At 41.5% G+C, this 124186-nt stretch overlaps 3 protein-coding genes across 6 annotated transcripts; 1 reads left to right on the top strand and 2 right to left on the bottom strand.

Annotated features, from left to right (window-relative positions):
* Window positions 1-3445: 3445 nt before the first annotated feature.
* On the top strand, window positions 3446-106212 carry tbc1d16 (TBC1 domain family, member 16). Of its 4 annotated transcripts, none has more exons than XM_080447337.1 (14): window positions 3446-3650; window positions 22311-22541; window positions 30981-31143; window positions 35514-35661; window positions 36572-36774; window positions 54797-54994; window positions 69833-69980; window positions 72051-72215; window positions 75353-75501; window positions 86496-86630; window positions 93312-93498; window positions 94483-94662; window positions 102029-102175; window positions 105888-106212. In XM_080447337.1, the coding sequence occupies exons 2-14, from the start codon at window positions 22352-22354 to the stop codon at window positions 106191-106193; spliced, it is 2319 nt and encodes a 772-aa protein (XP_080303463.1). In that variant the 5' UTR covers window positions 3446-3650; window positions 22311-22351; the 3' UTR covers window positions 106194-106212. The 4 variants fall into 4 exon arrangements, with proteins under 4 accessions (XP_080303463.1, XP_080303462.1, XP_080303460.1 ...); XM_080447336.1 differs by having other exon boundaries at window positions 36566-36774; XM_080447334.1 differs by having other exon boundaries at window positions 36560-36774.
* Window positions 56119-59000, bottom strand: LOC308098578 (E3 ubiquitin-protein ligase RNF216-like; the record flags this gene model as incomplete). Its single annotated transcript, XM_080446988.1, has 3 exons — window positions 56119-57701; window positions 58495-58648; window positions 58992-59000. 3 exons carry the CDS (start codon window positions 58998-59000, stop codon window positions 56119-56121), a joined length of 1746 nt encoding a protein of 581 aa, XP_080303114.1.
* Window positions 60477-68232, bottom strand: LOC308098577 (E3 ubiquitin-protein ligase RNF216-like; the record flags this gene model as incomplete). The annotated part of the gene is made up of 3 exons (XM_080446987.1): window positions 60477-61911; window positions 66669-67685; window positions 68228-68232. 3 exons carry the CDS (start codon window positions 68230-68232, stop codon window positions 60477-60479), a joined length of 2457 nt encoding a protein of 818 aa, XP_080303113.1.
* Window positions 106213-124186: the final 17974 nt, after the last annotated feature.

Genomic DNA, 124186 nt, shown 5'->3' with positions numbered 1-124186 from the left:
TGTTAAAAGTGTTCATAGTGTTAAAGGATTAGTATTGTTAGAAGTGTTTAAAGTGTCCTTGCGGAGTGCCCCAAGGGAGTATTTTGTCCACTCTTCTTGATTTATGTCAATGATATGAAATCAGTCTGTAACTGTGATCTTTTCTTTTTTGCCGATGATGCAGCTCTTCTGGTCTCACATCAGGACAAAAACAAAATGGAAAAATCTCTTAGTCAGGAGCTTACTAAGATCAGCTCATGGCTGATTGACAACAGGTTGTCCCTACTATGGGGAGAGATTTGTCTACAAATTATTTGTGAATCCAATACCAAGATGCACAAATATTCCTTGATTTACAAATGTGTTTCCATGATTTACAAATGTATTTGCAATCTACAAACACCTTGGTAAAACCGATGGTGGTGGGGGACTGTGAAATCACAGCTAGGAGGAGGTGACCTACTTATGCATATTAGATGAGGCTATCTGTAGAAAGTATGGCTAAAAAAAGTTATCTCTAAGGTCAACCAGAGAGTCAGATTCCTTGGGAGAATGTCCACGTTTCTGAACAGAAATGCGTTGGGAGATTTTGTCAGGAGCTCTGGTTCAAAGCCATTTTGCCTACGCCTGTTCTTCTTGGTACCCCAGCACCCCCAAGATTTAAAAAAACTAGACTCCAGACCGACCCAGAACAAATAAGTTAGATTAATACTCACTCAAGCTTGATCCCAGCACAGTTTTGCAGCCTGAAATGGCTCAGAGTAGATGAGAGTGTGACCCAAATCAAGATGTGCATGCTGGTGCATAGGATTTTGAATAATGAAGCGCTGAAGTACCTCAGTAATTATGTTACAAAAGTCCGTAATGTTCACGACCACGCTACAAGGGGAGATCCACTGACATGTCCTGTCAGATTTAAAAGAAACATCGGACAATGTGCATTCAAGCACATGGCAACTGTAGCATTGAATGGGTTACCTACAGACCGTAAAAGAATCCCTGGCTAATAAGCATTGTATGCCTTAATACATTATAATTGCCCTCTGTAACAAAAATGTAAAATTAAAAACACCTTAAATATTATTTTTATTTTAGAAATAGTTCATCTTTTACTCACCCGTCGCAAGTTGATGATGTCATTTGTCCATGTGTGGTCCAGCCCTATGGAACGCATGTGCTAATACAAAACAACTCAACGCTTCCTATAAGGTTAATATGAGCATCAAAACAACATTATAGGTTTTTATTAGCACATGCATTCCATAGTCCATAGGGCTGTAAAATATGAACTATTTCTAAAATAAATTGAATATTCAAGGTGTTTTTAAATCGTTAGAATTTAATAGAAGGTAATTATAATGTATTAAAGCATATAAGGCTTGTTAGTCAGGGATCCTTTTTAAGAGTGTGTTTATTAAAGGATCCCCATTAGACACATGAATGACGAGCCTCTAGTCTTCCTGGGGTCCTGAACAAAGCATACATAATACATGCAGACGTACAACAAAAGAATACAATACAGTAACCGTTCCTATGTTTCTTTTAAATCTTCCCTAATATGGTTAAGGCGGAGCAGAGTCTGGGTCCAGACTTGGTCTAAATGTATTGAAATGTGTGGTGTCTTTGTCAAGCCTGGTGTCTCATGTATAGTTGTACAGTTTTTAGGTATTTGTATCGTTTTGTACTGTCTATTGGTGCTTGGACTGACATGCACATGGTCAAGGACACTTTTTGCACCATTTGGTGCGTGGACCTAAGTGCAAATACACACATACAGTAGTACACACATCAGTGTTGATTTTGTCAACTAAAACTTTGACGAAAAATGTTGGTCGACTACCTTTTTTCACTAACTAAAAATAAATAAAAACTAAGCTATGATGACTGAAACTATGACTAAATATATTTCAAATATTGTTCAATGCCCAAAAAAGCTATTAAATCGTTAATCGCAATTATTTGTGTGACAATTAATCGTCAACCTAAATATTGTAATCGTGACATCCTTACACACAAACCACATTGTATATTATGCAGGCCTATTGCAAAGGTTCACCTTTTTGAATGAATGAAGACAGTATTTGATTATATAATATTTCATATTCTTCACTTTTCATCACCTCTCTTGTGTGTTTCATAAAATGTGATTTAGAACTGTGTATGGATATAATACTGTATTATGATAGGCTTAAGGCACAAACTTGTTTCCAGAAAATGTATAGGCATACTACTAAACACCAAAAAAACAACAAAAAACAGATGAAAAGAATCACAACATTGGAAATAAGTGTTTCATTGTGTGTGTGTGTGTGTGTGTGTGTGTATCCTGGGTTTAAGTTATATTGTTTTATATTGTGTACCAAAATCAAATCCAGTGACATTTTTCATTTATTGATTTATTTTATTGATTTGCACAACAGTAATGATATACATACTGTATGTATACTTGGCTACTTCTTGCCTCGGAAAGACGGCAGAATAATATTGTTGTGCCGGTGAGGTAAGAAACCCTAAAGGAGGGCTTACAAGGGAACCTCACCGTTTACATTACATACAATTAGAATGTATTAGTATCTAGCTGATCATCATCTAGTTGTGTGATGTTTACAAAATCAATATTACTAAATATTAAATCAATACTACCACCACTAATGCCGTTCACAGTTAAAGGTAGGGTAAGTGATATTTTTTGGTATTTTGTTTTGTTTTGGATAAAAAGGTTAAAGTACTATATTCTGACGGTAATCATTGCTACAGAGCGTTTGTTTGGTCACAGGTGTCTCTCCAGCTCTTTAGTAAACAGAATATAGTACATTTTCAGGTAGGTGACACATTTTAAGCCAATCAGAAGCATTGCATTTTCTGTTTAATAAAGAGCTGGAGAGACATGGGAGACTCCTTTTGCTGAACAAACACTCTAAAGCAATGAGTACTATCAGAATATCAGAGCTATTTAACACTTATTTTAACCAAAGTAAATCACTTACCCTACCTTTAACAGTTACTCCATCACTGGTCCTGATGATGATGATGATGATGATGATGATGATGACGCGCCTCCTACGCAATGGCTCGAGCCAACAGCATTGAAGCTCTCCCCACAGTAACCTCTAAAACGTCACGCCGTAGATGAAAAAAGGTCAACTTTCTGCCTCCCTGTTATCGGAGGATATCTGCAGCTCGGCAAGGCTAAAGTGCTAAAAAAAATAATCATTTTTACATTTTACCTGCATGTTTTTTTTTGGGGGGGAAGAACACCGCTGAATATCTCCTGGTGTTTAAATACAAACAGGTTTATTTTATGAATTATAAAAATAACAAAATTGCGTGATGTTGTTCTTTCCCCGGAAGGGAACAGGGATAGGATACTCATTCTGATAGTGGGCTGGCTCTCCTCTCCTCCCCGAGGTGTCACTGTCGGACTAGCAGCAGCAGTCTGGCATACAGATACAAACATTAACAGGGCTACAGTCAGTGCTGCTCCTCGGGCTTTAGCGGATTAAAAGACAAGATATACCCTAAAAAAAAGAAAAAGACCCATACATACACATTAAGCCATCCTGGTGTATATGCTGCACGCTGACAAGGCTTCCCTTCGGAATACAATGGAGTGTAAGCGGGATGGGCTCCAGCAGTAGACCTCTCCTCCTCCTCCTCCGACGGGACTGAAGGTGAGACAGAGATAAAAGCCACCATGCGTAATTTAGACGTCTAGTCCTCGTCTGCTCCGTCGCAAGACACGGCTATCCCCGAGCCAAAGAACCAGAGCTTCAAGCTCGCGTTTAGCGAGCTTGAAGCTCTGGTTCTTTGGCTCGGGAATAGGCGTTTGTTTGTTTGTGTGTTTGTGTGTTTGTTTGTTTGTTTGTTTGCACCTCTCAGCCCTGCCTCTTGTCTTTAATACCATGCAATGAACTGGCTACTATGTAGTTCTGAAACATCAAACATGACTGTCCACATACTGGCTACTATGTAGCTGAGCTCTGAGTCCAGACTCAGCGCTACATAGTAGCCAGTTCTGGACCAGAGGCTGCATGGATACTATGCACTGTAGCTGTTTGTTTGCAGCCTGCTGCCTCAGCCTGCCCTGGTTCTTATGTCTTCCACATGCAACCAACTGGTTACTATCTGCAGTCATTCATTCATTCATTCATTCATTCATTCATTCATTCGTTACATTGTCGCTGCACGCAAACCCAACGTGCCTTCGTTTGAGGACGTTATTATGTAGCGACTATTCTTTGAATACAAATGGCAGTTTTCTTTTGACAATTCTATGCAGGCATTTACAAACAAACTTTATACTGTAAGTTTCCTTCCTTTTTGGGATGTGAACACGTACTGTACGGGTTAGGGGTAAAGGCATATATAGCCTTGGACCTTAAAGGTCCTTGCACACTGGTGCGTCTTTTCGTTGCGTTTTTTTTACAACAATGAAAAAATTTGAAAAAACAATGAAAAAAAATAAAACGCAACGAAAAGACGCACCAGTGTGCAAGGACCTTAAGACTATCATAGCTCCATAAAGAACCTCTCACTCCGCTATACAGCTCCGAGATGAGGTTCTATGTCGTTACCTTCCAGAATCGGGTGAACGTCCGCCAAGGCTCCGCTGTTTACCCTTTTGTATACGTCGTATCCCAAAACTAATGGTAGATTCCAAGCCGCACGGATGTTTAAAGTTTGGTTCGGCGCATAAAATTTTAGGAACGGAGCGAAACTACACGTTTAAATCGCTTATTTAGTCAGCCTGTGGCCATGTTTCCCATTGTAGCCAAACCGGGAGCAGTACTGGCAGCGGACGTAGGGGGGTTTTCCGGGTTGAATGGGAAACATGGCCACAGGCTGACTAAATAAGCGATTTAAACGGGTAGTTTCGCTCCGTTCCTAAAATGTTATGCGCCGAACCAAACTTTAAACATCCGTGCGGCTTGGAATCTACCATTAGTTTTGGGATACAACATATACAAAAGGGTAAACAGCGGAGCCTTGGCGGACGTTCACCCGATTCTGGAAGGTAACGACATAGAACCTCATCTCGGAGCTGTATAGCGGAGTGAGAGGTTCTTTATGGAGCTAAGACTATCATAGATGTATTTTATTATCGATTTTGACATTTGCATATCTATGATATGGAAGCTAAAGTCAGACTCGATAAAACAGGCTACATCTATGATAGTCTTGGTCCAAGGCTAGGTAAGGCAGGGACAGACAGACAGGGTAGGGTAGTAGGGGGGAAATGCAGCCTTGGGCCAGCTAGTTTGAAATATTTATATGTTCAAGATGGTAGGTATATAGTAGCCTACTGTTGTTGTAGGCTGCTGAAATAAAACCCCTCTGCCTGATGCAGTAGAAAGATAGCAGCTAGCTCTGGTCCATAGCGTTAAGGCAGGGGTCTTCACTCTTCAACGTTTTTCAGGCCAAGGACCCCCTAGCTGAGAGAGAGAGATGAAGCAGGGACCCCCTCTATATTGTATACAATTGTGTTTCAGATTAAACTTTTTTGTTTTACTTGGTCTTCTGCTCTTTTCCCCCTCTACACCTGTACCTCTTTGCCAAAAATAGCAGATCTACAAGCTCACAACGTGCGAGGTGTTGTTGTAGCTTGTCGATCTGCTATTTTTGTCTAAAGTTCTCCTCAGAAAAGGGATGCTAGGGTTCAAGTGGTTAATGTAAAAATAAATATCATATCACACAAAGATTTGGCGGACCCCCTGTATAGTAGCTCTGAGGACCCCCTAGGGGTCCCGGACCCCCTGTTGAAGATCCCTGCGGCAAGGAGGAGCTATGGACCACCAGAGCTAGATAGCAGCCAGGTAGACTGCCCTGCCTGCCTGTGTGTAAATAGTGCTGTGGTGGTAAGTCCCACGCCTCTCCTTTCGACCCCTGGCTGTTGCATTCATCCAGAGATCCCCTGGATTGATGATACATACATACACAAAACAGTGGGCGGCAGTGGCTCAGGGGTAGAGTGGCCAGGTAGAGTGAACTGGAAACCGCAAGGTTCCCAGTTTGATCCCAGGCTGGGGGGCTCCCCCAGAGTTCGTGTCGAAGTGTCCTTGAGCAAGACGCTGAACCCCTAATTGCTCCCGATGAGCAGGCTGGTGCCTTGCATGGTTTCCTCCGCCATCGGTGTATGAATGTGTGTGTGAATGGGTGAATATAATGCACAATCTATGTAAAGCGCTTTGGATAAAAGCGCTATATGAATGCACCATTTTACACATACATACATACATACTGTAGCTGGAGGAAGCCCTGTCCTCCTGGCAACGCCTCTTCAAGATAAGCATAAGATACAATACAATGTTATTACTGTACTAGCTAGTACAGTCGGTGCCCTTCAAAACAAACAAGCCAAAGTGCAGTAACTACATTTTCGGAGGCATTCACTTCATGTTCATTTGTCTCAAAGGTCAAATCAGTCTTCATGATTTTTGGGGTATAAACAGTTACCTCATGATCAGATACAATTAGTCCAATATCTTTGATATACTGATAAGTTAGTTAACCCATTTGGCTGGCCAGTTGAAACACTTTAAAACCTTTTTCTAATCAGTTTGATTCATTGACCTTATTAACAGTTTGCTAAAAGTACAGAGGTACTACAGTTTTACAATAATGTTAAAAGGATAACATGAAAAAGCCCTGAGGGCTTGTTTCCATTGTGGTCCTTTATTCAATTCATCAAGACAAGAAAATATACATACAATAAATCATCAATACTAGGGGCTGTAAAAGTATATTTACAGAAAAACAGTGGGCGCACTGGGCGGTAATTTCTTTTGTCAAGCTAGAAGACTTGTCCAGGTCCAGTTACAAATTACAGACAGGTGTTCTTTTATGGCGGTTTTGAAGGAGGGTGGGGAGGCTCACTTTTTGATAGCTGGTGGTAGGGCAAAGGGCATTCTTTTCGTAGTTAGTAGGGTTCTCAAAAAGCTTTTCATGTTAAGGACCCCCAAATTAATATCTATTTGACCTCCAGACCACCAGGAGTACCAGGGACCCCCATAAGAGAATACTCTTCATTGTAAACAAACATGTCGGAACCCGTAAATCTTTTTACAATAACCTCCTTTTTCAGAAAGGAACCATTGAGGGTTAAAAAGGGTCTTAATGCTATTTTTTATTTATTTTTATTATTAATATTATATATATTTATTTTTATTGGCAAAACACACACTTGGACCCGGAAGTTGTTCTGACGGGGTGCATACTAATTCTGTTGTTAAGCCGTGACGGCTTAACAACAGAATTCTTCAAGACTTTTCAAAACAATAAAAAAAAAATACAGCCAAAGAACTATATGGTTAAAGTGATTAAACTGTTCCTCATTTTGCTGGTGACCCTCTGGAACCACCCTCAAGGACCCCCTGGGGGGGTTCCCGAACTCCGCTTTGAGAACCACTGAGAGCGAGCACACCACGCTGCCTTGCACACAGCTCACTGGAGTCACGGGTTGCTTCAATTCAATGCAGTTGAATGGGTTATTATTATATTGTCATTTTCTATGCAGCACAAAGGTTACCAGCTGGCTCAGGGGAGAGGACGGAGTACAGCAACTTGCAACGTGTGCCTGGTTTACAAGAAGATACTCAAAGGACCAGTGTCCATCTAGCTAGAAGGTCCTGGGTTTTATTCCCGCTGGGCACGCTGTGGGCGCTGTGGGCGTGTTCTCTGCTCCGCGTCATCAGTGCCCATACCCTAGGTGGGGTCAGCGAAAGGGTGGAGTTTGCATGTTCTCCCTGTGTCCCCTAGGGTAGGTACCCTCACTAAAAAACATGCAATAATCCTGGTCTCTATACTGCCTCCCCCTGGTCAGCCGGGGCGCCTGATGGAGGGGAAAGGAACTGGTCGGAATAACGTGTTCCTTCCACACGCTACGTCCTACCGGGGGAAACTCACCCCTGTCAGGTGATAAGAAGCGGCTTGCTAGCTCCTCATGCATTGAAGTAGGCATGAGCTCAGTTCTGGGTTCTCCCTAGGCTGGCAGAGGGAGGGTAGCGCCCAGGATTACATAGGCAATTGGCACTGGGTGAAAAAAAATATGGGTTACAACTTACAAAATCGTGGGATAAACATTTTAGAAGAAAAAAGTGTGACTCCCATCCAGTGCAGGAATTTCAGGGAGGCCATGAAGGCCATGGCCGTCGTTGCCCCACAGTTTGGCCTTCTGCCCTTCAAAAAAATTATCTGCTCTGAGTCCACAGTGGCCTTGATGCCACATCCACACTGCCCCCAGCTGATTTAACAGTTTTTTCCTCCGTCTCTTTCCTGTAGTCTACACAGACATCAACCGTTCAGGACATGAACCGTTTGTGGTCAGAGAAGGACATAATATGCAACCAGCTATCAAAAATGTGGAATGCCCTACCAAAAGGAGTAAAGGAGTGTAAAACCCTACTCACTTTCAAAACTGCCCTAAAGATACACCTTCAGGAGGCTGCAATTCGAAAATGGCCCCTGTCTAAGTCTTAACCTACCCCTCCCTACCCCCCCCCCCCCTCTTTCATTTTCCTCTTTTGTATATATATATATATTTTTTTTTTTTCTCTCGTCATACCAGTAACCTGAAAGCTGATTGTATGACATTCTGTATAGTAGTGTGTATATCTGCCTGCCTCTTATATTTCATCATGATTTGTGTGCATGGGGTCCTCATCTTAAACAAGCGTAATGCTTAATGAGGGTTTCCAGTTTAGTAGACCTTGTATTGTGAATTTGTACTTCCATGTACTGTTATGTACTGTCATGTACTATTCTCATGTCTTTCTAAATAAACTACATCAATCAACTGAACTAGGCCCTTGCAAGAGCGTAGACTGCCATCAACGATGACCAAAAATAGTTGCATCAAGGTCCTCTGCCAGGTGCAAAGACAACTCCGACAGTCTATGTGTGACTTCTTAGACACAGAGTACGTGACAAACGGAACATAAACTCATATGCACAAATCACACATACACTGTTTGGGCCAACAGTTACAGGACATAAGGACATCAGACAGAGTACAGAATTACAGTTAAATCCATTTCACTGTCAAGATTCTGAATTCTTAACTCCTCCTCAGTTCTCATCCCCATCTTCAAACCAGTCCACTAGTAACTCTGAGTATGAACTTCTGAACTACTTTTCAGGGTTTTTTTATTTACATTTTTTATTTATTTCACTCATAGTTATACTTCATATTTAATACGAATTCTTTCTTAACCCTTAAATTAAATGTATTATTTCTTAATACCAGTGTTTTATTTGATGACTGTATATTACAAGTATACTGTGTATATACTTGATGAAATATTCTATATTCTTGATGAATTGAATACATAGGACCACAATGTAAACAAGCCCTCGGGGGCATTTTGTGTTTTTAGCATTATTGTATAGCTGTACCTCTGTACTTTTTTTTTCTCGCGCCGCGTTTTGAGCTTGTGGATCTGCAACCTTTGCCATTTTTTTTATTTGAATCCTGAAAAGTAAGAGTTTTGGACACATGAGGTTTCCACCCGACAGAGACAAGATAATAAGTTGGATAATAAGTCCACAACAGACTCGTGTTTCAGACCCCCCCCCCCCTCCCCTCCTCCCCACCGGGCACTGTAGCGTGTACTCTCCACCCGGATGAACAGGCCAGTTCATTATTGTCCCGTCTATTCAGATGTCATCGTGACAACTGAATTAGTGTTAGTGTTAGTGTTAGTGTTGTTGCCAAGTCTGCCTATTATAAGCGACTGTGTGGCTTGTTTTTCTATAAATTCGCTATAGGTAGTAGTTGTGGGTTGCATTGTGTTGGGTATGTTTCTGGTGTTTTTTTAACCTATAAACATCAGCTTTTTGAAAATAGCCGATCTACAAGGTCAAAACCCCTCGCATCACGACACATTGTAGCTTGTAGATCTGCTTTTTTCAAAGAATCTTCAATTCCTTTTTTAATCTTGCGCGTGTGTGTGTGTGTGTGTGTGTGTGTGTGTGTGTGTGTGTGTGTGTGGGGGGGGGGGGGGGGTCACTGGCACAACATATTTTCAGATGGGGGGGATCTGTGACCAACATGAAAACATTTGAGAACCAGTGACTGCGCTAAAATTAGACCATACAGTTTGACTGACCTGCCCTAGTCGCCGCTTATTTTGGGCTTGTTGTCATAGACCTGGCTGCTTGTTTCTCTCGCAAAATCATGGCAACACCGGTGACATTATCTGAGGTGAAGCTCTCTGACTCTCTCCCCAGACACTGAAACACTATTTTTTTTTTTACACTGTTGGGTGAAGTCCTTGTTTGACGGGTTTCCATATTGGAAAGAAATTGGGCCTCTTCCTTACTTCCTTCACAGGTGTTACCAATCATACTAATGAAGGCTCTGTTCCATTTAGTGTAGCATGGTGGTTCTCAAAGTTCTTATTTTCAAGGACCTCCATAACTCTTGAGAGTGCACAAATGGACATTTGGTTCCATTTGTACACTCTCAGAGTTACACACCCGTAAAGGGGCCATTTGGAACCCCCTCAAGGAACCATGAGGGTTCCCTGGACCACACTTTGAGACCCACTGGTGTATAGCGAGAGTGTGGTGACGCCAACATGCACGATAGCAGCACCCTGACTTAGTGCAGCACAATTAATCGAAAAAAGATCGTGATCTCGATTCAGACACCTATGCAATCTCGATTTTAAATTATGACGATTTTCTTTTCAATAAAAAAGAAAAAAAGAAAAAAAGGGTTTTTTTTTTTTTTTTTTTTTTTTGCTTAAAGGACAACTTTGGTTTTTCACAACCAAGGTTTATATTTTAGCTTGTAATTAAAGTAAATAAAAGATGAGTGTAATTTTTTTTCCATTTACTGCTTTCTATAGTTTTTGCAATTTTCGGGATATTTTTTACAGTGGGCGGGGGCATTCTGTCCGGTGGCTAAATATGTATTTTTTTACACTATAACTCAACGTTTTCTTTATTATTAATTACAGTACCTCTTCTAGCCCCCAATAACTCACATCTGGCCATCAAAGACCACAGGACCTTTTTTATTGTGTAAAATACATATTTAGCCACCGGACAGAATGCCCCGCCCACTGTAAAAAATATCGCGAAAATTGCTAAAATTATAGAAAGCAGTAAATTAAAAAAAAACAACACTCATCTTTTATTTACTTTAATTACAAGCTAAAATATAAACCTTGGTTGTGAAAAACCAAAGTTGTCCTTTAATATTTTTATATTTACAAGAGAATTGTGTGAGAATCGTGTGAGAATCGTGTGAGAATCGTGATCTCAATTCTTATGGAGGAAAATCGTGATTCACATTTGAGCAAGAATCGTGCAGCACTACCCTGACTCTTGTTTGACCTGAATGGAACGGAGCCTTCATTAGCATCATTGGTGTAACAACGCATGGATTGGAGCCTATTATGATAAAAGCCCTGATGTGTGAAGTAACCGATCAGCCACCAGCAGGACTGGCTTTGTGTCTGTGTGACTCGGTGTCCGAGTCATCTGAGACTATACAGCAGCGTTGCCGGGCCGGGGTCACAGAGTGTGAAGAAACGCCACACACACACACACACACACACACACACACCGAGGTGTTGACAAGATCAGACATAGCAAGAGGGCGAGGGGAAGACGACAGCGCAGAGAGCATGTGGTTCTCAAACTTTTTTTTTTCCCCGGCTCAGGTCACCCACTGTAAATAACTCTTTTTTTTTTTCATCCATAGCTCCCCCCTGAATTACATTGTAAGTAACTAAGTATATTTACTCAAGTACTGTACTTAAGTACAAATTGTACTTTACTTGAGTATTTCCAATTTCCAATACTTTTACTTCTACATCTCAGACAGAGGCAAATATTGTACTTTTACTCCACTACAAGTATTTGAAAACTTTAGTTACTAGTTACTTTTCTTGATTTTGATTATTATTACAAAACATATGAACCACTTCAGCCCTATATACATTTCGGCCATTTGAAAATAGCCGATCTACAAGCTCACAATGCGTCGCAACGCGACGCATTGTGAGCTTGTTGATCTGCTATTTTCAAACGATTTTTATACATTTGAAAACTGGGTAATGGGACATTCTGCACAATGAGTACTTTTACTTTTGGTACTTTAAGTACATTTTGATGCCAATACTTTTGTACTTTTACTCAAGTACATTTTGAATTCCGGACTTTTACTTGTAACTACTTTTACTTATACTGTACTTACGTAATTTTTTTTTAGCACTTTTCCCACCACTGTTACTTTCTGTAGAGAACACTGTAGTGTTATTGGGAACGCAGCGGAAGGAGGCGCCTCCGCGCAAGTGGAGCTTACTATGAAACCGTGCTCGGCTTGTGTGTGTGTCTGTCTGTGTGTCTGTGTGTCTGTGTGTCTGTGTGCACTGCCTATGTGCAGCTGTGTGCAGCCAAGTAAATGTCCCAATATAGACGTACCATACATCAAATGAAAGGTCTTTGCAAACTGAACACACCTGTCAAGGTTGCGTTTAACCCCGCCCCTTCCCCCGGAAGCCACGCCCCGGAGAAGGCTCCTAAAAACTCCCCATTGAAACCCCATGTTAAATGAAAAGTGCCCGAATCGCTCCGAAACTTTTTCTACCCCCCCTAAGTCGGGGTCTACGAACAAATACTTCGGCCTCGGATTTTGGCTCCGCCCCCCGGAAGTGGGTGAAACAGGCACTTCAAACACTTTGTTGAATTGTTCAAAAACATTAAAAGTTTTTTTTGGGTGAATTTTTGTTTTTCTAAGATGCTCCTTTTAACGCAGAATTTATTGGTATTAAAAAAAAGCTGCGTTCGCTTCCCGCGTTCGCGCGTCTTACTTGTGAGAGAGGAGCCCCTCGGCCATAGCAGCCTGAATGCAGAGAGAGAGAGAGAGAGTGTGCCATCATCTCACTGACCCTCATGGCCCTGTAATCACATGCAGGGAGTCTGCAGACCAAAATAACCACCAGGGCTCACAGTGAGAGAACATTGCAGGGGAACAACATTATTATTGCTGTTATCAGACTGCTGAACCAGCTGTTAACCCATTAAGACCGGGAACGCATCTGTGTGCCATTTTTTTATAGATTTCTTTGGCTAGCACTACGAGCTTGTATAGATCTGCAATTTTTGTGCAAATCTTAGAATATATATATTTTTCAAAGCAAAACATTTTTAACTCAAATCTTTGCTCCGGGGGATTCTACAAATGTCTTCTAAATCCTAAACAGTTAAACAAAAAAATACAAAAAAATATGTTGCTATATATATATATCAGTGGTTCTCAAACATTTTCCATGTCAAGGACCCCCGAAAGGATATGTATTTGTCCGCAAAGCCCCCCCCCCCCCCCATCTCAAAATATTTTGTTTCAGGGACCCCCTGAAGCAATTTGAGATTGAGATTTGAGTTAAAAATGTATATATGTAAATATTCAAAGATTTGCACAAAGTTTAACGATTCTTCAAAAATGGCCGATCTAAAATCTCGAAAATGTGTGCACAAATTTCAATATACATAATTTTTTTAAAGGGAAAATCTTTGCTTCATAGGGGTCCCTGGAACAAAATATTTTGAGATGGGGCTCGGCGGCCAAATACATATCATTTTGGGGGTCCTTGACATGAAAAAGTTTGAGATCCACTGATATAGAAACATATGTTTTTTCGGATTCACGATTTTTCTAAAAATAGCAGGTCTACAAGCTTGTAGATCTGCTATCTATTTTTTTTAATGGCCAAAGAAATCTAAAAATGGTTCTGATTCTTTCCCCCGGTCTAAATGGGTTAAAGCCTGTTCAGAAGAAACCAAACTTCATCATTGTGAACGCTACGGCCAGGTGGCCTTTTTTGTGTATTTTTATGTGCTGATCAGTGGTGGAAAAAGTACTCAAATGTTTTACTCAAGTAAAAGTATCAATACTGCAATGTGGAAGTACTCCGTTACATGTGAAAGTCCGGAATTCAAAATTTACTTGAGTAAAAGTACAAAAGTATTGGTGTCAAAATGTACTTAAAGTACCAAAAGTAAAAGTACTAAAAATGTTTGAAAATAGCAGATCTACAAGCTCTCAACGCATCGCGATGTGACGCGTTGTGAGCTTGTAGATCGGCTATTTTCAAATAACCTAGGTATAAAATAGGGCTAAAGTGGTTAATGTATGTTTTATAACGTAATAATTTATATCTGCAGAGTAACTAGTAACTAAAGTTGTCAAATAATTGTAGTGGAGTAAAAGTACAATATTTGCTTCTGAGATGTAGTGGAGTAGAAGTAAAAGTATAGACAATTGGAAATACTCCAGTAAAGTAAAAGTACCTCAACATTTTACTTAAGTAAGGTAAATGTACTTAGTTACTTTACACCACTGGTGCTGATGATGATGACGACTGTGAAAGTGTTGCTATGACTCTGGGAACCTGTGTGTCTGAAGAGTCCAGCGCATGCAGGCCGACTGCTGTGCACAGTTGGCAGAACTGAGAAATGCTTTATTATTTGCCCGTATGTAGGACGTACTACAGGTCAGGAATAGATTCTGGTTACATAGAAGTACACTATACACACAGCAGTGTTGATTTCGTCGACTAAAACTATGACGAAAAATGTTGGTCGACCACCTTTATTCACTGATGAAAACTAAATAAAAACTAAGACTAAATATAAAGACAATTTCATCAACAAATAGAAACTAGACTAAAATGTTAGTGAGGGATCTAGTGGAGAAGAGATCCAGTAGAACTCATTTTATGTTTGGTTGCGCTCGGGTGTTGCGCTCTGAAAATAGCCGATCTACAAGCTCACAACGCGTCGCAGCGCGACGCGTTGTGAGCTTGTAGATCGGCTATTTTCAGCATGCAACCAAGTGTAAAATCAGCCATTATATACGACGCCATCAAGGCACCGCCAACATACATTTTAACCGACTAAATCAACTGTAGATTTAGTCGACTATAATCTTATGATATTTAGTCGACTAAAACTAGACTAAAACTAAAACATTTCAGATGACTAAAATATGACTAAAACTAAATGGAATTTTATTCTAAAGACTATGACTATCACACGGGTCTCGAGCTAAAAAGTGTGGGGAACCACTGACTGATCTATTCAATATCTTTCATTGACAGTAAGTTAAGGTTCTTCAAGGTTCAAGGTACTTTATTGGGACTATTTTTCTGTTGGGCTTCCTTCAGACAATGTAATATCTGAATATGGTCAGTGTAAAGTCAAGTTTCAAGAAGATCAAGCCTAATTTATACTTTGTTGTGCAGCTGTGTCACTGGCCACAAATAACAGATTTTCAACCAGAGCACACCTTGCAGCAAAGAGTACCTTAGCCTTTAATCGCACATTGTTTCAAGCATGCAAATATCCCCCGTCTCTGTTAACAGTTAGTCGTGGTACAGGCCTGACCTGACATACAGGTGGCTTACTATACTGCCTAAATCTCAACAGTATTCTGAAAAACGTATGTTTCTATATCAGTGGTGCTCAATATTTTTCATGTCAAGGACCCCCAAAATTATATGTATTTGGCCGCGGACCCCCATCAAAATATTTTGTTCCTGGGACCCCCAGAAGCAAAGATTTGAGTTAAAAATGTTCGCTTTAAAAAAATATATATTTCAAAGATTTGCACACATTTTCACGATTTTTCAAAAATAGCAGATCTACAAGCTCATAGCGCGGCACTCGGTTAGTAATAAAAAGCTAAATCTAAAAAGTAAGTAGTAACTAAAGTTTTCAAATAATTGTAGTGGAGTAAAACTACTATTTTCCTCAGATGTAGTGATTGCAAAATTCAATTTGTTTTTTTTTTAAAGACGAGCTTCAATTCTGTTTACTGGTAACAGTATCGCTACCACAACATTAGATATATACTGTTAACATGTATATTAACTCTCTCAGTGCCAGACCCCGAGTTATCCCGAGTTTTAAAGTGTATCATTATCTGAAGATTTGCAGCTCCATCCACTCTTTGTTTAACCTATAACTGAAAAAGGCTGTATCTCGCTTCCTAAGCACTTTTTTTTTACTTTGAAAAAAAAAGAAAGAAAAAAGTTGGCATGGTTCGCAATAAAACATTTTTTTCATTGGCACTGAGAGAGTTAAAAGGACCATTCTGGTGTTATCGCATGTTCAGCCCATGAAGGCAATTTTGCATACAGTACCGCTCTGAATGAATGGAAACCAAATGCCTCGGAGGAATGGCACGACAACTGGAAATTGTCAGCAGCATAATGAAAGTAATGACTTGACACTTGACAGTGAGCTAAACATTGACAAAACATTAGTCTTTTTAGTATACAGTACAGTCATGGACCAAATATTACCTAAAACACTACTATCTAGTTAAAGGGATATTTCACTTTCAAAACAAATTTGGGTCATTTTATCGTCTACTCAGGCTTTTGGGAGCACACCGGGCAGTTGCTCGATTCAGTATTTAGATATTTGATATTCATTTTATCAGACACGCCCCCTTCCTATACAAACCCATTGTAACTTCAAACTCCATTTTAACCATGTTAGATTCATCAGAAACTCCCGCCCTTGGTTCTGGTGACTGATATTTATTTTTTATGTATTTTTTTGGAAAATGAAAAAAACTTAAATACAATAAAGAAATAAAATAAAATAAATGAAAAGGGTAATCGAAAAAAACACGGCCCTCTCACGTATTAGGAAGGCAGAATGAGTCACCAGAACCAAGTGAATGGGTGTTTTTGATGAATTTATCATGTTAAAAATAGAGTTTGAAGTTATAATGAAATTCAGGATTCCAATTCCAAAATAGCAAAAAAAAATGTAGATCGGCTATTTCTTTTGCTACTTTTGTGTGACAGAATGGCGAAAAAAGTTAAAATACGGAGAGACTGTATATGCAACGTGGCCCTCTGGAGTGAGTGTGGAAATATAGTGGCCCTCTCCATCATCAAAGTTGCATCACCCCTGTTCTACTGCATGCATGATATGACCATGAAGGATGATGATGATGATGATGATGATGATGATGATAAGTGTCTGGGCTCATGCCTGGATTCCATGGTAGTTAGACTTCCTGTCTGGGGGCCTGGCATTCAGGAAGTGGCGCTCTGGTTTAATCAGGCGGTAGGTAAACATGTCCTCTGTGGAGCATTCCACAGAGGAGGTTGTTCCAGGGCAAGAATTTCATGGCCGCAAGGATTAAATGACTAAAACATCATAGCGTTATCATGATGTTAATTTTATGATTGTTTAGGAATCAACACTTACATTTCAGGTGACTAAAAATATGACTAAAACTAAACTGAATTTTATTCGAAAGACTATGACTAAAACTAAAACTAAATTTGCTGTCAAAATCAGCAATGCTGTACAGGCAGAGACAGTGGACAAAAGCAATGTTTGCAACTTTTAGACCAACTCCAAACAAGGTGACAAGCAGTGGTGGAAAGTAACTAAGTACATTTACTCAAGTACTGTACTTAAGTACAATTTTGAGGTATTTTTACTTTACTGGAGTATTTCCAATTTTCAGTACTTTTACTTCTACTCCACTACATCTCAGAGGCAAATATTGTACTTTTACTCCACTACAATTATTTGAAAACTTTAGTTACTAGTTACTTTGCAGATATAAATGATTACATTATAAAACATACATTAACCACTTCAGCCCTATTTTATACATAGGCTATTTGAAAATAGCCGATCTACAAGCTCACAACGCGTCGCATCGCGACGCGTTGTGAGCTTGTAGATCTGCTATTTTCAAATATTTAGTACTTTTACTTTTGATACTTTAAGTACATTTTGATGCCGATACTTTTGTACTTTTACTCAAGTAAATTTTGAATTCTGGACTTTTACTTGTAACAGAGTATTTTAATATTGCAGTATTGGTACTTTTACTTAAGTAAAGAATTTGATTACTTTTTCCACCACTGCCCAAGTGGAACCCTGAACCCCAGGGTTTGAAACCCTACTGGTCCACAAAAGTGTGTGTGTGTGTGTGCGCGTGTTGCTTTAATCCGTGTCAGTCCAGTTTGGCTGTGTTGTGAATTTAGTCGACCAACCATGTGGTCCTAAGAGGTCTGTTGGGTCTTACTCTTGAGCTAAAAAGTTTGGAAATCACTGTTCTAAATGACAAAGTAGCAGTTTTGTACTGTAGAGATGTGATGTCACCGAGCAATTGTACCTGTCATAATAATTATCCCCTTGCAAAGAAAAAGTGTATAATTCCTGTTTAAATACCATATCTCAACTAACCGTAAGTTGGGGCTTACTATTAGGTTAGCCTTAGAACCTGAATATCCAGACGTGAAGGGAGAGCGACGTCGTAATCAGTGTTGCCATGTCTGCTCATTACAAGCGACTTTGGGCTTGTTTTTCTGTAAAGTCTCTTGTAAATATTGGTTAGTTGCGGGTTGTGTTTTTTTGGGGCTTGTTTCTAAAGTGTAGTTGCTTATTTGGGCTGGCTTCCTAATGTTGTTTTTTGCATGTCAAGGTTCACCCCCCCAGATTAATATGTATTTGTCCACGGAACCCCCTCTGAAAATACTTTGTGCCAGGGACCCTGTGTTGTTTATTGTTTTTAAATATTCAAAATGCACTTTATATATACTTTTTTTTCTCAATATGTTTTTTGAAAATAGCAGATCCACAAGCTTGTAGATGCGCAAGCTTGTAGATCTGCTATTTTAAAATAGCCTTGTCGCTTCTTTTGGGCTTATTTTCTTAGACATGGCCGCTTGTTTCTCTTGCAAAAATCTGGCAACACTGGTCCTAATAATGCCTTTCTGTTTGTCTTCCTGCATTGGCGACACAGCACACACGTTTCTTTTCCCTCCTTTCATTTGTTGTGTGTGTGTGTGTGTGTGTGTGTGTGTGTGTGTGTGTGTGTGTGTGTGTGTGCGTGTCTGACTGTGACATGTTCAGTTATGTTGTTGCCGTTTGATGACATCTGTTGACTCGCTGGAAGCTTCACACATGCAGGTGCAGGGAGTGTGTTTGCACAGGGCTGTGTGTGTGTGTGTGTGTGTGTGTGTGTGTGTGTGTGTGTGTGTGTGTGTGTGTGTGTGTGTGTGTGTGTGTGTGTGTGTGTGTGTGTGTGTGTGTGTGTGTGTGTGTGTGTGTGTGTGTGTGTGTGTGTGTGTGTGTGTGTGTGTGTGTGTGTGTGTGTGTGTGTGTGTGTGTGTGTGTGTGTGTGTGTGTGTGTGTGTGTGTGAGTGAGAGAGAGCGAGATAGAGAGAGTGCATGTTTGCATAAGGCGGGACACACATTTACCTACACAGTGCTACTGCTACCGGTCAGGATAGGTACAGTAACTGTGTGTGTGTGTGCGCACGTGTGTGTGTGTGTGTGTGTTAATCCATTAAGACCGGGAATGCATCTGTGTCATTATAAGATTTCTTTGAGCTATTCAAAAATAGCAGATCTACAAGCTCATGCCACACTATGAGCTTGTAGATCTGCTATTTTTGGAAGAATCTTGACATTTCCTTTCAAATCTTTGAATATATAATTTTTAAAGTAGTATTTGCAACTCAAATCTTTGCTTCTGGGGGGTCCCTGGAACAAAACGTTTTGAAATGGGGGTCCGGGGCCAAATGCATATCCAAAAAATGTTTTCTAAATCCTAACAGTATGTTGCTATATCTCCAACTTTTCCAAGTCAAGGACCCCCACAATTATATGTATTTGGCCGCGGACCCCCATCTCAAAGTATGTTGTTCCAGGGACCCCCCAGAAGCAAAGATCGGAGTTAAAAATGTTCACTTTAAAACATATACATAGTATATATATATATCCAAAGATTTGCCCACATTTTTCACCATTTAAATAGAAATTTGTACGGCACTCTGTGCCGCACTATGAGCTTGTAGATCTGCAATTTTTTTAATAGCCAAAGAAAGCTAAAAATGACACGGTATGCGTTCCCGGTCTCAATGTGTTAACCCGTTGAAACCGGGAACGTATCTGTGTAACCACTTTAACCATTATTTTATACTTTGGACTATTCAAAAATAGTGAAAATGTGTGCAAATCTTTGAATACATATCATTTTGGGGGTCCTTGACATGAAACAGTGTGAGAACCACTGATTATAGCAACATAAGTTAAAAAAATAATAATAATAACTGATTTAGAAGACATTTGTAGAATCCCCCCAGAAGCAAAGATTTGAGTTACAAATGTTTGCTTTGAAAAAATATGTATTCAAAGATTTACGCAAAAAAATTATCGACACTGTGCCCTGCTATGAGCTTGTATATCTGCTATTTTTGAACAGCCAACGTGTAAGATAATGGTTTAAAGTGTTTAACATCTAAAATGAAAGATGCTTTCCCGGGTCTCAATGTGTTAAGAAGACGTGGCATAAGGAAAAGGCCTCAGTAGGACTATCAGTGCAGATTGCACAGAGCTGACCTCTCTATAAGGACACTGCAGTGGGTTTTGAACACACGTTGTACAGAACAGAACAGAACTAACAGGCCTGGAGAGACAAACTGTGTCACCTTGAGCTCTCTCTCTCTCTCTCTCTCTCTCTCTCCATCTCTTTCTCTTGTATATTGATGTTGGTAAGGCTGTCACCATTAGAGACCTGAAGCCGATTCTACATGTCTCCTAAATCTCAACAATATTCTCAAAAACATATGTTTCTATATCAGTGGTGCTCAATCTTTTTCATGTCAAGGAAAATTAAATTTATTTGGCCGCGAACCCCCATCAAAAATATTTTGTTCCAGGGACCCCCCAGAAGAAAAGATTTGAGTTAAAACATTTTGCTTTAAAAATATATATATTCAAATATTTGCATACATTTTTACGAATTTTCAAAAATAGCAGATCTACAAGCTCGTAGCGCGGCACTCGGTGCCGCGCTACGAGCTTGTAGATCTGCTATTTTTGAATAGCCTAAAGTGTAAAATAATGCTTTTTAGCTCAAATCAAAAAATGACACAGTTCCAGGTCTTAATCGGTTAAGTTGACGATTAATTGTCACACAAATAATTGCGATTAATGATTTAATTGTGTTTTTGGCCATTGAACATTGGAACATGAATAAAAACGTTATTTCTGTTTGCCTCTTGGCTTCGTAATCAAAAATTGCACAGGGCAGACATGACAAATAACTTGAATATACAAAGCAATTACTGACATATATTTATTATGTAAAAATTGCTGACATTTCGTGACGCGTTGCAAGCTTGTTACTTTGCAATGTATATCTGCAAAGTAACTAGTAACTAAAGTTTTCAAATAATTGTAGTGGAGTAAAAGTACAATATGTGCCTCTGAGATGTAAAAATTCAACCTTTCTGGGAAACTCTGCACTCAACCATATGTGAAGTTTTAGGTTATGAAATTCCCCATTCTTGTCTTGTACTGTATTTGGGTCAAATGGAAGGAACTGTACATCCAGGAGACTGTTATCTTGCCAAAATCCTCCTAGCTGCTGGGAGAAAGGCTATTACTAGGAAGTGGCTCAAGACTGACATACCGGACTATACACAATGGAGAAACATAGTGGACAATATTCAAGATATGGTAAAATTAACATTCAAACTGAAAATAAGGGAAGATCTCTATGAAAAAAGATGGGGGAAATGGTTAATGTATATGCTCCAAAAAGGAGAGATGTGAAACTGTAAGAAAAGAAAGGTTTAAAGTGCACCCCCATAAAGGTTATACATTTCATTTTTATAAACTTTATTTTTAATGTAATCTTTATTTTTTTGTTTGTCTTTAAGTACATGTGAATGTCTGTCTTTTATGTATTGTTTATTTTATAAAATGACAAATGTAACTGTCTTCAAAGTATCCTCAATAAAAACAAAGTATTGAAAATGGGAAATACTACAGTAAAGTAAAAAATACCTCAAAATTGTACTTAACCCATTGAGACCTGGAACTGTGTCATTTTTAGATTTGAGCTAAAAAGCATTATTTTACACTTTGGGCTATTCAAAAATAGCAGATATACAAGCTCATAGCGCGGCACCGAGTGCCGCGCTACGAGCTTGTAGATCTGCTATTTTTGAAAAATCTTGAAAATGTGTGCAAATCTTTGAATATATATATTTTAACATTTTTAACTCAAATCTTTGCTTCTGGGGGTCCCTGGAACAACATATTTTGATGGGGGTCCGCGGCCAAATACATATAATTTTGGGGGTCCTTGACATGAAAAAGATTGAGCACCACTGATATAGAAACATCAGAATACTGTTGAGATTTAGGAGACATGTAGAATCGGCTTCAGGTCTCAATGGGTTAAGTACAGTACTTGAGTAAATGTACTTAGTTACTTTACACCACTGGATAAAGGTGAAATAAAAACTCTCTCTCCCCCCCCTCCCCCTCAGAGGATGGGCGCAGCGTCCCGGAGGTGCTGCTGCTTGCGGAGATGTCTCTGGGTCGGCTGCTGCGGCGCGCGTCCTCCAAGGCCTCCGACCTCCTGACCTTTAACCCCGGGGCCGGGGGCTCGGCGGGGGCCGGGCGGGGGTCGGGTCTGGACGGGGAGATCATCTTCTCCAAGAACAACGTGTGTGTTCACCCCGCCGAGCCGCTGCCCGGCCTGGCCGAACACCACCCGGGTAGGTACCATAACGCTAGCCTGGTAAACCCTCCCTCCGGAAATCTCATTTCCATTTGATTTCAGGAGTGAGTCTGGCATGAACCGCCTCTCTGCAATATTGGCTGTGTGTGCCAAACGGCCGCGCCTATCAGCGTCGTCGCTCATTGTTCTGTGATTGACAGCTTACGTTGGCCAATCAGGTGGCGAGTTCGAGTGAGCCCAAAACACGAACGGCAGCCATCTTTTTCTTGTGCGCTATTTTCTCCGCAATTTTTTTTACTTCAAAAAGCTCTCTAACTTCTATTTTGAGGCACGGAATTTACTTATAAGATATCGTTTGGATAGAATTTAGTTGTTTAACTTCATATATGTGGTCAATTAATCATGACAAAGCCTATTTAAAAATAAAAATGTAGAGAACCGGTAGGGGCGGGCAGTGACACCCATGTAACCGAATAAGGCAACCCATTTTGGGCATGGATCGTCTCAAAAGTCCCCTTGCGTCACATTAAGACTGGTGAACTGCTGATTGGCTGAAGGGGAAAAATTATCATTGGCTGAAGGGGTTGTCAGTCAACGGTATTACTCCCGCCCAACTCCAGCACAGCCAATATTGCAGAAAGGCGGATCAGGCCAGACTCACTCCTGAAATCAAATGGAAATGAGATTTCCGGAGGGAGGGTTTACCAGGCTACCATAACGCCACAACCACCAGGTGAACCCCATGTTGTCTAAATCCTAACCGTATGTTGCTATATCAGTGGCGCCCCGACTTTTCCATGTCAAGGACCACCCAAAATGATGTGTATTTGGCCGCGGACCCCCCATCTCAAAATATGTTGTTCCAGGGACCCCCCCCCCCCAGAAGCACAGATAGGAGTTAAAAATGTTCGCTTTAAAACAACGATTTTCAAAGATGTTCCACAATTTTTCAAAAAATAGCCAAAGTAATCTTAAAATGACACAGATGCGTTCCCGGTCTTAATGGATTATATCAGGGGTCTTCAACAGGGGGTCGGGGACCCCTAGGGGGTCCCCAGAGTTACTACAGGGGGGGCCGCCAAATCTATGTGTGATAGGATCATGTTTTTTTACATGAACCACTTGAACCCCAGCATCTCTATTCTGAGTGGAACATTAGCCAAAAATAGCAGATCTCCAAGCTCACAACGCCTCGCAGCGCGAGGCGTTGTGAGCTTGGAGATCTGCTATTTTTGGCAAATAGGTTTGGTGTAGAGGGGGAAAAAAAGACTAAATATTGACGGTTCAATTGGTTAAATGTCTGAAAATACACATTAATCGATCATACACTGATGATAGTGCTGTCAAAGTCTATGAAGCTGTCTAAGAAAATCTATGAAAATGTTTAATTTACAACACAATGTTATACATTATGTAGTGGAGGGGTCCCTGCTTCTTCTTCTCTCTCAGCCAAGGGGTCCTTGGTCTGAAAAACGTTGAAGACCCCTGGATTAAAGAACAGATTCACCCTGGCTTCACAACAACAAGCTACAGTATAGAGCATCGCAGTTCCCGCCCACTTCCTGGTTTTTCCTGGTGCCGGAAGGAAAAACTCAATGCATTTTTCCCATTGACATTTCCAAAAATATTTATATCAATTAATTTAAGCCTCGAATCAAGCCATCATGACATGACATGAATCATGACCATAAACGTTTGATTCTGTGATTTTTTTTTTGTTGAAAACGGCAAAACAAAGGGTATTTATTAAATATAGTATATCATATAATTAAATATAAAATAAAAAAGAATCACAGAAAAAAACGTTTTATGGTCATGATTCATGTCATCTCGTGATGGCTTGATTCGAGGCTTAAATTAATAGATATAAATATTTTTGGAAATGTCAATGGAAAAATGCATTGAGTTTTTTCTTCCGGCACCAAAAAAAACAGGAAGTGGGCGGGAACTGCGACGCTCTATATAGAGAATGAGAATAGAAGCTTGGTCTGACGGGGCCTCTAATCATCAAAACCATCCCTCCTGTTGCTGCGTTTCCCCGACAGACAGTAAACATGTTGTCGTGTTGTTGTTCACGCACAAAACAACAGCAACGACCTTTAAGGGTTAACCCATTCAATCCGGGAACGCATCTGTGTCATTTTTAGATTTATTTGGCTATTAAAAAAATAGCAGATATACAAGCTCATAGCGCGGCACGGTGCCGCGCTATGAGCTTGTAGATCAGCTATTTTTGAAAAATCATGAACATTTGTGCAAAGATTTATTTTTTTCTTTCTTTTTTTTTTTGGACATTTTTAACTCCAATATTTGCTTCTCGGGGTCCCTGGAACTAAATATTTTACAAATGTTCACTTAAAAAAAGAATATTCACACATTTTCACGATTTTTCAGAAATGGCAGATCTACAAGCTTGTATGTCTGCTATTTTTGAATAGCACAAAGACATCTTAAAATGACACAGATGATGCTTTCCCGGTCTGAAAGAGTTAAGGCTTCCCACGGGAACGCTTGTTGTGGCACAAAAATGCTGCTGAGCGTGCAGTATGTCAAAGTATCACCGTCACTACAACTGGACCTGATGATGATAATAAGATGACTTGTGTGAATACAATGAGTGTTTTGTCAGCCGTATATAGGGAACTAAAATACCGTACGTACCGTGGTGTACAAACAGTTTATTTCTGGACTCTTTGGTTTCCCATTGATTGGTTCTCTCTCTCTCTCTCTATCAGTGGTGTAAAGTAACTAAGTACATGTACTTAAAATAAGTGTTAAATAGCTCTATATTGTGATACAATATACTCATTGCTATAGAGTGTTTGTTCAGTAAAGGGAGTCTCCCATGTCTCTCCAGCTCTTTAATACAGAAAATGCATTTTCAGTGTTCTCTTCTGATTGGCTTAAATGTTGTCACCCAGTGGTGTGTTCTAGTTTTTTTTTTAAGGTATACTATGATTATTCCCTGCCTCCCACATGCACGGCATGCGCGCGTCTATAATTAATTAAATATAAAAAATGTGCACACGCGCGTGTGTGGCCCACAAAAATATTGCATGTGAAGATTTTCCGCGCGCTTCGCGCGCGTGTGTGTCTTGCTCTCGTTCTGTCTCTCGTACCACTCTCGGTTCCTTGTTTGTTTTTGTTGTTGGCGCTGCCTGTCTCACTCTTCCGGGGCTTTACCTGCTGGGGCCAGTGTTGCCATGTCCGCGTATTATAAGCGACTTTGGGCTTGTTTTTCTGTAAAGTTTTCTTGTAAAATGTTGGTCGTTGTGGGTTGCGTTTTTTTGGGGCTTGTTTCTAAAGTGTACTTGCTTAGGCTTGCTTCAAAAAATAGCGTAGGTTTTAAGTGCTCATGTGGCCTAAGTTGCTTCTTTTGGGCTTGTTTTCATAGAACTGGTTGCTTATATCTCTCGCAAAATCTGGCAACACTGGCTGGTGAATGAAATCACAGAAGACTCGTCCCTAAACACACTCGCCCCGGGTCTAATCCGGCGGCCTCTGTCCGCGAAATGAATGGGGGCGAGTGTGTTTTGGGGCGAGCGTTCCAGAATCGTTTTTTTTTACTCTCTCTCGCTTTGCTGCCTGAGCCAGCACAGTGCACGTTAACGCCAGTCAGTCATTGCCGTCAGTTAGCGTATCAGAGCGTATCAGCGTCTCAGATTTTGAAGGTGTACGGTGGCGACGAAAAAAAATCTCAAGGTGTACGCCGTACACAGCATCTGACGGTAGAACCCACCACTGTTGTCACCTACCTGAAAATGTACTATATTCTGTTTACTAAAGAGCTGGAGAAACCCCTGTGACCGACAAACACTCTAGCAATGATTACTATCAGAATATAATACTTTAACCTTATACAAAAAAAATATATATATTTTACTAAAATATATCACTACCTACCTTTAAGCACTGTACACTTTTAAGGAATTTTTGGGCGGTGTAGCCGCCCCTATAAGTGGGGTTGGGACACCTCATTAGTACACATTTGCTGTACTGTGATTGGCTCATTAGTACACCCCTAGCTGTACTGTGATTGGCTGACTCTATTAGCTGACTCTATCCAGCACTGTGATTGGCTAGCGAGACACATGATGACATTAATAACCTATAAATAGGACTATGCACTTAAAAAAAAACATTTTTTTTTTTAAAGTGAGCTTCCATCACTATGATGACCACTGTGATGACCACACCGCCCACTTCACACTGGGTGTGATTTTTTACTTTACTGGAGTATTTCCCATTTTCAATACTTTAACTTCTACTCCACTACATCTCAGAGGCAACTATTGTACTTTTACTCAATTATTTGACAGCTTTAGTTACTAGTTACTTTGCAAGATTTTGATTAGTATCACAAAACAACATTAACCACTTCAGCCTTAAATATATTTCGGCCATTTAAAATAGCCGATCTACAAGCTCACAATGCGTTGTGAGCTTGTAGATCTGCTATTTTCAAAAGATGTTTATAAATTTTGAACTTGCACAATGAGCACTTTTACTTTTGGTACTTTAGTACATTTTGATACCAATACTTTTGTACTCAAGTACATTTTGAATACCTTACTTTTACTTGTAACGGAATATTTCTACACTGCAATATTGGCACTTTTACTTACGTTAAAAAATGTGAGTACCGTAATTTTCGCACTATAAGCCGCACCTGAATATAAGCCGCAGCAGCTAAATTGAATGATTTGTACATATATAAGCCGCACTGGACTATAAGCCGCGGGTGTAAAATCCATAGATTTAGGAGGTCCCCTAGTGGCCGTTAGCTGTAAAAATCCATAGATAAGCCGCACCGTTATATAAGCCGCAGGGTCGAAAAATGGGAAAAAAGTCGCGGCTTATAGTCCGAAATTTACGGTACTTATTCCACCAATGCTCTCTATCCCCCTCCCTTTTCTCTCTTTCTCTCCCTCGCTCTCTCTCTCTCTCTCGCCCGCTATCTCTCCACACCTCTACTTGACCCCTGTCCTCCTCTCTCCCAGTCCTAACATTAACCTTTGCCCCTTAATCTTTCTCTTTTGACCTTGACCCCCCCCCCCTTTAATCCTCTGTTTTCTTATTCTCCTCCCCTGTCGTTTAAATTCTGTCTCATCTGTTGCCGTCATCTTGTAAACCATGTAGACGGATGTGTCGGGTTTGCTCGCTCAACCTTGACATTCCACGTCGTGGAAGAACAGTTTCTCGCACACACACACACACACACACACACACACACACACACACACACGCGCGAGCACACGCTAGTGGTGGGAAAAAAGGTTCATTTCAGTGAACGAACGATTTCGTTCACCTTCACGGCAATGATTCGTTCAAATGATTCGTTCACGTTCTCGTTCAGTAGCGCTATTTTCTAGTGTTCAAAATGTACTCGAGTAAAAGTACAAAAGTATTGGAATCAAAATATACTTAAAGTACCAAAAGTAAAAGTACTAACAAAGAATAGCCAATCTACAAGCTCACAACGCGTCGCATCGAGCTTGTAGTTCTGCTATTTTCAAATAGCCTATATAAAATAGGGCTAAAGTGGTTAATGTATGTTTCATAATTTGTGTAAAACTACATCGCTGGGGCGGTTTTTTTACGTCGCCCATCCCCTCCCCCCGTCGTGTGTACGGGGGGAGGGGATGGGGCCATGCACGATAGCGTGAACGTAACAGGAAGTGAACGAGCTTGTTCAAGTTCACGGCAATGAACTAGTTCTTTTGAAGGAATCGATCATGAACGACACATCACGAACACACACACACACACACACACACACACACACACACACACACACACACACACACACACACACACACACACACACACACACACACACACACACACACACAGAGAGAGAGAGACTTCCCTAGAAGGCCAGAACCTGTCAGACTTGCAACTACTGGGCTTAAAGCTGTAGCTTTCCTCTTCTACCCCGGTTTTCCGAAAAAAAATGCCAAGACCATGAAGTTGATTAGGAAATGATTGCAAAAAACGCCCCAAAACAAATGTTTTGCCTTTTTTTAGAGCGAGAATGCAAAATCATTCTCTCCTATCTGTTGGCAGGCTCCCTGTGCTTCCCTCACCACACCCACACACACACACTAGAAGAAGAAACTCTGCAGACTGTTCAGGAATGTTCTGTCGGCCTCTTGCATTAAGAAAGTTGACACAAGTTCAGTTTATTGTGTGTTGTGGTTGTGACAATTACAGTGGTGTAAAGTAACTAAGTACGTTTACTCAAGTACTGTACTTAAGTACAATTTTGAGGTACTTTTACTCTACTGGAGTATTTCCTATCGTCTATACTTTTACTTTTACTCCACTACATCTCAGAGGCAAACATTGAACTTTTACTCCACTACAATTATTTGAAAACTTTAGTTAGTTATTATTATAGTAAATGATTACATTATAAAACATACATTAACCACTTTAGCCCTATTGTATATCTAGGCTATTTGAATATAGCCGATCTACAAGCTCACAACGCGTCACATCGTGATGCGTTGTGAGCTTGTAGATCTGCCATTTTCAAACATTTTAGTACTTTTACTTTTGTTACTTTAAGTACATTTTGTTGTACAAGTAAATGTTGAATTCCGGACTTTTACTTGTAACAGAGTATACTTCTGCATTGCAGTATTGATACTTTTACGTAAGTAAAACATTTGAGTACTTTTTCCACCACTGGACAATTAGCGCTGTGCAAACCGCAATGTACGAACACACATGCACATACTGTGTCTGTCTACTGTGCCTGGTTGGTTTGTGTGAATAGTTGAACCGCCGATAACCACGCACGCCCTATTTACTATGTTCTATGTCCGATATAGCAGACCAGATCTGTAAGCTCAACACGCTGCGTTTCGCGGCGCGTTGTGAACTTGTACTGTAGATCTGCTATTTTCATTGTTTTAAAAATAGGTAAATTATTTAATTAATTTACTTTTTCCCCCCTATAATGACACGTCCAATACAGGGAGGCCAGGAATAAAGGTAGGGTAGGGTAAGTGATTTACTTTGGTTAAAGTAAGTGTTAAATAGCTCTATATTGTGATAGTACTCATTGCTATAGAGTGTTTGTTCAGTAAAAGGAGTCTCCCATGTCTCTCCAGCTCTATATTAAACAGAAAATGCATTTTCAGTGCTCTCTCCTGAGTCCTGATTGGCTTAAATGTTGTCACCTACCTGAAAATGTACTATATTCTGTTTACTAAAGAGCCGGAGAGACCACTGTGACCGAACAAACGCTCTGTAGCAATGATTACTATCAGAATATACTACCTTTTTAACCAAAACATATCACTTACCCTACCTTTGAAGTGGCAAAGCGACGAATGCAACTACAGTATGATTATCTGTCTGGGTGTATGACAATCTGTTCACACATATGTCCACCAGAGGGCTCTGTGGGTCAACTTTACACACCTCTAGCTTCATGGTTCCTGGTGTTCATTGTCACATAGCAGCCTTCTTGCACTTATAGATTCCTGAACAGTGTGCATAACAATAAAATATGACAGAAATATAAAATAGTAGCAATATAAAAAAGGAAAACTAAAAACTAAATATACTTACAAAATAGGCAATAACAGTCTGTAAAACACACACACTATACGTGTGAGAGCCAAATGTCCCCACAAGTATAGTAGCATTAGACGTCAGGCTTAGAGGTTATTATACTTATTCCAGATTTATAGTAAAATTGTGAGCTTGTATAAAGCGTCTATTTTCGGCTTCAGGCTTGGGGTTTAAAAATGGAAAAAAACTGTAAAAATCATGTCAAGGACCCCCAAAATGATATGTATTTGGCCGCCGAACCCCATCTCAAAATACTTTGTTCCAGGGACCCCCCAGAAGCAAAGATTTTAGTTAAAAAATGTTCACTTTGAAATAATATATATTCAAAGATTTGCACACATTTTCATATTTTTTCAAAAATAGCAGATCTACAAGCTCGTAGTCCTTAAAACTGTTTCCTCATTTTTTTTTTTTGGTTTTTAGAACCAGTGTCACACACAACAACAGTGGGATTAAGCAGGTAACTGGAGAAGGAATGACATACAGGAGCAGAGTCTTTATTAACGAGCCTGGGGATCAAATGCGGCCACACATGCAATACGAGAAGAGAGCAAACACACACGTGCACATGTGTGCACGCACACACACACACACACACACACACACACACACACACACACACACACACACACTTGAATGACTATACTTGTGAGGATGTTCACATTTAAACCATTAAGACCAGGAACACACATCTGTGGCATTTTTAGATTTCTTTAGGCTATTCAAAAATAGCAGATCTACAAACTCCGAGCTTGTAGATCTGCTATTTATGTAATGTAAACATGTCTCCAACAAATGCAGTTACTGCACTTTTTGGCTTTTTTGTGTGAATGGAAACCAAAATAACATAATGAGCTGTGGTGTGTGTGTGTGTGTGCACTGCCCCCTGCAGGCTACCTGTGTGTTCACATGGAGAAGGATGAGAGCATGGGGACCACTCTGATCCTGACCTGGGTTCCAAACTCGCGCATCCAGAGGCAGGACGAGGAGGCGCTGCGCTACATCACCCCGGAGAGCTCCCCCGTACGCCGCAACGCACGCCACCGAGCACGCAGGTATACGGCAGGCCCACCCCAGCAACCAGTGGTGGAGAAAAAAAAATACTCGCATATTTGACTTAAAGGACTACTTCACCTCACCCATTTTCAACCTATCTTCATATAATTGGTCCTCACTACTGCTCATGATAAAATGGTACCATTATTTTCTACTCACTCTGTGTCTCAGGGGAGGGCTGTGGACAGTTCAGAAACCCGTCTACCATTGACATCATCGATGGGGAATCCAAGCTAATAGAAACTGCAGGCTATCTATTCCTGGAAAGTTGCAATGCAACAATAGAAGCCATTGTTCTCGCGTTGATAAAAATCTAAAAAAAAAAGTGAAATCTTGTTGGGGAAAAAAAATCCTGCTTAACGATGATGTCACTGGTAGACGGGTTTCTGGACTGTCCACAGTCCTCCTATGAGACACTAGCCTCGGAAACCCATGCCTTTTTTTTTTTGTTTCAAAAGAAAAAAAGCCGGGGGGAACGGCGGTTTAGGAGTGGGAGTGAACCTTGTTATCTCCTAACCAATCAGAGTGCAGAGGGGCGTCACTCTAAATTTGGTGACGTCAGCATGTTCCATGCACAGGGGGGGGGGGGGGGGAGGGGGGACATAGATTGGTGAAGCAATAGGAAGCGGCGCTGGTACCGAGCGCAAGGCTTTGGATCCGCCCTTCAAGACCTTCGATAGGGCTGGCTCCTCCAGTCTAATGAGACACAGACCGAGTAGAATTATTTTTTTACCATTTAATCATGAGTATTAGTGAGGACCAATTATATGAAGATAGGTTGAAAATGGGTGAAGTCGTCCTTTAAGTAAAAGTATCAATACTGTGACGTAGAAGCACTCTGTTACGAGTAAAAGTCCGGAATTCAACATTTACTTGAGTAAAAGTACAGAAGTATTGGTATCGAAATGTACTTAACCCATTTAGACCTGAGGCCGATTCTAAAAACGCCTTCTAAAACCTAACCATAGTTTTCTGAAAACGTTCAAATTCTTACAAAAAATAAAAAATGATGTTACTATATTATAGCAACAACAATTAGACACAGAGGTGGCATCCGGATTAAAAGGTATAACAACGTATAGGTAGCAACAGGTCTCAATGGGTTAAAGTATCAAGAGTAGAAAGTACTCATTATGTGCAGAACATCCCATTTCACAAGTTTTCAAATTAATAAAATGTATACAAATATTTTTGAAAATAGCAGATCTACAAGCTCACTATGTGTGGCATCTGGCTTTTTTTCAAATGGCGGAAATGTACTGTATATAGTCCTGAAGTGGTTAATGTGTCTTTTGTATTAATAATCAAAATCTACAAAGTAACTAGTAACTGAAGTTTTCAAATAATTTTAGTGGAGTAAAAGTATGATATTTGCCTCTGAGATGTAGTGGAGTAGAAGGTATTGAAAATGAACACACTTCCAGTAAAATAAGAATACCTCAAAAGTGCACTTAAGTCCAGTACTTGAGTACACGTTAGAGTACTTTTCCATTTCCTGAAAAGTCACAGTTTTGGACATACGAGAATTTCACCCGACAGCAACGATATGTGAACGCCACAGCTGCTGATATATTTTGACCAATCAAATGATGCCAGCTGTGAAGAGATAGCCTCATGTGGAGCAGATAAAAAGACAGACAGACAAACAAGACACACAGACGGTAGGGGTGTGCCGATTAATTTCACCAAACGATACGATACGATATTTGGCTCACAACTTCGATACGATTTCGATACGATACGACACGCACTTTTTTATTATGAAAATATATGGGGGAGAAAAAATGCAAACAAATAATTCAGTTTTTGCATTATTCAGACGCAAACTTGTAGCTTTTCAGCTACAATAGCCGTTTTGAATCCAAATAGGGCAATAGCGTGACACCTGACCCGAAAAAAAACAACATGTTGTCACCCTTTTCACCTCGGGGCTGTTTGCATGCCTGATTATTATTGTAAAAAAAAAAAAAATGTTTTTTTTTTTTTTCAAAACGATTTTTTTTTCTTCAAAACGATACATATCGTCACGAAAACGTATCGCGATATATCGCGGGACGATATATCGGCACACCCCTAACAGACGGCAACGCACACCCTTCTAGAAGACCCCGACCCAGGCTCCACTGACGCAGACCCTTCAAGAAGACCCCAACCCAGACTCCACTGACACAGACCCTTCTAGAAGACCCCAACCCAACCCAGGCTCCACTGACACGGACCCTTCTAGAAGACCCCAACCCAAGCTCCACTGACACAGACCCTTCAAGAAGACCCCAACCCAGACTCCACTGACACAGACCCTTCTAGAAGACCCCAACCCAACCCAGGCTCCACTGACACAGACCCTTCTAGAAGACCCCAACCCAGGCTCCACTGACACAGACCCTTCTAGAAGACCCCAATCCAGGCTCCACTGACACGGACCCTTCTAGAAGACCCCAACCCAAGCTCCACTGACACAGACCCTTCAAGAAGACCCCAACCCAGGCTCCACGGACGCAGAGACCACCTCAGGCTGACATGCTGCTGATTCCTCAACTCCTGTGCTTGCTGGGCCTCATGGCACTAGGTAAATACAATTAAAAAAGGTTATTGAATGGTTCTTTAATCCATCTACAGACTGGGAAAGCGTCATTTTAGAATTTAACCACTTTAACCATTATTTTATACTTTGGCTATTCAAAAGCTTATCAGCTTATAGATCTGCTAGTTTTGAAAAATCATGAACATTTGTGCAAAAAAAAAGTTTGAGAACCTCTGATATTATAGCAACTTAAGTTTTTTTCAAAAAAACTGTTAGGATTTAGAAGACATTTGTAAAATCCCCCTGGAGAAGCAAAGATTTGAGTTACAAATGTTGAAATATATATTGAAAGATTTGCACACATTTTCATGATTTTAAAAAAAGAATTGCAGATCTATTTTTGAACAGCCAACGTATAAGATAGTTAAAGTGGTTAAAATCTAAAATTATTTTTCTGCACTAGGCACCGTGCACGCTGCACCCTTGGCAGAGGCGAAGCTACAGCGTGGAAACTGCCCGATGTTCTGGTACAGCTTCAACGGTCGCTGCTACAAGTACGTCGCTGGGCCCAAGCCGAGATGAACTGCGTGTCTCAAGATGCCAACCTGGTGTCCGTCCACAGCCAGGAGGAGCACGACTTTGTCCTAAACCTGATCCAGAACTTTGACCCATTTCAGGGAGCCACCTGGATTGGACTGAGTGACACTCAGTGGGACACTGTGTGGATGTGGTCTGATGGCTCCAAAGTGAGCTACACCTCGTGGCATGATGGACAGCCAGGTGGTGATGAAAGTGAAGACTGTGTGTACACAAACTGTGGTCGTAAATGGTGTGACATGACATGTTCTATTACGATCCCTTCTGTGTGTGCACTTCGTACAGTCTCTCCCTAATGAGTGGATTGTCTGAATCAACCACACTGACTTGCATACTGGGTCTCCACAATAAAAGTACATTAAAACATATCCATGTGTTTACTGGTGCCATCATTTCAGTGTGTCTCCGTTGTGAAGAACATTCATAGACATTCATGTAATAAACTCTCTTTAGCATTGGTGGACTACCAGTACTTGAGGCAAAGTAATAGATATTCCAGGTCAAATATTGCTCAATGAAAAGGTGAAGGTTCCTCAGTCAACAAGTTAAAGTACTGGAGTTAAAGTACTGGAGTTAAAGTACTGGAGTACTAAAAAATACTTAACTATTCGAAAGTATCTACATGCTTTTACAATACATTATTAAAAAAAAAAAGATTATATCAATGCATTGCTGTATTAAAAATAGTGAAAATATTGCATTGTGAGCTTGTAGACCTGCTATTTTCACTATATTTGAAATTGAACAAATGGTACTATTCATCTCTCTCGATTAAAGGTAGGTATTAAAGTGATTTACTTTGGTTAAAATAAGTGTTAAATAGCTCTATATTGTGATACTCATTGCTATAGAGTGTTTGTTCAGTAAAAGGAGTCTCCCATGTCTCTCCAGCTCTTTATTAAACAGAGCAAGCATTTTCAGTGCTCTCTCCTGATTGGCTTAAATTTTGTCACCTACCTGAAAATGTACTATATTGTGTTTACTAAAGAGCTGGAGAGACCCCTGTGACCGAACAAACTCTCTGTAGCAATGATTACTATCAGAATATAATACTTTAACCTTTTTAACAAAAAATAAATATATATATACCAAAAAATATCACATACCCTACTTTAACCACTTCATGTTATACTTGGTCCCACAACGGCATCGTGCAAAACAGCTCCTGGTGAGCTTGTATGTCGGCTATTTTCCCTGTTTTGGGAATCTATATATATATGTGTATTTTACCCCCTCCCGCTCCCCCAGGCCACACCCCCGCCCCCCCGCCGCCCAGGAGGAAGAGGAGGATGAGGAGAGGAACCTGACAACCACCGCCACCACCACTGAGGGCCAGCAGCAGCTCCCCCTGGTGGAGGAGGCCGGCATAGAGCCTTCACCCGCCCAGCACAACAAGGTTGTTATAGTTCAGAAGTTTTCTTTTTGTTTTTTCTTTTAGAAATTTTCTTTTGTTTTGACTTTATGTTTTCAATATCTGTTTACATTTGTTATGAACGGTGGTGGAAGAAGTACTCAGATATTTTACTTAAGTAAAAGTACCAATACCACAATATTAAAATACTCTGTTACAAGTAAAAAGGCCTTTGTTCAAAATGTTACTTGAGTGAAAGTACCAAAGTATTGGCATCAAAATATACTTACAGTACCAAAAGTAAAAGTACTACAATGTTTGAAAATAGCAGATCTACAAGCTCACAACGCGTCACGATGCAACGCGTTGTGAGCTTGTAGATCTGCTATTTTCAAATGGCCTATGTATAAAATAGGGCTAAAGTGGTTAAAGGGATAGTTCACCCCCAAAATATTTTTTTTTCCTGTCGATTAGTCACCCCATGGAGACTTGAATTCATGGATATTTTTTTGTTTTTGTCTCATTCCTAAGCCAATAATTTGATGACCGGCAGTGGTTCTGGTAGTACAATGTGTATCCTTTGTGTCTCCTACCGGAACCACTGCCTACCGGTCCGCTGGTCATCAAATTATTGGCTTAGGAATGTGACAAAAACTCTTCATGGGGTGACTAATCGTAGTAATCGATAGAAAACTTTTTTTTTTTCCGGGTGAACTATCCCTTTAATGTAGGTTTTATTATGTAATCATTTATAACTGCAAAGTTACTAGTAACTACATTTGCCATATAATTGTAGTGGAGTAAAAGTACAGCTCCGTTCACACCGTTTCCCAAATCGCTCATTATAGGACGTAACTTTTCCAGACGTGAGATTGTATTCTGCTTTAAATCCATGCATAATACATGCTTTTTAACCATATATTAATAACCTTTTTGGTGGCAGGACCAGGACCAGGACCAGGACCAGGCCCCGGCGGCGGTACCGGCAGCGCCGGTGGAAGAGGCGGACGAGGGTTCGTGCGAGCTCTCGGACGAGGTGAGCCGGGACAGCACCATGGGCTCAGACTCTGACACCTTCTCCTCCCCCTTCTGCCTGTCCCCCGTCAGCGAGGCGCTCCAAGAGAGCAGCGGATCCGTCTTCCTGGACAACGAGAGCAGGTGTGTGTGTGTGTGTGTGTGTGTGTGTGTGTGTGTGTGTGTGTGTGTGTGTGTGTTTCATGTGTCTATGAGGTTGATAGAACTTCATTAAGCCCCCTGGTGGTGTTTTTATGGTGTTTTATGTCTTCTCTGACTATTTTGAGTTTCTACCCGGAGGCTGAAACCTTGAGGGTCAAACGTGCGTGCCAATAGAAAAACAGCGCTTTAATGACGCAGTAGAAATATACCCTCCCCCTCATTATCATAACACAACAGGTGTGGGCATGAGGAGGAGGAGGGACTAGGACAGGAGGCGGAGGGACTTGTTCAGGTGGGAGGTGCTAAGGTGAGAACCAGGTATACTTAATGAACTGGAGGCGTGTCCACATAATAAAAAACATCATTTTAACAATTTCTGTATGCTTTTTTGAAAAAAATCTTCCTCCTAGTATAACCATAATACCTGATGATCATGTTTTAGGGGGTGGGGGGGGGGGGAATCACTGAAAATCACGGCACCCCGTCTTTAAAATGCTGGCAGAAGCTACCTGCCAATAATAGAAAGCCACTGGTAGTGAATGTGTTAAAAATAAACCAATCGTAATCTTTAGGAAATCAATTGTTTGACATTCAGGGAACCACTCTCGTGGTATTAGTAAGGACTCCAGCAGCTGTATTCTGAATCGACCGCAGTTGATTTTCTTTAGAGAAACCTGTAAAGACACGGCTTACAGTAGTCAAGTCTACTGAAGATGAATATATGGACGTGTTTTTTTGTGTTCTAAATCCCGCAGAGACATAGTAAGTCCTTTAACATGTGAGATAGTCTTAAAGCAGCAATATGTAACCTTTTAACAACTATATAGCACAGGGGTGATGCAACTTTGATTCCACACTCACTCCAGAGGGCCACGTTGCAAACACCTCTTTTATCTCTGTATTTTTGTACTTTATTCGTAAATTATGTCATCGTCATTCTATGTCACACAAAAGTAGCAAAATAGCCGATCTACAAGCTCAAAACGCGTCGCAGTGCGACACGTTTTGAGCTTGTAGATCTGCTATTTTTGCTTGTTTTTTTTGGGGGGAATCCAGATTATGATTTGTTTTGCCATTTTTTTATTGGAATCCTGAAAAGTAAAATTTGTATTTAATTTCAAATGCATTTAGTTATACTTATGTTAGCTTTATGAACTTAAATACAAATACATTGGACATAAAAAAGACAAGAATTTTAATGCTAGTCATTAAGCTACTAATATAGACTGAAGTAATTAAAGCGGGTCATGTTTGCCTGTTTGGAATTGTAACAGCTGAAATCAATAATTTGTCAGTATTCTGATATTAACCTGCGGGCCGCGTCAAGTGAAGGTGGGGGCCTCATGTGGCCTCCGGGCCACCAGTTGCCCATGTATGATATAGCATATGTCCCACAAAACTAAAGCTACATGTTCAAGCAATAGCAATCTAGTTTTTGAATTGGAAAAAAACTTTTTCGTTTTGAAAAAATCTGGAAAAATCAGAATCGTGACCCCAAGAATCGGAATCGAATCGTGAGATAGCAGAAGATTCACAGCCCTACTCATTGATCAAAAAGGATTGCTTTGAGCCAAGAGCGAGTTCATACAGAGTATTCTTTTTACAAGATGTTGTGGTTGTGGGGGAAAAAATGGATAGGGGCCATTATGCTGCGTGCCAAGAAGAGGCTATTAAAGATTATGATGATGTCCTCTGTCGAGGAATCCTCCATCAATCAGTACGTTGAGGCAATACGGAGCCGGAGAGTCACTTAATATTTCCAAGATAGAAGTTTATAACATGAGCTCATGGAAGGAGGAGGAGAAGAGCATTAAACGGGCAAGGCCGGTGGTCAAATCTCTGAAAGCAGGAATAAGAACATATAGTTCTACATAATAAGCAGTGGTGGGAAAAGTCCTCAAGTGTTTAGTATCAATGCTGCAATGTAGAAGTACTCTGTTACAAGTAAAAGTTCGGAATTCAAAATGTACTTGAGTAAAAGTACAAAGGTATTGGTATCAAAATGTACTGAAAGTACCAAAAGTAAAAGTACTAAAATGTTTGAAAATAGTCGATCTACAAGCTCACAACGCGTCGCGATGCGACGCGTTTTGAGCTTGTAGATTGGCTATTTTCAAATAGCCTATATAAAAAACAGGGCTAAAGTGGTTAATGTATGTTTTATAATGTAATAATTTATCACTACTTTACTCATGTTCATTTAATTATGGGAAGCCCAATCTGGGAACCCATTGTCAAATAAAAAGGAAAAACAGCGCCCCCGGCGTTTTACACTTTTGCATTTGACTCTGGGGGGGGGGGGGGGGGGTGATTAAATAGACCGAGGACGATGACTGGAAACCGGCGTTTGGTCGCTGCCCTCAGCGCTCCACTTCCGGTGGTGGCGCGCCTATGTTTTCATTCCCACTAACAATATTTCTCCACGGAACACTTTAACACCGTTTCTCCCAAAGAACATGGATCGTTTTGGTTAAAATCCCACTTGTTTCTATGATGAAAGAACAAGTTAAAATGTTACTGACTTTCCGTGGTTTTGTCGGCTCCGAGGACGCTGTTGTTCAATGAGTTTGGGTTTGTTTCCAATGGGAAGCGAACGCACAGATGTAAATCCCTAGCCTGGTATCCAGCCTGCTTCGCTACGTTCGGCGGACTTTTTTTTCTCTCTTCGCTTCTCAGTCTGGAGAGCACCCTATTGACTCGTTTTGCAGAACTACACTGGAACTACATATGTTACGTTGGGCAACGTCGTTGCTGATTGGATGTTGTTCAAACGAATGACGAATCACAACGATCACACTGTTTTTTTTTGTCCCGCCCCGCACCACAGACCAATCAGAAGCCACGGTAGGTTTCGAAGCTTATGGCATGTCCCGCCTCCCTTGGAGATAGGAGGCTTTCCAGACTGAGAAGCGAAGAGAGAAAAAAAAGTCCGCCGAACGTAGCGAAGCAGGCTGGATACCAGGCTAGTAAATCCCGCCCACTACATTTGATTGGGTAAACTAGTAGGCCAACGCCGCTCACACGTTCTGAACGGGGCTCCCGAACAGATTCGCTAGCGCAGCTCCGAATCTGTTCTTGAGAGATTAGCCGTGATCCACCAGTCATCTCATGTTCATTTGATTATGGGAGGCCAAATTGCAGCCCTACTGTAGGTCCATGTGTGAAAACCACACTTATATGTGGGTTCTCTCTCCTGTCACGTGAGGGACAGACATCTCTGGTTCCTGGCCTGCAGCAAAGGAGTGTTACTACTTGACGCAGCAATCAGTGTTGCCAGATTCTGCGAGAGAAATAAGCAACCAGGAAACTAGGAAAACAAGCACAAAAGAAGCAACTATAGGCTACATGAGCACGTTAAACCCATTATACTGTATACATCGGCTATTTGAAAATAGCAGATCTACAAGCTCACAACGGCTTGTAGATCTGCTATTTAAAAAAAAACACATTTTTAAATATAATGTGCACAAATCTGGTACTGGGCTCCCTGGCAGGCTGGCACAAAACATTTTCAGATGGGGGTATAGGGACAAGTACATATTAATTTGGGAGTCCTCGACATGAAAATATTTGAGAACCACAGATTTAAATGATAATTAAAACATTCAGAAGTAAGCCCAATATTTACGAGCAACTTTACAGGACAAGAAGCCCAAAGTCGCTTATAATAATTGGACATGGCAACACTGGTCCTAACCGCCCGTCATTACCTCAGATAAGGATATTAAATTGCTGTCCCCCCCCCCCCCCCCCAACCCACCCGATGGCTTTACAGCGCCGTTCCACAGCTTTTAATTCCCACCTTTATAACCCTTGTAAGAGTTGCTGTTAATCCACAGATGTGTGTTTCTCACACACTGTCTTCTGTAGATTTACCTTCATGCTTTCAAAAAGACTGCATGCAGTTGACATCAGCCACCACATGAGGGAGCCAAAGAGAAGTGAATCGCTGGCAGAGGGGTGTGTGTGTGTGTGTGTGTGTGTGTGTGTGTGTGTGTGTGTGTGTGTGTGTGTGTGTGTGTGTGTGTGTGTGTGTGTGTGTGTGTGTGTGTGTGTGTGTGTGTGTGTGTGTGTGTGTGTGTGTGTGTGTGTGTGTGTGTGTGTGTGTGTGTGTGTGTGTGTGTGTGTGTGTGTGTGTGTGTGTGTCTATTTTTGAATAGCCAAAGCTAAGTGGTTAAAATGATTGCGACACTATGTTAACTATTTTTTGCTGGGGGCCCCCCTGGTACCCCCCCCCCCCCCAAGGACCCCAACCAACACTCTACAGCAGCACTGATTCTCAAAGCGGGGGTCCTTGAAAGACCACCGGGGGTCCTTAAGGGGGGTGGTTTCAGGGAGTCCCCCAATGCATTTTCTGCTTTTTTTTTTTTTTTTTTCCCCAAAAATATTCAGACAAATTCTCTTATAGGGGTCCCTCCCTGGCACTGAAAATCGTTTCAAATAGGGGGTCCGTGGGCCAAATACATATCAGTTTGGGGGTCCTTGACATGAAGATGTTTTTAGAAGCACTGTTCTACGTCTCAGAGGGCCTCTCCCCCGGAGCCTCCCCGCTTTTTCTTGTACTTTTACTCCACTACAATTACTTGAAAACTTTAGTTACTTTGTAGATTTTTCATTATTATTACATTTTGAAAATAGCCGATCTACAAGCTAGCAATGTGTCGCGATGCGACGCATTGTGTGCTTGTAGATCTGCTATTGTCAAATGTTATTTTTTATACATTTTGAACTTCTAAAATGGGACATTCTGCACAATGAGTACTTATGTACATTTTGAATTCCGGACTTTTACTTGTAACAGTAGTATTACTACATTGCAGTATAGTGATACTTAAGTAAAACACCTGAGTACTTTTACCACCTCTACTAACCATTTCATCCATTGACCACGCACGCGCATGTCGTGCGGGGAATGATTATCGTATCGTCATGCCCTCCGAAAAAAACCTAGAACACACCACTCACTGCTCCCCACCTCTCAGCCATACTTGGTCTCTCTCTCTTTGTTTCTCTCTCCCTCCTTCCCTCCCTCTCTATAAAAAATATATAAAGAACATAAAATGAAAATGTTCTTGTAATGACATCAGTGTTGCCAGATTCTGTGAGAGAAACAAGCAACCAGGTCTAGGAAAACCAGCCCAAAAGAAGCAACTATGGGCCACATGAGCACTTTGACATATACATCAGCTATTTGAAAATAGCAGATCTACAGGCTTACAACGCGTCACGATGCGACGCGTTGTAAGCTTGTAGATCGGCTATTTTCAAATACATTCTTGCGGAGGGCAGTTTTAATGTGATTAATGAATGAATGTATGTTTGACTCTTTTTTTTGTAGAAGGATGGATTTTTTTTTCTTTTTTAAGAAACCAGTGATACACATCCTTTAATGGATGGTGTCGGGGCACATTCCACATTGTGGTGGCAGAGCAGTAGAACGAGAACTTCCCCATGTTTGTTCCAAATGTGGGTGGTACCAGATCATGGTCGCTAGCTCCCTCTAGGGTTGTGGTGGCTGTGTGCAACTGCCATCCCCAGAGACCCCCTTATTATAACAGTGGTTCTCAAACCTTTTCATGTCAAGGACGCGAACGGCGTTTTCCTAGCGACTTGCAGGCGAGGGGGGCGGGGCGGTGGAGTTTCAGCTACTATGCATCCCAAAAATATATATATAGCAGAAATATATATAGCAGAAATATATATAGCGGCATGGTGGCGCAGTCGGTAGCGCTGTCGCCTCACAGCTCGGTGGGGTTGGCGAAAGGGCCTCTCTGTGTGGAGTTTGCATGTTCTCCCCGTGTTTCCTAGGGTAGGTACCCTCACAAAAACATGCAGTAATCCTGGTCACTATACTGCCTCCCCCTGGCCAGCCGGGGCGCCTGATGGAGGGGAAAGGAACTGGTTGGAATAACGTGTTCCTTCTACGCGCTACGTTCAACCAGGGAAAACTCTCCCCTGTCAGGTGACAAGAAGGTCAGTTGGCTCTCGTGCATTGAAGGAGGCATGAGCTCGGCCCTGGCCTCCCTAGGTTGGCAGAGGGAAGGTAGTGCCCAGGATTACATAGACAATTGGCACTGGGTGTAAAAGAATCGGGTTGCAAAATCGTGGGATAAAAATTTAGAGAAAAAAAAAAATATATATATATATATATATATATATATATATATATATATATATATATATATATATATATATATATATATATATATATATATATATATATATATATAATATATAGCTTATAATGATTTGTAATGTAAGGAATTTGTAAAGAAATGTAACTATGGCAACTCATTTAGATCTAGGCCTACGTAGGTTTATGGTTTCCCAAGTACTATAGCCGTTTCACTCATGATACAATTTTCTCTTTCATAACAGATACATGTGCCAGATAATCCCCTACAACAAAACACAAGAGAGAGAAAAAAAAAGAAAACGTTTCAGTCATTCAGTCCGACTTCACTGTAGCCTATAGTAACCTTTTCATAAATTATATTTGTACTTAGGCTGCCCCTCCAAGGACCCCTGGGGGTCCTCGGACCCCACTTTGAGAACCAATGCCTTGTAACACCCCTGAGAGAGAAAGAGAGAGAGAGAGACAGAGAGAGGGAGAGATAGAAGCCACCCTCTCGAGTATTTTTAACGAGTCTCTTTAAAAAAAGTTTACAATGATATATAACAAACCACTGTCGCTTGTGTGAAGGACTTGAACCTCATAATATCACACGGCCCGCGCACAAGAGGTCTTGTAGAAGAATCTTATTGCCGTTTATGTTACTTCTATGGTCTTCACTCGGTCGATATTTGAGCTCACAAACGCCCGGAAGCTGAGCTTGTGGGCTCCTGGGAGTGTTTATTTGAGAGGGCTTTTCTTTTTCCTTTTCTTTTTTTTTTACATCTAAATACATTTGTTTTGGTTGTATACGGCTGTCACCATTACAAATTTCAGTTGACGATTAATCGTCACAAATAATTGCACGTCGTGGCAGATATGAGAACTGACATATTTAATAATTTCATACTTTAAAAAAATATATATGGAAAGAAACAAATAAGTTAAAGCTCTATATTATGTATTGCTATAGAGTGTTTGTTCAGTAACAGGGGTCTCCCCCGTCTCTCCATCTCTTTCATAAACAAAACAATAATAATTCAGGTGGGTCACCAATTTCCTCCAATCAGGAGAGACAACATTTATCCGTTTATCAGCTTCGATGTTTTAAGTGCTCCAATAAAAGATAAATATACTTGTTTATCCTGTAGGCTCTATGAGTTGTCTGTTCTCTCTCTCTCTCCTGATTAGATCAAATTGCTATCCTGAGCTGAAGATTTATGTTCTGTTTACTAAAGAGCTGGAAAGACCCCTGTTACTGAACAAACACTCTGTATAGCATACATGGGCCCGGGAGCCACATGCGGCCCCCCACCTTCACTTAATGCGGCCCACAGGTTAATATTGGAATACTGATATATTATTGATTTCAGCTGTTCCAATTATGCAAACATGACCCGCTTTAATGACTACTATTTTAGTACTTTAACGACTAGTATTAAAATTATATTGTCTGTTTTTTTATGTCCAATGTATCTGTATTTAAGTTCAAGTTCACGTACGTATAATTAAATGCGTTTGAAATTAAATACAAATGTTACTTTTAGGATTCCAATTCAAAAATAGCAGCACATAATTCAAGATAATTCAAGACATAATTCAATTCAAATTCAAAAGTGACAGAAATAGCAGATCTACAAGCTCAAAACGTGTCGCGATGCGACGTGTTTTGAGCTTGTAGATCGGCTATTTTTGCTACTTATGTGTGACACACCAGAATGACTGAGTAGGGCATAATTTAGGAATTAGGAACAGAGCCGGATTTATAGGAGTTGAGGCCCATGGGCTAGAGTAATTTTCGAGGCCCCCATTCGCGGGACACGCGCGCGTGCATGCGGACCCCCCGCACGCGCGAAAAAAGTTTTCGCAGTTTTGGGCGGATTGGGTTAGTTTTTTTTCAGTTTTTGGTTTATTTATTTCGGTTTTAGGGTTAGAAAAAAACAATTTGATCATAAAGAAATAAAAAATAAATACAATTAATATATATATTCTTTTTCACCAAAAAAATCGGAGGCCCCCCCAGTTGGAGGCCCGTGGGCTGCAGCCCACCCTAGCCCAACGGTAAGTCCGCCCCTGCTCTTGAGAGCGTAAAATGAAACCAAATGGACCCTTATAGATCTTTAACTCTTGAGAGTGTAAAATGAAACCAAATGGACCCTTAAGGATCTTTGACTCTTGAGAGCGTAAAATGAAACCAAATGGACCCTTATAGATCTTTGACTCTTGAGAGCGTAAAATGAAACCAAATGGACCCTTATAGATCTTTAACTCTTGAGAGCGTAAAATGAAACCAAATGGACCCTTATAGATCTTTGACTCTTGAGAGCGTAAAATGAAACCAAATGGACCCTTATAGATCTTTGACTCTTGAGAGCGTAAAATGAAACCAAATGGACCCTTATAGATCTTTGACTCTTGAGAGCGTAAAATGAAACCAAATGGACCCTTATAGATCTTTGACTCTTGAGAGCGTAAAATGAAACCAAATGGACCCTTATAGATCTTTAACTCTTGAGAGCGTAAAATGAAACCAAATGGACCCTTATAGATCTTTAACTCTTGAGAGCGTAAAATGAAACCAAATGGACCCTTATAGATCTTTAACTCTTGAGAGCGTAAAATGAAACCAAATGGACCCTTATAGATCTTTAACTCTTGAGAGCGTGAAAGGAAACCAAATGGACCCTTATAGATCTTTAACTCTTGAGAGCGTGAAATGAAACCAAATGGACCCTTATAGATCTGGACCCTTATAGATCTTTAACTCTTGAGAGCGTAAAATGAAACCAAATGGACCCTTATAGATCTTTAACTCTTGAGAGCGTAAAATGAAACCAAATGGACCCTTATAGATCTTTAACTCTTGAGAGCGTAAAATGAAACCAAATGGACCCTTATAGATCTTTAACTCTTGAGAGCGTAAAATGAAACCAAATGGACCCTTATAGATCTTTAACTCTTGAGAGCGTAAAATGAAACCAAATGGACCCTTATAGATCTTTAACTCTTGCGGGTCCATTTGGTTTCATTTTACGCTCTCAAGAGTTAAAGGGATATTTCACTGTCAAACTAATTTTGGGTCATTTTATCGTCTACTCAGGCTTTAGGGAGCGCCCCGGACAGTTCTTAACAGCACATTAACTGCCAGAGTTTATTCATAATGTACTCACCCCTGTGCCGGCGATTTGCGTTTTATAACACTTTTCAACCGGTCACCGAAATCTTTGCTCGTTTGTTGATCGTTTGTCTGGCTGTGTTTATAAACACACACGACAGATAGAGAAGCACTCAAAGAGTTACGTTTTCGCTCTACGTCTCTCGCTCCCCCCCCTCCCAAACAGGCTGCAAAAAACGTCATATCCGGGTGGCTGACGACGTATTTCCGCCCCACTTCCGTAGGGCGGAAATAGCTTAGCTTAGCTTTGATCGGGTTTCAGATCGTTGGCATACACAACGACGATAACTGTTCGTCATCCAGACTAAAGAAAATAGAACCGGAGCTCTCCGTTCGTTTTTTAAACCGTGTGAAAAACCGTGTTTTGGCCTAAAAATCTATTTTTTTAAGCTTAAACCGGAAACCGGAAACGGATCGTCTATTAAACCACAATTAAACAATAGATCGCATTAATGCGATCTTGGCGGACAAGTGCGCTATTTAATAGAACGCATTTATGCGCGATTGGCAGGAAATGAGTTAAGTTGCTTCATTCAGTATTTAGATATTTGATATTAATTGTATCAGACACACCCCCTTCCCATACAAACCCATTGTAACTTCAAACTCCATTTTAACCATGATATATTCATCGGAAACACTCGTCCTTTTTTTCTGGTGACTGATGTTGTCCTTCTAATACGTGAGGAGACCGTGGAATGGAATTTTATTCAAAAGACTTTGACTAAAACTAAATCAAAATTTGCTGTCTAAAATCAACACTAGTCCCTGCATGGGGCCTCTGTATAGCCACCAACCAGTTCCTGGTTCTTCTCAGGGTGGCAACAACAGCTTCACGCCCCCGGGGAGGAGTGTTGTTGAGCGGAGGAGCTCTGGGCAGCTCCGTCTCAACACCCGGGCCTGGAGGGACGCTCTGTTTACTCCATGAAAACAGCTTGTTTTTCCATAACGTACACTTTGTCAGCGGTGGAAAAAAAAAGTACTCAAATGTTTTACTGAAGTAAAAGTATCAATACTGTAATTTAAGAAGTACTCTTGTCACAAGTAAAAGTCCGGAATTCAAAATATACTTGAGTAATAGTGTAAAAGTATTGGTATCAAAATGTACTTAAAGTACCAAAAGTAGAAAGTACTGGTTATGCAGAATGTCTCATTTCACAGGTTTTCAATGATGAAGATATTTTGAAAATAGTAGATCTACAAGCTCACAATGCGTTGCATCGCAACACAATGCAACACATTGTTAGCTTGTAGGTCATACGTACGTATGTATGTACGTATGTATGTATGTATGTACGTACGTACGTACGTACGTACGTACGTACGTACGCGTTCTTGCATTAATACAAATCTCAACCAAAAATGTAAAAGCTTGTTTGAAAACAAATAAAACCTGCCTAATGATGATGTCACTAGTGGGCAGGTTTTCTGAAGTGTCCACACTGCCCTCCTATGAGACACAGAGTGAGTAGAAAAATATTGTACCATTTTATCATAAGCATTAGTGAGGACCAATTATATGAAGATAGGTTGAAAATGGGTGAAGTTGTCCTTTAATTAACTGGTTAACTTTGTGTCCACCACTGCCCTGTGGTGTGTGTGTGTGCACGTGCACGTTGGCGTGTGCGTGCAGTCAGTGTGCAGCCTGGTTTGCGGTGTGATCCACGAGACAGAGGGGTGGTGCAGTAAATCAGCAGGCCCGGCGTAGGGAGGAAACCGCCAGGACAGCCTGGGATTGATCAGCCCGGTTATTTTCTCATCTGTGAACAGGGAAATGATTAGCTAGACATGATTGATTGATTCAGGGTGGAATTGGGTCCTCTCTCTCTCTCTCTCTCTCTCTCTCTCTCTCTCTCTCTCTCTCTCTCTCATATATAACCCCCCCCAGCTCTAGCGTTCGCGTCGGCGGTTATTGAATTTGTTCAAATGTCAGGGGATGGTGAGGAGATATGCTGGGAAACGATTTCATATCTTTCTGTATTAATAAGGTATTTATTTTTCATGACGTTCCCGGTCCCACACACTCTTATAACCACTTAAAAAACCCTATTATACTTAGTGGACCCAACGGGGGGTCCCCCAGGGCTCTTTACTAGGTCCCCTAGAATTTACGTTTTCAGCTTTTTTTTTTAATCAGAAAAATGAATTTTCTGAATGTGGAATAACTTTTTTCGAAAATGTTTAACACAAACCTCTTATGTGGGTTCCTGGAACAGAATCCTTTCAAATGGGGGTCCGCGCCGTGGCCAAATACATGTTGTTTTGGGGGTCCTTGACTTGAAAAAGGTTTAAGAAGCACTGAGATGAACCCACTTTACTGTATGTCTGTCTCTCTGTGCGAGAATGTCTGGAGACATGACTGAGACAGCATTATGCTCCTTAGCCATGCTCCTTTCACCGTGTGTGTGTGTGTGTGTGTGTGTGTGTGTGTGTGTGTGTGTGTGTGTGTGTGTGTGTGTGTGTGTGTGTGTGTGTGTGTGTGTGTGTGTGTGTGTGTGTGTGTGTGTGTGTGTGTGTGTGTGCGTATTTGCTCGGGTATGGGTGTTATTTTGGATCTTGTATGAATTCTGAGTGTGTGTGCGTCTCTCTTTCTCTGTGTGTGTTTCTCTGTGTGTGTGTGTGCCCAGTGCTGCAGCAGAAGGAACCCCAGGCTCAGGTTTCAGTGTCTGGAACATCATGCTGTGTGTGTGTGTGTAGCATTTCGCTGGCTGTGGGAGACAGACTGGGGAAATTGGACGGCGGACAGTGTGATTTGTGTGTGTGCGGAGCTCCTGATGTTTGCTGTGTGTGTTCTGGTCTGCATGCATTCCTCCCATTCTCGGCCTCTTGGAACCACATTGAGACATAAAACAACAGTGATCTGTATGGATGAGCCTGTTAGTGTGTCTGTGCATCTGTCACTGGGCTAAACGGCCTTCCTTGGACATGGCACTGAACGGACAGACACACCGTTAGCAATCCTTACCGATCATGTTCTACTTGCGCCTAAAATTTGCACCTGTAGAACACATTAATGTTAAGTCCAATCGATAATTGCCGAGTGGTGACAGTCACTTTGAAAAACCAGAATGAGTGCAACTGCTAGTTGTAAAAGGGCAGCATTATTGTTCTTCATAAATAGCCAATATGTAATGAAGACCGAATGCACTTGCCCGTCGGGCAACCTGAACATTTTATTCACTTGCCACGGACAGTCGGGCAACCGTTAGTGTCAACTATATCCTATATTAAAATTGGCTAATGGCAGTGTTGATTTCATCGACTAAAACTATGACGAAAAATGTTCGTCGGCTACCTTTTTTCACTGCCGAAAACAAAATAAAAACTAAGCTATGATGACTAAAACTAAGACTAAATATATTGACAATTTCGTCAACAAATAAAAACTAGACTAAAATGTTAGTGAGGGATCTAGTGGAGAAGAGATCCAGTAGAACTAAAATCAAGTCATTTTATGTTTGGTTGCGCTCGGGTGTTGCGCTCTGAAAATAGCAGATCTACATTTTAGTCGACTAAATCAACTGTAGATTTAGTCAACTATAATCTTATGATATTTAGTCGACTAAAACTAAACAAAAACTAAAACATTTCAGATGACTAAAATATGACTAAAACTAAATGGATTTTTTTCCCCAAAAGACTATGACTAAAGCTAAATCAAAATTTGCTGTCAAAATCAACATAATGGGAGGACCAGCCGGTGGGCCGGCGTACCACCTCATCACTCTCATGTCACCATGTCGTCACGCTCATGTTGCTATGACTCAGCCATAACCACATAAGGGCTACGTCCAAATGCAGCTACGTCCAAATATGGAGTGTATTGTCTAACCTCAATGTGTCGTCATGGCATCAGGCGCAGACAACTCAGTCAGCTCCATATATGGGCACAAAAAGGGGGCATGCCCATATATGGGCATGGACTAACCGATACAGAGATCTCCCTACACGGGCGTATCGGTCTGATCGGCGGTGGAGCGTATTATGTGAGGGCCTCTAGTACAACTAAAACGTATGTGAGGGCCTCTAAGGACCAGTTTAGACTGGCAGCCCAAATCTGATTTTATATCCACATTGGAGTCAGATTGGCTTCATGCTGTCTGATCAAGGAATGTGATTCAAATCTGATTTGCAAAAATCTGTTACCATGTGTTTTTGTTGTTGTTGATCAGACTGCATAAAAAAAACAATGCAACTCCAATCTGGGTTATAGGCCACAAATCCCTCCAATTTTGTCCAATCTCCATGTAGTGGAGGTGCTAAGACCCCAAAATATGCCGTTAACTTCAAGTCATGATGCAAAGGTCCCCTTTGGTATGGAAGTACCTTAGGGCCATAGGAAAACATTTATCCAAAGAGACGAGTTAGATCACCCTTCATTTCTGAAATATACACGTTTTTAAAAATGGCCGCCACCATTTACAGCAATACAGCAGAACCAATATCTTTGCTTCTGTTAAAGCTATAATAATAATATTGGTGTCAAAGTGTACATTTTTGGGGTCAAGTAATCCAATTCAATCGGTTTCCAGGCAAAAAACCCAATCATTTTCTTATTGCCATTGAAAACAGGGGTAAAATATGCACATTTTATTAGAAAAATATGTTTTAACAGGGTAACTTTCCATTTATTTCCCCTCTAAAACTTTAATTTAGTTTTCCCTTTGGCTTGGAAGTACCTTAGGGCAATAGGAAATAAATTATCCAAAGACACAAACTAGATAAGACGTCATTTCTAAAGTATGTGCGTTTTAAAAAATGGCCGCCGCCATTTACAGCAATACAGCATAGCTCATATCTTTGCTTCTGTTAGAGCTATAATGATAATATTGGTGTCAAAATGTACATTTCTGGGGCCAAGGAATACAATGAAATAGGTTCCAAGACTAAAAAACCCAATAGTTTTCTCATTACCCTCACAATGGGGGTAAAATATGCACATTTCATACAAAATAAGTGACAACAAGGTGACATTAAATGTTTCCCCCTATAAAAAACTTTAAGAAGTACATCCTCTTATGCACATGCCATATGCTCTATGTGTGTCTGTCCAATCTAGGAACCCAGCCAAAAAAAGGAAAAAACAGCATCACATTCCTATCTATACACGTTGTATCAGGAGCTCCCGACAGATTTACTGTAGCTGCGGAGCTCTGAATCTGTCTTGAGAGATTAGTGTCTGTCTGACTGTATGTGTATATGTCTGACTGCCATCATCTGAGAGTTACACCTGTTGCTGCCAGACAGACAGACAGTCTGCACAGGTTATACTCTCATGCTCATCATCATCCTCATGTGAACAAACCACACCGTGTTTCTTCTGTGGTGAAGTTGGCAACAGAAAGGAACTAAGGAGGGCTTCCAACCTGGGATTGGATCGAAAAGTGAAATAATGTGCTCAGGTGCTGGGTGACAAGTGTCTGTTAGCTAAACAAGCTGCTGGTTACATGGTAGCTATGGAGGCAGTGCATCATTGTGCATGCCTGACTAGGCTCTATAGAAAAGCAGAAACCGCCGTTGTGACACGACAGAAAATAAGGCAACACAGGTCATCAGAGCACATGTCCTCAATGAATTGTTTGAGTCAATCAATTATTATTAAATGTAACACCACGCGCCTTTTGAGGATAATGACATCAGATCTGTGCGACTAGATCGTGGCTGGTCCCTGTTATGTTGTTTGATGATGACCTGGCATGAAAAGCAACACATCTACTGAGGTCTCCATCATCTTCAGAGCAGCTAAAATCCTCCGGGAAGAATATTTTCAGATGAAACAATAATTTACAGGTTCCTTCACAGCCTCCTGATTCAATCCCTCCCCTGCTGCGATTGTTCCTAAAGATGCTTCTGGATGAATAAGGTATTGACCAGCCAGCCCCTGAACCAGAGAAGTGCCAGGTTGATACATCAATTGGGCAGCAAATCATTTACAACTCTGTGAAATGCAGATCCAAGAAATGTGGCAGTAGTGTTAGTTGTCACACAAGAGAAAGGGAAACATCAGCTTCACTGTATCCGGCAATGAATCTGCACCTGGATACTGGCAGTAAACACCAGGTGGATACTATGCATAAGCGAGGTATGTGTATGTTATATAGTGAAGTTTACTATTACTACTGCTAATTTGGGAAAGCAGCCAGTCCAGCAAGGGGCATTCACACACTGTCTGGGGGCTGGGGGTTGTCTTGGGCATGACGTAGACTAGTACCCCGGATGCGATGTTTTCGTTCAGTTGCATGCTACCAGCGGAATGTTGTGATTGTATCATGCTGAAGTTTACTTGAGTAGAAAGGATTATTTCACAACACCTGTGTGGTTATTCACAGTCACGATATAACAGTGTGTATCATATGATTTCTTGAAAACATTGAGTACAGTGATCAATCAGTGGGAGCAGATTGGTGTGGTGGTCCCACCTCAGGCAGTTAAGGGTGTCTTCACCAATGGTGGTTTTGACAACATGGACCACAACCCATCATCAACAACAGCAAAATCAGCCCTCCACGTGACATGCATTAGCATTCAGTAACATCCTAGTTCCAGCTAATATGGGGAAGAACCTGTACAATCCTTGCCAGCTTTCTACACAACAATGGATCTGGATGTTTCACTCCAAACTGATGTTCCTGCCCTTAAAGGTTTAATGACATTCACTTTTACACCACATTCAAAGTCTTTGTCCTGGTCCTTCAAAAGTGTACAAAAAGTTTTAAGTGAAAATTCCATTCCAGTGATCCATGGCAGGTGTTTTTCTCTCACATTTCTAAAGCCTTTTCAACTGCAATGAGAAAATAAATCTTTGCCTGCGGGTGTCGCTGGTGAGGGATTTTGCCTGTCAATCATCGCCTCTGCTCCGCCCCCCCCAAAGGAAAGGATAGGGGAGGGGAGGGGCGAGGAGGAGAGTGGGCGGGATTAATCGACTGTGACCTCACTGTCGAAGGGCCAAGCTCAGATTACTTTTCAGCCTAATTATTCAGAAAACCCCAGACCACAGAAAATCCACTGAATGTTCTAAGTTCAGGTTTTTTGGGTGTAATTGAGGTCATAAAACCCCAAATAAAACATTGAAAATAAAAAAAGTGAAAATGAATGTCATGATACCTTTAATACAAACAGTCATCCTCAGCCAGCCTCTTGTCCTCTCAGCAACATACTTGAAGAAGGCTCCCAGTGGTTGGAGAGAGTCAGACACCTTGTGGGGAAAGACAACCTTGAGGGTGAAGAATGGATCTCATGGGCTGCATATTATGCAAGCATTGCAGAGCGTTGTTCAGCCCCCCCCCCCCATCCAGATCATACATACTGCCACTGTTCATAGAGTCTCCTACCAGTCCCATATGGCTTGGCTTGGCATGCAATGAATGTCCTCCTTCAAGCAATCAACTACCTAAATCCAGGTCAGACACCAGTCACGGTAGCTGATCAACCCCTATTCACACTTGCCAAAAAACTTCAGTGGAAGTTCCCCCAGACAGAGCTTGGTGAGGACTCATTCCTAGTTACATTGGGGGCAATGCATACAAAGAAGATGCTCTGGAGTGTGTCTGGAGACTGGCTGGATGGATGGCAGTGGATGGACTACAGCTCTTACCAATAGTGGTATTTCAACTAGTGGCAAAGCTCAGTCTTTCATTGGTGTTCACCACATCTTCAGAACCCGGTACATGCAACAGGTGTCTGTAGCTGCTCTGTATGTACTCATGATGAAGGCTTATGAGCGATATTTGGAAAAGGCAACAACTGTAAATGATGAGTGGAGCCCCCTCTTCCTTGTGTCCTTTGATGAATGGCTTAAATTTCAATTATTTCAAGGGACTTGCCAGAACTGGTTATTTGCAAGTGCAAGACTCAAATTAACACACGACAACCTCATTATCATGGTAGTAAGAAAACTATTGGGGATTGGTTTTGCCTTGAAACCTAATTAATTGGATTCCTTGACCCTAAAAATGTACTATTTGACACAATTTTTACCATTATAGCTTTAACAGAAGTAAATATGGGTTCTGCTGTATTACTTCAAATGGTGGCGGCCATTTTTAAAAACGCATATGTTTCAGAAATGAAGAGTGATCTTATTTGTCTCTTTGGATCATTTCTTTCTTAGTGCCCTAAGGTACTTCCATACCAAAGGGAAAAGTAAATCAAAGTTTTAGAGGAGGGGGGGTAAGTTACCCTGTTAAAACATATTTTTCAAATGAAATGTACATATTTTACCCCCCGCTGTCATGGCAATTAGTGAAGACTTGGGTTTGTTGCATTGAAACCTATTTAATTGAATTCCTCAACCCCAAAAATGTACAATTTGACACCAATATTATTACTATAGCTCTAACAGAAGCAAAGATATGGGGTCTGGTATAATAGTGGTTAATTGTCATCAGCCTTTTTTATAAAACGTCTATATAAAGAAAATGAAGGGTGATCTAACTTGTCTCTTTGGATATTTTTTTTCCTATGGACCTAAGGTACTTCCATGACAAAGGGGAAAGTAAATAAAAGTTTTAGAGGGGGGGGGGGGGTAAGTTACCCTGTTAAAACGTATTTTTTTTAATGAAATTTGCATGACTGGGGATCATAGATCTTTGGGGATCATAGACCTTTGCATCATGACTTGAAGTTAAATGTGTCTTAGCACCTCCACTAATGCTTTCCTTACAACCTCTCTCTCTCTCTCTCTCTCTCTCTCTCTCTCCTTCTCCTACATTTCCCAGGGAGCTGTGCTGCGACGAGTCCATGACCCACTCGGCGAGCTCCGCCTCCAGCCTGGACAGCCACGCCCCCTCGGAGGGCAGCGGCCAATCGCAGGGCGTGCGGTGGGAGGAGCAGCAGAAGGTGCTGGCCCTGGAGCAGCTGTGCGGCGTGTTCAGGGTGGACCTGGGCCACATGCGCTCCCTGAGGCTCTTCTTCAGGTCAGAAAGTAACTAAGTACATTTACTGTACTGTACTTAAGTACAATTTTGAGGTATTCGTACTTTACTTGAGTATTTCCAATACTTTTACTTCTACTCCACTACACCTCAGAGGCAAATATTGCACTTTCACCCTACTACAATTATTTGAAAACTTTAGTTTCTTTTCAGATATAAATTATGATATTATGAAACATACATTAACCACTTTAGCCCTACATTATACATTTGAAAATAGCCGATCTACAAGCTCACATCGCGACGCGTTGTGAGCTTGTAGATCTGCAATTTTCAAATATTCTACTAAGTTTTACTTTTGGTACTTTAAGTACATTTTGATGCCAATACTTTTGTACTTTTACTCAAGTACATTTTGAATTCTGGACTTTTACTTGTAACAGGGTATTTCTATATTGCAGTATTGGTACTTTTACTCAAGTAAAGTATTTGAGTACTTTTTCCACCACTGCTCAAATGTTAAATGCAAAAAATAACAAGCTTTTTATTCATATCAACGACCCACAAATTGATATAATAAGTATGGCCACGGACCCCCTTCTGGAAATATTTGTGCCCCATACAAGATTTGTGTTTTTTTCTCCAAAATATTCCAATTTTGTCAGATTTTTTTCTAGATGAATATTGTTGGCTAATTTTACTTTTTTTGTCACCCCCTAGTTTTTGTCTGAACTGACGCCTCTGTCTGGAGAGGCTAGGGTCATGTTTAGGCTATGGTTTGATATGTCTGGGGAGGCTAGGGTCATGTTAATGCTATGGTTGGATATGGGAATATAAGTAGAAACCGATTCCAAATTAGGAATCGATAAAATCCTAATCATTTAAGGGTCCAATAGGTCTCCTATGAATATAAACCAGCTTTAACTGTTACTGCTTTCATGGGATAAACATGAGATTAGATGCAATATATGGTTACGATATTAAAGTGGAACGTTGATGTAAAATGACTTTACTGGGACAATGTCTCCGGTACTACTAATGTTTCTCAACTTTTAGGATTTTAAGGACCCCCAGTTTGATATGCATAAGGCAATTTTTTGTATCTCTCTGGGACCCCAATCTATATTGCAAAAGTCTTAATTCATCTCTGAGACTGAGCATATGCGTTACATTACGACGCATTGTGAGCTCGTAGATTGTTCCAGAGGAGGACCGACCCGCTTCCATGAATGATGTGGACTGTTCGTGTTCAGCTCCGCTTCGCCCTCCTTCTGGATCTCCTGAATGATTTGTTCGTCATCTTGCGAGGACCAACCGAAAAAGCATGTGCAATAGGTGGTGGGCTTTTGGCACGAGTAGCACATCTCGGTGCCACAGCGGCACCTCACTATGCTGCAACCACCAGTCTTGACCAGACCTACACCGCACTTCGCACACCTCCTCACCCGCGCTGCCGTCATACGCTCCTCAAATCGCGCCCTAGTCCTGATCTCGTTCGTCTCCGTGACCTTCTCACACGTCTTGCCCACATGCTGATTCCATCGGACGCGACACTTCCTGCAGCTCTCCTTGTGGCATTGGGGGTTGGGACAACTGAACAGGGACCTGCCTTTGTCCAACAGGGCTGGGAAGTTGCAGAATGGGCACCGTACTAGTTCGTCACCACAGGTTGCAAAAACGGCCTCCTCTGCTTGTCTCTCGTTGTATTTACGCAGGATGTTCTCTGGCAGGACTTTCTCCAGTTCACGCACTGGGTATGAGCAGGTACACTCACCCTCCATGCAGCTCAACTCTGACTGTCCAGAGCCAAAGATCGCCTCCTGAGCATATTTGACCAGGCACTCTTTACAGAAGAGATGACCGTCTAAACACTGGGTCATCTTCTCGAACACAAACTCGCCATAGCAGCAGCCACACTCTATCAGCTGGCCTTCATGTCTATATTCATCCTCATTGACCTGCAGTGCCAGCAGGAAGCCCTCATGCTCTGTCCACTGCCTGAGCTCTCTCTGAACGGAGGCATCCAGTGTTTCATCAGTCTTGAAACTCTGCCGTTCATTTTCAAGGAAGTACATTCTCTTGTTGAATTTCACTGAACCGTGCTCAAACTGGAAATCTATGAAGCCGCTTGGAGAGGACATTATACTCCACCACGGCTTTTCAGAAGGTTTTCCTGATTCCTGCCATTTCGTCAGAGCTTCAGATAAGGCCTTGCGTGTGAGAGCATAGTGTCCCTTGAGAGCATCGAGAGCCCATTCGATGTCCTGGCAGCTGAGCATTTTGAAGTCAGCCATCAGCAGGTGGACAGCCTGCTTGATGGCCTCTGCTCCCACTGTCCCCAGCTTGCTGTAGTCAAACAGGTCCTCAGTCACGTGAGTCTGTGTCCCTCCAGACTCCAGCAGGATGCTGATGCTGGTTGGAACGGCTATGGCTATTGCATTCTCTCTCCTGGGATAGGCTGGATTCTCCAACAGTAAATTACACACAACATTCAAGTCACTGTGTTGTTTGACAAGTTCTTCTACGTAGTCTTCCTGGACATCAGGGAATAAGTCCAACAACCCAGTCATAATAGGAGGTTGATCTTTGCCCTGTTTCCCTGTTTTGACACAGTCCCCCATCCTGGGAATGTGTGCTGGGGCTGGAGGGACCACAACCTGGGCACTGGCTGAGGTTGGTCTGAATTTGGGGGCCAGGGATGGTGCTGGAGCCGGAATGAGAAAAGGTGGTCTGTGGTGGGGGATTGATGCTGGGGGTACAAGGGGGAATTAAGAGGTGCTTTTGAATACTTGAGTATAGTTTTAGAACCAAGTACTCCAGTACTTTAACTCAAGTGAAACGTTGACTGGGCTCCATCCATTGTAGTAATGTTTCCTAGAGTATGAGTATCTCCACCCCTGGAAAGAGATACCGTACAAACACAACAACAGGCAGGGTGGAAGTTAATGTTTGGGTCTGATTGAGGTCATATTGATGACATCAGTGCGACACTCCAAATTTGGGCAAGACTAACATACACTGATTGGATCAGATGTACTCTGATCAGATTTCACAGCCAGTCTATGATGTCAGTCATCTCTCTCTCTCTCTAGGTCGTCCTCAGACGAGCCCTCCATCGCCACTTCAAGTCATCTCTGTTCTCCATACATCTGACCAGCTCGTCAGTACTTTGCGCTCCTGCATCTTTCTTCAGTACGTCCACGTATGTTAATGTTGGTCCCCACAGCACCAATTTGCTGGCTGGCAGTTCTTGGTGTCTTTGGCAGTGTCCTGCTAGTCTCATTCTCTTTGTTGGTAACATGTTCACTCTTACTGATTTTAAGTACCGCACGTAACATTCTGGTGCAGCACCCATCTACAGACTTCTGCAGGGTTGGTTTCAGAGTCCACGCAAGTGCCTTCTTCACTTTAAGATCTTGCTCCGTTGAGTTGACCTATGAGCCCAGGTATTTGAAGTCCTCGACTTCCTTCAAAGCAGTGCCTCCTGTTGTTGTTAGAGGTGGATGTTCCTCGGTTTTCTTGGCATTTAGCCGAAGGCAAACCTTGGCACACTCTGTCCTGCGTGGTAGGAGAGCAGGCTGACGTCTCCGCGTAGACCAGGTCTGTCGGGACCACTGTGAAGTGTCGTCTCGACCTCCTTGGTGTTATGGTGAAGCCAAGATCGTGCTCTCGTTCACTGATGGCCTTCCTGAGCGGCTGAACATTTGAACTTGAACCCTAGCATCCCTATTCTAAGGACAACTTTAGCCGAAAATAGCCTTGTAGCTTGTAGATCGGCTATTCTCGGCAAAGAGAGGGGGAAAAAGAGCAGACTAAGTACAGAGTAAAACTTTACTAAGTATTGACGGTTTAAGTTGTTATAAATGTCTGAAAATACACATCAACACGAATCCAACATCTATAAAAAAGCTTCAATCTGCAACACATGTTTATGCAATATATAGTGGGGGTCCCTCCCTGCTTCATCTCTCTCTCAGTTAGGGGGTCCTTGGGCTGAAAACGTTGAAGACCCCTGGTCTAGGGTGTCCCCTTGCATTACCTCGGCCATGATGTCTAACTCCTCACTGTTGCCATCTGGGGGTCACCACCTTGGCCCTTTGACCTGCGTACACGGTCTCTTTTGCCCAGAGTAGGTTGAGAGGGACACGGTAAGCCTTAACCCGTTAAGACCGGGAACGCATCTGTATGTCATTTTTAGATTTCTTTGGGCTATTCAAAATTAGCAGATATACAAGCTCATAGCGTGGCACCGAGTGCCTATGAGCTTGTAGATCTGCAAAAAAAAAAAAAAAGGAAAATGTGTGCATATCTTTGAATATAATATATATTGTTATACATTTGTAACTCAAATATTTTCTTTGGGGAATTCTACAAATGTCTTCTAAATTCTAACAATGTTCTGAAAAACGTATGTCGCTATATGAGTGGTTCTCAAACTTTTTCATGTCAAGGACCACCCAAAATTATATGCATTTGGCCGCGGACCCCCATCTCAAAATATGTTGTTCCAGGGACCCCCCAGAAGCACAGATCGGAGTTCAAAATGTTCGTCTTAAAACATATATTCAAAGATTTCCACAAACGTTCCACGATTTTTCAAAAAATAGCAGATCTACAAGCTCATAGCATGAGCTTGTAGATCTGCTATTTTTTAATAGCCCAACGAAATCTAAAAAATGACACACAGACGCTTTCCCGGTCTGAATCGGTTAAGGATTTTCATCGTTGTTCCTCTGTGGATCGAGTCAAATGCCTTTTTGAAATAGATGAAGCACAAGTACATCAGTCGGGTTGTTCTTTTTCACCTCCTTGATTATTCTCCTTAGGGCTAAGATCTGTTCTCTCCTCTCGAAAACCATTTTGGTTCGCCCTCAAGTGAGGGTCGATGAAGTGCCGTATCCGGTAAGTATCATTTGGCGATACAGGTCAGGGCTGATACCTCGGTAGTTGTCTGGTTTCGAGAGGTCTCCAGCTTTAAGCTCCGTTGTGCAGCAGAGCAAGGTTGAAAAACTCTTGGCTGATGTCATTGAGATCTCAGTTCTTTAAGACCTTTTGGGAATGTCGTCCGGCCCAGCATTTCTGCCCTCTCTGAGTGTGGTTTTCACCCCGTATAACAAAAAAAAAGGACAAACAAATTAAATAATTTTGTGGCACTGTATGTAACTGTACACTTTCACATCTAGTTTTTGTTATTTTGGTAGTTTTGGTTAAAGGGACACTTCGCCCATCTTTATATAATTAGTCCTAATGATGTCCATGACCATTTCTGTCTACGCGCTCCGTGTCTCAGATTGGACAATTTAGAAACCTGCCCACCAGTGAGGTCATCAATTGGGATTCCAAGCTAATAGAAACTCAAAAAATCAATAGTAAACAATAGTTACACAAGTTTGAAATATTTCTTTAATATACCAAACCCGCCTACCAGTGACATAATCGGTAGGCATGTTCGGTAATTAAAAATACTATATTTACTTTTTTTTTACTAATGCATATTATATGTAAAATGTAATGACCACTTCACTTATACAGTAACCTTCTTTTTCTTATCTGGAGGAGGACCGACCCACTTCCATGGAAGATATGGACTCTTGTTCAGCTCTGCCTCGCCCTCCTTCTGGATCTCCTGAATGATTCGATCATCATCTTGCGTGGGGTCAGAATGCACCCAGCACCCGTTCCCGATCCCGAAGTGGCTGTCGTCGCTCATGGGGTCGAAGGGCTTTTTGCACACGTAGCACATGTTGCTGCCGCAGCGGCATATCATGTGGTTGCATCCGTCGGTCTTGACCAGCTGTGTCCCGCACTTCGCACACTTCCTCACCCGCGCTGCCGTCATACGCTCCTCAAAGAGAACCCTAGTCCTGATCTCGTCCGTATCCAACTGCTCGCACGTCTTGCCCACATGCAGCTTCCGTTGAACGTGACACTTCCTACAGCTCTCCTTGTGGCATTGGGAGTTGGGACAGCTGAACTGTGATATATCTTTGTCCAACAGGGCTGGGACGTTGCAGAATGGACACCGTACCAGTTCGTCACCGCAGGCGGCAGCAACCGCCTCCTCTGCTTGTCTCTCGTTGTATTTACGCAGGATGTTCTCTGGCAGAACTTTCTCCAGTTCACGCACTGGGTATGAGCAGGTACACCCACCCTCCATGCAGCTCAGCTCCGACTGTCCAGAACCAAAGACCGCCTCCTGAGCGTATTTGACCAGGCACTCTTTACAGAAGAGATGACCGTCTAAACACTGGGTCATCTTCTCGAACACAAACTCGCCATAGCAGCAGCCACACTCTATCAGCTGGCCTTCATGTTTATATTCATCCTCATTGACCTGCAGTGCCAGCAGGAAGTCCTCATGCTCTGCCCACTGCCTGAGCTCTCTCTGAACGGAGGCATCAAGTGTTGCATCAGTCTCGAAACTCTGCCGTTCCTTTTCAAGGAAGTACATTCTCCTGTTGAATTTCACCGAAACGTGCTCAAACTGGAAATGCAATGTTCTTCTCCATCGCCTCTTTCGTGAAGGGTTCTTCAGGGCTTCAGATAAGGTCTCGCGAGTGAGTGCATAGTGTCCCTTCAGAGCATTGAGAGCCCATTTGATGTCCCTAGAGCTGAGCATCCTGAACTCTGCCAACAGCAGGTGGACAGCCTGCTCCATGGCCTTTCCTCCCACTGTCCCAAACCTGCTGTAGTCAAACAGGTCCTCAGTCACTTGAGTCTGTGTCCCTCCAGACGCTAGCAGGATGCTGTTGGGAACTGTTGTGGCTGTTGCAGCCTCTCTCCGGGGATAGGCTGGGTTCTCCAACAGTGCCTGGGTTCCATCTCGTGGCACAGAGGGACTGGGCTTCGTATCCTCTATGCTGGGAATGTGTGCTTGGACTGGAGGGACCAGGGCAGGGGCTAGGTTGGCCCCATCCGGGGCCGGGGATGGTTGAGGGGCCAGAATGATGAAATGTGGTCTGTGGTGGGGGATTGATGCTGGGGATGCCTTCCTTCCGGATGTCCTGAATGATTTAGATTGTCGTCCGATCAGTATTCTGTATGCACCTGTGACAGTGACTGCAGACGGTGCAGAGCCTTCCAAAGAAGGGATACGGGGGAATGAAAAGACACTTTTGAATACTTGAGTGTATTTTAACTCTTTGACTGCCAGAGTATTTTCATAAAGTACTCCCCCAGTGCCAGCAATTTTCGTGTTTTTTTATTTTTATATTTTGAATTTTTCTCATGAAAATAATTTAAGGACACATAATGTAAAGACCCAGCACAATTCCGCCACTAGAGCGCAGCACATGACAGCTTTGATCATGTCGTTGGGTCTCTCTCACCCTTCTTCATAGATTAGACAAGGAAAAACATGAAAACGGATGTGACGTCCCCCCCATTGTTTTGATCGGCGAAAATTACGTTGTGATATACGACGGCGATGACTGATCGTCACCCAGACCATAGATTATAGAAGAGAAACTGTCCGTTTGTCCGTCATACCGTGTGAAAGACCGTTTATTTACCTATTTTGGACGAAAATGACTGGGGAAAAGAATCAAAAACCGGAAACGGAATCCAGGTCATGAAACCGGATGCAGATGTCCGTGAAGTAAGTGGAACTCGAGAATAACATTGAATATTAAGCAGCATAGCGCAATCAGAGATTAAACAATGAACGCGCGTCCAGCGCGTCGAGCGCGTCGACGGCCAACTGGACAAAGTAGCACTTGACGCGTTATCGCGTCGTCCGCAGTCAAAGAGTTAAAATCACCAGTAATTTAACTTGAGAAAATGTTTGACTGAGTAACTTTCAGTGGTGTAATGTTTGACCACGAGTATCTCCGCCACTGAGTGGAACTTAATATTATGCAAGACTGAGGGTATATTGATGACGTATGTTTATCTACATTTATGGGGAAGACTAGCGTACTCCGACTGGATGTAATCTGATCTGATCGCATAGTGCGTGCGTGCGTGTGTGTGCCTGTGAATGCTTGTGTTTTTGTATTTTTGTATTTGTTTTCAAACAAGATTTCAAAGTTTTTTTTATTTCTTATCCTATCCTACTACTATAATTGAAATGACCTCCAAAAGTACGTCCGGGGTTGGTCAGCACACGTCACTCCACTTGCCTCCAAACTTGCCACAGACTGTTGATCAGTGCTCTGGCTAATACTTAGGCTTCTTTCAATGTACTTACATATTGTACAGTTAATATAAAACTACATTTTAACATTTTAGCCACAGCAGCTTTCCTTCTTTTTGGCCGCAGCACCTTTTGTTCTTGGTCGCTAGGACCCCACCCTACTGCGCATCTCCATATATGGCCATATCAGTTGGATCACTGGTGCAACATAGATGTGATGTAGCTGATCGGGCCTAGATGTGAGGGCCGCGAAGCGGCCCAAACCTCTAGTCTTATTAATGTGAGAACAATGGCTTCCTTAGCATGCTAACTTTCCAGGAATAGAAAGCCTGCAGTTTCTATAAGCTTAGAATCCCCGTTGATGATGTCACTGGTAGGCATGTTTCTGAATTGTCCACAGCCCTCCTCTGAGACGCAGAGTGAGTAGACAAAAATGGTACCATTATTATAACGAGCATTAGTGAGGAGGATTATATGAAGATATGTTGAAAATGGGTGATGGGGTCCTTTAATTCTAGTTTAGTTTTAATTTGTTTTAGTGTTAGTTTTATGTTTTCTTTTATAAAATATTGTTGTATTTGTCAGGGGCGAGAACATCATGTCAAAACTGACATAGCTTAAACATTTGAATATAGATTTCATATCCACCCACAATATTAGGAGTCTTTGTCAATTTATTTCACTAGATTTTCAGGCCGCTTCATGGCCTGAAAGTCCAAGTGGCCTCCATATCTGGGCGTGTTGTGTTGCGTCTGCTAAAATGTAAAAGTGAAAGGACCATGTCATGCCGTTTTGGGACATCTACCAGCCTACCAGTGAGGTCATCAATTGGGATTCCAAGCTAATAGAAACTACAGCCTTTTTCTTCCTGCAAATCTAGCATGCTAAAATAGAAGCCATTATCTTGCATTAATAACAATTCAACAATAGTTACAAAAGTTTGAAATATTTCTTTAAATTACCAAACCCGACTACCAGTGACATAATGGGTAGGTAGGTTCGGTAAATAAAAAGATATATATTTACTTAATTTTTTAAAATGTTACTAATGCATATTATATTGTATCCTTTTACACATTGACTGCCACTATTAAAACGTTGTTTTTCATCCCCATGCCAGTGTTTTTTTTTACCTTTTTATATTGACGATCCACGGAGACCCACGGGAGCGGCGGTGTGTACACGGATGTAAACAATGGGTGTCTGTGGGGTGGGGGAGGGTCTCCTCTATCCACCGGAACAAAACTTTTGTAACCGAGATGGGCCATTTTGTTGCTACCGGCCGTTGAATAAGGCTCGTTTTCACCCCCCCAAAAAAAAGAAATCCGAGCTACATTATGTTTTCCTACAACTGTTAACACATCCACCGCCAGAGGTTAATCTCATAATGTACTCACCAGTGCCAAGGTGTTTTTGTTGTTTTTTTGTTTTTTTCATGTCGCCATAGATCTTGTTAAAATCCTTAAGATTGAGCCGTGAACGGTCTGTTTACATCCGCGAGATCTCCCTGTATCTCCCAGTGAAGATCGCGTGTCAAACGGGGCATCCATGTTTGAGTTAGAGCGGATTACGTTAAACAGTGAAATGCGAGGAGAAAAAACTACAGGAAGAGAATTGAGTTTCAGTTTCGTCTGTAGAATGGGAGCGGGCGTGATCGTCGAAACCGGATCCCAAATAATTCTATTTCCTGTCATCAAACCGGAAACGGAAGTGGATCAAAAAAATTCCGAAAGTGCACCCGGACCGCGCATGCGCGAAAAGACCGCAGCCCGTAGGACTACGGGCTCGGCGCTTAACCGTTGGATTTAACGGCCCGTAGAACTACGGGCCCGGCGGTAAATGTGTTAACATAGGAGTGGACGGAAGTGTCCTTTTTTGGGATGACGTCACATCCGTCTCATTCCTTTCCTCAGAGTCAGGGGATCATTCCTATTTATATTTTCTATGACGTTTTAAAACGTCCTCAGCAGGCATTTTGTTAAGAATCACTTCACTTATATGGTAACCTTCTTTTTCTTATCTGGAGGAGGACCGACCCACTTCCATGGAAGATGTGGACTCTTGTTCAGCTCTGCCTCGCCCTCCTTCTGGATCTTCCGAATGATTCGATCATCATCTAGCGTGGGGTCAGAATGTACCCAGCACCCACTCCCACTGAAGTGGTTTGGGTCACGTCATGTGGTTGCATCCCTCGGTCTTGACCAAGACCTAGCCTGGTTCCAGACCATAGACCCCGTCATACGCTCCTCAGTCGTTGTCTCAGGAGGGCTGTGGACAGTTCAGAAACCTGCCTACCAGTGACATCATTGGTAGACAGGTTTAGTCTTTTCAAACAAGATTTCAAGTGTTTTTTATTTCTTATCTTATCTTATTAATGCGAGAACAATGGCTTCTTTAGCATGCTAACTTTCCATGAATAGAAAGCCTGCAGTTTCTATGAGCTTAGAATCCCCATTGATGATGTCACTGGTAGGCATGTTTCTGAATTGTCCACAGCCCTCCTCTGAGATGCAGAGTGAGTAGACAAAAATGGTACCATTATTATAACGAGCATTAGTGAGGAGGATTATATGAAGATATGTTGAAAATGGATGATGTGGTCCTTTAATTTTAGTTTAGTTTGAATTAGTTTTATTGTTTGTTTTATTTTTTCTATTATAACATTATTTGTCAGGGGCATAGCTTGACATACGTCAAGCTAAAATTGTATAATTTAAGGACCACTTCATTTATACAGTAACCCAGGGGTCTTCAACCTTTTCAGGCCAGGGACCCCCAAACTGATGGGGTGATGGAGCAGGGACCCCCTACCTCGTAGGGTAGGGGGGGCTACCACATATATCGTATATATATATGTATAAAATTGTGTTTTATATGTATAAACATGAAAAAAATGGTTGCCTGCTCCTACGCACAGGTTGTCCCAGTAGTAGCCATGGTTCACATGACGCTCGTCTGTCACAAGCGTCATGGCGCTACTTGTTCCTGTTTTTTGAAAGTGTTACATTTACAACCAGTACATCTACATAAAGATTCAGATTTCAAATATAAAGTGCTGACCCCCCGGCCACGGATGTTACAAGGTCACAGGTCTAAGTACCTGTATCTTCTGCATTGTTCAATAAAATAAATCCGATCACCGGCCATTTCCTTTTTTAGTATTTTTTTTTAGTAATGTATCAGGGTGCAATACACCTCCCAACCGATAGGGGCACGTATTTGAAAGCATATGGAGAAGATTTGGAGAAAATGGCCGGCGATCGGATTAAAAAGCGTTTTATTTAACAATACGGAGGATACAGGTAGGCTACTTAGACCGGTGCACTTTAACTTGTAACATCCGTGGCCGGGGGGGGGGAAGCACTTTATATTTGAAATCTGAACGTTTATGTAGATGTGCTGGTTGAAAATGTAAACTTTTCAAAAAACAGGAACAAGTAGCGCCATGACTGCCATCGTATGACAGCTATCCCAGTAAGTGTGCAAAAGGACCATTCTCTACAAAATATGTATAAACATACCATGTTATTGTGTTACTGTTAATCAACAATTTCGAGGACCCCCTGCAGTACCTCCGCGGACCCCCTGTTGAAGACCTCTGCAGTAACCTCCTTTTTCTTATCTGGAGGAGGACCGACCCACTTCCATGAAAGATGTGGACTCTTGTTCAGCTCTGCCTCGCCCTCCTTCTGGATCTCCTGAATGATTCGATCATCATGTAGCGTGGGGTCAGTATCCCGTGAGCACCCGGTCCCATCGAAGTGGACGGAGACGCTCCTGGGGTCGAGGGGCTTTCTGCACACGTAGCACATGTGGCTGCCGCAGCGGCATGTCATGTGGTTGCATCCCACATCCTTGACCAGACCTGCACCGCACTTCGCACAGTTCCTCACCCGCGCTGCCGTCATGCGCTCCTCAAAGAGAACCCTGGTCCTGATCTCGTCCGTCTCAGCGACCTGCTCGCACGTCTTGCCCACATGCAGCTTCCATTCCGTCCGACACTTCCTACAGCTCTCCTTGTGGCATTGGGGGTTGGGACAGCTGAACTGTGATATATCTTTGTCCAACAGGGCTGGGACGTTGCAGAATGGACACCGTACTAGTTTGTCACCGCAGGCGGCAGCAACCGCCTCCTCTGCTTGTCTCTCGATGTATTTACGCAGGATGTTCTCCGGCAGGACTTTCTCCAGTTCACGCACTGGGTATGAGCAGGTACACCCACCCTCCATGCAGCTCAGCTCCGACTGTCCAGAGCCAAAGACCGCCTCCTGAGCGTATTTGACCAGGCACTCTTTACAGAAGAGATGACCGTCCAAACACTGGGTCATCTTCTCGAACACAAACTCGCCATAGCAGCAGCCACACACTATCAGCTGGCTGTGCTCTTTATATTCATCCTCATTGACCTGCAGTGCCAGCAGGAAGTCGTCATGCTCTGCCCTGTTTCCGTCTTGTGGCACAGAGGGACTGAGCCTTGTGTCCACTATGTTGGGAATGTTCGCTGGGGCTGGAGGGACCAGGGAAGGGGCATGGTTGGCCCCATCTGGGTTGGGGGCCGGGGATGGTGGAGGAGCCAGAATGACAAAAAAGGTGGTCGGTCTGTGGTGGAGGATTGATGCCGGGGACGCAGTTGGTACCAGGGGAATGAAAAGGTACTTGAGTGTATTTTATAAGAACCAGAAGTTTTACGTTACTCAAGAGAATGTTTGACTGAGTAAGTTTCGGTGGTGTACCAAACCGTTTAACCACACTGAGTACAATATCGTGAAAAAGTGATACCGTACAGTAATACAACAGAGTGGAACTCACTATATGCAAGACTGAGGCCATATTGATGACGTCTCTGTCTTCTCTATATATGGGGAAGACTGGAATACTGTGTGTGTGTGTGTGTGTGTGTGTGCGTGTGCGTGCGCGCGCTTCTCGATTATTCAATAAACCTGCATGCAAGTTTATTTGTGAAGCACATTTCAACAACAAGGCAATTCAATGTGTTTTACACAAAACAACGAGCAAAGGAGGGACATTAGCATTGTGGTAGAAACCTGCATAGACTTGGTGTTAGCGGGTCAAATTTCACCCGTGATTTAACTCAAAATACTAAAAAAATATATATATTTTCATTTAGTATTTTCTCCAACCTCATAGCTGACTTGTTATGCATTCATATTCATGTAAACACTTTTTAAAATATTATGTTGGGTTAGGGTTAGGTCATCGTTCAATATATCTTGTTTTCAAATATAAAAATGTAAAATATCATTTAAAATATATATACCTATAATGAAGACAATGGATAATGATGTTATCTAGCTATAATAGACATTAGAACACACTTTTAAAAAAAGTTTTTTTTAACTTTTACTTATTAAAAATAGTGACCTCTATACCATAGAAGGTAAAAAGTCAAAGTCAAACTTTATTTTACTCCTGAGAGCAAATGCTAATTGAGGACAAGTTCCTCTCACTCTCAAACATGTAAACATTGAATATTGACAATTTGGGGGAAATTGAGCCACACTTTTCTAGCCTCGCGTGGCCAGACAATATCACACGACACACTGCGTGGATATTAGTCTGGTCCCTATCAACGATAGATTTTTTTCCAAGGGGCGGTTACAAAAAGATCCAAACGGACTCTATTGGTTAGACCTAAACCAATCAGAGCAGTGCTTCCTTGTTCACGAACCAATCAGAGCAGTGCTTCCTTGTACGTCATTGCTCCAAATAAGGTGATAAGCCTGCCCACATTTGGATACTGGGCCCTGGTTGGTTCCGCACAATTGCGGAGGGAGAGAAATGGAATCTCTATGGAGGGGGGCCAGACCTAATCTGCCGAGGGCTAAAGTGCGATGCAATTTTGCAAAGGCAGATTCGTCTGGAACCAGGCTAACACTTTTCTGCTGGGTCAAATTTGACCCTTAACACTTTTTATTTTTTTTAGACCATCAGAATTAACTAAAATGGTGGTAATTAATTTTGTTGCGTTAAAATAGCTGTTTCTGATGATATCATGAAGCCTTGTTCCAATAAAGAAATGTAAAGGGTACTTTTTACCTATTTAAACTTGAAAACGGGAGGGCACGGTGGCGCAGTCGGTAGCGCTGTCGCCTCACAGCTAGAGGGTCCTGGCTTCGATTCCCGCCGTGGATGCTGTGGGCGCTGGGGGCATGTCTTCTCCTCCGCGTCATCAGCGCCCATACCCTAGGTGGGGTTGGCGAAAGGGCCCACTCTGTGTGGAGTTTGCATGTTCTCCCCGTGTCTCTCAGGGTAGTTAATACCCTCACAAAAACATGTAGTAATCCTGGTCACTATAACGCCTCCCCCATGAAGCCAGCGCACCTGATGGAGGGGAAGGGAACTGGTTGGAATAACGTGTTCCTTCCACGTGCTACTGTACGTCCAACCAGGGAAACTCCCCCCTGTCAGGTGACAAGAAGGTCAGTTGGCCCTCATGCATTGAAGGAGGCATGAGCTCGGCCCTGGCCTCCCTAGGCTGGTGAGGGGAGTGTAGTGCCCAGGATCACTTAGAAAATTGGCACCGGGTGAAAAATGAGGGTTACAAAATCGTGGGAAAAATCGTGGAAGGGTTAACACCACAAATCTTGTATGGGGGTGCGGTGTTCTTTGGCACAACATATTTTCCGATGGGGGTCCGTGGCCAAATACACATTAATTTAGGGGTCCTTGACATGAAAATGTTTGTGAGAACCACTGTGACAGGGGACGTGTTGTTGTGTTTGCAGTGACGAGGCTTGCACCAGCGGTCAGCTGGTCATCGCCAGCAGAGAGAGCCAGTACAAGATCCTGCACTTCCACCACGCCGGCCTGGACAAGCTGGCCGAGGTCTTCCAGCAGTGGAAGTGCTGCCGGGAGACGCAGCTCAAAGACCAGGTTGTTACATTATAGACCATTATCAGCCCTGAGCAGTGGTGGAAAAAAGTACACAAATTCTTTACTTAAGTAAAAGTACTGCAATATAGAAATACTCTGTTACAAGTTAAAGTCCAGAATTAAAAATGTACTTGAGTAAAAGTACAAAAGCATTTGCATCAAAATATATAGTACCAAAAGTAAAAAGTACTAAAATGTTTGAAAATAGCCGATCTACAAGCTCACAATGCGTCGCGATGCACCGCGTTGTGAGCTTGTAGTTCGGCTATTTTCAAATGGCCAAAATGTATATATAGGGCTGAAGTGGGTAAGGTTTTGTAATAATCAAAATGTCACTTTCCACCACTGGCCCTGAGTATCCCTCATATATGCAAAACGAAGAACCTGCGTTCCAATGGATCCAATGTTATTATCAAGCTCTTGAGAATACGTTTCATAAATATTTATAAAACCCACAGATACGCAGACATATCGACTTTCGACCTGGCATGACTATTTTGGGCATGTCATTATAGGCAAAACAAAACAAAACAAAAAAATATATAGTTTCTTTAATGGCAAAAATAGCCCATCTACAAGTACGCAAGGTGTAACGTTGCACGCTTGTAGCAAACTTTCGCTTATTTTGTGCGATACTGTCATATGGCAAAGTCATAAATAGTCCATTATCTCTTTAACTGCCAGAGTATATATAATAATATAATACAACTAAATAAGTCCCAGACTGACAGCGATTTTTCGATTTTCTTACCTTTTCAAGTAGTCACAGAATATTTATCTGCAGTATGATCGATCCCCTGATGGTTGCTAATCACAGAGGGTTTCACTGTGCTTCCGCAAAAAACAGAACAATGTCATTGCGTTCCTCCCGTTCGCTTGTTATACGCCGCTAAAAATAGCATGTCTCTGCAAAAATACGTCGCAAAAAAAGGAGGAGCCGAGATACAGAATTTTTAAGTAATAAGTTAACCAGGAAGTGAATGGGAGCAGTACATCTTTGGATCACACCCTAACCCTAACCGCACGCGGAAGCCACGTAGTCGGAGTAATGGGATGTCGGACTTATGGGCAGTCCCCGGGGGACTAACATTAAATATGGAGGTACAAGGTTTATGCCCGACAGCGACGATATGAGAGGTTCCCTCACTTTGCAATGCAGACTCACTCACTCACTCTTTACCCCTCTGTGTCTCCCCTGTCTCTCTCTCCGTTTCTCCTTCTATCTTCCTTTCAGTGTTGATTTCGTCGACTAAAACTATGACGAAAAATGTTAGTCTCGGCTATTTTCAGCGTAAAATCAGCCATTACGACGCCATCAAGGCACCGCCAACATACATTTTAGTCGACTAAATCAACTGTAGATTTAGTCGACTATAACTAGACAAAAACTAAAACATTTCAGATGACTAAAATATGACTAAAACTGAATGGAATTTTATTCAAAAGAAGATGAATAAAACTAAATCAAAATGTGCTGTCAAAATCAACACTGCTTCCTTACTCTCTCTCTCTTTATTTCAGGATGTTTTCTGATTGATGTACTTGTTTTTTCATGAGTTTTTCTTTTGTTGTAAAAACACTGAGCATTCTATGTAGCTACAGGTGCAATGTAAATACATAAGCGTTGTAATAATGTCTCTGTTAACCCATTGAGACCTGAAGCCGATTCTACATGTCTCCTAAATCTCAACAGTTTTCTGAAAAACGTATGTTTCTGTATCAGTGATGTTCAATCTTTTTCATGTCAAGGACCCCCACAATTATATGTATTTGGCCGCGGACCCCCATCAAAATATTTTGTTCCAGGGACCCTCCAGAAGCAAAGATTTTAGTTAAAAATGTTTGCTTTAAAAAAATATATATTTCAAAGATTTGCACCCATTTTCAAGATTTTTCAAAAATAGCAGATCGACAAGCTCGTAGCGCGGCACTCGGTGCCGCGCTATGAGCTTGTATATCTGCTATTTTTTAATAGCCCAAAGTGTAAAATAATGCTTTTTAGCTCAAATCTAAAAATGACACAGTTCCAGGTCTTAATGGGTTAATATCTCTGTGCACTTCCACCACCAGGTGTCTGATGAGAAGTCCTGCATGCAGTTCTCCATCAGGAGGCCCACCCTGCCCTCTGCAGAGACCCACCCGGAGGAGAAGCTCTACCGCCGGCTGGACGTGCCCACCTGGCTGCGCCACCTCAACCACAGCGGGCAGGTGGAGGAGGAGTACAAGCTACGCAAGGTAGACCCCCCCCTGTGTGTGTGTGTGTGTGTGTGTGTGTGTGTGTGTGAGACAGTAAATTTGATTTAGTTTTAGTCATATACAGTGGTGGAAAGTAACTAAGTACATTTACTTAAGTACTGTACTTAAGTAACATTTTGAGGTATTTGTACTTAACTTGAGTATTTCTAATTTCCAATACTTTTACTTCTACTCCACTACATCTCAGAGGCAAATATTGTACTTTTACTCCACTACATTTATTTGAAAACTTTAGTTACTAGTTACTTTACAGATATAAATTATGATATAATGAAACATACATTGACCACTTTAGCCCTATTTTATACATAGGCTATTTGAAAATAGCAGATCTACAAGCTCACAACGCGTCGCGTCGCGACGCGTTGTGAGCTTGTAGATCGGCTATTTTCAAATATTTAGTACTTTTACTTTTGGTACTTTAAGTGCATTTTGATGCCAATACTTTTGTACTTTTACTAAAGTAAATTTTTAATTCTGGACTTTTACTTGTAACAGAGTATTTTTATATTGCAGTATTGGTACTTTTACTTAAGTAAAGAATTTGAGTACTTTTTCCACCACTGGTCATATATCAGTCATCTGAAGTGTTTTACTTTTTGTCTAGTTTCAGTCGACTAAATCTACAGTTGATTTAGTCGACTAAAATGTATGTTGGCGGTGCCTTGATGGCGTCGTAATGGCTGATTTTACACTTGCATGCTGAAAATAGCCAATCTACAAGCTCACAACGCGTCGCAGAGCGACACGTTGTGAGCTTGTAGATCTGCTACCGGTAGGCAGCGGTTCCTAGGAGACACAAAAGAGACTCTTTGAGCCTCCTACCGGAATCGCTGCCGTCATCAAATCATTGGCTTAGGAATGCGACAAAAACAAAGAAATATCCATGAATTCAAGTCTCCATGGGGTGACTAACCGATAGAAAAAAAAGTCATTTTGGGGGTGAACTATCCCTTTAACCCTACTGATTTTACTGGCACCATGTCCATTGCCTTTCCTCTGGTACATATACAATATATGTACCATATATTTAGACTTGAGTTGGTTAGCGAGCGTGTCAGTCTATCCAAGTCCACTTTCTTTCCTCTCTCTCAGTCTGCCATCATGTATACTTTTGGAACTCCAACCTCTTTGATTGCGCAGCTTTCAGTTTTAATCAGCACCTGGGCTCTGAACAACAATAACAGTCTCTAAAGCCATGGAGTGGTTTTCGTTTTGGACAGTCTGAGTCATCTGAGCGCTTTCGGAAACTGGTTCACTCAAGTTCTTCTAACCACAGTGTTGAGGAGGATGACTCAGCAGCAGTTACTGTGAGAAAAACCTTCTCTGCTGCGTTCCAATACAAAGTGCCACAAGGGTCACACAGTTTAGTACACAACATGCTATGTTCAACACACAACATGTTCCAGTGTTAATTTCGTCGACTAAAACTATGACGAAAAATGTTCGTCGACTACCTTTTTTCACTGATGAAAACTAAATAAAAACAAAATAAATATTAGGTACGATGACTAAAACTAAGACTAAATATATTGTCAATTTTGCCAACAAATAAAAACTAGACTAAAATGTCAGTGAGGTACTAGTGGAGAAGAGATCCAGTAGAACTAAAAGACAAGTGATTTTATGTTTGGTTGCACTCGGGTGTCACGCTTTGAAAATAGCAGATCTACAAGCTCACAATGCGTCGCACTGCTAAAATCTTATGATATTTAGTCGACTAAAACTAGACAAAAACTAAAACATTTCAGATGACTAAAATATGACAAACTAAATGGAATCTGATTCAAAAGACTATGACTAAAACTAAATCAAAATTTGTTGTCAAAATCAACTCTGCTATGTTCAGTACACAACATGCTATGTTCAGTACACAACATTTTATATGTTCAGTACACAACATGCTATGTTCAGTACACAACATGCTATGTTCAGTACACAACATGTTATATGTTCAGTACACAACATGCTATGTTCAGTACACAACATGCTATGTTCAGTACACAACATGCTATGTTCAGTACACAACATGCTATGTTCAGTACACAACATGCTATGTTCAGTACACAACATGCTATGTTCAGTACACAACTTGTTATATGTTCATTACACGACATGCTATGTTCAGTAAGCTACACAACATGCTATGTTCAGTACACAACATGCTATGTTCAGTACACAACATGCTATAACATGCTATGTTCAGTACACAACATGCTATGTTCAGTACACAACATGCTATGTTCAGTACACAACATGCTATGTTCAGTACACAACATGCTATAACATGCTATGTTCAGTACACAACATGTTATATGTTCAGTACACAACATGCTATGTTCAGTACACAACATGTTATGTTCAGTACACATCCTATAACATGCTATGTTCAGTACACAACATGCTATGTTCAGTACACAACATGCTATAACATGCTATGTTCAGTACACAACATGTTATATGTTCAGTACACAACATGTTATGTTCAGTACACAACATCCTATAACATGCTATGTTCAGTACACAACATGCTATGTTCAGTACACAACATGCTATAACATGCTATGTTCAGTACACAACATGTTATATGTTCAGTACACAACATGCTATGTTCAGTACACAACATGCTATGTACAACATTCTGTGCCATGTATTAATGAATTAATTCAGAGAGCCATGGAAGCCACGATGTGGACACGGATGTAAACAAAGGCTGTCTGGGGGGAGGGGGAGGCTCTTGTCTATCCACCGTTTTTTTTTTTTACCGCGATCGTCTGTCGTTCTGTTATTGGCAGTTGAATATGGCTCGTTTTCATTAAAAAAAAAGAAGAAATCCGAGCCAGATGTGTTTTTCTACATCTCATAACATGGGAGTGGATGGAGTGACTGTTTTTGGGATGAGGTAATTTCTTATTCTAGCCTTCTCTCGCAGTCAAGGGATCATTCATAGGTCAGTGTAGAGCGCCCTCTAGCGTAATCACTGAAAACATGAAAAATATTTAAAGGACGTTTATATACGTCTTTGGCAAGCAAGTGTTGAATTTGAAAGGACGTATTTATATATTATACGTCTTTGGCAGGCAATGTGTTAACTGTTTACGCCCCTCGCTCTGCAGGCCATCTTCTTCGGCGGTATCGACCCGTCCATCCGCGGCGAGGTGTGGCCCTTCCTGCTCCATTACTATAGCTGTGACTCCACCTCCCAGGAGAGGGAGGCATGGAGGCTGCAGAAACGCTCCCACTACCACGACATCCAGCAGAGAAGGTGAGTCTTGGATTGTTGGTTCTCAAAGTGGGGTCCGGGGACCCCCAGGGGTCCTTGGGGGGGATACCAGGGGGTTCCCAGCAAAATGTGTTAATATGGCATCACAATAGTTTTAACCACTTTAACCTTTTATACTTTGGCTATTCAAAAATAGCATTTTTGCAAATCTTTGAACATAATATTTTTGAAAGCGAGCATTTGTAAAATGCAAATCTTTGCTTCTGGAGTGGTCCCTGGAACAAAACATATTTGGACATAAGTAGGTCGGGAGATGGCTTATTGTCGGTATCAGCCGAGTAACACGCGGGAGTCTGTCCCCGTTACAATGCGCTAGACCCCTGGGAGATGGATTGCTGAGGTGGAGCGCCACACCTATCCTCAGCTCCCAGTACTTACCGCACGACTTACCGCACCCAAGCCGTGCTACTCATGCGCTGAGTTGGCGGTGCCCGGGATCGAACCCATGACCTTGTGGTCTGAAGGCGAGAGCTCTACCGACTGAGCTACCCGGACATGGGGGGCCCAAATACATATCATTTTGGGGGTCCTTGACATGAACCACTGTCAGAGAGCGAGGGAGAGACGGAGAGAAAGAGATGCAAACAATAGCAACAACATATAGTAAAACTACGATGACAGAAATCACAATAATACAAACAGACACTGAGTCTGACGTAATTTATGCATCCTACCTGGGTCGTGGTTTTCCCCCCCTATTCTGAATTCCCATAGTCGTGTTTAATATCGTCAAATAAGAACTGTGTTCCAAAAATAAACAAATGATCCCGGCGGTTTGACTCTTATGGATATGAACCATCAACTGACGGCGAGAAAACGCTGATGTTACTTCCGCCGAATAATTATTTGTTAAATTTTCACCAGAAACGGACTGTATCAAATATGAGTGACTGACTATCATAAACGATACAGAGCCTCCTCCCTGACAATATCGCCGAGACAGTTTGTTTATTTTTGGACCCCAATTCTTATATGAGACGATTCTAAGATGACACAATGTTATTCTCCATAGAGAAATTACTTTACGACCCAGGGGATGAACGAGTGACGTCAGGACTTCTGTACTCAATAGCAACAGCAGTAGTAATCCCACTACATGACATCCAGCAGAGAGAGGGGGGGGGGGCATGGTGGAGCAGGGAGGATCAAGACAGTGGGCGGGCGGGCAGACAGACAGACAGACAGAGAAAGACTGAGATAGAGACAGAGAGAGAGGAAGAAAGTGAGACAGACAGATAGACAGAGAGAGACACAGAGATAGAAACAGAAAGGCAGACAGAGAGGCACCACTGATATAGCAACATACTGTTAGGATTTAGAAAACATTTTTAGGCCGCGGACCCCCATCTCAAAATGTTTTGTTCCGGGGACCCCCCGGAAGCAAAGATTTGAGTTAAAAATGTTCGCTTTTTAAAATATATATATATTCAAAGATTTGCACGCATTTTCAAGATAAAAAAAAGAAAGCAGATCTTCAAGCTCGCGAGTGCCACGCTATGAGCTTTGTATATACTATTTTTAATAGCCAAAGAAATCTTAAAATTACACAGACAGAGACAGGTAGAAACAGAAAGACAAGACAGAGAGGTAGAAACAGAAAGACAGACAGACAGAGAGGTAGAAACAGAAAGACAGATAGGTAGAAACAGAAAGACAAGACAGAGAGGTAGAAACAGAAAGACAAGACAGAGAGGTAGAAACAGAAAGACAGACAGAGAGAAACAGAAAGATCCACCGGACGACAACATGGTGATCTGTGATCTGTGGTGATCAGCTATATTTTCGGTGTGTGCAAATTTGCCATAGGGTAAATGGTGAAGCTAATAAACCACAGCGTGACTATAATAGAAACCCGGCCGGTGTGAGAGGCAACCAAAATAAAAAATGCACTGATGCACTGAAACCCATTCACCTGAGAAAAGTACACACACACACACACACACACACATTTGTATTACCTACAAACGTATTATTTTAAGACAGCAAGTTTATTAATGCCTTATTTTTTTTCTATAACTGATAAAATAGCTGATCTGCAAGCTTGTAGATCAGCTATTTTCACCCGTGTAGGTATAAATCAGTCATAACTCTTAACTCTTTCAGTGCCAAGAGTATTTTCATAAAGTACTCCCCCAGTGCCAGCAATTTGCGTTTTATTTTTATTTTTAATTTTGTAATTTTTCATTCAAATAAATGATCTGATTGGGTTTTTAAACCCATAATACAGTTCTACCAGTAGAGAGCAACAAATCGACACATTGATGACCTCGCTGGCTCACTCGCCCCCTCCCAAACAGGCTCACGTCATATCCGGTCATAACCGGATGTTGACATTTTCGACAATCGTTGATCGGGCTAAATTACGATGCGATACACGACTACGATGACTGATCGTCACCCAGACCAAAGAGAGTAGACGTGGACCTCTCCGTTCGCTTTTTATACCGTGTGAAAAACCGTGACTTTCCCTATTCTGGCCGAAAATCACCGGAGAAAAACAACGTGACCCGGAAATGAATTTTTTTTTTTACATCCGGCTCCGGGTGAGTCTGAAGGAGTCAGGAAGTGAAAGTGATCATGAAAAATAAACAGAATAGCGCGACCACAGTCAAAAGTAAAAACTCGGGATTTCTCGTGCTGGCACTGAGGGTACTCGGGAAAAACTCGGGATATCTCGGGGCGTGGCACTGAGAGAGTTAACTCCAACCCGCAGAATAAACTAAATGCCTATAATCATTATCCCAACCTGTGACTCTTTTTTTCCCCCCAAATAATTTTTAACCGTGAAAAAAAATCTATTTCTGAAATGATACAGTATACTTGTGGGGACATTAATCCATCAAGACCGGGAACGCATCTGTGTCATTTTAAGATTTTCTTTGGCTATTCAAAAATAGCAGATCTACAAGCTCATAGCGTGAGCTTGTAGATCTGCTATTTTTTTTTTAAATTGAAAAAATATTTTGAGATGGGGGTCTGCGGCCAAATGACTTTGACAAACAATTCCTTGACATGGAAAAGTTGGAGCACCACTGATATAGCAACATACTGTTAGGATTTAGAAAACATTTTTAGATATGTATTTGGCCGTGGACCCCCCATCTCAAAATGTTTTGTTCCAGGGACCCCACCGTGAAGTAAAGATTTGAGTTAAAAATGTTAGCTTTAATAAATGTATTTATATTCAAAGATTTGCACAAATTTTCAAGATTTTTCTAAATGAGCAGATCTACAAGCTCATCACTCGGTGCTGCTCTATGAGCTTGTATATCTGCTATGTTTTAATAGCCCAAATAAAATGACACAGATGTGTTCCCGGATTGATTGGGTTAAGGCCCTCACAAGTATAGCAATTCAAGTACGCGCACGCACGCACGCACGCACACACGCACGCACGCGCACACACACACACACACACACACACACACACACACACACACACACACACACACGCACACGCATTTATATGTGAGTGTTCTGCTGCTTTTTTTCTTTCCGTGGCGGGGAACGGAGCAATCAATAGGGCCAATCAGAGGGAAGTGTTAAAGGGGAGAGGCGCAGCGCGGGGTGTGAATTAACAGCTCTGTGGGGAATAAACATGTCAGCGCTTATCAGATCATATTCTCACATCAATAGGAAGACACACACACACACACACACACACACACCGCCTTGGTTATATGCACATACCCTTGAGTCTGTCAGTCTTCCTGTGCGCACGCTTATGCGTGCAGGGCAGTGTTGATTTTGACAGCAAATTTGGATTCAGTTTTAGTCATAGTCTTTTGAATAAAATTCCATTTACTTTTAGTCATATTTTAGTCATCTGAAATGTCTTAGTTTTTGTCTAGTTTTAGTCGACTAAATATCATGAGATTATAGTCGACTAAATCTACAGTTGATTTAGTCGACTAAAATGTATGTTGGCGGTGCCTTGATGTAATGACAGATTTTTACACTTGGTTGCATGCTGAAAATAGCAGATCGACAAGCAAGCTTCTCGTTTATGGCACCCAATGTGTTAATGGTAGGAATGTGTGGAGATACAAGGTTTCTGTGTGAAAGCAGTGATATGCTAATCGAGCAGGTTTCAGCTGTTTGTGTCTTATTAACATGTTGAATACATGAGTGGTCTGGTCCCTCGTTAAGAGCGGTCATTAAAAGCCCTGCTTTGACTATGATGTGGATTCCTTTAAAAAGCACTTGACTTAAACCCTCCCTCCAGGGCTGATCGTTAAAGGCAGTGCTTTGACTGTGATGCAGATTCTTATAACAAAATCACACCCAGTGTGAAGTGAGCGGTGCTATTTATGAGCTAAGTTTTAAGTTAATGTCATCATGTGTCTCGCTAGCCAATCACAGCACGTCCTGCAAAGATAAGTAATCAGACCCTTTGCTATGACACTTGTAGATTTGCACCGCTCGGTGCTCAAAAACAACAGTGGTCATCACAGTGATGGAAGCTCACTTTAAAAAAAAATTAAGTGAGTGGTGCTATTTATGAGTTATTAATTTCATCATGCGTCTCGCTAGCCAATCACAGTACGTCACAGCCAATCAGCCAATCACAGTACAGTGAAATACAAATTTTCGCGACGGAAAGAAAAACTTTCGCCGCGGATGGGTCCCAAACCCACTTATAGGAGCGGCTACACCGCTCAAAAACACTTGACTGGAACCCTTCTTCCAGGGCTGATCATTAATTTAAGACTGAGGATACATCGATATATATATATACCAGCTCAATGGCCTGCATGGTGGTTAGTGTCCTCCCTGAGATACCATGCCATACCATGATACAATATTCCATCCATTCACCCATCTTCAACCGCTTATCCTCAATCGGGTCGCGGGGGCAACAGTTCCAAGAAAGAGAGCTCCGGACTTTCCCTTTCCCGAGCAACATTAGCCACTTCCTCCTGGAACATCCAGAGGCGTTCCAAGGCCAGTGTGGAGATATAATCCTCCCCCCCCCCCCCCATCATCTGGTCCTTGGTTTGCCAGGGGGGGGTCTCCTCCTCCTCCGAGTTTGACGTGCACCTCCCTAGGGAGATACTCAGGAGGCGTCCGTACTAGCTGCCCCCAAACCACCTTAAGCTGGCTCCTTTCCAAGTGAAGGAGCAGCGGTTCTACTACCGAGTCTCTCGTGGATGACTGAACTTCTCACCCGATCTCTAAGGGAGAGGCCGGCCAGCCACCCGTCTGAGAAAAAAAATCATTTAGGCCGCTTGTATATCCACGATCTTACTCTTTTGGTCATGACCCACCCTTAATCCATTCAATCCGGGTACGTATCTGTGTCATTTTAGACTCTAGTCATATTTTATACTTTGGCTATTCAAAAATAGCAGATATACAAGCTCATACCACGGCTACCGAGTGTGCCGCGCTATGAAATTGTAGATCTGCTATTATTTTTTTAATCTTGAAAATGTGTGCAAATCTTTGAATATATATATATATATTTTTTTAAGCAAACATGTTTTACTCCAATCTTTGCTTCTAGGCGTATGTAAAAATATGAGAACCAGTCAGTGGATAAAGCGGTATAAATTAAATATTGTGTGTGTGTGTGTGTGTGCGTGTGTGTGCGCTTGTGCGCTTGGGTGCTTTGGTTTGGAGGGAATGGGGTTATGATTTCAGCAGTGTGTTCACAGCTGTATTTCAGTCTCTAGGTTGTAGTAGCTGGCATGGTTCTCAGCATGAGGCTGAGTCCTTGAAGATGTCAGAGGCTCCGCTGGCGGAGAGAGAGACAGCTCCTAGCGGATCGTGTCACTCAGGTTGTGGAGGTGGAGAGAGAGAGAGAGCGTCCACTGAGCTGTCTTAACTCTGTCTTAACCCATTCAGACCGGAGAACGGCATCCGTGTCATTTTTAGATTTATTTGGGCTATTAAAAAATATATATGAGCTTGTATATCTGCTATTTTTGAATAGCCCAAAGAAAAATCACACAGATGCGTTCCCGGTCTTAATGGGTTAACTCTGTCTTAACCCGTTGAGACCTATGTTGCTGTATCAGTGGTGATCAAACGTGCACTAACGCGGACGCGGACCCCGACCCTCATCTGACAACAGTTTGTTCCAGGGACCAGAGAAGCAGAGATTTTAGTTAAAAATGTTCGCTCTGAAAAATTATTATATATTCAAAGATTTGCACACATTTTCACCAAAAAATTAAATTCACGATTTAAAAAAAATAGCAGATCTACAAGCTCATTCTGCGGCAGGAAGTGACGCGCTATGAGCTTGTAGATCTGCTATTTTTGAAAAATCGTGAAAATGTGTGCAAATCTTTGAATATATATATATATTTAAAGCGAATTTCTCTTTCTCAAATCTTTGCTTCTGGGGGGTCCCTGGGACAATATGTTTTGAAATGGGGGTCCGCGGCCAAATACGTATCATTTTGGGGGTCCTTGACATGAAAAAGTTTGAGAACCACTGATATAATAACATACGTTTTTTTTTTTTTTATTGTTAGGATTTAGAAGACATTTGTAGAATCCCCAGAAGCAAAGATTAGAGTTACAAATATTTGATTTAAAAATGTATATGTATATATTCAAAGATTTGCACACATTTTCACGATAAAAAAAAAATTGAAGACCTACAAGCTCGGTGCAGCGCTATGAGCTTGTAGATCTGCTATTTTTGAATAGCCCAAAGAAATCTTAAAAATGACACAGATGCGTCCCCGCTCTAAATGGCTTAACTCTGCTGCAGTACAACTGGAGTACCAGACTGCACTCCACTGTGTGACCTACTTACTGAACATACTTGGCAATAAAGTGCTCCTGGATTTGTAACTTTCTCTCGTTTTCTCCCAGTTTAGCCGATTTCCCAATACCCCCCCCCCCCCCCCCCTCTCCATGTATTCTAGTCCCCCGACTCCCTTGTCACTGCTTAGAACTCCTAGAGTTGGTCGTTGTAGAGAGAGAAGAGCACAGACAGACAGACAGACACATATGTGTGTCCTCCTCCGGTACGATACGGCGTGACGTGACGGCTGCCTCTTTATCGCCTGACGGTGACGAGTTTCACCTCCGCGGTTCCTTCCACGCATAGCAGAGGAACATGCCATGAAATGGCTATAAAAGAACATGAGATTCCGCACGCTGCTAAGAATACGCCGTGGTGCCTGTGTCTATCCATGCCCTTTACCCGTTTCAATTCCATGATGAAGAGCTCTTGATCGAAACGATGTCACACGATCAGTGGTGCAAAGTAGCTAAGTACATTTACTTAGGTACTGTACTTAACCCTTTAAGACCTGAGAAGATTCTAGAAATGTCTTCTAAATCCTAAAAAAAAATTGGAAAAAAAACCCAATTTTTTTTTTCCTCGATTTTTCAAAAATAGCAGATCTACAAGTTCATAGCGCGGCACTCGGTGCCGCGCTATGAGCTTGTATATCTGCTATTTTTGAATAGCCTAAAGAAATCTAAAGTGACACAGATGCGTTCCAGGTATCAATGGGTTAAGTACGATTTTGAGGTGCTTATACTTTACCGGAGTATTTCCGATGTTCAGTACTTTTACTTCTACTCCACTCCACATCTCAGAGGCAATTATTGTACTTTTACTCCACTACAATTATTTGAAAACTTTAGTTACTAGTTACTTTGTAGATTTTGATTATTACAAAACATTACCCACTCCAGCCCTATATATATATATACATTTTGGCCATTTGAAAATAGCCGATCTACAAGCTCACAATGCGTCGCGATGCATTGTGAGCTTGTAGATAGGCTATTTTCAAAATATTTTTAAACATTTTATACATTTGAAAACTTGTGAAATGGGACATTCTGCATAATGAGTACTTTTACTTTTCTTATAATTTTTTTATACCAAAACTTTTGTGCTTTTACTCAAGTAAAGTTTAAATTCCGAGAGTTTCTACATTGCAGTACTGATACTTTTACTTAAGTAAAAAAAAAAGCTGAATACTTTTTCCACCTCTGTGTGTTGAGTGCTTTGGGCGACCACTGGGGATACATAGCGATCAAGGCAGAGAGTCAAGTCATCGACACAACACACACACACACACACACACACACACACACACACACACACACACACACACACACACACACACACACACACAGGTGTGTATCTCGGGGGAGTGTCCAACCACATAAACAACACAGGGTCATGGAACGTAACGGTTACGTGTCGTTGCATCAGGTGTGTACGTCTTTCTGCTCCTGCTGGGACCGCCGCGCTGGAGAAATAAACACGCTTAATTAAATCCCCCACCGACTTAGCTAGGACATCGCATCTCTTTGGCTGTATGGGTAGTGGTGTAAAGTAACTAAGTACATTTACTCAAGTACTGTACTGTACAATTTTGAGGTACTTTTACTTTAGTTTTCCAATTGTCTGATACTTTCACTTCTACTCCACTACATCTCAGTAGTCAAATATTGTACTTTTACTCCACTACAATTATTTGAAAACTTTAGTTACTAGTTACTATAAATTATTGCATTATAAAACATACGTTAACCACTTTAGCCCTATTTTATACACAGCTGATCTACAAGCTCACAACGCATCGCATCGTGACGCGTTGTTAGCTTGTAGATCTGCTATTATCAAACATTTTAGCACTTTTACTTTTGGCACTTTAAGTACATTTTGATACTGATACTTTTGTACTTTTACTCAAGTAATAATGCTCATGCTTTTACTTGTAACAGAGTACTTTTACTTAAGTAAAACATTTGAGTACTTTTTCCACCACTGGCTGTAGGGTTGTGGAAAGCTCATGTATCCTAAAACTGTTACTTTCCAGGATAAAACAACCAGCAGATCTACAAGCTCAAAACGTGTTTTGAGCTTGTAGATCTGCTACTTTTGTGTGACACTAATATGACGAAGAATTACAAAAAAAAACATTACAAGTAAAAACAGGAATATAAGAGGTTTTTGCCCGGCAACAACGATCTATTTATCACCACGCACAGACCAGCGTCTCTCTCAACACCACCAGTTCAATCCCTGACATTCACAGGAGTGAGGGTTTTATACTGGAGATGTTATGGTTGTCGGTTGTGAAATGACTCCGATCAGTCAATGCTGTTCACTTCCTTCTTGGATCCTTTTCCAGAAAACCATTTGGTGGTCTTTTACCAGTGGTGGAAAAAAGTACTCACATTTGTTACTAAGTAAAAGTATCAATACTGCAATGTAGAAACACTCCATTACAAGTAAAAGTCCATAATCCAAAGTGTAGTAGAGAGAAAGAGAGAGAGGGAGAGGGAGAGAGAGAGAGGGAGAGAGAGAGAGGTAATTTATCCAAATGGTTGTTTATAAAACTTGAATCTAATCTGTTAACACAACAGTATGTCACTGCACAGACCTGTTAGCTGGGTTATTGTACTGCTCTGCTCCTCTTCACAGTATAGCCATGAGTGTTCATTTAACTTTCATTTAAGAGTTCATTTGGTTCCATGTTTATTGTTTTGGGGTATTATTTATTAGGTGCCAGAGGTTTATTAAAATATTATACGTTGAGTGCCAGGATTTTTAACCATTTTTGAACCTTTTTCAAGTAGTCACAAAATATTTTCAGTGATCACCGTCCTCACGGTGATCCCCTCATTACACACATAGAGGTCTCGTACAATCGGGGGAAAACAATTAAAAACATTTGGTAATCCGTTCCATAGTTGCAGCCAGATGAAAATAGTTAAAATACATTGTACAGGAGCCGAGATACAGGCTTTTGAAGTCATAAGTTAACCAGGAAGTGGATTGGTCATTGGAAAAAATATTATTATTATTTTTTCTTTCAAAAACCGTATATATACGGTTTTGGCACCCAATGTGTTGAAGGAGATTTTTGCCCCACGGTTTTCTTACCTTTTCTATGATGTTATGATATCCTAGGACCTAGGCTGAATGGTACAGTAGAAGTTGTTTACCTTATCCCTTCATATGTGCACTGTGTGTTTTATGTGGGTCTGCGCGGGTGTGTGGGTCTTGTGGAATGGATGAAAGTGATGTCTTGTATATAAACCCTAACCCTAATAAAAATGCATTCAACCCATTTAAGGCCCGAGGTTCCGATTCTACAAATGTCTTCTGAAAAACGTATACTGTTGCTATATCAGTGGTTCTCAAACTTTTTCACCTCAAGGACCCCCCCAAATGATTTGTATTTGGCTGCCGACTCCCATCTGAAAATATGTTGTTCCAGGGACCCCCCAGAAGCAAAGATTTGAGTTAAAAATGTTTTCAAAAATAGAAGATCTACAAGCTCATAGTGCGGCACTCGGTTCCGCGCTATGAGCTTGTAGATCTGCTATTTTTGAATAGCCAAAGTATAAAATAATGGTTCTAAGTGGTTACACAGATGCGTTCCCGGTTTTTATGGGTTCATGTTATTGACCGGAGATCCGTCTCCGAGTCCTACAAACAGCCTGAAAAGAATGTCTGGAATGTGGGCGTGCACTTCTGTTCATATATATATATATATATATATATATATATATATATATATATATATATATATATATATATATATATGTATGTCGTGGTAGGCGTAAAGTAATACAGACGGTTTAGAGCATGTTGGTTACTTTATTGAAGCTAGTACTTTCCATGTCGTTTGCTAGTAGAATGAGCATTCGTACATCAACATCCGGTATCATACATCCTGTTAGCTCTATCACAATAAAAGCCTAACAGCTATATATATATATATATACGGTCAAGGTATATTTAAAGAAGGTAGGGTCATCTACGTCATTTTCGCTATCATGCAATTCCAGCCGGCAGATTCGTCGCACCGTGGGAGCCAGACTGCAGCCCAGAGTTTGGTGGAATGCATTGGAGTTAAGAGAGCCCGGTGGATCAGCTCATGAACAACATATATTTCTGAATGACTGAGACCTTTGTAAAGTAATTGCTTCTGGTTTTCTTCTTTGTTTCTTTACGGCTGTTCTCTGTTCTCTGTGTGTTCCAGACTGTCCATGAGTCCAGAGGAGCACAGCGAGTTCTGGAGGAAGGTCCAGTTCACGGTGGACAAGGACGTGGTGAGGACTGACCGCAGCAACGTCTTCTTCAGAGGAGAGAACAACCCCAATGTGGAGATCATGAGGTCAGGACAACAACAACAACAACTCCGCTCGGTTGTTAGTCTCAACCCCACTGATTGATTGAATATTTGATTCGACAAAAACGCAAAACAGCAGCACCCCGATCCGACCCACTTTCACCCCTGTTATTAACGCCAGGCATGCTGATGTGTCTGTCAAAATGACATACAGATTATGTAAACAAGTATAGCCAACATTCATCTGCATATAGTATAACTAGCGTCTCGCTCTCTTTATTTCTCTCTTCTCAATTCAATTCAAAGGAGCTTTATTGGCATGAGAAAACATACGTTTACATTGCCAAAGTGGAACAAAACAAAGCAATATCTTCCCCCCACCTTATCTTCCCCCCTCTCTCTCTCTCTCTCTCGCTCTCTCTCTCACTCTCACTCTCTCACACACACACACACACACACACACACACACACACACACACACACACACACACACACACACACACACACACACACACACACACACACACACACACACACACACACACACACACACATACATATGTATCTATTGACCCAGTCATGGAATGGATTATAATAAATCTCCCGCACACAACATGCTATCTGACGGCTATTCTCTCTCTCTCTCTCCCCGCCCCCTCTCTCTCCCCCTCTCCTCGCCACTCCAGCAGTGTTATCTCTTCCATCCCAGAGCCCGTTCGGTGCACACACACACACACACACACAGGAGTACCTGCCTATTCATTTCATATTCTGAACCCCGGGGGGGGGGAGCCCGCAAATGAGTTTCATGCTTTATTGACTCTGGCTAAGCCGTTAGAGCACTTGTGATGCGTACTCATAGCTAATGGCTTTTCTGAAGCAGGAGCAGGAGGGTTTAAATAGCATGTTATTAGTTCAGTTTGCCTCTCGTCATCGTCCTCATCATGGCGGCTCCTGCTTCTTGTGTCTCTGGATGATGCAGGGCTGCAACTATCCATTATTTTATTAGCATTTTTTTTTATTAATCGAGTAACCGAGAAGCATAATTTTTACATGAGTGTATACATTAAAAAACTCACCCACTGCCAGAGATTTTTCGATTTTCTTACCTTTTCAAGTAGTCACAGAATATTTATCTCCAGTATGATCGATCCCCTGATGGTTGCTAATCGCAGAGGGTTTCACTGTGCTTTGAAAATAGCATATCTCGGTCAAAAATACATAGTAGGGAAAAAAAGCACACAGGAGCCGTCATGCAGCCGCCTCCACACTCAAGCCTCTGGACACAGTTTACCACTCAGCTCTGAGATTTATTACTGGTGATAGCTACAACACCCATCATTGTGCCTTGTATGATAAAGTGGGCTGGTCTTCTCTGACTGAGAGACGCAATAGTCATTGGCATCTTTTTATTTATAAAGCCCTGGTTGGTAAATTACCACCTTATATCTCATCCATGCTACGTCTGAAACCTAATCACATTCTAACCCGCTCCAGCGATTGGCTAATCCTGTTGGCTCCTTTTGCCAATTCAGAACAGGGAAAGGCTGCTTTCAGCTTTGGTGCACCTGAGTCTTGGAACCTCTTGCAACAAGAGCTTAAATTGAATACCCTAGTATCTATTGGCCATTTTAGGAATCTATATAATAACCGTGTCTTACCCATATGCAACTGTTTTAACTAATTGATGTTAACATGCAATTGTTTTAACGGTTTGTGTCAACTTTATTGTTTTCTTGTTACTCCTATGTTATTTATATGTGTGTAATCTCGGCATCATTGTAAATGAGGGTCTCCCTCAATTGATCTCTCCGAGAATCTTAAATAAAGGTTGAATGAATGAATGAAAAGGAGCCGAGATATAGCATTTTTAAGTTAACCAGGAAGTGAATGGAGCAGTAAATCTTCGGATCGCGTTAGTCTTGCATGGCCATACTGTTTTCTCCCACATTTTTCAAATGTTTCCGGTCATACAGTCTGGGACTCTGAAGCTCTGATCATGATTAAAATATAAACCGGATGTGAAGCCTCCTCCCCACTTCTGTTTTGTCTTTACAGTCGCGCAAATGTATCCTAATATAAATAAAAATCATCTAAGTATATTTAGCTTGCTGCTTAGCAGAAATGGAAATTATATTATATAATATTTTAAAACATATTTTCGTGAGTGGAAGTGCCAGTTTCCTCTCTCGGATTTCAGGAGGTGTAGTTCCAGACTATATAGCATTCGGAGATTGTGGAATAGTTGTCTGGCTACGCGAGACTAGATCGCGTTATCTCTGGTTCTTTGTGAAAAAAAAGCTGAGCAGAATTCGACGAGTTAATTCGTCCATGGCAGGCAATGAGTTAATTGTCAAGGGCAATTGTTATTTGGCCGCAGACCCGCCCCCATCTCAAAATATTTTGTTCCAGTGACCCCCAGAAGCGAAGATTGGAGTTGAAAATGTTCGCTTTAAAAGAATATGTATTAAAAGATTTGCACACATTTTCAAAAACAAATCAAAAATAGCAGATCTACAAGCTCGTAGTGCGGCACTCGGTGCCACGCTATGATAGCTGGATACAGTAAATATATATCTACAAGCTCACAATGCGTCGCACCGCGACGCGTTGTGAGTTTGTAGATCTGCTATTTTCAAACATTTTTGTACTTTTACTTTTGCTACTTTAAGTACATTTTGATGCCAATACTTTTGAACTTTTACTCAAGTAACATTTCGAACACAGGCCTTTTCACTTGTAAATAGAGCATTTTTATATTGTGGTATTGCTTACTTTTACTGAAGTAAAAATATCGGAGTACTTCTTCCACTACTGCTGTGTGTCCTGACTATTAGTAGCTATTATTATCTGTATCTGTATTAGGTAATCACAAAAAGCCGGTCGCTGTCACCACCGCCGCTGTCACATAGTTTGGAGGAAAACAGCGGGGCCCAAACTGGGCTTAGTGGCTATCATGCTACTACTCACCTCTACTCCGGACTGTGAAAGTTGTATCCGACAGGAAAAAAGGATTAAGGAGTTGGAGGTTCGTATCCTGCTCCTGCATACGATCCGGGAGGACGAGGAGTTTCTGGACTCCCTGGCTGGCTGTAAACCGGTCCCGCAAAAGGAGCCTCTGATCATGGATCCATTGTTTGATGGTGTCCTCAACGAGGAGGTATGGCCCGTACTAGGTGCCAAAACCAAACGGTCCGATTCCAGCACGACCGCTGACTGGATTCCAGTACGCCGAGACAGGAGGAAACGCTGCAGGAATACACTACGAGCGACCTCTCCTCCTATCCCGCTGGGAAACAGCTTTGAGCTACTGGGGGCACTCCTGGAGGAGCACCAGTCCTCCCCCAGGGCCAAGAGAGCAAAAAGCTGGGGCAGTTCCATGCCTCCATCACCTGGGGATGTTGACCCCTCGCCTCTTCATTGCGAGGTGGTAGTCCCTAACCGTAGCTCCCGCCTGGGCTCTCGAGCTGGAGATGTTGACCCCTCGCCCCGTCATCGCGAGGTGGTAGTCTCCGACCGCAGCTCCCGCCTGGGCACCCGAGCTGGAGATGTTGACCCCTCGCCCCGTCATCGTGAGGTGGTAGTCTCCGACCGCAGCTCTCGCCTGGGCACCCGAGCTGGAGATGTTGACCCCTCGCCCCATCATCGCGAGGTGGTAGTCTCTGGCGACTGCGTGCGCCATGAAGCGCGCGCTGCTCCTGCTATCCACTGCGCCTCCTGGCCATCATCCAGTGTTCCACGCATGTTGCCTCGGTCTGCTGTGGTGTCCAAACCACGGCCACGGCCGGGCTTCTCCCACCTGATCTCAGCGGTGCCCACACCAGTGATCTCCACTACGGATATCAGTCAACAGCCGTCATCCACAGCTCCGCCACCGCTGATCAACAAGATCCACGGCCCCCCCAGACAGTCCAGTCCTCTGCACACTCCATCCCCCTCACCTCCCACAGTGGTAATAATTGGGGACTCTATGGTCAGAAACATTCGCGTTTCCAGCGCACTAACATACTGCTACCCAGGTGCAAATACAAAGTTTATCCTGGATAGACTCCCCACTATTTTGGTTTCCCTCCCATCTACAATCATTAACATAGTCCTTCACGTTGGTGTAAATGACCGACCCTCCGTTGATACTAAGGCTAATTTTAAAAACATCCTTGATCTACTCCTTAGCTGTGGTAAACGTATATTTATTTCTGGTCCTATTCCATTGCTGCGCAAAGGGGAAGCGCGTTTTGCCCGTTTACTGGACGTGCACTATTGGCTCCAGTCTGTCTGTTCCTCTTGCAATGTAAATTACAGTCACAACTTTCATCTGTTTTGGGCTCGTCCAACCTTTTATGCTCGAGATGGGCTGCATCCGAGTATTTTAGGAAACAAATCACTTTCTTTTCACTTGCAACGCATACTGGACGCTAATACAGCAACTTGACTGGTCCCTCATTCAAATAGGTCCGACTCAAACTTGGTCCTCACTGGTCATTCCACAATCTGTTCCGCCATGATTCACTCTCCCCACACAGCACCTGCCCCCTTGTGGCCTGGTGGTCAAACTGCTCATATCTCACCCTCAGTAAATGATGATAAATGTGACTTTGCCATTAGAACTCCTTCCATTACAAGGCTGCCTCGTCATATTTCAAGGCCACGAGGGGTCACAGTGAGTAACCTTGTCTATATAAATTCTGCTCCTAAAATTACGCCCTCTGCTCTTATTAATGATGTAAATTGTGTGGATTTGAAGACTGCACAAGAGCTGCACGAATGTGATGGCTTGAAATTCATACATTTAAATATTAGGAGTATGGCCCCAAAGCTTGATTTCATTAATATTCTGATTAAGGGGGGCTCCCCCGATGTATTTGTCTTGTCAGAGACATGGCTGACAGAGCTCACATTAGACTCAGATATTGCCATAAATGGGTATAATCTCTTTAGAATAGACAGAAATTCAAGAGCTGGTGGGCTTGTAATTTTTGTCAGTGAACATTTAAATGCACATGTACTTGAGATGTCATCTATCCCTAAACGGTTTGAATATATCATTTTAGACATTTGTTTGGGTGGTGATATCCACTGTACAGTTATTGGTACCTATCGCCCCCCTTCAGTGCCAGTTGTGGCCTTGGAGGATTTTGGGAAGATTTTGTCCAAATACGTATCTTCGGAGGTTTTGATTTTGGGAGATTTTAATCTGGATTGGCTCTCTAGCAATTCTGCTCGGCTGAAACAGCTTTGCATGGACCTAAATCTATCCCAGCTCATCCAGCATACCACCAGACCAAATTTAAACAACCCCCCTAGATCTACTTTGATTGATCTAATTTTAACAAATAGGCCATTCAAGTACCCTTATAGTGGGGTGTTTGCCCAAGGTGTTAGTGACCACTGCCCTATAGTATGTGTCAGAGTTAATAAAACAAAGGGGCGGGTGATTAAAAAACGAAATTTTAAAGTTTTTTCGGAACAGGGTTTTTTATATGATTTATTTTATTCTGACTTGTACAAGGTCAACTCATTTCAAGACCCTGAGCTAGCTTTAAGTCAATTTCTTAATATTTTTAATTCCATTACTGACAAACATGCACCTTATAAGAATTTTAGAGTTAAAAACCGTTCGAGTCCCTGGTTTACAGCGGATCTCAAAATGGCCCTCCGCCACAGAGACGTGGCCTGGTCAAAGGCCAGAAGTTCTGGCATACCAGCAGACTGGTCATCATTTAAGACGCTGCGAAATAAAGCCATCATTATGGTTAGAAAAGCAAAATCAGATTTTTATTTATCCAGTTTTGCTAAGACGCAAGGAAATGCGGCCAGTTTTTGGAAGATCGTTAAGTCCTTAAAAGCCAGGCCAGCCTCCTCTCTCCCGTCACAAATCAATAGTGAAAATGGGGTTGTTTTAAACAAACCAGATATTTGTGATGTTTTTAACAATCATTTTATACTAGCTGGTCATCTATTTGACAGACAGTCTGTTAATATTGCGGTAGCAGATCATGGTGATGAATCAATCACTGACAATTCACTCGACCTGTCCCCCCATGTTTTACATTTAGACGAATTACACATTCTGAGGTTTTAATTGCACTTGCAAAAATATGCACAAAAAAATCAAAGGGTGCAGACGATATTAGCCCAGAGAGCAACATTGTATTCTTTTTATTTATAAGGCCTTGTGTGGCAAGCTTCCTCTATACCTTTTTTCGCTCTTAGAACCAAAGGTTTCTGGACACTCAACACATTCACAAAGACACATTAGATATACCAGTCCACGTAAGAAAAGTGAACAAGGAAAGACTGCCTTCATGTATTATGCTCCACACAAATGGAACAAACTTCAGGACTCTCTGAAACTGGAGCGATTGGTCTCAATAGAGACATTTAGGGTACTTCTCGAGGACAAATTTCATAGTAACTGCACCTGTTTCATGTAATACTGTTTATTTGCTTCTGTGATGATTGTAATATGATTCAAATGTTTGTTATTGTTTTTCATTATGTATATGTGTTATATGCTGTTATCAGGGCGTCCCTGAAAAAGAGAGCTTGCTCTCAGTGGGCTCCCCTGAATAAATAAAGGAAAAAGAAAGAAAAGTATATTGTGATCATGTCTATGTTTGTCTGGTGTATGTATGTTTACTGTGTGTTGGAGTTACTTATTATCTCTGCTGTAACTTAAATTGCCCACCGTTTGGGACATAATAAACTTGAACTTGACTTCTCCAGGCGCATCCTGCTGAACTACGCCGTGCTGAACCCAGACATGGGCTACTGCCAGGGCATGTCTGACCTGGTGGCCCCCCTGCTCACCGAGGTCCAGGACGAGAGCGACACCTTCTGGTGCTTCGTGGGGCTGATGGAGAACACCATCTTCATCAGCTCCCCGCGAGACGAAGACATGGAGAGGCAGCTGGTGAGGAGCGAGCGTGCGTGTGTGTGTGTGCGCCTGTGTCTGTGTGAGTGTGAGTGTGTGCGCGTGCGTGCACTGGTTGCATACGATTTTTTACACATGTTTTATTTGGTACGCATGTTGTATATGGTTTTAGTCTGGTTGCAGAACTACTGTAAGACATGTCATTTTATGCTTGGTTGCGCTCGGGTGTTGTGCTCTGAAAATAGCTGATCTACAAGCTCACACTGCGACGCATTGTAAGCTTGTAGATCGGCTATTTTCAGCATGCAACAAAGTGTAAAATCAGCCATTATGACGCCATCAACATTTTAGTCGACTAAATCAACTGTAGATTTAGTCGACTATAATCTTATGATATTTAGTCGACTAAAACTAGACACAAACTGAAACTTTATTATTATGTTATACTTGCGGGGACTTTGACCCTCACAAATAGAAATACAAGTGTACACACGCGCGCACGCGCACACAGACAGACAGACAGACACATGCACACACACGCACAACAGTGTTGATTTCGTCGACGAAAAATGTTCGTCGACTACCTTTTTTTACTGACGAAAACGAAATAAAAACGAAATAAAAACTAAGCTATGATGACCGAAACTAAGACTAAATATATTGACAATTTTGTCAACAAATAAAAACTAGACTAAAATGTTAGTGAGGGACGAGTGGAGAAGAGATCCAGTAGAACTAAGACATGCTAGGGTGTGCTGAAAATAGCAGATCTACAAGCTCACAACGCTTGTAGATCTGCTATTTTCAGCATGCAACCGAGTGCAAAATCAGCCATTACGACGCCATCAAGGCACCGCCAAAAAACACATTTTAGTCGACTAAATCAACTGCAGATTTAGTCGACTATAACCTTATGATATTTAGTCGACTAAAACTAGACAAAAACTAAAACATTTCAGGTGACTAAAATATGACTGAATCAAAATGTACTGTCAAAATCAACACCGTCTCTCGGCCCTCCAGATGTTCCTGAGAGAGCTGCTGCGTCTGATGCTGCCCGGCTTCCACCAGCACCTCACCCTGCTGGGGGAGGACGGCCTGCAGCTGCTGTTCTGCCACCGCTGGATCCTCCTCTGCTTCAAGAGAGAGTTCCCCGACACCGAGGCCCTGCGCATGTGGGAGGCCTGCTGGGCACACTACCAGGTACTGGACTGTACTGTAGGGCTGCTGGGCACACTACCAGGTACTGGACTGTACTGTAGGGCTGCTGGGCACACTACCAGGTACTGGACTGTAGGCCTGCTGGGCACACTACCAGGTACTGTACTGTAGGGCTGCTGGGCACACTACCAGGTACTGTACTGTAGGGCTGCTGGGCACACTACCAGGTACTGTACTGTAGGGCTGCTGGGCACACTACCAGGTACTGTATACTGTAGGGCTGCTGGGCACACTACCAGGTACTGTGTACTGTAGGGCTGCTGGGCACACTACCAGGTACTGTATACTGTAGGGCTGCTGGGCACACTACCAGGTACTGTGTACTGTAGGGCTGCTGGGCACACTACCAGGTACTGTATACTGTAGGGCTGCTGGGCACACTACCAGGTACTGGACTGTAGGGCTGCTGGGCACACTACCAGGTACTGTACTGTAGGGCTGCTGGGCACACTACCAGGTACTGTGTACTGTAGGCCTGCTGGGCACACTACCAGGTACTGTGTACTGTAGGGCTGCTGTTGTGGACGTTATTCTTTAGGTGGAGAGACTTAATCTTCTCAGCAAAAGCCATTGTGCAGTAAAGCAGAAATAGTCAGGTTACCCCTTTTTGGCAACACTTTACTTAACTCATTGAGTGCCATTAACGTGTTTCACGTGTTTTAGCGCTATGGTGCAACGTGCCATTAACGTGTTTCACGTGTTTTTGAAAAAAAAAGAAAAAAATAATAATAATTAAAAAAAAAAAACTATCTGAAGGTTTGCAGCTCCATCCACTCCTTGTTTAACTTATAACTGAAAAAGGCTGTATCTCGCTTCCTAAGCACTTTTTTTTTTAATTTTAATAAAAATTGTAATGGCCAGAAATAGATATTAATAATTATGGCACTCAATGAGTTAACACATTGCCTGCCAAAGACGTTTTAAAACGTCTTTTCAAAAAACAAATGTATATATATCAGTGTTGATTTCGACGAAAAATTAAATAAAAACTAAGCTATGATGACTAAAACTAAGACTAAATATATTGACAACTTTGTCAACCAATTAAAACTAGACTAAAATGTTAGTGAGGGATCTAGTGGAGAAGAGATCCAGTAGAACTAAAAGACAAGTCATTTTATGCTTGGTTGTGCTCGGGTGTCGCGCTCTGAAAATAGCAGATCTACAAACTCACAAAGCGGCGCGCTGCGACGCGTTGTGAGCCAGGTAGGTGGGCTGCTGTTGTGGATGTTATTTTTTGGCAGAGAGACTTAGTCTTCTCAGCAAAAGCCATTGTTCAGTAAAGCAGAAAAGGTCCAGGCACCCCTTTTGGTAACACTTCACTTAAAAAACAGGTGGAAAAAGGAACAACCTTTCCCAAGAACATTGGCTTTTATTGCTTTTTTAATATCGTCATTTATTACTTTACAGTATGGTATTTGTTTGTGTACGCGTCTTTGTACATACGACGTCGAGATGCATGTCCGCCTCGCTGTAAGCCCAGATCTACGTACGTACAACTACAATTTTATGTTCCAAAAAAGCCCCATACGTCATATTTACTGTTGCAATTTCCGACAGGCTCAATTTATTAGCATACATCCGCACAAAAGGTTAGTAAGTCTAAATACGAATAAACAAAGTGGCAAAATGTATAAAAAAGGCAGAAATATAAGGAGAATTTTTAATAAAGTTTACACTTTTTAGGTAACTTTTTTTTTTTTAAACAAATTGAATACTTAAAAAGGTGGGAAAAGGAACAACCTTTCCCAAGAACACTGGCTTTTATTGCTTTTTATTATCTGGTCATTTATAGTTTTATTGTCCAGTGCACGCTATACCTCCTGGATGTGGCTCTCCAGACAAAGACGTAATATTTGTATACCGGTTAGATATGGACGTCATAAAGTCAAACATTGTCAGTGGAATATTTGGGGACAAACCCACTTCAGGAACGCCACGTCGTCCCCGGTCTCTAGCATCACAGTACAAGGGACTCACGTCATCGACAGTATGTTGTTAGTGGTGGAAAGTAACTAAATACATTTACTCAAGTACTGTACTTAATTTAACCCATTGAGACCTGGGACGCATCTGTGTCACTTTTTGATTTGAGCTAAAAAAGCATTATTTTACACTTTGGCTATTCAAAAATAGCAGATATACAAGCTCATTGTGCGGCACCGAGTGCCGCACTATGAGCTTGTAGATCTGCTCTTTATGAAAAATCGTGAACATGTGTGCAAATCTTTGAATATATATTATTTTAAAGCGAACATTTGTAACTCAAATCTTTGCTTCTGTGGGGTCCCTGGAACAAAAGATTTTGAGATGGGGGTCAAATACATATACATTTTGGGGGTCCTTGACATGAAAAAGTTTGAGCGCCACTGATATAGAAACGTACGTTTTTTCAGAAAACTGTTGGGATTTAGAAGACATTTCTAGAATCGGCTTCAGGTCTTAATGGGTTAAGTACGCCAAAGGCAGCTGTACCGACTGCAATGCTGTGTTTCAAACTTCCCCCCCCCGACCCATGTTCAAGTACAGGGGGGCTAGGGTGAGGGCAACACTGACTACCAGACAGTGAAACATCTACATTAGTGTACAGTAACTCTGAATGGTTCCATTAAGCCATTAAGGCCGGGAACGCATCTGTGTCATTTTAGATTTCTTTGGGCTATTCAAACAAGGGAACCAGGCCCCCCTCTTTTATGCCCCATGTATGGACAAAAACGTTTGGAGAGGGGGACCGACAAAGCCTCATGTAGGCCCGACCCCCTGGGTCTGGCAAAAATAGCAGATATACAAGCTCATAGCGCGGCACCGAGTGCTTGTAGATCTGGCTTTTTTTTTTTCGTGAATTTTTTTGCTAATCTTTGAATATATATATTTTTTTTTCAAGCAAATATTTTTAAATCAAATCTTTTCTTCTAGGGGGTCCCTGGAACAACATATTTTGAATTGGGGGTCCGCGGCCAAATACATATCCTTTTGGGTGGTCCTTGACATGAAAAGGTTTGAGAACCGCTGATATTATAGCAACATAAGTTTAAAAAGAAAAAACACTGTTTGGATTCAGAAGACATTGTAGAATCCCCCAGAAGCAAAGATTTGAGCGAAATATTTTCTCTTTAAAAATAATATATATTCAAAGATTTGCTCAAATGTTCAGGATTTTTCAAAAAAAAAATGCAGATCTACAAGCTCATAGCGCGGCACTCTGTGCCGCGCTATGAGCTTGTAGATCTTGTAGAGCTTGTACATATCTGCAATTTTTAAATAGCCAAAGAAATCAAAAAATGACACAGATGCGTTCCCGGTCTTAATGGGTTAAGTACATTCCTGGGAGTTAGATTAATACTGAGGAATTTACTGTGTAGTGGCGTTTATGTGTAAGGCTATACACTCAATGTATACTTGTCTTGTTTCTAATTTGCTGGTGAATTATGCATGGTGAGTTATGCATTCTCAGCTGTGAGCTTATGTCTCCAAAGCACTGGGTGACTCTGACAAAATAATGACATTTTCTCATAAAGATCTCTCAACAGGCCCGATATACAATGCAATAAACAAACAATATACAAACAATGAGTCATAAAAAGCTGAAATACGTTGTGGTGCCCCTTTATGAGTGTAATTCAAATGGCGTTTGGCTGATTGATTGATTGATTTTATACGTTGCAGTGTTGATTTTGTCGACTAAAACTATGACGAAAAATGTTGGTCGACTACCTTTTTTCACTGACGAAAACTAAATATAAACTAAGCTATGATGACTAAAACTATGACTAAATGCAGTGACAATTTCGTCAACAAATAAAATCTAGACTAAAATGTTAGTGAGCGACTAGAAGAGATCCAGTAGAACTAAAAGACAAGTCATTTTATGTTTGGTTGCGCTCGGGTGTTGCGCTCTGAAAATAGCAGATCTACAAGCCCACAACGCGTCGCAGCGCGACACGTTGTGAGCTTGTAGATCTGCTATTTTCAGCATGCAACCAAGTGTAAAATCAGCCATTACGACGCCATCAAGGCACCGTCAACATACATTATAGTCGACTGACTCAACTGTAGATTTAGTCGACTATAATCTTATGATATTAAGGCGACAAAAACTATAACGTTTCAGATGACTAAAATATGACTAAAACTAAATGGAATTTTATTCAAAAGACTATGACTAAAACTAAATCAAAAGTTGCTGTCAAAATCAACACTGATACAGTGACATAAAAAAAATAGCACATAAGCACTTTCCGACATATTGGATCACTGAGGATGAAAACACAATAAAGCCAGAGGGCTTATTTCCATTGTGGTCCTCATCAACAAGAAACACTAAACGGCATAACAAACAAAAACACAACAATACATCAGACAGATATACATAAGAAACTATAGACTCGAATAATGTGCAGTCGATGTAATTTTACATATTTTAATCTATAAATGTGCAGTCAATGCATTTAACCTATTTTAAATAAAGTGCTATGTACTATGCTATATACCTGCACTATATAGTATAATAAAGTTCCATAGAGTTTATCATATACATTTTGTGCACCAAACAGTCATATTAACATATCAAGTGTCAGAGGTTTTTCACGCCGATCTGTTTAGAGCTGCAGAAGCCTCGACGAGGACCTGGGTGTAAACAAAGGGTGTCTGGGCGATGGCCGAGGGTCCTGTCTAACAAATGGAACAATAAGATTTCTAACGCGATCCGCCATTGCAGAGTGATCGCCCGTCGAAAATGGCTTGTTTTCGCCACTGTAAAAAGATATGTTGATATGGACCTTTTTCTCCAAATCCTATCATTGGAGGGGATGGAAGAGACCATTCACATCCGTCCATTCCATCTTAAAGGGTCCTCGGATCATTTCTAAGTTGCGTTAGAGTGCTCCTTGTGGATTTTTTTTTATTGAAAACATTTGAAAAACGTAGATCTACGTTTTTGGCACTCAATGTGTTAAAGTGCATATTATGGCATTTTCTCTGTGTTGTTGAAAGGTCCCTCACTGTGTGTCAAATGTGGGATAGATTGGAAGGTTCATGATTTTTGCCTTTAATTAAGCAACTTTATTGTTATAGCGCCACCATGAGGCCAATTTAAAAAAATGTGGGGTGGGGTGTCTTCCTTGGTCTACTGAGAGTGTGCGTGCAAATAGTGCATGCACACACACACACACAGGGGCGAATACATAGTCTTGGTCTCTCGGGCCTGTTGGCCTGGCGAAGACAGAAATATGAAACAGGTAGCACACTTCTCCAATTCGCAAGTCAGTCAAGTCCTCCTTGACCTGGACATTTTGAGATTGTGCTACGGTACCTGTTTCATGTCTTTTCGGAATATTACTGTACTACAGACCGCTATCAGAATGAAGCCAGAAACACCAGGCCATGAATCTATGAGACGACAAGCAACAGCGTGAAGTTTGTTCTCAAAGCAAACAGCATGAGAAGAGAAGCTACCGTGAGCCAGAGAGACAGACAGACAGACAGAGAGAGAGATGCAGCCAGACACAGAGTGAGGGTTTGGACTGGGAGAAGCAGCATAACTCTGCTGTCAGGCATCTCAATTATTTCAATGGTAAATTAATGAAAGTATAAAAAAAAGTAACAAAGAATCCTACTTAAGTACAGTCCTTGAGTAAATGTACTTAGATACTGCCTTTGCAAAACTGGATCTCCTCCCAAATAAATGTACTGGTTGAGAAAAAAAGAAGCGAGAGAAATGGAGAATTCACTCAAGAGGAAAAGAAATCTCCTCTCTTTGCTTTTGAGGGAATCCCAAGGAAGAGAAGTTAGAGTGAACGCCGCTGGCAGCAAACCGACTGGAAAAAGAAGAAGAGTGAAAACTCCTTCACGATGCCAAAGATGGTCACTGAGCTTCTTTACGAGGTCGGCGAGGGAAGACAAAAGAAACCTGATCGATTCATGTTAGAAATTGCAGTGGAAAAATCAAGTCCATCTCTTTTGGGGTCTGGCTGAGAAGAACTGGACAGAAATAACAGACAATTGTCCTCCATTATTTAAGGAGGAGCTGAGACTTGAGGTGGTTTGGGATTTTATTACATTCTTAAGTTGCATTTGGAGAAGATGTTGCCCTTTCATTGTTCACGTTTTACTTCCAGATTTTTTTTTAAATATATATAATATTCCACAACTCTGTTCTTTCAAAGAAAATGTTTTGGCCTGAGCATGCTGGGCAGTGATTGGCTGAGTACTACAGGACATATTGTACTGTACTAAAACCGGCTGGTAAATGATTGATTGATTGATTACTTTATTAGCAGGTTTGTTTGTTAAATGCATAACGTTGTACTCGGTTCATCAGTAATACATACAATACAATACAATACATATTGGAATAAAACTCTGTAGGGGCAGAGGATGCTACTACTACCAAGGTGTTTGAGGACTTAAACTATATTCTCACTTATATTTTGAGGTCATGAAAGTGGTTCCATCCCCAGGAAGCCAGAACCAGAGGTCATGTTGTGAAACTTTCCATCACATTTCAGTTCCTGACCCCCACTTTTTCATGTCAAGGACCCCATCAAAATATTGTTCCAGGAACACCAAGAATAGAAGATTTGTGTTAAAAATGTTAAAATATCATTTTCCAAACATTGTTGAGATAATTTCAAAAATAGCAGATCTACAAGCTCATAGCGTGGCACTCTATGATCTTGTATATCTGCTATTTTTTAATAGCCAAAGTATAAAAAATCTACTACAAAAAAAGAATTTACGTTGCTCTGTAGCCGTAGCCTGGCTCCACCCCCTGAATCCTTTGCCTAGCATTCAGGGTCTGGTGACGCTTCCGAAGGCGGGTGTTCCTCGGTTGAAAATCTGACCGACGAATCGGGATCGGGACAATCCAGTATGAACCAATCGCGTTGGTTCATAGTGGAGTCCCACTTTGGCCACGCCCCCATCTCAGAACTCCGCTGCATTGAGAGGGCTTTCAGACTGAATAATGGAGTGAAACGAAATGAAAATTCAGGCTGAGTGTCAGGCTACTGTAGCCGCTTAATGTTTGCGGTCCTCCCGGGTGCTTCTGTGTTTATTCCTACTAACAACAACACTACACGTTTAGGGCAGTGGTGCTGACAGGTTCTGCTGTTAGCAGAATCCGTCTTGAGATATTGAATATTTTACGGTGTAGCTTGAGCTCCCAGAGATGAAAAGTCTGATCTGTGGCCCGACCATGCATCTCAAACTGGGGGTCCTTGTAATGAAAAACTTTGAGAATAACTGCTCTGCTGTTGGCTGTCCTGTGGATGACACTGACAATGTCTCTCTGTCTCTCTGTCTCTCTCGCTCTCTCTCTCTCTCTCTCTCTCTCTCTCTCTCTCTGCAGACAGACTACTTCCACCTGTTCCTGTGTGTCTCCATCATCGTGCTGTACGGTGAGGATGTGTCAGAGCAGCATCTGGCCACCGACCAGATGCTGCTGCACTTCAGCAACCTCTCCATGCACATGAGCGGAGAGCTGGTGCTGCGCAAGGTACACACACACACACACACACACACACACACACACACACACACACACACACACACACACACACACACACACACACACACACACACACACACACACACACACACACACACACACACGCGCGCACACACACTTTGATTTAGTTTTAGTCATAGTCTTTTGAATAAGATTCCATTTTAGTTTTAGTCATATTTTAGTCATCTGAAATGTTGTAGTTTTTGTGAGCTTGTAGATATGCTATATTCAGAGCGCAACACAACATAAAATGACTCGTCTTTTAGTTCTACTGGATCTCTTCTCCACTAGATCCCTCACTAACATTTTAGTCTAGTTTTTATTTGTTGACGAAATTGTCAATATATTTAGTCTTAGTTTTAGTCATCATAGCTTAGTTTTTGTTTAGTTTTCGTCAGTGAAAAAAGGCAGTCGACCAACATTTTTCATCATAGTTTTAGTCGACGAAATCAACACTGACACACACGCGCACACACACACACACACACACACACACACACACACACACACACACACACACACACACACACACACACACACACACACACACACACACACACACACACACCTGCATGCACAGCACCGCTGGTGCAAAGTACACTAACTAAGAACATTTACTCAAGTACTATTGATTACAACATGTATGTGCTGTCACTTCACTTTCATTCAGGGGAATTGGGAATAAATAAAAGGCGTACATGAGTAGTTCTTGAGTACTTCTACTTAATTCTTCCCAAAAAGCAAGTATTGCAATTTACTCCACTACAGTTTATTGGTTACTTTGCAGATTTAGATCATTATTACAAAAACATATATATATATTAACCAATGAATCCCTATTTTATACTTTGTCTTTTCAAAACTAGCCCATTCAAGCTCACAAGGCGTGAGCTTGTAGACGGAGTATATTTTCATGCCAATACTTTGGTACTACTACAAAACAATCAGAGTACCACTGCAGATGACACAGTGTGTAAATAAATGAATGGTTGTAGATGATGTTAGTAATGATGAGTTGTTGGTTTGCTTTGGCATGTTGCTAAATGTGATTAATATGATGTGTGGCAATACCATTCATTCACTGTGAGTCAGTGTAGCGCTGGTCTCTCTCTCTCTCTCTCTCTCTCTCTCTCTCTCTCTCTCTCTCTCTCTCTCGTGTCTTGGCCTCGTCTGATGCTGCGGGGGGGGGGGGGGGGAAGAGAACTACAACTTGATAGACTGTAGCCTCACAGCAGCCTTGAGATGCTGAATGAATGCTGCCATGCCCAGATTTATGATCTGCACCCCTGCTTGTGTGTGGGTGTATGTACGCATGTACACTATTTGTACGCACACTCTCAGTAGACCAAGGAAGACACCCCACCCCACATTTTTCAAATTGGCCTCATGGTGGCGCTATAACATCCCGCTTTACATTTTGGGTACAATGAAGTTGTTTCATTAAAAATCATGAACCTTCCAATCTATCCCACATTTGACACACAGTGAGGGGCCTCTCAACAACACAGAGAAAATTGCCATAATATGCACTTTAACAGACTGTTTGGTGCACAAACTTTATATGATAAACTGTGAACTTTATCATTCTATATAGTGTAGGTACATAGCACTTGACTGCACATTTAGAGGTTAAAATACGCCATTCATGAAAACGGCGTCCTAAAATGTTGATGTCCTCACAAGAATAGTAATACAAGTGTGTGCCTGTGTGCATGGATATGTGCGCTTCCTCATGTTTATGTGTGTGCTGCATGCGTTCCTACTGCTACAAGCACAGTGAGCGAGCAGCCTGCACTCCTGTTAGCATGCTGCTGCTGCTGCTGCTGCTGCTGCTGCTGCTGCTGCTGCTGCTCAATGTTGATTTTGACAGCAAATTTTGATTCAGTTTTAGTCATAGTCTTTTGAATCAAATTCCATTTAGTTTTAGTCATATTTTAGTCATCTGAAACGTTTTAGTTTTTGTCTAGTTTTAGTCGACTAAATAGCATAAGATTATAGTCGACTAAATGTACAGTTGATTTAGTCGACTAAAATGTATGTTGGCGGTGCCTTGATGGCGTCGTAATGGCTGATTTTACACTTCGTTGCATGCTGAAAATAGCCGATCTACAAGCTCACAACGCGTTGCAGATCTGCTATTTTCACTCGAGCGCAACCAAACATAAAATGACTATTTGTACACTGGATCTCTTCTCCACTAGATCCCTCACTAACATTTTAGTCTAGTTTTTATTTGTTGACAAAATTGTCAATATATTTAGTCTTAGTTTTAGTCATCATAGCTTAGTTTTTATTTAGTTTTCGGCAGTGAAAAAAGGTAGTCGACCTACATTCTTCGTCATAGTTTTAGTCGACTGTCGACTGCTGCTGTGACTGCGTTGTGTGGTTGACATTTTGCATGTGTAGTTCTGGGGAGCAGACGGGAATATTTTACTCTAGAGGTCGTATAACGCATCAGTGACTTTGTCGTTGTGACCTTATCTTTTAAACCCGCGTCTGCACTCATTTCTGCTTTGCATTTATGGTGACAGTTATAAAAACATGTTCTTTTGTCATTAATTTTTTTTACCTACAGTATCTCTGCTTCTGCTTCGTACTCCATTAGAGTTGCCAACCATCCCTTGAAATACGGAATTGTCTCTTTGAATTGTTGAATTATTTGGAGAAAAGGGACAGACTTTGTTCATCTTACAGGTTCAAACGCTCATATACATTATGCTATAATAAACTGGACCTGAGTTGTCTCTCTACTTGGACAGCCGCTTTCTGTCTACACCAAATGTCTTTGCCAAAAAATTGCCGATCTACAAAATCACAAGATCTGCTATTCTTGGCCAACGTTCCCCCCAGAAAATTGGATGTTGGGGTTCAAGTGGTTAATATGTTAATCAAAAACTGTACATTATATACAGTGAGATTTTATCTGTTTCTGGGCATCCTTTACAGCCAGGTGTCCCTTTATTTGCATTTCAGGTAGTTGGCAACCCTGTACTCTTCGTCGCTTCTCTTTGTCGCCTGTAATAACTAAGCAAAGTGTGCCGTGATGTATTTCATTACTACGGCTACAGCTGGGTTTCAGATCAGGTTGTCAGAACCTCATTGGGTTCTGAGACTGCTGCTGTTGCTGTAAGGTCAGGTAGAGGTATGATGCCACCGGAACCAGAACACAACACCGCCGGTTTTAAATCACTTAGCCTATTCTATATAGCCCTATTCTATATTTTCAAAAATGTTCAAAAGTTGTGAAAACTGTTTTGGCTTTCATTTATGAAAATGTTGAAATCAAACTGGAAAAACTGGGACAAAATGAAAACTTTTGACATAACTCCACCTTCAGGGCTGGTTGTGGTTATAACATAAACATAAACAAAACAAACAAAACAACATTCATGAAATTCACAGTTTCTTGAACGTTTCCGCTTATGGAAGGTTACCCTTCACATTGGAAAAGAGACTTATTTTTTTACACTTGAGTTTTGTTTGTGAGTTTCTTTTGTTCGTGTATGTGGTATTTTATTTTGTTTGTTTATCCATAGTGTGTTATAGTAATGTTTTATTTTTGAGCTAGTGTGAGGATATTGAGTTTTTTACTTGTTTTTATTGTCTTTTACGAAACATACTGTTATTTCTTTTATTTTTTTCGTAAAAATCAATAAACACAGAAAAAAAAGGGCCAATTATCACTTATTGTCTCTTCCAGGCGCGCAGCTTGCTGTACCAGTTCCGCCTCCTACCCAGGATCCCTTGCAGCCTCCACGACCTGTGCAGGCTGTGCGGCCCGGGCATGTGGGACAGCCGCTACATCCCCACCGTGGAGTGTTCCGGCGAGCACCCGGACTCCCAGAGCTGCCCCTATGGAGGCACCTCCACCCCCCAGCCCTCCTCCTCGCCCTCCCCGTCGCCCACGCCCTCGCCCTCCCCCAACCCCGCGCCCACCCCTCCGCCCGTGGGCAAGAAGGCCTCCAACAAGGCCCGGGAGATTTTCACCTTTCGGAAACAGTCGTGAGCGAGTCGAGGCGGAGGCTGAGTGTGTGTTTGTGTGGGTGGGTGGGGGGGGACAATCTAAGGGACAGATGTGTTCCTCATGAGTTTGGGGGTTCGGGGGATGTCGCCGCGGTCGCCACGGCCATCCCCGTTTCGCCATCGCCATCGTTAAGGAGAATTATTTTTGGCTCTTTTCCGCTACGAGAACTTAGGTGAACCCCTGTGAAACGAGTTTAACAGGTTCTGGGTTTGTTTCCATACGCGCTTATGGCCGGGTTTCAGATAAGGTTATCAGAACCTAATTTGGGTGCTGCTGTTACTGACCCTGAGTTCTAGGAACCCACAACTTATACTTAAGAGTTTTTTTTTGCGTGTGAAAATAGCAAAAATATCAAATCTACAAGCAGGTGTAAATGACATGTAAATGTAAATTTCCTATTTTCTCTTCTTTTATGAGTTTCTTTTTTATGACATACGTCAACCTCCAGAGGTGGTCGTGGTTATAAACGTAAACAAACCAAAAAAAAAATGCCCAGAACTTCAAAGGTTCTGGACATTTCCATGTTCTGGAAGAGTCAGGGTTAACCATTCGTAGGCGGAAAAGAGCCATTTTGATTGTTTGGCATGGCGCGGCGTGGCGCGGCGTAGCTTGGCACGGCACCCTGCCTTATACCAGAATGTATTCGGAAACTATGTCACGTGACTCCGCGGGGCATTTACCCATGATGCTCTGCTGCTGGACGGAATAACTAAGAGCTTTTTCTTTCTTTCTTTCTTTCTTATTAAATAAAAGAGGAAAAAAAACTATTTTCCTGCTGGAGGACAATGGACAATCATCATCCGCCATTCTGCTGCTCAAAAATTCAGGTTTGAAGCCTGGCTGTCCGCTATAAACTTGGCGCACTTCCAACGTGGTCATGGGAAGGGGTTTGTGTTTAAGGGTCTGGGGGCAGGGCGGGGCGACCGGACTGGACTGGATCCACGCAAGGGTTCAAACATGAGACTGGAGGCTTCATTCACTGAACATTATGAAAGTCGTTCACATGCTCACAATGGAATGTTTGTGTGAATAATCAAATTATGTGTGCATATCTCAACTTTAGTGCACGGCCTGGGCCCTTTTTTTTATTAACATGAGATGAGATACGAGCCCGTCGATATAAACCCCCAGATAGGGTCGACTCACAAATAGGTTTATGAGATGAATTATTTGGGACATTTTAAAGGGATATTTCACTTTTTCAAATTGGTCATTGTATCGTCTACTCAGGCTTTTGTGAGCCCCCCGGACAGTTTTTAAGTTGCTTGATTCAGTATTTAGACATTTGATATTCATTGAATCAGACACGCCCCTTTCCTATACAAACCCATTGTAACTTCAAACTCCATTTTAACCGTGTTTAGATTCATCAGAAACACCCGTCCTTGATTCTGGTGACTGATATTGTCCTTCTAATACGTGAAGAGACCGTGTTTTTTTTTCATGTATTTTTAATGGAAAATGAAAAAATAAGTACAATAAAGAAATTAAATAAAATAAATGAAAAAAGGTGGTCCCCATTATTTCATCCAATTCCCCTCGCGTATTAAGAGGGCAGGATGAGTCACCAGAACCAAGGACGGGTGTTTTTGATGAATCTAACATGTTACAAATGTTTTGAATGGGTTCGTATAGGAAGGGGGTGTGTCCGATTAAATTAATATCAAACGTCTAAATAATGAATCAAGCAACTTAAAAACTGTCTGGGGGGCTCACAAAAGCCTGAGTAGACGATAAAATGACCAAAAAATCTTTTGAAAGTGAAATATCCCTTTTAAGTTCGTTTAGATTTCTTCATTTTGTTTCTTGTTTCTTTTCTTCTCCAGTCAGCAATGTGTATGTTTGCGTTTAAACTTCAGCAATTACAGAATATTTAGCAATACTATGCGGCTATAATCCTTGCATGAGCAATTTGTCACGTATTATAGAGGGTACAACTAGCTGAACAACACTTCAACACAAATCCAAAACTGAGATAAGAATGTTTTTTTTACACCACAAAATGCTCGAATCAGAATAGGGCTGAAGATGTTTCCTTTATCATCACAGTGGTTCTCAAACCTTTTCATGTCAAGGACCCCTAGATTTATCTGTTGCCCCCGCGGACCCCCATCTGAAAAGATTTTGTTCCAGGGACCCCTGCAATTGGGTGAAATAATGAATGAATGTGTCGGCCATCCAAAGCAATAGCAGCTGAAATGTGGAGACGGATGCAACGCATCACACCCTGGGTGTTCTGATGCGTAAGAGCTATAGGGCTGCAGGAAAAAAAATCTATTTGAATACGAATCGCGATTCTTATGTTGAACGATTCAGAATCCTTTTTTTTTTTTTTTATCGAATACTTAATTGAATACTTAAGTAATGTACTTAGTTACTTTACACCACTGGCTCCAAGGAATAAAGGTAATTGGGAACCACTGCTCTATGATTGTATGAACGTGACACCACTGCTGGCCAAAGAACAGAACAGAACACTACCCAGTATCTCAGCCCCATGTTCCTGTTCTCAGCTGATTGTTTGGTCTCCTGTGTTTAATCAAGTTGTTGGGAAAAAAAATCAACTGTTATTGTTATTGCTTTGTTTTTGTTCTTTTCTTATTTTCGCCCGGCAATCCTTCTCCCTCTCACTCTGAAATGAAAACACTTTGAGGACTACATGTGTGCCATGTCTGCCTCACTGTCCTCACATTGTCCTCACTACACCAATAGAATCTGTCCACATGAATGTATCTTCACATCTTTCTCTCTGCTGTGCTGTACAATGTGCTTCACTGCTCTGTGTGTGTGTGTGTGTGTGTGTGTGTGTGTGTGTGTGTGTGTGTGTGTGTGAGAACTGCAGTGACCTCCAAACATCTGGTAATGAGCTGGGGAGCAGCCTGTAGAAGGCCTCCCCCTGACCAATCTCCTTAATTATACCACTCATCATGGAGAGAGAGAGAGAGAACTCCACTTGTCATGAGAGAGAGAGAGCTCCACTCATCATGGGGAGAGAGAGAGACAGACATCACAGAGGGAATGAGAGAGAGAGACAGACATCACAGAGGGAATGAGAGAGAGAGAGAGCAATATTTTGGACCTAGAAGAGTCTACTCTCTACAGCAGAGCCTGGCCAGCTCAGAGAGAGAGACCAGTCTTTAGACCTAGAAGAGTCTCTAGCAGCTGAAGTCATGAGCTTGTAGATCGGCTATATGCGCTACGTTTGTGAGACACGGTATGCTAGCTGTTCTAATGTGCAAATTGTTATTTAGATTATTGCATTATTGTTTAGACAGATGCTAGGTCCATGGTCTATAGTCGGTATCCAGTTTCTTGAGGAGGTACACTCTCTCTCTCTCTCTCTCTCTCTCTCTCTCTGTGTGTTCTGTGTATGTTATTATTTAGCCTATAGAGTACAGAAGTCCTGACGTCACTCGTTCATCCCCTGGGTCGTAAAGTAATTTCTCTGTGGAGAATAACATTGGGTCATCTGAGAATCGTCTCATATATATAGAATTGGGGTCCAAAAATAAAACAAACTGTCTCGGCGATATTGTCAGGGAGGTGGCTCTGTATCGTCTATGATAGTCAGTCACTTATATTTGATACTATAGTCTGTTTCTGACGAAAAATGTTACTAATTCGGCGGAAGTAACATCAGCGTTTTCTCACCAGTCAGTTGATGCTTCATATCCATAAGAGTCAAACCGCCGGGGTCATTTGTTTATTTTTGGAAGACAGTTCTTATTTGACGCGATATTAAACACGTCTATGGGAATTCAGAATGAGGGGGGGCGGGGGGGAACCGCGACCCAGGTAGGATGCGTAAATTGCGTCAGATTTTGGTGCTCTATTGCTTATTGTAAGTCGCTCTGGATGACAGAATCTGCTAAATGCCTGAACTGTGAATTGATGTATTAGGCCGTTCATTTCTGTTAAAAAACAACAACATAATATTGTCTCTTGTCGGATGGAAACCTCATTATGTCCAAAACTATTACTTTTTCAAAAACATCAAAAGTAGCAGATCTTACAAGCTCGAGCTTGTAGATCTGCTACTTTTGATGCGTTTGTGTGACGCTGTGGTGTGATCAAGTAGGGCGTTGATTTAGGGGGGAAAATGTATAAATGTAGTTAAGGAGATAAGAGGTTTTTGCCTGACAGCAACGATATATATATATAGTTAAAATATGGAGATACCATGTTTCTGCCCAACCAAAACAACATTTCACAGGCCTAATGGCCTCCCAGCTCTGGGCCACACACACACACACACACACACACACACACACACACACACAGCTGTCAGGGCGGCCTGCCAGCCGGCCTCCCCTCTTTGAGACGTATCTCCCGCGAGAGTTTAGTGAATGACTCTCCTGAGGGGAACAAAACCTCCTCAAATCACCGCTAAAAGGTAACATTAGGACCTTTAAATCGCCCTTCCTCTCTCTGTGTGTGTGCGCGCGCCCTCTCTCTCTCTCTCTCTTTCTCTCGCTCTCGCTCTCTCTCCCTCTCTCTCTCAGTCTCTCTCTCTCTCTCAGTCTCTCTCTCTCGCTCTCTCAGTCTCTCTCTCTCGCTCTCTCTCAGTCTCTCTCTCTCTCTCTCTCTCTCAGTGTCTCTCTCTCTCCAGTGTGTGTTGTAATGACATGCATTACTGGGTGTGTTCCTCCAGTAGTTATCATGTGCAGCTGCCTGCTGGAAATGCCTGGAGAGAGAGAGAGAGAGAGCTAACCCAGAGCTGCTGCACAAAATGGAACTGTGTGTGTGTGTGTGTGTGTGTGTGTGTGTGTGTGTGTGTGTGTGTGTGTGTGTGTGTGTGTGTGTGTGTGTGTGTGTGTGTGTGTGTGTGTGTGTGTGTGTGTGTGTGTGTGTGTGTGTGTGTGTGTGAATGCCATTATGATAATGATTGCATATGCAATTTCTATTAAAATGTTTATTAAAATCATGAAGCTGTATCCACACACTGTTAGTCACTATCTACATTAATCACCAGCCCCGTTTTCTTTTTTTCTTTTTTTATCGTCTCAGGCAGAAACATCTTATCTCCGTATAATAGCTTTGTGTGTTTTTTCTTAAATGAATGCTTGGTCTCATAGCGTTCCTACAGCATAGGGCTTTCACCAACTAGTCGACTATAACCACGAGTCGACCTTGTTGGTACTGTACTAGTTGAATAGTCTATTTCTTGCATTGTTTTAATGCCATTACCATTATTATTATCCTCCTGCCTTTATTTTTTATCAAAAGGGGGTCAAAAGTATCTTAATAATAGCCTATTATTGGGCAATAACCCCCCTTTTGAGGATCCTTGGAGACGCTGCTGTGCTGCTGTGCTGCTGTGCCAGAAGTGCTTCCCTTAAAGGGCAAGACCACTTTGGTAGAGGTTTGGGTTGTGTAGTTACCTTGCCATGATGTAACTCCAAAGGTGAGCAAGAAATAAAAAATAATTTCTCCATTGATTAGAAATTGATAATTCAAAATATGCTCCTCATTGACTTACATTGTATAGTAAAACAGCTCTCAAAGTCACTATTTTAGCACTTAAACGAACGCAAACAAAGTTGATTCAGACAATATAGAACATCACCAAACCCAGTACTGTTTTTTTTTTTAAATAAAAATGTCAGCTTCCTGTTGATTTTGCCATTTTTAATAAGTAGAAAACCTGGACTGGATCCGCGGATCCGGATCCAGATCTTCAAATAGTAAAATCAACAGGAAGTTGACATTTTTATTAAAAAAACAAACAGTACTGGGTTTGGTGATGCTCTATATTGTCTGAATCAGCTTTGTTCGTGTTCATTTATGTGCTAAAAGAGTGACTTTGAGAGCTGTTTTACCATACAATGTAAGTCAATGAGGAGCATATTTTTGAATTATCAATTTCTAATCAATGGAGCAATTATTTTTGATTTCTTGCCCACCTTTGGAATTACCTCATGGCAAGGTAACTACACAACCCAAACCTCTACCAAAGTGGTCTTACCCTTTAAAACGTCATAAAAATAAAGGCAGGAGGATAATAATAATAGTAATGGCATTAAAACTTTTTTTTTTAGGTAATTTCGACTAGTCGACTACCACTGGGTCAAATTAGTCGACCAGTAAGAAATCTCTAGTCGTGAAAGCCCTAGCGTCACACAAAAAGCATCAATAGTAGCAGATCTGCTATTTTTTTGCTATTTTTTTTATTTTAATCCTGAAAAGTAACAGTTTTTTGGACACGTGAGGTTTCCAGCGGACAGAGACGACATGGATGGTTGAACCGCGTTCACTGAATGCACGAGTGTCCCGGCCGACCTCTTGACCTCCTGACCCTCTATATATCTCTCACATCACAGAAACAGAGGTTCATATTAACCCATTAATACCTGGAACGCATCTGTGTCACTTTAGATTTCTTTAGGCTATTCAAAAATAGCAGATATACAAGCTCATAGCGCGGCACCGAGTGCCGCGCTATGAACTTGTAGATCTGCTATTTTTGAAAAATCGAGGAAAAAAAAATTTTACAATGACAACTTTTCCAAAGAATTCAAAAACTCACAATGTGACGAATGAGCTTGCTATTTTCTAATAGACAAAGTAAAAAAAAAAAAAAGACGGGGCATAACCGGAACTCTTTAAGACCTGAGAACGCATCTGTGTGTCATTTTTAGATTTCGTTGGGCTATTCAAAAATAGCAGATATACAAGCTCATAGCGCGGCACCGAGTGCCGCGCTATGAGCTTGTAGATCTGCTATTTTTGAAAAATCGTGAAAAATGTTGTGCAAATCTTTGAATATATATATATTTAAAGCGAGCATTTCTAGCTAAAATGTTATTGCTTCTGGGGATTCTACAAATGTCTTCTAAATCAGTTTAAAACAGTTTTCTGAAACACTTATGTTGCTATAATATTAATGTCAGTGTCAAGGAGCCCCACAACGATATTTATTTGGCTGTGGACCCCCATCTAAAAAAAAAAAAAATCCAGGGACCCCCAGAAGCAAAGATTTGAGTAAAAAACAATTGCTTTATAGATATATATTCAAAGATTTGCAAAAAAAAAAACACGATTTAAAAAAAAATAGCAGATCTACAAGCTCATAGCGCGGCACTCGGTGCCGCGCTATGAGCTTGTATATCTGCTATTTTTGAATAGCCTAAAGTATAAAATATGGATAAAGTGGTTACACAAATGCGTCCCCCGGTCTTAAAGGGTTAAAAAAAAAAAGACAGGGCATAACCGGTTAATGTGTGTGTTGTTATAATCTAAATATGCAAAGACTAAAGTCTTCAAATAATAGTGGTGGGGTATAAAAAGTACAATATTTGCCTCTGACACGTAGTGAAGTAAAAGTATAAAATATTGGGAAAATGGACATACTCAGGGAAAGTTTGACAATAAAGATGATTCTTATTCTGAAAGTAAAATGACCTCAAGTGTTTTTAACCCATTAAGACCAGGAAAGCATGTCATTTTAGATTTGAACCACTTTAACCATTATCTTATACTTTGGGCTATTCAAAAATAGCAGAGCCGCGCTATGAGCTTGTAGATCTGCAATTTTCTTTTTAAATCATGTAAATGTGTGCAAATCTTTGAATATATGTATTTTTTAAAGATAACATTTGTAACTCAAATCTTTGCTTCTGGGGGGATTCTACAAATGTCTTCTAAATCCTAACAGTTTTTTGAAAAAAACCTATGTTGCTATAATCAGTGGTGCTCAAACTTCTGAAGAAAAGTCTGTCTGTCTGTCTTTCTTTTTCCTTTATTTATTCAGGGAAGCCCATTTGAGAGCCAGCTCTCTTTATCAAGGACGCCCTGATAACCAACATATAAAATACATACATAATGAGAAACAATAACAAACATTTTAATCACATTACAACGTCACAGATGCAAATAAACATAGTGTTACACGAAACAGGTGCAGTCACTATGTAGTGTGTCCTCAAGAAGCACCCTGAATGTCTCTATTTGAGACCAATCGCACCAGTTTCAGAGAGTCCTGAAGTTTGTTCCATTTGTGTTCCAGTTTTTCCTTTTTCACTGCTCTTACGTGGACTGGTATATCTAATGTGTGTTTGTGAACGTGGTGAGTGACCAGTAACCTTTGGTTCCAAAAGCAAGGATGGGTACAAAGGAAGCTTTCCACACAAGGCCTCATAAATAAATAAAATACAATGTTGCTCTCTACGCACTGCGAGAGATGGCCAACCCATTTTATCATATAAAATACAGTGATGTCAAGGACCCCCAAATATTATACGTATTTGGCCGCGGACCCCCCATCTCAAATATTATATTCCAGGGACCCCCAGAAGCAAAGATGTGACTTAAAAATGATCGCTTTAAAAATATATAGATATTCAAAGATTTCAAAAATAGTAGATCTACAAGCACTCAGAGCTTGTAGATCTGCGAGAGAGAAAATAACCTGTGTTCCAATGGTTATTACTCAGTGGTGGAAGAAGTACTCGGATATTTTACTTAAGTGAAAGTAGCAATACCACAATGTAGAAACACTCTGTTTCAAGTAAAAGGCCTGTGTTCGAAATGTTACTTGAGTAAAAGTACACAATTATTGGCATCAAAATATACTTAAAGTACCAAAAGTGAAAGTACTAAAATGTTTGAAAATAGCCGATCTACAAGCTCACAACGCGTCGCGATGCGACGCGTTGTGAGCTTGTAGATCGGCTATTTTCAAATAGCCTAGGTATAAAACAGGGCTAAAGTGGTTAATGCATGTTTTATAATATAATAATGTATATCTGCAAAGTAACTAGTAACTAAAGTTTTCAAATAATTGTAGTGGAGTAAAAGTACAATATTTGCCTCTGAGATGTAGTGGAGTAGAAGTAAAAGTATAGACAATTGGAAATACTCCAGTAAAGTAAAAGTACCTCAAAATTGTACTTAAGTACAGTACTTGAGCAAATGTACTTAGTTACTTTACACCACTGTTATTACTTAGTCACAGGCTCATTTTGGGTCAAAGTTTCATTTTCAGTCATCTGGATTCCGTAGAAGTCGCTATACGTCTTCCATCATAGAAGTTCCATAGAAGTTCTATGGAACTTCGTCACACGCACAAAAAAATAGCAACATTTATATTTATAAATATTTCTGCGTGACACTCTTATCATGATGAGGTAGGGCATTAAAAAAAAGGTTGTAGATAAAAAAGATTTTATAAGGAGATAGGCGGTTTCTGCCCTTCAGTGATGATGTAATGTGTGAGTCACTCGGTTCAAAACAGTTCCTCGCTAAAAAACAGCTAAACTAATGGCCTATGTCATTTTTTTTACGTTGTTCAGGAAAAAATAAAAAACTGATCTAAAACAAAACTATATGATATTTATTAATCATTTCACCCAAAATGTTTAGAACAAATTATGACTATTTAAATAGAAATAACACTGTCTGTCAGTTATGTAACATAAGAGATTTAAATAGGTTTAAATAGGATTAAATCTGACTTAGGCCAAAAAATGATTTTAAAAAATGGCCTAAATCATTAAATAATTTGGCTTAAGTCACAAAACCATGTGACTTAGGCCAAAAAAAAGGCCTATGTTTGCCTAAGTCACACTAGTGACTAGTGTGAGTTAGGCCATTATACTAAAAGGGGAGGGAACAGCATGATCCTTTTCAATTAGGAGATGGGCCATTTTAGCAGTGGTGGCCAGTGTCATGAGGAGCTGACTTAGGCAAACATATAATTTTCCTCAAAAAATGACTTAGGCCATTAGTTTAGCAAGGTGACGAAAGCACGAAAACCTCCTTATATGGAATATGAAGCACGAATACCTCCTTCCATTGAATATGAAAGCACGAAAACCTCCTTCCATGGAATATGAAAGCACAAATACCTCCTTCCATGGAATATGAAAGCACAAATACCTCCTTCCATTGAATATGAAAGCACGAAAACCTCCTTCCATGGAATGGTCTTCTCGTTTCCTTTACTAGGAACACTTGTTTCAGAGTGACAAAGCAATATCCATATTTGGGGAGTATTTGTTTGTTTATCCCAAAGGCTTTGTAGATGTTCTATAAACGGTCTTTTATTTCCTTCTTTCCAGATTCAGCTCTGGGCCCTCCTTCTCCTCCTTCTTCTTCTCCTTACATATGGTAACCTAGTTGATTAATGCAAGAAGCGGTTGGGAACAACTATAATCAGTTTCAAAAGGAAAATGAGTTGTACATTATCCTAACCCGAAACATACGATCAACCCGGGGACTTGGTCCATGGTGTTTGTGTGCGTGTACATGTGTGCGTGTACATGTGTGTGTGTGTGGCGTGCAGTGGTGGAAAAATTGATTTATTCAAGTAACATTTTTAACACAGGCCTTTTACTTGTAACAGAGTATTTTTTATATGGCGGTATCGCTACTTTTACTTCAGTAAAATATCTGATTACTTCTTCCGCCACTGGCCTACACACTGCTTGGGCGAGCCTCCACTCGCCACCAACAGCACGAGCCGCGAGGCCGAGCCACAGAAGTATGAAATGACATTTGCCACTCTGCGTTTTTTTTTCTTTCTTTTTTTCGGGGAGCACAATCAAACCAAACTCACATCGGCTGTTGTACTGGAGCAGGGGTGATGCAACTTTGATGTAAATTAATGCTTGGCCATTCTTTGTCACACAAAAGTAGCAAAAATAGCCGATCTACAAGCTCAAAACGCGTCGCAGTGCGGCGCGTTTTGAGCTCGTTGTGAGCACGTTGTGAGCTTGTGAGCTTGTAGATCGGCTATTTTCCGGCTTTAGACTTGCGGTTAAAAATGCCCCCCAAAAAAACATTAATCAATCATAAAATAGGCTTACTAAAATGTTGATGTCCTCACAAATATAGTAATACAAACGTGTGTGTGTGTGCGTGTGCGTGTGCGGTGTGTTTCGGTGCCCAGAGACCCTCTGGGCAGCCTCTGATGTGGGGGCCTATAGCCTGCCTGCAATTACAGCCCATTAAGCCCCTGATTGATAGCCCCTCTCTGGCCTTAATGCGTTTCAAGAGCACAAAACCAGATAAAGGCAAAATGACAATAAACACATAAATGAATAAACGCCACTTCTCATTACTCATAACTTCAGGCCTCCGGCCGTGACTCACTTTTTCAGTAACTCATACAGGTCTTTTATTATTGGTATAAACAACCCTCAGAAAAAACAAGCATCAGACACGGAGGATGTTTGACGAGGAGACACTTAAGCCCGATGCGTACAGGAATCAGAATCAGAATCAGATCAGAATCAGTTTTATTGTCACATCACAGGTTTACAAGGTAAAAAAGTGGGTGAAATTCTTTTTTGTACATCGTTCCCATCGCAACGTTAGTTTCCATAGAAAGAAGAGGGGGGGGGGAGAAGAAGAGGGTGGGGGGTAAGTGGGAAGGAGATCAAAACAAGAGAGCAACAGAAGGCCAGACAAGTTATCTACATATTTACAAATTACCTGAGATAATAAAAACAAAAAAAAAACTAAACTAAGGTGCCTGAGCATAGCAGCAATGTATTGTATACTGTGCATGTTATACTTATACTGTGCATGATAGACAATGGACGTTAAGGTGCTTAGAGGAAAAGGAGCACAATAAAAAAGACCAAAAAAAAGTCAGTGCGTTATACAAGGGATTAAGGTGCAAAAAGTCAGTGCGTGTCCACCTAGAGTGGACCGACCCTAGTATAATCCGCAAGTAGCTCCATGAGGGAGTGCAACAAAAAGTCATTTGTACCTGGTGTAGTCCACAGGTGTGTCCGAGGGGGGGGCTAAAGTCCAAGTCATTGTCCCTGGTATAATCCACAGGTGTGTTCAGGAAGAGCCAGAAAAAAAAGGAGTTTGGTTCGGCTCGGTCCAGACTACAATATGACGTCATTCAGAGGTGCGGTTGCCTCCGAGATGTTGTGACCGGTGAAGCCCTGGTCCAGAGCGTTGGCGAGTTCTCTCTAACGGCCTTCCAGGCGCTCGGCTCTGCTCATGACAAGGAATTCCACTGCCCTGCGAGGGCTCCAACTGTAGTAAAAATAAACAAAACCACTTCGCTACTCACCGAAACAAAGGCTGTTTTGTGTTGTTGAACGGTCTGTTCTCGGAGGTGGGAAGCCTCTCAGCACCCCACCTACTCTGTAAAATACACTTTTTGGCCAGAAAAGAAATTATTTCACCGTAAATGGAAAATATGTTTATGGTTGCTCCACTTCCGGCTCTACAGATCTGGTCAATGGGATTCTGTGTCATTTTAAGATTTCTTTGGCTATTCAAAAATAGCAGATCTACAAGCTCATAGCGCAGCACTTTTATGAGCTTGTAGATTTTATTTTTGAAAAATCGTGAACATTTGTGCAAATCTTTGGATATATATTCTACAAACAGTTTTTTTGAAAAAACTTTTATGTTGCTATATCAGTGGTGCTCCAACTTTTCCATGTCAGGGACCCCCGAAACGATATGAATTTGGCCGCGGACCCCCATCTCAAAATATGTTGTTCCAGGGACCCCCCAGAAACACAGATCGGAGTAAAACATTTTCGCTTTAAAACGTATATATATGTGACTGGGGCTAGAGAAATGGTCCTCAAGTCGGACGTTTTTAAACAGTAGAATCAAGGGAAAATATATATATATATATATATATATATATATATATATATATATATATATTTGCACACATTTTCAAGATTTTTCCAAAAATAGCAGAAGCTCATATATCTTGTATATCTGCTATTTTTTAATAGCCAAAGAAATAAAATTAAAAAAAACACACCCAGTGTGAAGTGGGCGGTGTGGTCATCACAGTGATGGAAGAAGTGTTGGAAGAAAAGTGTCATGTTTCACTAGCCAATCACAGTCCTGAATAGACTGTGATTGGCCAATCACGGTGCAGGGTTAGGGGGGTACTATGGTGGCCAATCACAGCGCAGGGTTGGGGGGGTGCAATAGGACCCCCTGTCCAAACCTCACATATAGGGGCGGTTTCACCGCCCAAAAATTACACACAGATGCGTTCCTGGTCTTAATGGGTTAAAATATTGAAATGCAGGTGCAGCACGTGTGTGTGTGTGGTACCTGTGTAGGAGGACATGAAACGTACTGCGCTCCAGAGAACCTTATCAGCTGCTCGTAAAATGTAAATGGTGACATTGGAGAGTGTTATTGCCACGGCCGCTTTGCTTATACAACTAGACTCGCTTAACCGCTTTCTCTTTCAAAATGGTTGGAAAACAGCGAAAAAATAAGATCTACAAGCTCACAACGCCACGCATGCAGCGTCACACACCAGTGGTGGAAAGTAAATAAGTACATTTACTTAAGTACTGTACTTAAGTACAATTTTGAGGTATGTGTACTTTACTTGAGTATTTCCAATTTCCAATACTTTTACTTCTACTCCACTACATCTCAGAGGGAAATATTGTACTTTTTCTCCACTACAATTATTTGAAAACTTTAGTTACTAGTTACTTTTCAGATATAAATTATGACATTATAAAACATACATTAACCACTTCAGCCCTATTCTATACATAGGCTATTTGAATATAGCAGATCTACAAGCTCACAACGGGTCGCGCTGCGACGCGTTGTGAGCTTGTAGATCTGCTATTTTTTTGCTATGGCAATACTTTTGAACTTTTACTCAAGTAAATTTTGAATTCTGGACTTTTACGTGTAACAGAGTATTTCTATATTGCAGTATTGGTACTTTTACTTAAGTAAAGAATTGGAGTACTTTTTCCACCACTGCACACACACATTGTGAGCTTGTAGATCGGCTGTTTTCCCTTTTTTGACATCATTTGACATCATTACGACAAAGTATAAAATAGTGCGTTCATTTATGAAACCGCTTCAGAGGAACCACTTCAGAGGAAAATGTTATACTTTTACTCCACTACGACTATTTGAAAACTTTGGTTAGTTATTCGGCCATTTGAAAATAGCCGATCTAAAAGCTCACAATGCGTCTGGATGCAACGCATTGTGAACTTATAGATCTGCATTTTTCAAATTACTTTTATAAATTTGAAAACTTGAAATGGGAAATTGTGCATAATGGGTACTTTCTTCTACGTTTACTTGTAACAGAGTATTTCTACATTGCAGTATTGATACTTTTACTTAAGTAAAAAAGAGTGAGTACTTTTTCCACCACTGTGTTTAATCAATGAATATAAATGTAATGATTACATGGACAAAGTAGGCCAGATGCAAGGCTAAAAGACTGAATGCAGAGAGAGCGGTGTGTGTGTGGTATCATGCTATACCGGTAGGCTACCTGTGTGGTAGGAGGAGGGCGTAGAAACGTGCTTTCACAGAAGCTTATCAGCCGGCTCATAAAATGTAAATGGGGGACGTATCATCCCGAGAGTGTTATGTAATATATTCCCACGGCCGCTTTGCCTAAAGCGACAGACAAGAGGTGTCATTGAGAAACCGTTGAGCACACAAACCGTGCTGATTGTGATAGGATCTGTGGTCTAACAGCAAACGTTTAGCATGTCTGATAATGTGTGGCGAGACTGCAAGGTACACAGACTGCATGGTGCACAGTACATGCAGGCCGACCAATGCTGGAGCTTTATCTCTTTAAGACCTGAGAACGCATCTGTGTGTCATTTTTAGATTTCGTTGGGCTATTCAAAAATAGCAGATATACAAGCTCATAGCGCGGCACCGAGTGCCGGGCTATGAGCTTGTAGATCTGCTATTTTTGAAAAATCGTGAAAAATGTTGTGCAAATCTTTGAATATATATATATTTAAAGCGAGCATTTCTAGCTAAAATGTTATTGCTTCTGGGGATTCTACAAATGTCTTCTAAATCAAATTAAAACAGTTTTCTGAAACACTTATGTTGCTATAATATTAATGTCAGTGTCAAGGAGCCCCACAACGATATGTATTTGGCTGCGGACCCCCATCTCAAAAAAAAATAATCCAGGGACCCCCAGAAGCAAAGATTTGAGTAAAAAACAATTGCTTTATAGATATATATATTCAAAGATTTGCAAAAAAAAAACACGATTTAAAAAAAAATATCAATCTACAAGCTCATAGCGCGGCACTCGGCACTCGCTATGAGCTTGTAGATCTGCTATTTTTGAATAGCCAAAAGTATAAAATATGGATAAAGTGGTTACACAGATGCGTCCCCCGGTCTTAAAGGGTTATTTGACACTGCTGGGTGTAGTAGCGGCACGGCTGTTAGTCGGCTGACGTGGCAGTATAGGACTGATGGGGGATATGACTTCAAATCTAATTCAAATAAGAGTAGGACAGGGTTCTACAACAGGGGGGTCCGGGACCCCTAAGGGGGGGGGTCCTCAGAGATACTGCGGTGGGGGCCAGCCAAATCTTTGTGTGATAGGGACTTAATTCATTTCTTTACGCAAAACATTAGCTGAAAATAGCCGATCTACAAGCTCACTGTGAGCTTGTAGATCGGCTATTTTTGGGCGAAGAGGTATGGCGTGTACGGGGGGGGGGGAAAGAGCAGACCAAGTACAGAGCCAAAGGTCAAGTTTACAAAGTAGTGAGAGTCTAATGGTTAAATGTCTGAAAACATGAATTAACATGCATCCAATATGTAGTGGGGGTCCCTGGACCCCCTGCTTCGTCTCTCTCTCAGCTAAGGGGACCTTGGCCTGAAAAACGTTGAAGGATTTAAGTGTTTAATGAATTGGATAGAGCTTAACTGTAAAACTTTAGAGCTTCGGTACTGCATGGAATTGAAGACAGACTCAGAAAGCTTGTATCATTTATTGGACACAACGACATATGCAGGGGTCCATGCATAGGTTGCAAAATTGCAACCCAACGTGCTTCACATTAAGACAATAAATAGTAGAATGCCAGAAAAAAACTGAATTGGCAAACAGAAACATAACTGAACAGTGTAGTTAGTTAAACTAAAGATCAAGTCGACATAGGGCAGAATTATACACATTAATCAAAGTAGAAATAGCAATACAAAACAAAAATAAAAGCAATACAAATAGTAAAAAGCATAAAACGTGAACACAAGATGAATTTAGATGAATGCCATATTAAAGAGATAGGTTCTCAGTTTACTCTTAAAAACACTGAGAGAGCTCGCCGTTTCAAGTTCCAGTGGTAATGTGTTCTTAGGGCCATAGAACCAGAAAGCAGCCTCGCCCGGTGTTCTTATATGAGAAGCATTGGGAACCTCTAGGAGAGCCGGAGGAGGACCTGAGTGTTCTGGTTGGAACATAACGCTCTCTAGAATCCTTGAGTTGGATTCGTAAGTGCTTTTGTAAACGAATAAAAGTGCCTTCAAATCAATTCTAAAAGATGCCTGTTGCGACTGCAGCACACAGCAAACCTAAAATATTTATTTTTTATTTTTTTATATCTGCTTTTTTCCTATTTTATCTGCTCTGATTAATTTTCGTGCCTTTTTGTTTTTCCTTTTATTTAAAAGTTTCTCTTACAATTGTGCCTACAACTGTCCTGGGGATTGAGGGTGGGGGGAGGGTGGGATAGGGGAATGTAGTATATGTACATTTTGTTTGTCTCTCTGTGATACGATATGAAAAAATGTATGTGCAGTATGCTTGCCCCTGGGCCTGGTACAAAAAACTAATAAAAATATCTAGAAAATAATTCTAAAAGATACAGGTAGCCAAGTGTAGTGTTGACAAGACTGGTGATCTCTTCTTCTTCTGGCGTTGGTTAAAATTCTAGCTGCCGCATTTTTGGACCATGACATTGACGTTGGCGTTGCACATGCAAATGTTTTAGTTTCACCGATAAGCAGACAGCGATAAATTAACGCCTATACTTGATCACACTATACAGCGTCACACGGAAGCATCAAAAGTAGCAGATCCACAAGCTCGAAACGCGGCGCGAAGCGACACGTCGTATTATGCAAAATGTTTCTGTTTCACCAATGGCGGACAGACAGCGAACAGCGATGACCACAGCGGTGTATAAAGACAAAAGAAAGATTAGATGAATTGAGCTGAATGTAAAGCTAGAATAAACTTGGGGGCAGTGTTGGTTTTGACAGCAAATTTTGATTTAGTGTTAGCCTTTTGACTAAAATGTAGTTTTAGTCATATTTTAGTCATCTGAAAATGTTTAGTTTTTGTCTAGTTTTAGTCGACTAAATATAATAAGATTCTAGTCGACTAAATCTACAGTTGGTTTAGTCGACTAAAATGTATGTTGGCGGTGCCTTGATGGCGTCATAATGGCTGATTTAACATTTGGTTGCGTGCTTAAAATAGCAGATCTACAAGCTCACAACGCGTCGCAGCGCGACGCGTTGTGAGCTTGTAGATCTGCTATTTTCAGAGCGCAACACCCGAGCGCAACCAAACTTCTACTGGATCTGTTCTACACTAGTCCCTCACTAACATTTTAGTCTAGTTTGTATTTATTGACGAAATTGTCAATATATTTAGTCTTAGTTTTAGACATCATAGCTTAGTTTTTATTTAGTTTCTATTTAGTTTCTATTTAGTTTCTATTTAGTTTCTATTTAGTTTCTTTTTAGTTTTCGTCAGTGAAAAAAGGTAGTCAACGAACATTTTTCGTCATAGTTTTAGTCGATGAAATCTACACTGGTTTATTGGGCATGAGTGCGTGCGTACGTGTGTGTTATAGCACTTTATCATTGAGAGGTTGTGTTTTTGCTCGTCTGTAAAACAAGCATTGGAATGATAGATGTTGAACCCCCCCCCCCTTCGACTCTTCCCTGTAAAGCATTGGTTCTCAAAGTGGGGTTCGGGGACCCCCCAGGGCCAGGGGTCCTGGAGGGAGTTCCAGGGGGTCCCCTGCAGCAAAAGTAGTTACAGGGATATTTCACTTTCGAACATGTTTGGGGTCATTTTAACGTCTACTCTGGCTTCTGTGAGCACCCCGGACGGTTTTTAAGTTGCTTGAGTCAGTGTTTCGATATTTGACATTCATTTGATCAGACACGACCCCTTCTCATACAAACCCATTGTAACTTCGAACTCCATTTTAACC

The sequence above is a fragment of the Gymnoscopelus braueri genome (assembly GCF_963280865.1).
Source record: "Gymnoscopelus braueri genome assembly, chromosome: 13".
NCBI lineage: Eukaryota > Metazoa > Chordata > Actinopteri > Myctophiformes > Myctophidae > Gymnoscopelus > Gymnoscopelus braueri.
This window is presented reverse-complemented; position numbering and strand designations above follow the sequence as displayed.

Excerpts from the sequence above, each read along its gene's own strand:
- tbc1d16 (XM_080447334.1), top strand. The coding sequence starts at position 22,352 with ATGTCTCTGGGTCGGCTGCTGCGGCGCGCGTCCTCCAAGGCCTCCGAC. Across the intron at positions 35,662-36,559 it reads CACCCGCCCAGCACAACAAG|GACCAGGACCAGGACCAGGA; the intron begins GTTGTTATAGTT and ends TTTTGGTGGCAG. Across the intron at positions 86,631-93,311 it reads CCCAATGTGGAGATCATGAG|GCGCATCCTGCTGAACTACG; the intron begins GTCAGGACAACA and ends TGACTTCTCCAG.